The following is a 144179-nucleotide window of genomic DNA, read 5'->3' as shown; positions in this document are numbered from 1 at the left end:
TCTTCTGCCTACCTTGGTTGTAACGGGTGCCACTGTTGAGTCACTGTTGCCTTTCTATCAGCTAAAATCAGTCTGCCCATTCTCCTCTAACCTCTGGCATCAACAATGCATTTCCGCCCACAGAACTGCCGCTCACTGGATGGTTGTGCATTAAAATCCCAGTAGATCAGCAGTTTCTGAAATACTCAGACCAGCCCTTCTGGCACCAACAACCATGCCACGTTCAAAGACCACAAATCACCTTTCTTCCCCATAATGATGCTCGGTTAGAACTGCAGGAGATTGTCTTGACCATGTCTACATGCCTAAATGCACTGAGATGCCGCCATGTGATTGGCTGATTAGAAATTAAGTGTTAGCGAGCAGTTGGACAGGTGTACCTAATAAAGTGGCCGGTGAGTCCACATGTATAATTTTATTAATTTTTTTAAAAATATTGATTACCGTATTTTTCGGACTATAAGGCGCACCATCAATAAATACCTGCTAAAACATCTAGGTTCATATATAAGGCACACCGGTTTATAAGGCGCACCTGATTATAAGGGTGAATGACCAGCAGGTGGCAGACCTGTGCACAGTTCAAGGCAGCTGTTGTCTGTAAGTACGGTTCATATATAAGGCGCACCGGATAATAAGGCGCACCTGATTATAATGAATGAATGACTAGCAGGTGGCAGACCTGTGCACAGTTCAAGGCAGCTGTTATCTGTAAGTACTATTCATATATAAGGCGCACCGGATTATAAGGCGCACCTGATTATAAGGATGAATGACCAGCAGGTGGCAGACCTGTGCACAGTTCAAGGCAGCTGTTATCTGCAAGTACGGTTCATATGTACGGCGCACCGGATTATAAGGCGCACCATCAATAAATGCCTGCTTAAATGTCTAAGTTAATATATAAGGCGCACCAGATAATAAGGCGCACCTGATTATAACGAATGAATGACTAGCAGTTGGCAGACCTGTGCACAGTACAAGGCAGCTGTTATTTGTAAGTACTATTTATATATAAGGTGCACCGGATTATAAGGCGCACCTGATTATATGGATGAATGACCAGAAGGTGGCAGACCTGTGCACAGTTCAAGGCAGCTGTTGTCTTTAAGTACAGTTCATATACAGGCGGTCCCCTACTTAAGAACACTCGACTTACATATGACCTCTAGTTACAAATGGAGCCCTGGATATTGGTAAGTTACTGTACTTTAGTCCTAGGCTACAATAATCAGCTGTAACAGTTATCACAGGTGTCTGTAATGAGGCTTTAGTGTTACTCCTGATTCTTATGACAACCCAACATTTTTAAAATCCAATTGTCACAGAGACCAAAAAAGTTCTGGCTGGGATTACAATGATAAAATATACAGTTCTGACTTACATACAAACTCAACTTAAGAACAAACCTACAGACCCTATCTTGTATGTAACCCGGGGACTGCCTGGACTATAAAGTGCACCTTTGATATCTGAGAAAATCTAAGGATTTTTTGTGCGCCTTATAGTTTGAAAAATACGGAAAGAAAATAGATAAAAGAGCTTAGCTGCTCATACAAAATTCTAAAGTGACACATTCTTACAATGCACTGAAAACCCCTTTAAAATAAAATAGCTTAAACTTGGAGTAGCTGAATCTCACTTGTCGGTGAAGGCGATTCCATATTGAGCCTGGATGTGGCTCTGATGGACCCTCCTAACAGAGTTTTTCCTCTGTAACACTCATGTAAAACCTCGAACAGAGACTCAGTCCCAGCACTCAGGGACCTATCCTGGTGGTGCAGTGTTTTATCCTCTGATGCCCTTATGGCACTTACCACTGGCGGGGGCAATTACCTCTGCATCTAGGTTGAGTTACAATGTCCTTTGCAGAAGATAAAAATCCTTACCTCCCCAGTATAATAGAGGACCTGCCGTCATCTTCTGCTTCATATATTTCCTACAAAGTGTAACCTTTGACAGAACTGTTGAGGAGTCTCACGACCTTGGAGTAACCTTCATGGCTTCAAATTTACTTTCCATTTTAAGACTTGGTGTCAGGACAAAGTTGAGAATATTTAGAGAATTCTCTGAAAGGGTTTGTCCATTTTTCCAATACACTTTCTGTATCAATTCCACACGATTTGCTATATCTCTGCTTGTCAACCCCATATCTACTCCACCGTTTTCCACATAAGTCCAGGCTATTTTTCAGTGTTTTCTGTCAATGCCTTCTACAAGCTATAATTTTTTGTTTTCCAGATTTCATAGCTGTATGGGGTGTTGTATGTCTGTTTTGTTACGTGTTCACACTTTACCCAGGGAGGGAACATCAACCAGTTTTTGACCTCTGTTTTGGAGGGACCCAATAGGCTGGATGGGACAGATTTTGCCAGGGCTCGCTGTCCTTGTTTGTGTCCTGCCGTAACACATTCATCCTGGTCGTAGACATCCTTTAATGACTCTGTAATATACAGGCAGTCCCCTACTTAAGAACACTCGACTTACATACGACCCCTAGTTACAAACGTTCCACTGGATATTAGTAATTTATTGTACTTTAGTCCTAGGCTACAATAATCAGCTGTAACAGTTATCACTGGTGTCTGTAATGAAGCTTTAGGCTACATTCACACGAACGTATGGAGGACGTATATACGGCCGACGTATATACGGCCAATATACGTCCCCCATACACTCCTATGGGCGCACGGCACCCTACGGGAGCGGTACGGTGCAGCACACGTGCGGCACCATACCGTTCCGTACCCGGGAAAAAGATAGGACATGTCCTATCTTTTCCCGTAATACGGCGCCGTGCGCCATAGGTTGCTATGGAGAAGGGCGGGGGTGAGCTGCACTCACCTCCTCCTCCTCTCCCCGTACACTGCCGTTGCCCGCTACGGTACGGTACGGGCGGGCAACGGCAGTGTGAATGTAGCCTGTTATTCCTGGTTCTTATGACAACCCAACATTTTTAAAATCCAATTGTCACAGAGACTAAAAAAGTTCTGGCTGGGATCATAATGATAAAATATACCGTTCCGACTTACATACAAATGCAACTTAAGAACAAACCTACAGACCCTATCTTGTATGTAACCCGGGGACTGCCTCTTATAATAAACCTAAATAATTACGGTCTCCATGCTTGGAATACAATCTGCTGGGGGGATTCCTGCCTTACAGGGGATGTACCAAGGGCAATTCCTATCCCCTGTCCACAGGATATAAGACAACAATCTGATCGGGATTTGTTTTTCCGTGGATCGTGATGCTGGTAAAAAAAGAAATCACAACTTCATCCACTTTCATTCCATAAAACATAAAAAAAACCCACAAAATAATTTATTTTTAGGGAGCCAATTATTATATTCTATTTAATTTAAATGCAAAAATTAAGCTATGGTGAATTTTTGGTATTGATTCTCTCTTTAAAACATAATATTGATAACAATAACAACATATATAATATTGGGGTTATTTATTATTATTATTATTATTAGTAACATTGATGGTTATGTAATATAGAATAGTTTCCCCTAAATCCCTTCCTCATCCAATCCCTTCCCTTCCTTGGTTGAACTTGATGGACAAGTGTCTTTTTTCAACCATATAAACTATAATACTAAACCATGATTATTATTATTATTATTATTATTATTATTATTATTATTATTAAAAACATATCACACATTTTTGAACAATCTCAGTGATAATCATGTATTTGGTATAAGATCTACTGATATTATAATCAGATTTTTTCTCTGTAGTTGGTAACAAAATATACAAATGTTTCCTCCAGTGTCTTCCCTGTGTCTTACCTGTCCAGGTGTCCGGCTCTTGTCTTCTCTCCGTCTCTTCGGCTGATAATAACAATATGTATCAGTCCGGAATAATATACTGGAGAATTCCGATTTCTATTATTCATGATATGAAGATGTTTCCTGGTAAATAAATTATTTGACAAAAACAATAATGTTCCTATATTTTCCTATTATCTCACATCTATCTCATTATAACATGTAGATCAAAATTGTAGAACTTGATTTTTTTTAATAACTTTATTAGATTGATATCACGGTGCAGAATCAGATTCAGGTTAAAATGATCCGGTTTGCCAAATATTACAAAAAATATCTATATGGCCAGGGGTTTCGTAAAAAAAACTATAAACTGCTGACACTCACATCCTCAAATGTTCTGGTTTGGCCGCGGTGCCGCCCATCACTGGCGTCCGTTACATCAGGAGCTTTAGATCGTAGCTTTGCCGAAGGCGTTGAAATGGCACCAATAACAGGTGTTAGCAGTGGGTGTTTGCTGCAATATGCAGTATCCAACCTTGTATAGAGAAAGGAGGTTGTATTTTTGATTGTGTAAATATTTGGGACCTTTTGAAACTTTTGCACAAAAATTATGATTTTTATAAACATCAGCATCTGTATTCCTGAGACGTATGGGGCGCAGCATAGGAAAACTTGCAGCGAATTTTGAAGGCAGGCGTCTTAATTGCAAAAAGAGGTGCAAATCCACCAATGTGCCCCAAAAAAATTGTAAATTTTATTGCAAAAATAACAAAATAAAATGTATTATATCCCCCTCCCCATTGACTAATTTGTATGATACACATCCACATATTGGCTTACAGTGGCAGACTATGTAAGGCTCGTGTGCTCTTTATACATATATCTGAGGTAATGTGTATAATTAATATCATTGATGTAGATATTTTGTCTGTAGTTCTATATTTTACTCTATAGACCAGTGATGGCAAACCTTTTAGACACCGAGTGTCCAAACTACAACCAAAACCCATGTATTTTTCTCAACGTGCCAATGCGACAATTTAAGCAGTAACTTATTACTACCTACTCTGTCACATGTTTAAAGGGGTTGTCCGAGTTTTGAAAAAAAACTATATGTGGCCTGGAGTGGGCTGCTTAAAACAATAAAGATGTACTTACCTTCCGGTGCCCTCCGGTATCCAGCGCTGCATTGAGCTTCCGGCCGGCCGTGGCCAGGTACGCCTATCCGTCCCTATACACAGCATTGTGTATGGGGGCCGGAAGGTTGTCGGGTCCGGCCGGAAGCTGAATGCAGCGCTGCTCCGGCGGACATGTTTGTTTACCTGGCGCCCGGACCAGAGCGACAGCAGCGCTGGATACCAGAGGGCACCGGAAGGTAAGTACATCTTTATTGTTTTAGGCAGCCTGCTCCTGGCCACATATAGTTTTTTTTTCAAAACTCGGACAACCCCTTTAAATTGAATAGGCACCTGAGGACACCAATACAGTAGAAAGAAGGAGAAAAAGTTTGGATTATCATTGTAGCTTCCTTCTAGGGTTCTTGGCTGCAAGAGGCCTTAAGTCCTGTCTGACGAACACTGCCCTTGGATGATGGCAAGGGTGCCCATAGAGATGGCTCTGAGTGCCACCTCTGGCACCCGTGCCATAGGTTCGCCACCACTGCTATAGATGGTGGGGATGAGATAGAAAAGTTCTTTAGTGATAAGTGATAGTATTAGTAGGGAAAGGTAAATGTATGTTAGGGTATAAGTATATATAACATAAATATATAATATAGGGTAACCCCTTGACCCTGTTATTAAAGAACCCTGTTATAAAGGGAGTCTGGAAAGCCCTGTCCATGCACAGTGGGTGTCAGCTTTATTATACAGCTGACACCTTGTGGTAACTGCCAAGGTCAGTGCTGGCACCGATCACTGGAGTTAACCTGCCATCTGTAAATGCCAATCAGCACCTGTCATGACATCATCAGAGGGCAGCGATCAGTTGCTGTGACTTCCAGGAGCCTGATAAAGGCACAAATAACTGTCATTCAGCAATCTGTATTACAGTCTGCTAAAGGCACACTGTAATATAGAAGAAGTATATGGACAATATACTACATTGCTGTAAATTGCATAAGTGATCAGAAACAATATTATTCAATATTATTCTTTTAAAGAGATGGTGAGTGCCAACTTTTCTTTCCTCATTTCTGAAGACTCCTAAGACACTTTGCACTGACTATTTATACCGGTTTGAGCACCACCATACAAGCAATGTCACTTCTCCTGTGAAAAAGGCTGTGGACTAGAGATGAGCGAACACTAAAATGCTCGGGTACTCGTTATTCGAGACGAACTTTTCCCGATGCTCGAGTGCTCGTCTCGAATAACGAACCCCATTGAAGTCAATGGGAGACTCGAGCATTTTTCAAGGGGACCAAGGCTCTGCACAGGGAAGCTTGGCCAAACACCTGGGAACCTCAGAAAAGGATGGAAACACCACGGAAATGGACAGGAAACAGCAGGGGCAGCATGCATGGATGCCTCTGAGGCTGCTTAATCGCACCATTATGCCAAAATTATGGGCAACAGCATGGCCATGACAGAGTGACAGAATGAGGCTAGATAGCATCTAAAACATCCAATAATTGACCCTGACACTATAGGGGACGGCATGCAGAGGCAGCGGCAGCAGGCTAGAGAGTGTCATGGCGACATACCCTAAATGGACTCAGGCTTCAAACCAATGGGTGGCAGAGAGGAACCAAAGGAGGTGAGCAAGAAGCGCTCAAATAATATCGGTACATGATAAAAGTTTGCCAGTATATTTTGTGGATTACACAGCAGGGTGGCGACAAAGTTAACAAGTTTGATGTGGAAGCCATGAAAACAACCCAAAATTCTGCCTGACACAGCTCGTTTGATAAGGGGACCATGTATGGAGGCAGTGAACTAGTAGTAGATTAAAGGTGCTGCAGTTAAAACTATGTTAGTTGGATCTTGGCATGGAGCTGGCGCTCCGCTGCCAGGCGAGCTTTCGCCAATCCAAGCCCCTGTCTCTAGGCTACTCCCCAAACAGCACTTCTAAGAACCTTTTGTATAAGATCAAGTGTAGTAGCGTTCTTATAAGTTTAGGATATGCCGGGTGAGGGGAATGTAAACAGATGCGCAAGAAGCGCTGAAATAATATCCCTAAATGGTAAAAGTTTGCAAGTATATTTTGGGGATTACACAGCAGGGTGGCGACAAAGTTAACAACTTTGATGTGGAATGCCCTGTAATAGCTCTTGGGCGGTGTGCCTTTTATCGCCTAGGCTCAGCAGTTTCAGCACCGCCTGCTGTCGCTTAGCGACGGCACTGCTGCTGTGCCTAGAGCTACCGACTGATGGCGCCATGCCCACGGATGGTAATTCGGAGGAGGAGGAGGTGGAGTAGGGGTGGGAGGAGGTATAGTAGGCCTTTGAGACCTGGACCGAGGTAGGCCCCGCAATTCTCTGCGTCGGCAGTATATGACCAGCCCCAGGGTCAGACTCGGTCCCAGCCTGCACCAAGTTAAGTGTAGTAGCGTTCTCATAAGTTTGGGATATGGCGGGTGAGGGGAATGTAAACAGATGCGCAAGAAGCGCATGATGCGCATGGAGCTGGCGTTCCGCTGCCAGGCGAGCTTTCGCCAATCCAAGCCCCTGTCTCTAGGCTACTCCCCAAACAGCACTTCTAAGAACCTTTTGTATAAGATCAAGTGTAGTAGCGTTCTTATAAGTTTAGGATATGCCGGGTGAGGGGAATGTAAACAGATGCGCAAGAAGCGCTGAAATAATATCCCTAAATGGTAAAAGTTTGCCAGTATATTTTGTGGATAACACAGCAGGGTGGCGACAAAGTTAACAACTTTGATGTGGAATCCATGAAAACAACCCAAATTTCTGCCTGACACACCTCGTTTGATAAAGGGACGATGTATGGAGGCAGCTATATGGACGACTTTTGGAGGTAGCAATGGAGACAACGTGTGGAGGCTGCTATGGAGACAATTTAATTTGGATAGTGCCTGTATGTGGCAGTCCCAAACATTTTTCAAACCAGAGGAGCAGGTAGGTGGCCCTCCAGTAAAATGGGATAGATTGAGTGCCTGTATGTGGCAGTCCCAAAAATGTTTCAAACCAGAGGAGCAGGTAGGTGGCCCTCCAGTAAAATGGAATAGATTGAGTGCCTGTATGTGGCAGTCCCAAAAATTGTTCAAACCAGAGGAGCAGGTAGGTGGCCCTGCAGTAAAATGGAATAGATTGAGTGCCTGTATGTGGCAGTCCCAAAAATTGTTCAAACCAGAGGTGCAGGTAGGTGGCCCTGCAGTAAAATGGAATAGATTGAGTGCCTGTATGTGGCAGTCCCAAAAATGTTTCAAACCAGAGGAGCAGGTAGGTGGCCCTCCAGTAAAATGGGATAGATTGAGTGCCTGTATGTGGCAGTCCCAAAAATGTTTCAAACCAGAGGAGCAGGTAGGTGGCCCTCCAGTAAAATGGAATAGATTGAGTGCCTGTATGTGGCAGTCCCAAAAATTGTTCAAACCAGAGGAGCAGGTAGGTGGCCCTGCAGTAAAATGGAATAGATTGAGTGCCTGTATGTGGCAGTCCCAAAAATTGTTCAAACCAGAGGAGCAGGTAGGTGGCCCTGCAGTAAAATGGAATAGATTGAGTGCCTGTATGTGGCAGTCCCAAAAATGTTTCAAACCAGAGGAGCAGGTAGGTGGCCCTCCAGTAAAATGGAATAGATTGAGTGCCTGTATGTGGCAGTCCCAAAAATTGTTCAAACCAGAGGAGCAGGTAGGTGGCCCTCCAGTAAAATGGAATAGATTGAGTGCCTGTATGTGGCAGTCCCAAAAATTGTTCAAACCAGAGGAGCAGGTAGGTGGCCCTGCAGTAAAATGGAATAGATTGAGTGCCTGTATGTGGCAGTCCCAAAAATTGTTCAAACCAGAGGAGCAGGTAGGTGGCCCTGCAGTAAAATGGAATAGATTGAGTGCCTGTATGTGGCAGTCCCAAAAATGTTTCAAACCAGAGGAGCAGGTAGGTGGCCCTGCAGTAAAATGGAATAGATTGAGTGCCTGTATGTGGCAGTCCCAAAAATTGTTCAAACCAGAGGGGCAGGTAGGTGGCCCTGCAGTAAAATGGAATAGATTGAGTGCCTGTATGTGGCAGTCCCAAAAATGTTTCAAACCAGAGGAGCAGGTAGGTGGCCCTCCAGTAAAATGGAATAGATTGAGTGCCTGTATGTGGCAGTCCCAAAAATTGTTCAAACCAGAGGAGCAGGTAGGTGGCCCTGCAGTAAAATGGAATAGATTGAGTGCCTGTATGTGGCACTCACAAAAATTGTTTCAAACAGAGGACCGGGTAGGTGGCCCTCCAGAAAAATTAAATGCATGAAGTACTATAGCAAGAGCCAGTGGGCCCTGTCAAAAAATAGCCAGTTTCCTCTGCTTTACTGTACAAAGAGGAGGAGAAGGAGGAAAATGAGGAGGAGGAGGAGGAGTGGATCAATTATTCAGGTTGAGCTTCCTTCACCTGGTGGAGATTGGAAATTCTGAGAAATCCAGCCTTTATTCATTTTAATAAGCGTCAGCCTGTCAGCGCTGTCAGTCGACAGGCGTGTACGCTTATCGGTGATGATGCCACCAGCTGCACTGAAAACCCGCTCGGACAAGACGCTAGCGGCAGGGCAGGCAAGAACCTCCAAGGCGTACAGCGCCAGTTCGTGCCACATGTCCAGCTTTGAAACCCAGTAGTTGTAGGGAGCTGTGTGATCATTTAGGACGATGGTATGGTCAGCTACGTACTCCCTCACCATCTTTCTGTAAAGATCAGCCCTACTCTGCCGAGACTGGGGACAGGTGACAGTGTCTTGCTGGGGTGACATAAAGCTGGCAAAAGCCTTGTAAAGCGTACCCTTGCCAGTGCTGGACAAGCTGCCTGCTCGCCTACTCTCCCTCGCTACTTGTCCCGCAGAACTACGCACTCTGCCGCTAGCGCTGTCAGAAGGGAAATACTGTTTCAGCTTGTGCACCAGGGCCTGCTGGTATTCATGCATTCTCACACTCCTTTCCTCTCCAGGGATGAGAGTGGGAAGATTTTGCTTGTACCGTGGGTCCAGGAGAGTGAACACCCAGTAATCGGTGCTGGAATAAATTCTTTGAACGCGAGGGTCACGGGATAGGCAGCCTAGCATGAAATCTGCCATATGCGCCAGAGTACCAACGCGTAAGAATTCACTCCCCTCACTGGCCTGACTGTCCATTTCCTCCTCCTCCAACTCCTCCAACTCCTCTTCTTCTGCCCATACACGCTGAACAGTGAAGGACTCAACAATGGTCCCCTCTTGTGTCTCGCCAACATTCTCCTCCTCTTCCTCCTCATCCTCCTCCACCTCCACCTCCTCCGATATGCGCTGAGAAACAGACCTCAGGGTGCTTTGGCTATCAACAAGGGAATATTCTTCCCCCGTCTCTTGTGACGAGCGCAAAGCTTCCGACTTCATGCTGACCAGAGAGTTTTTCAACAGGCCAAGCAGCGGGATGGTGAGGCTGATGATGGCGGCATCGCCACTGACCATCTGTGTTGACTCCTCAAAGTTACTCAGCACCTGACAGATATCAGACATCCACGTCCACTCCTCATTGTAGACTTGAGGAAGCTGACTGACCTGACTACCAGTTCTGGTGGAAGTTGACATCTGGCAGTCTACAATCGCTCTGCGCTGCTGGTAAACTCTGGATAACATGGTCAGTGTTGAATTCCACCTCGTGGGCACGTCGCACAACAGTCGGTGAGCGGGCAGTTGGAGGCGGCGCTGCGCTGCCCTGAGAGTGGCAGCATCTGGGCTGGACTTCCTGAAATGCGCACAGATGCGGCGCACCTTCGTGAGCAAATCAGACAGATTGGGGTATGTCTTGAGGAAACGCTGCACTATCAGATTTAACACATGGGCCAGGCATGGCACATGTGTCAGTCTGCCGAGTTGCAGAGCCGCCACCAGGTTACGGCCGTTGTCACACACAACCATTCCCGGCTTGAGGTTCAGCGGTGCCAGCCACAGATCAGTCTGCGCCGTGATGCCCTGTAATAGCTCTTGGGCGGTGTGCCTTTTGTCGCCTAGGCTCAGCAGTTTGAGCACCGCCTGCTGTCGCTTAGCGACGGCACTGCTGCTGTGCCTAGAGCTACCGACTGATGGCGCCGTGCCCACGGATGGTAGTTCGGAGGAGGAGGTGGAGGAGGGGTGGGAGGAGGAGGAGGCATAGTAGGCCTGAAACACCTGGACCGAGGTAGGCCCCGCAATCCTCGGCGTCGGCAGTATATGAGCAGCCCCAGGGTCAGACTCGGTCCCAGCCTCCACCAAGTTAACCCAATGTGCCGTCAGCGATATATAGTGGCCCTGCCCGGCAGCACTCGTCCACGTGTCCGTGGTCAGGTGGACCTTGTCAGAAACGGCGTTGGTCAGGGCACGGATGATGTTGTCTGACACGTGCTGGTGCAGGGCTGGGACGGCACATCGGGAAAAGTAGTGGCGGCTGGGGACCGAATACCGAGGGGCGGCCGCCGCCATGAGGTTGCGAAAGGCCTCGGTCTCTACTAGCCTATAGGGCAGCATCTCCAGGCTAAGCAATCTGGAGATGTGCACATTAAGGGCTTGGGCGTGCGGGTGGGTTGCACTATATTTGCGTTTCCGCTCCAGCGTCTGGGGTATGGAGAGCTGAACGCTGGTGGATGCTGTGGAGGATCGTGGAGGCGACGATGGGGTTTTTGTGGCAGGGTCCTGGGCAGGGGGCTGACTAGCAGCTGACACAGGGGAAGGAGCAGTGGTGTGCACGGCCGGAGGTGAACGGGCTTGTTGCCACTGAGTGGGGTGCTTAGCATTCATATGCCTGCGCATACTGGTGGTAGTTAAGCTAGTAGTGGTGGAACCCCTGCTGAGCCTGGTTTGGCAAATGTTGCACACCACAGTCCGTCGGTCATCCGGTGTTTCCTTAAAGAACCTCCACACTTCTGAAGATCTAGCCCTCGCCGCAAGAGCCCTCACCACGGGAGCTTCACTAGTTGACAGTGGCGCTGATGCACCAGCTCTGGCCCTGCCTCTCCGTCTGGCCCCACCACTGCCTCTTCCAACCTGTTCAGGTCGAGGACTCTCCTCCGTCTCAGAAGCACTGTGTTCACCCGGCCTCTCAACCCAGCTTGGGTCTGTCACCTCATCATCCTCCGATCCCTCAGTCTGCTCCCCCCTCGGACTTCCTGCCCTGACAACAACTTCCCCACTGTCTGACAACCGTGTCTCCTCATCGTCGGACACCTCTTTACACACTTCCACTACGTCAAGAAGGTCATCATCACCCACAGACTGTGACTGGTGGAAAACCTGGGCATCGGAAAATTGCTCAGCAGCAACCGGACAAGTGGTTTGTGACTGTGGGAAGGGTCCAGAAAACAGTTCCTCAGAGTATGCCGGTTCAAATGCCAAATTTTCCTGGGAGGGGGCAGACTGGGGGGGAGGAGGCTGAGGTGCAGGAGCTGGAGGAGTGGCGATTTCGGTGACATGGGTGGACTGCGTGGAAGACTGACTGGTGGTGGACAAATTGCTCGAAGCATTGTCAGCAATCCACGACATCACCTGTTCGCACTGTTCTGGCCTCAACAGTGCTCTACCACGAGTCCCAGTAACTTCAGACATGAACCTAGGGAGTGTAGCTCTGCGGCGTTCCCCTGCTCCCTCATCAGCAGGTGGTGTCTCACCCCGCCCAGGACCACGGCCTCTGACCCCTGCAGTAGTTGGACGCCCACGTCCCCGCCCTCGTCCTCTACCCCTAGCCCTCGGGTTAAACATTTTTAAAATGAGAGTTATAACTTTATTTTTTTTTTATACTTTTTTTTGTTTTTTTTTGTGTTTTTTTTTTTTTTGTGTTTTTTGTTTTTTTTTGAGTTTTTAAAACCAAACAATGCTATCCTATTGCTATGGCTATTTTCTAGCCAAGTATCAAAGGAAGCACAGTACTATGCCAGATGAGATGACACTGAGTTATTGCCTAATAGAAATCCAACCCCTACTTAATTTTGCCACTTCAGCCTTTGCTATGGATATGTGCGCCACTAAGCGCAGAACACAGCGGTCGCAAGTCTCACTACAAATTGCTCAGAATTGGCAAGTACATGCACTGCAGAAACTACAGCCACCAGCAGATCAACCAGAAATCAAATATATAGAACGCTACTGTAGGCTTCAAGAAGCTGTTTGTATTCTCCTATGGCTATTTTCTAGCCAAGTATCAAAGGAAGCACAGTACTATGCCAGATGAGATGACACTGAGTTATTGCCTAATAGAAATCCAACCCCTACTGAATTTTGCCACTTCAGCCTTTGCTATGGATATGTGCGCCACTAAGCGCAGAACACAGCGGTCGCAAGTCTCACTACAAATTGCTCAGAATTGGCAAGTACATGCACTGCAGAAACTACAGCCACCAGCAGATCAACCAGAAATCAAATATATAGAACGCTACTGTAGGCTTCAAGAAGCTGTTTGTATTCTGCTATGGCTATTTTCTAGCCAAGTATCAAAGGAAGCACACTACTATGCCAGATGAGATGACACTGATTTATTGCCTAATAGAAATCCAACCCCTACTGAATTTTGCCACTTCGGTCTTTGCTATGGATATGTGTGCCACTAAGAGCTAAACACAACGGTAGCAAGTCCCCCTGCTAATTCCTCACAAAATGGTAAAAGATGCAAATTAAAATAAAAAAAGTAGAACGTTATTGTAGCCCTAAGAAGGGCTGTTGGGTTCTTTGAGAATCACTCCTGCCTAACAGTAAGCTAATAGAACACCCTAACGCTTTCCCTGAGCAGCAGCAGCTCTCTCCCTAGCGGCATCCAGAGACAGAATGATCCGAGCAGCGCGGCCAGCGGCTAGTCTATCCCAGGGTCACCTGATCTGGCCAGCCAACCACTGCTATCGACGTGTAAGGGTACCACGTCATGCTGGGTGGAGTGCAGAGTCTCCTGGCTTGTGATTGGCTCTGTTTCTGGCCGCCAAAAAGCAAAACGGCGGGAGCTGCCATTTTCTCGAGCGGGCGAAGTATTCGTCCGAGTAACGAGCAGTTTCGAGTACCCTAATGCTCGACCGAGCATCAAGCTCGGACGAGCATGTTCGCTCATCTCTACTGTGGACATTTGGACCGGTTGTAATCCATAGAGAGTATTTACAGTCCTTTCACACATTCTTCCTTCCCTATAATATTTTTTTTTAATTTTCACTACTTTATAGTCGTCCTCGGTTATGTGTGATCACACTATCTGACAAGGAGCATCACATTAGACGTAATGATACACAGGATCTTCTTACTGATACCAATCATTTATGTATCAGGATAATAATGAGAGGAGATTTGCAGTAACATTAAATATTTCTCTTATCATTACGGCAAATGGAGAAGGTTTTCTACTTCTCATATGTAATTATTGATTTTATTATAGATGGACACAGAAAGAACTTCATATAGCATAACCGCTGTAAAGGTGACTGTAGACATCCTGTGAATCCTGAGAAACATTGATCAGTTCTTAAAGTGCATCTCTGGAAATTTTTCATGAATAATGAATAGATCTTGTCATGTAGAACAGCTCAACCTGTTATCTTGATTACCTGTGTCCAGAAGTGTCTTTGCTATCCTCCTCAGTTTAGTCTATTCCTTTAGCAGCTGCCTCACCTGGCTTTGCTAAATATCTCTGAAAGGCTACATTCACACAAACGTATGGGGGATGTATATACGTATGACTTATATATACAGAGTATATACTTCCCCCATACATTGCAATGGGCTCACGGCTCTGTATGGGATTGGTACTGTAGCCTGTAGAAATATAAGACGTGTCCTATCTTTCAACGCAATACGGCGCCGGGCTCTGTATTAAGCTATGGAGAGGGGCGGGGGTGAGCGGCTCTCCCACCCTCTTCTTCTCCCCTGCGCCAATGTATGCCTACCGCACTAGGGTACGGCTGGCAAACATTGTGAGAATGCAGCCTATGATGGTATATTTTGTTTACACAAATGATACACACATGTGGTTTCACAGAGGGGAAGTGCTGCTGCCCCCTGCTCACTCTGGAGGGAGGAGGGTGAGATCATAGGAGGTGATTCACATAGGAGGTTATTCCATTTCTTAAAAACAGTGAAGTTTATTCCATCAAGTTAAAAAGGTAGACAAACATCTTGCATTATTCCCCAAAAAGTAGATCTACGCGTTTCAGACTTTTTCATATTCATGAGTAAGGACTAAATAGAAAAAGTCTGAAAAGCATAAATCTATTTTTTGATCTATGATCATGAGTAAGGGCTAAATAGAAAATGCCCAAAACTCGCAGATCTATTTTTTAGGGATCATGCAAGACATTTGTCTACCATTTAAGTTGCTGGAATAAACTTGTTTTTAAGAAATGGAATAATGAATGTTGGGATCCAAGTTTCTATTACTCTGTGAATTACATGGTCGGCCGACCAGATTCTCTAATTCCGTGCACCGGGGGCTGTACAGAGAACACATTGACCAATGTTGTGGACAAATCGTGTGTGAGCGGTAGCTCTGTTGTGTTTTTCTTTTTTACATAGGAGGTGATCTCAGTGTGTAGCTAGCAGACAATCTGTGTCTGTGCAGATCAGTGGATTCAGGAGTCTCCTACACAGAATAGTGAGCTAGAAAATATTCCTTGTTCCCTATACCGCAGACTTTCACTTTCTCTCTTTGCACTTCTCTGTGGCACCTCCCTCCCCCTTATCCAGCCTCTGCTCTCCAGACATTTTCTGCACAGCAGGAAAGCTTTAAATGGCATTTGGAGAGAGAAGGATCTGTGCCGAACATCCACACATTATACAACCACTTCAGGTCGCCATGTTTTAGTGGGTGACTAAACTATTGGGTGCGGCAGGGATGAGGTCACCGTGATGGGGTTAGTGGCTTATGCAATTTGATCTAAATTTAACTAATAAGTTCATTTTGTTAGTGTTACCTAGTGGCAATAGATCAACAGTGTGTGGATGTACAGTCTAGATCCTTCACTCTCCAACTTATGGTAAGGAAGCTTTAACCCCTTAATGTTCACATAGCAGATAATATACTCTTCATGATTTCCAGCCGTCCCATAATCCATGCTCCTCCATAAGATAAAAGCTACTATGCTAGTCACTATGCTAGTCACCAGGGATAATAGTACTGGCTACAATGCATTACATATGGAACACATACAAATACCAATATAAAGCCACAAAAACATAGTAATGTGTACCAACACTAATGAAACATAGAAACTGTAGATACAGCATTAAACTTTATTAAATAAGAAATATTGTTCCTCACAAACCAACCTCATTACAGGTAAGAATGACAGGGAGTACAAAGAATTGATCTGAGAATTTGTGGACTGGTGCCAACAAAACCACCTTAATATTAATGCTGGACAGGCCAAGGTGTTGGGAAGACCAAATGGTGGTGGACTTCCGTAGGCAACCAGTGGTCATCTAGTGGATGGACATTGAAGTCCTATAAGTACTTGGATGTCCTCCTCAACAATAAACTGGAATGGGCAGAGAACATAAACGCACTTCACAGAAGAGGTCAGAGCAGACTATACCTGCTGAGGAGGCTGAGGGCATTCGGAGTGCGGGGGGCTCTTCTTAAGACCTTCTTCAACTCTGTAGTGGCATCCAGTCATCTTCTTTGGTGCTTTTTTGGAAGCAGCATCTAAGCGAGGGAGAGGAGATAACTGGACAAACGAATCAGGAAAGCCCAGTCTGTTCTGGGGGTCTTATTGACACAGTGCAGGTGGTAGCTGAGAGGAGGACACTGTGTAAGTTGAAGTCTATTCTGGAAAATAGCTTGCATGAGACTGTGGTGGCATTGGGGAGCACCTTCACTGACCGACTGCTTCACCCCAAGTGTGAAGGAGCGTTATCTGAAGTTCCCGCTGCGATCAGGCTGTTCAACAAACATGGCCCAAACAGAAGTAACCTGCAACCCCACCCCCGCCACCTAACCAGTCCCAGCAGGTCTGAATTCCAAAAACTGTTGATCATTACTTATCTTTTTTTGATTCTTTTTTTCTTTTGTTCATTTATCCCTAATATTATTTTTCTGTCATTGTTCCACACTCTCTGTCCTCTCTCTGCTGCTGTAACACGGAGAATTTCCCCACTGTGGGACTAATAAAGGATTCTCTTTTCTTATAAACAATTAAAACACATATAGTAGGTGACTAAGCTGCCAGGTCAGTGTGTGAATAAGCACTGATCCTGATCCTTTCACTCCCTACTTCCAGTGCGACTCCAGACTGGCCAAGGTACAAAACATGCAGTATCTGTATGCAGTGTCCCTGCCTGGACAGAATATATGTTTCTGCATTTACTGCTAAATTACTTGATAAGAGAGCACACAGAATCATGGGAACTATTGGTCGTCCTAATTTGACTCAGTTTCAGGTAAAAAAACAGTGAGAGGGATAGTCTCCACCCATTTTACTGCTGCTGAGGAGGATTTCAGACAAGTAGCTTTGGAACAGAAAATGTGACAACTCTGGAAGGAAAAAGGTCGAGCAACACAACATGGGCCTCATTCTGATTTGTTTGTTTTTTATTTATTTATTTTTTTTTAAAGGGATCCGCATATGAAAATTTGGTAGTTATCATAATGAAATCGGAATTATACATTAAACAAGAAAGACAACAGCAAAACCACAAAAAAAAAAATTAAATCCTTTTCAGGGGACGTCTTTTAATAGTCCAGACATAACAGAACAGATTAAACATTTGTATTGTTCCCTTTGCAATCTACACTCACCGGCCACTTTATTAGGTACACCATGCTAGTAACGGGTTGGACCCCCTTTTGCCTTCAGAACTGCCTCAATTCTTCGTGGCATAGATTCAACAAGGTGCTGGAAGCTCCTCAGAGATTTTGGTCCATATTGACTTGATGGCATCACACAGTTGCCGCAGATTTGTCGGCTGCACATCCATGATGCGAATCTCCCGTTCCACCACATCCCAAAGATGCTCTATTGGATTGAGATCTGGTGACTGTGGAGGCCATTTGAGTCCAGTGAACTCATTGTCATGTTCAAGAAACCAGTCTGAGATGATTCCAGCTTTATGACATGGCGCATTATCCTGCTGAAAGTAGCCATCAGATGTTACAGGGTACATTGTGGTCATAAAGGGATGGACATGGTCAGCAACAATACTCAGGTAGGCTGTGGCATTGCATCGATGCTCAATTGGTACCAAGGGGCCCAAAGAGTGCCAAGAAAATATTCCCCACACCATGACACCACCACCACCAGCCTGAACCGTTGATACAAGGCAGGATGGATCCATGCTTTCATGTTGTTGACGCCAAATTCTGACCCTACCATCCGAATGTCGCAGCAGAAATCGAGACTCATCAGACCAGGCAACGTTTTTCCAATCTTCTACTGTCCAATTTGGATGAGCTTGTGCAAATTGTAGCCTCAGTTTCCTGTTCTTAGCTGAAAGGAGTGGCACCCGGTGTGGTCTTCTGCTGCTGTAGCCCATCTGCCTCAAAGTTCGACGTATTGTGCATTCAGAGATGCTCTTCTGCCTACCTTGGTTGTAACGGGTGGTGATTTGAGTCACTGTTGCCTTTCTCAGCTTGAACCAGTCTGCCCATTCTCCTCTGACCTCTGGCATCAACAAGGCATTTCCGCCCACAGAACTGCCGCTCACTGGATGTTTTTTCTATTTCGGACCATTCTCTGTAAACCCTAGAGATGGTTGTGCGTGAAAATCCCAGTAGATCAGCAGTTTCTGAAATATTCAGACCAGCCCTTCTGTCACCAACAACCATGCCACGTTCAAAGGCCACACATCACCTTTCTTCCCCATACCGATGCTCGGTTTGAACTGCAGGAGATTGTCTTGACCATGTCTACATGCCTAAATGCACTGAGTTGCCGCCATGTGATTGGCTGATTAGAAATTTAGTGTTAACGAGCAGTTGGACAGGTGTACCTAATAAAGTGGCTGGTGAGTGTACATAGTCAGGAGACTGTAGAGGACATAATCCTAAATAGATAGAACCTGTAAAGGACTTTCCTAAAGACATAAATCTCCCAGAATTCCCTTCCTTCATCCTAATAAAAATGCACGGAAGTCAGAATGTCTATTACATACAGAAGGTATACAATGTATATAAGAACTACAGTGACCTTGATAGGGCACAGGCGATAGTGAGACGACTCTGCTGGCTGTAACCAAGTCTACAAAACAAAGCTGTAGAGTGATATCAATGGGTTAAACTCCTGTAACTGTGACTATTCAGGTGAAAAAGAAAACCTGGAGTTACCAAGATGCCACATGGTGCCTTGGTAAACCCGTTCAAGGTGAAGGTACCTCTTTTTTTTTGGCTTTACATTTTGTACTCCCCACCTACCACAAGCCGTATACAGTATATATAAGGGCTTGTTATATGCAAGACATTTTTTTTTCAAGTGCCATCCTTTAACCCTTTGACGACCTGGCCCTTTTTTGTTTTTTCTTTTCCATTTTTCACTTCCCACCTTCAAAAATCTATAACTTTTTTATTTTTCCATGTACAGAGCTGTGCAAGGGCCTGTTTTCTGCGTGACCAATTGCACTTCATACTGACGGTATAAGCATGAGGGTTTTCTTGTGGGCTTGAAATTTTGGCTTTCACTGTGCGCGCTAAATGACATGTCTACTTAATTATTTGGGTCAGTGTGATCACGGGGATACAAAATTTGTATAGGTTTTATAATGTTTTCATACATTCACAAAAATTAAAACCTTCTGTACAAAAACTTTCTGGCGCTAATAACTTTTTCATACTTCGGTGTACGGAGCTGCAGTTTGGGTTAGGTTTTTTTAATTTTTTTTTTAACTTTTTTACTTTTACTATTTTTCAGACCCCCTATTAACCCTGGGTTGTCGGATTGATCCTACCATAAACTGCCATACTACAGTATGGCATTATATAAGAATTTTCCTCCTCTTTCAGAAGACCGAGGCTGTCATGGCGCCCAATCGCCATTCCCCGAGATCACAGCGAACACCAAATTTTTATAGTTTGTTTTTGGATTAATAACATTGATACCATTTTGGAAACTATACAACCTTTTGATCATTTTTTATTTGAATTTTATTGGAGGCGAAAGGGTAAAAAAGTGGCAATTCGGACATTAATGCACTTTTTTTTCCTTTTAGTTGGTCACCACCAGGAATAATGGCAACGTGGTAATAGCTAATCTCTTTATGATTGTACTTTTTTTAATTTATTATTATAATTTTACCTTAATTTAATTAAAAAATATTTTTCATATTTTTTTAACAACATTTAATTTTTTTTTAAATGGTTTCCGCCCCCCCCCCCAAAGGTGCTTGAACTGTAGGGGGTCTGATCTCTTAAACGATATACTGTAATAGGACTATATTACCGTATATTGTAGATATTACTGTCTATGTTATTATTATATATATATATATATACGTATATATATATATATATATATATATATATATATATATATATATATATATATAGACACCATCATATTCTACTTTTTATTGTAATTTTATTTAATTAAAAAATATTTAAAATATTTTTTAAAACATCTAACATTTTTTTAAATTATTTCAGCCCCCCCCCCCCAAAGCTGCTTGAACTGTAGGGGGTCTAATCTCTTAAACCACTGATTTTCAACCAGTGTCGGGTGTGCCACGGGGAAAGTTTCCCAAACTATGGTGCCCCCTGTGTTTTGTTTCCCGGCAGTGCGCAGCGATGCGCAGTCACGGCTTCTTACAATGTAGGAGACGTGTACAATAACACATGCGCAAGCTTTGAACCTCGGGCGACAAAATTACATCACCGAGGCCGGCGCATCATCCGGAGAGCGGAGAGACTCTCGCATTTGCCCACCGCCAAGGTAATGCCCACCAATAATGCTGACTATATGAGCTTTTGCCTGAGTATATGAACTGTTGGCAGAATACTCAGCATATGAGCTGGTACTTGTAGTACTCCGGCAGTATACTGTGTTACAGTTTGTCTCAGAATGACTGTATTATAGAAATACAAATTACAGCTGTGGGTTCTTTTAATCGACTCCCAGCTGTCGTTCTGCCCACCAATTATGTCACCAAGAGCAATGTCTATCATTTAAAGATGGCGGCCTCAAACATTTGACTGTGGCACCAAACAGGTCTACCAAACAGGCCTGGTCCTTGATTCCTCTCCATACTCTCCTTTACCGACTGACTTAAATTTACTTTGGGTTAAGGACTTTGTGAAGGAGTTAAACATGAGTAGTGGGGCTTAATTCATGATCTTCTTCTTCATAAGGCTCATTAGGAGGTTCACTTAAGGCTTTTTCAAGTCTGAAGGGAATGGATCTCAGGAAGCCATGTCTAAAATCGTTAGCCATGAAAACATAAATGATTGGATTGATACAACTGTTAAGACAAGCCAGGATGAGAAAGACAGAACTGAATGCAAGGTATCGTAACATACCATCAGAAGATATAAAACACCTGGCTATTAGTGGACGGAGGAGGTAAGGAAACCAGCAGATGAAGAAACACAATATAACAGCGGTGATGATCCTGTAGGGTCTCTGAGATCTCTGGGGTCTTTTACTTTTCTTAAGTTTGAAGGCAATGGTGACATAACTGGTGAAGATAATGATAAAAGGGATCACGAAGAGAACAACCAACCTGGTCAGGTCAATGATCAGCTCTATATCATAGCTATCATCATGAACACAAAATACTGAAAAGTAAAAAATTAATCCAATCCAAATAAAACTCATCGCCCAGATAATTCCTGCAGTGATTCTCACTAGTTTCTGTGTCCTATGGATTTTAGCCCAAAATGGCCACATGACCGATACCCAGCGATCAATACTCATGGCCGTCAGAAAAAAAACACTGGCGCTCATGTTTATATTTAACAGAAGTCTGTACAATGTGCAGAAAATTTCTGATGATGGTGACGAGGAACACAATGTACCAGAAGCCCAATGTACAATTAGCAGAGGAAGAGACAAACAGCACAGGAGGTCAGTGATGGCCAAGTGCAGGAACCACACGGCACTGATTGTCTTCTTCATCCTGAATCCGGCAATCCAGATGACCAATCCATTCCCGATAATCCCAAGGATGAGAATGATGCTGTATAATGTGATAGATGCCTTTGCCAAAATCACCATTTCAACTGTATTCCTGTCAAGAATGTGAATCGTCTCGTGGTCTTCGTAAAATGACCTTAAAAGATTAGAAGACGTGATAAGAAAGATGTTCGTGAAAATTGAACACAACTTTTTGCGTGTTATGTTTATCCTTTTATAAATAACAGTTTAATTGTCTTTGCCAGAAAACATTGGCAAAGAAGTTGATCCCTGTCTTGACATTAACAGCTTAAAGGTGGGGACCAGTATAGAAGCAGTGAGGGTGTATGGGTGCTAGAACATACATATACATACATATCAGAACAGTACAGTCTAGATTCTAGAACATACATATACATACATATTGGAACAGTACAGTCTAGATTCTAGAACATATATATACATACATATCTGAACAGTACAGTGTAGATTCTAGAACATACATATACATACATATCAGAACAGTACAGTCTTGATTCTAGAACATACATATACATACATATATGAACAGTACAGTCTAGATTCTAGAACATACATATAAATACATATCAGAACAGTACAGTCTAGATTCTAGAACATACATATACATACATATATGAACAGTACAGTCTAGATTCTAGAACATACATATACATACATATCAGAACAGTACAGTCTAGATTCTAGAACATACATATACATACATATATGAACAGTACAGTCTAGATTCTAGAACATACATATATATACATATCAGAACAGTACAGTCTAGATTCTAGAACATACATATACATACATATATGAACAGTACAGTCTAGATTCTAGAACATACATATACATACATATCAGAACAGTACAGTCTAGATTCTAGAACATACATATACATACATATATGAACAGTACAGTCTAGATTCTAGAACATACATATACATACATATCAGAACAGTACAGTCTAGATTCTAGAACATACATATACATACATATATGAACAGTACAGTCTAGATTCTAGAACATACATATACATACATATTGGAACAGTACAGTCTAGATTCTAGAACATATATATACATACATATATGAACAGTACAGTCTAGATTCTAGAACATACATATACATACATATAAGAACAGTACAGTCTAGATTCTAGAACATACATATACATACATATCAGAACAGTACAGTCTAGATTCTAGAACATACATATACATACATATATGAACAGTACAGTCTAGATTCTAGAACATACATATACATACATATATGAACAGTACAGTCTAGATTCTAGAACATACATATACATACATATATGAACAGTACAGTCTAGATTCTAGAACATATATATATACATTGATATCTGAACAGTACAGTCTAGATTCTAGAACATTCATATACATGTCTGAACAGTACAGTCTAGATTCTAGAACATACATATACATACATATCAGAACAGTACAGTCTAGATTCTAGAACATACATATACATACATATCAGAACAGTACAGTCTAGATTCTAGAACATACATATACATACATATATGAACAGTACAGTCTAGATTCTAGAACATACATATACATACATATCAGAACAGTACAGTCTAGATTCTAGAACATACATATACATACATATATGAACAGTACAGTCTAGATTCTAGAACATATATATATATATATATATATATATATATATATATATATATATATATATACATTGATATCTGAACAGTACAGTCTAGATTCTAGAACATGCATATACATACATATATAAACAGTACAGTCTAGATTCTAGAACATACATACATACATATCTGAGCCGTACTGTCTAGATTCTAGAACATGCATATACATGAATAGTTTAAATGATAAATATGTTAGGTATTACCCCATTCAAAAATCCAACCAAATGAAAAAAATTACTATCCCATGCGGTCAATTCTTTAAAAGAAAAAAGTACAAATTTGACCAACCAGTATCAATAAAATGTCACAACACAACGATTTACAATATTGGGAATTAGATGGAAATTTAGTTTAGAAATATAACATTTTTCAAAGGTATTAAAACATAACAAAACCTAAATTAATTTTATATCTTTGTGATTGTTCTGACCACAAAAATAAAGGCAACTTGTCATGTGGACAACAAATGGAAAGCCTTAAAAACTAAGCCGGTAAAAAAACCACGCATCAGCATTTTATGACTATTTTTCCACCTTCACCTTACATTACACGGGATGATAAATAGAGCCACTAGGAAGTACAATATGTACCACAGATAACAAGCCTCATACAAGCTCTAAAAGAAAGAATATAAATGCTATGGGTTTCATATATTAGTATTTCTATGATTGATTGGAAGAAGACTATGTAACTATGTGGGTAGTCAATGCAAAGTGACTGCACCTACCTACAACTTACTCATAGACTTAGGACCACAGTTCTGTGCCATCAATATAGATTAAGAGACAGAGATCACCCTGACTACACCCACTAACAAGATATCTGACATTAACATTGTAGCGGAGACTAAGAACTTGGAAAGGACAGAAAGGAGAGTGAGCCCTAAACTGAGCTCCCCAAACTGCCATCTGCCTACTTGCCTCAGCATATCCCAGGTATCCCAGGCAAAGTGGGATAGATGTGCTGCGGCAGGGTACCGCCCGGTCATTTCACAGGTGCGACTAGCCTATGGTGGCAGCCAAGTTCAGGGTACAGAATCGGAAACAGGTTCGAGGTCAGGAATAGGCACAAAGTCAGGGCAGGCGTCAGAGATGCAGAGGTCAGAGTTTAGGGTCAAGGTCACAACAGGAGGTCAACGCAGAGGCAGGGAACAAGGAACGACACAGAAACTCACTGGGAAGCTTTCTTCAGGGCTAATGAGTGCAAAGATCCGGCGGGGCGAGCAGGGAGCTGCCGGACCTTTTGGGAAAGCCAGAAGTGCCAGCACCAGAAATGCACCCTAGGGAGCGGGGACCCACGCAATGCCGGGGCTGGATGGGAGCAGGCACATAGGAAGGTAAGTGAGGGCCGGGGGGCGCTGCCATGGAGAGGGACATGGGTGTGCCTGCGATCCAAGGCATGGATCGCAGGGACACCCGTGAAAGGCCACATATATTTTATTAGGCAACAATATTTATACCATATAAAATAGAATTGATAAAATGGAAGCAATAAAATAGAGCACCTTGGTTAGACAATGGTTTCATTAATATATTCAGGTCACATCCACTTTACACAGAATTGTCCTCCATTCAAGTTTTCTCACTGGATTTCAGATCACTCCAGAAGTACTGAGCAAATCCATTTGGGGTGTTACGTCGGACCAACATAATGGTTAAATAGCATCGGGCAAAGGGGGAAGTACAGTATAGCCATTGAGAAAGGGGTTAGACACCCCGAAACACAAAATACCAGCAGCTCCGCTGAAATAGAAGTCTTTTTCCACTAACAGCAAGTATTGGGATCCACAACAAACGTACATGACAGACCCTGGCATATCCGCCACGGCAGCAATTCAAACAGCGCTACAGTATATAATTATATAAGGAATATGGAATATAAACCTACCGATTGACGTTATCCAGATATTCAGTTGTATACAGCGACGTCAGATTGTAATCAGCAGGATCCATTCTGACTTTATTCCTGAAAATTGGAAAGTCTTAAAATTAATAATATTTTCCAATTTCCTAATAATACTTTTATCACTGGTTCCTGCTTTATATTTATGGTGGGTGTTTCCTAAAGCCTGCGCCATTGTATATTTATGGATTGGGCTTCAGGCGGCTGCAAGTTGATTGGGTCTCCCTCTGCAGACATCTGTGGGGAGAAGACAGAAGCCGAACTTACCACTGCTGTCATCTCCTTCTCTTGAAATCAGAGGTAAAACAAAGAAAAGTGGGAGTGACCAATCCTCTGCCTCTCTGCAGCTCCCCCGTGGTCATCTGATAAACCATGTGACTGTAAGGATCCTGGTGATGAACATCTATTACTGGGTCCATTTAGATCCAGCACAGCCCTAACAGTGACAATTGTAACTCTGCCCCTTTGCCCCGTTAATGAGGCTTTACATTGGCACACCCCGGTTACAATGAAAAAAATGAAATATAAACAGAAAAAGCAAAATATTTTGACCTTTATGGGACATAAAGCAAAATAAAGAATATTGAAAAAAGTGGGGGAAAAAACATAAAAATATACACCAAAAATGAATGAAATGCAAAAAAATTCCAAACAATTTTAGTTTAGGTTAGTTTAGTAAAAAAAAATTTGCTACCACAATATTATAAAATAAAAATCCCTTAATTTTTTGAAAAGAAAAAAAAAAATCACTTCCAAAATCATGTCCCTTGCCCAAAAAATGGCCATTAAATGAACTTCGACACAAAGTGAGAAATTGTTTCTGGGCCTGAAGCTACTTATAACTTATTTTGAAAAATATGTTAAAGATTGCAAAATGTAAAATTACATTGTATCCATCTGTAGCCAAATGTGAAGAAGCATTGTGGGAAAATTTAGGTTCCCTGAAGTGGTTATGTAGTACTCAACTGCTGCTCAACAAATATTCCTCATTAATTGATCATCAGCAGGATTGACCACCTCTATAGAAGCAGCAGGAAGGACAATGTGCTGTACTTATGCATTCAGATATGTTTTAAGATAATGCCAAGGAGTAACACGTTAACAATGTTCTTAGAAAAGCCGCTCATCGATAGGGCCAAAATTCTGAAGGCCATTTAAAGTGTAAATAATTATTTATTACATTTGAACCTATGAAAAATGTTACAGGTAATTATTATCCAGGACATAAACTGACAATAAAAGAGAGCTAGGGGAATCAGCTAGTATTTAAAATACTTAAAGGGAACCTGTCATCAGCTAGCCCATTTTTACATGATGGCAGTTCTGATAGATTATGTAATGTTGATTATAAAAACACCTTTGTCGTGCATAGGAATAATTCCACTAATTGTAATGGTTTCTTTAACATTACCTGGCTCCATGATCTTCCTGATGACAGGTTCCCTTTAAGTGTTTAGTAGTGCAATTGCCTGATCTGCAAGAGTGCAGTGCATTTTCTGCTTCAAATACACAGAGAACAGAGATGGACATAACAACATAATCTGTATCTGCTGGATACAGTGCGAGGGTTTAGGTTATTTTTTGCATTAATGTAGGATATGTTCATCCATTAGTTACTAAGTTTGTGTGATCTGGGACTTGGATAAATAGATCTCTACTCACTCCTCACAGGTTTTAAGTCTCTTTATACCATTCTGTTACAAATAAGATGTCTGTGTATATATCATTATGTTGTTTTAAAGTTTTTCTTTTATGTCCCTTGATGATCACTGCCGGTTGTGTATAAAATGCTGTGAATTTTCTGTTTCATGCATAACATCATGTCCAACGTAGAGAACTCGTATTCTCCAAAGCTCCACCATCAATTATGCTCAGTTATCCCCAAAAGGGGATCGCTTGATCCCTCCACTTTTCTTAAAATCCCTTCCTGTACTGAAGATTGGTGTTTCTTCAGAATATACAATTTACCAAAAATTCCAACGAGTTTCACTCACCTGAATCCAGAGGAAATGCTCACATGGGCGGAAGTAGAGGACAGGACAAAAAGTGTAGGACTTCACTGTACTGTAGGAGGTCCTGACTCTCTCTGTGCATTTGCTTCAGTAATACTGGAGAATATTTGACTTGGTACCTGCGCTGACAGAATAGTGTGTAATATGTGATAGTCGGATTTTGAATGAGGGAGTCTAATATATCGTAATACAGGTGTTTGGTTCATGCGGTGTACTAACCTCAATTCGGCGGTGTTTTCCAATTGTTGGAATCTTTGTTCGAAGTTTGCTTCTTGTTGTATTCCTATTGTGGCCACCTTCTATGCATGGACCGATGACATTAACGCTGTGGGTGCTGGTTTTTCACTGTTGCATGCTCTTACTCCTCTAAAAATCCACGAAATGACAGATCAGTATGCAGAGCCCCGGCCGGCGGCTCCACTGAATCTGTTTGAACGGAGGTACTGGTGACGTCACCTTCAGTACGGATAGTCGAGTTGGACAAACTTGAAAATCCACCGACGCGTTGTCGAGAGCTGCGGCTCTCTTCCTCAGGGCTGGATTCCTGGTTGCGTTCACTGAAGATATATATAGACTCCGTACGTATAGTATAATTCCGTTACTTTTGAAGCCAATATTGCTTCCATATTTGTGGTTGCTTGGAGTATTTCTATTTTGTTCAAAATTGAGCGTAATATTGCTTGTCCATTGATAGATACATGACTGAATATTGTTGAAAAGTTTTTTTATTATATAAAAGTATATTCTTTATTTCATATATATAAATGATAAAAAATGTTAAATATATATATAAGTATATAAATCTGTAGATGTTCTTTTTGTTATTATGACGATATATGTGTAGTGCATGAATTTTGCTCCATCAGTATATTGCTTCTTTATTAAGTAGATCCTGTGTTAATATAAAAATTAGTAGTGTAATCTACTGAGTTGATAAAAAATAAATAGATAAAAAATCTTTTTTTGTGTTAAAAAGCAAATAGTTCAATTTCACTATTCAATCCCTTGGGAATTAGAGTATCCAGCTCAAAAATCCATCGGCTTTCGGCTCTTGACATATATTTTATATAGTTTCCCCTTCTCCAATTGGGCTTCACCTGTTCTATTCCAAATATGCTAGTTCCTTTTACTTGTCCACCATGTTTTTCTTTATAGTGTCTAAATAGAGGGTGACCCTCATAACCCTTTTCTATATTCATATTTGGAATAGAACAGGTGAAGCCCAATTGGAGAAGGGGAAACTATATAAAATATATGTCAAGAGCCGAAAGCCGATGGATTTTTGAGCTGGATACTCTAATTCCCAAGGGATTGAATAGTGAAATTGAACTATTTGCTTTTTAACACAAAAAAAGATTTTTTATCTATTTATTTTTTATCAACTCAGTAGATTACACTACTAATTTTTATATTAACACAGGATCTACTTAATAAAGAAGCAATATACTGATGGAGCAAAATTCATGCACTACACATATATCGTCATAATAACAAAAAGAACATCTACAGATTTATATACTTATATATATTTTTAACATTTTTTATCATTTATATATATGAAATAAAGAATATACTTTTATATAATAAAAAAACTTTTCAACAATATTCAGTCATGTATCTATCAATGGACAAGCAATATTACGCTCAATTTTGAACAAAATAGAAATACTCCAAGCAACCACAAATATGGAAGCAATATTGGCTTCAAAAGTAACGGAATTATACTATACGTACGGAGTCTATATATATCTTCAGTGAACGCAACTAGGAATCCAGCCCTGAGGAAGAGAGCCGCAGCTCTCGACAACGCGTCGGTGGATTTTCAAGTTTGTCCAACTCGACTATCCGTACTGAAGGTGACGTCACCAGTACCTCCGTTCAAACAGATTCAGTGGAGCCGCCGGCCGGGGCTCTGCATACTGATCTGTCATTTCGTGGATTTTTAGAGGAGTAAGAGCGTGCAACAGTGAAAAACCAGCACCCACATCGTTAATGTCATCGGTCCATGCATAGAAGGTGGCCACAATAGGAATACAACAAGAAGCAAACTTCGAACAAAGATTCCAACAATTGGAAAACACCGCCGAATTGAGGTTAGTACACCGCATGAACCAAACACCTGTATTACGATATATTAGACTCCCTCATTCAAAATCCGACTATCACATATTACACACTATTCTGTCAGCGCAGGTACCAAGTCAAAAAATTTTACAAAGTGTTTATTTTAGTAGTAGTGGAGAGGCACACTACTTGTACCAGCGAAGACCCAAAACAAACAAAAACTAGTAACCATTTAAAACTCACACGATACTACAGCAGCGCCAGTGTATTAATAGAATTCTGTTTTAAATACTGGAGATTACCATAGAAAAGTCCGATATGTCTGGTTCTTCTGCTTTTGGTTCCCCTCCTGCCGTCCTCTACAGGATTATAGAGAATAAATATCATATCATGAGGCTTCTATGCTCCATGAATCACTGTTTGATTAGATGTCAGATAGAGCAAAGGAAGTTGTTTAAAAAGTTTCCTCCTCGTTTAACTGACTCTCAATCTTGTGCAAACTGTAGACATCTACTAATAATATTGTTATATGGGTTTAGAATCTTATGTTAAAATTATTTACATTCTTATTCTAAGAGAACTGTCAATCTGTGGAATAGCCGAGCTCAGGCGCTGGTCACAGCAGGGACAGCAGAGAGCTCAGGTGCTGGTCACAGCGGGGACAGGAGAGAGCTCAGGCGCTGGTCACAGCGGGGACAGCAGAGAGCTCAGGCGCTGGTCACAGCAGGGACAGCAGAGAGCTCAGGCGCTGGTCACAGCAAGAACAGTAGAGAGCTCAGGCGCTGGTCACAGCATGCACAGCAGAGAGCTCAGGCACTGGTCACAGTAGGGACAGCAGAGAGCTCAGGCACTGGTCACAGCAGGGACAGGAGAGAGCTCAGGCGCTGGTCACAGCAGGGACAGCAGAGAGCTCAGGCGCTGGTCACAGCAGGGACAGCAGAGAGCTCAGGCGCTGGTCACAGCAGGGACAGCAGAGAGCTCAGGCGCTGGTCACAGCAGGGACAGCAGAGAGCTTCAAGAAGGGTCTAGATGCCTTTTTACACCTAAATAACATTGATGGTTATGTTATATAGAATTGTTTCCCATAAATCCCTTCCTCATCCAATCCCTTCCCTTCCTTGGTTGAACTTGATGGATTATTCACTGAGGGTATGTCGAGAGTAAGATTGGTAATAAAACCTAACTTTTATTAATACATACTGATAAAAGGATAGAGACAACTAAATTATATACGTGTTAAAAACATTAGAGATCAGATCCCGGCTTCAGATAATTGTATGTCAATGCCTATAGGGATCTGAGGGATGTAGATGGGAGGCTGAGGCAGCTATCTGATGAGACGGAGACACTAGCCTGTACCTGTGCTGTTTAGGCACTAAACTCGCTAGGCTAGTCTGATATATTCTCTACCTAAAGCTAGCACTCCTCATGATAGTGTTATGATCCGACGCGTTTCCTGATTACATTCATCAGGGATCCGATATTAGATATTATGATCAACGAATATGATTATGTGGTTGACCACATTTTGGATAAGACACATATAGATGGCGTGTCCCCGCATAGATATCAACGGCAACCGCCCGCGGGGAACGCCGGGTATATATTGTTTAAACCCCACCCCCTTCGTGACGTCACATCGCGGTCTCTGACCAATGCGGGGGCGCTTAGGAGACGGGCCTCCCTGCATCAGTGAAGACCCCTTGTGTCAGTGGACAGTGCAGCCAATGGGTATTGACCAGGGGCCCGCCCGCCCCCGATCATGTGACCGGAGGCAGGACAGAGCCCGGTCATGTGACCGCACGTCAGAGCTGATCCAGAGGGACCGCCCAGACCGCGCGGTGTAGATTCCCATTGGCTGCTTGGGGCTAAGATGTAAACAAAGGTATGAGGCCGCGTATGCCCTTAGATAGTTCGGGCAAAGGGGGTAAAGTGTATAATAACGAATAAGGGATAAAGAGTACACTCGTCTTAGGGTGTACCTGGCCGGTAAGTATGTCGTACACCTGTAAAAGCAGACGTTATATAACGATAAGATGAGATAGGACGATAGGATTTGGTGTGATGCTCAGATAATCGTAGGATGTAAGAATATTGATTAAGCACAGAGAGGTATTCACAAGTCAAAAAGGTAGCCATATTCGATGGGAAGATGATCCGGTAGATGTCCCAGTGGTCTAAAAGGAGAGAAAGGAGAAAAGGGTGTGGAGGCAGACGGCGACGTAGGGACATCACAGGGAGAAACACCGCATCCCCCAATACGTTGTGAATCCTGCTGCTAGGGGACACATTTGTCATAGAAAACTCACAAACGACAGGTTTTCATTGAGCCCCTTAGGGTCAACTGAGTCCAGGGTAAAGATCCATTTGGTCTCTTTTTGTTGAATTAGCCTGTCCCAGTTTCCCCCCCGTTTTGGTGGTCTCACTTTTTCTATGACTTGGAACCGTAGCAGTTTCGGATTGCTATTGTGACAAGTGGCAAAGTGTCTAGCCACTGTGGTGTTCCGTTGATTCCTGATGTCCCCGACGTGCTCTTGGATCCTAATTTTTATAGGGCGATGAGTTTTGCCCACATAGTTTAGGGGACATGGACAAGTGAGCATATATACAGCTCCCTCCGTCCTGCTGTTCGAATAGTCCCGTATAGAGAACCTTCTCCCATTGCTAACGCTTTGGAAGGTATTCCCTCCTTGGACCAAAGGGCACACGTTACAGTTGCCACATTTGAAAGTCCCGGTCCTCTCTGACAGCCACGTGCGGGGTGCCTTTGGTGGTTCCAGATGGCTATGTACGAGCCTGTCGCGCAAATTCTTTCCCCGACGGTAGGTGACTGACGGGAAAGGTGTAAGGACGTCTCTCAAATCAGGATCCTGTCTCAAAATTCGCCAGTATTTTTCGAGGATCTTTTTTACAGAGTTGGCCTGTACGTCATAAGTACCAATCACGCGTAGGGTGTTATCTTCTTCCCGAGTTTTCGGGACTAGGAGCTCCTCACGTCTCGAGGTCAGAGCATGTTGGAAGGCTTTTGTGACTGTCCTTCTAGGGAAGCCCCTCTGGATGAGCCTGTCACTCAGATCCCTTGCTTGTGACCGGAAATCCTCCACATGGCTACAGTTTCGCCGAAGTCTGAGAAACTGTCCCTTTGGTATCCCTCTTTTGAGGGGAACAGGGTGACAGCTTTCCCAGCGCAATAAACTGTTGGTCGCCGTGTCCTTTCTATGTACTTTCGTCTGTAGGCGACCGTCAGTGGTCTTGGAGATACGGATATCCAAAAACGCAATTGATTGTTCCTGGATTTCACTCGTAAATCTAAGGCCCAGGTCATTGACGTTGAGGGCCTGCACGAATTTTTCAAAGTTTGAGCGGGATGATGTCCATAAAATGAGCACGTCGTCGATATACCTCAGCCAGATGGAAATATATGATGTCCATCTGGCTAATTCCTCTGAGAATACTATGCGGTCCTCCCACCAGCCGAGGTAGAGATTAGCGTAACTGGGGGCCATTGGGCTCCCCATTGCTGTCCCCCTCAGCTGGTGGAAGAGTTTGCCCTCAAAGAGGAAAAAGTTCTTCTCCAAAATAAATTTTAGGAGAACCCCCACAAAATCATTGTGTCTGTTGAATTGGTTGCCTCTTGTACTCAGGAAGCCCTCCACTGCCTCACATCCCTTATCGTGAGGGATGGAGGAGTAGAGAGCCTCCACATCCAGACTGGCCAAATAGGTGTTCTCATCTACCGTAATCCCTTCAATTTGCTTGAGGACATCGGTAGTGTCACGGACGTAGGATGGAAGGCTCGTAACAAAGGGTCTCATGATTTGGTCCACATAGAGGCTGATGTTCTGCGTTAAGCTGTTGATCCCAGACACAATGGGTCGTCCCTTCAGGGGGGGAAAGCCTTTATGGACTTTGGGCAATCCATAAAAGGTTGCAGTGGTGGGAAATTTTGGGAGCAGGAACTCATATTCTTGTTGACTGATTAAATGACAATGTAGGGCCTCATCCAGGACCCCCTTGAGTCCCTTGAGGTATTTTGCTGTGGGGTTGGATGTTAGGATACGATATCCCTCATTGTCGTGGAGGATATTGACACACATGTTCACATCGTCCATCCTATCGAGGAGGACTATGTTACCCCCTTTATCCGAGGGTTTTATAATGACCTTGTCGTTCCTTTCGAGGTTCAGCAAGGCCATTTTTTCCTCGGAGCTCAAATTGTTAAAGGGGTCGTGTATCACTCCTTCGAGGTTTTTAAGTTCCTCAACGACAAGGTCCACAAACACATCCACATGCGTGGATTCCACAGCTGGGTTTTTTAGGCTTCTTTCTTTTAGGGACGTAAAAGGGCCGAAGCCTGGTTCTCTCCCGGACTCCACCAAAAGGTCCATCATAGTATCAAAATCCCCCAAATCAGATTCGTCCACCCCCAACTCAATGCATCGCTTACGGTCATTGCATTTGAAAAACTTTTTCCATTTTAGTTTTCTTGCAAATATGTGCACATCCTTGACCCATGAAAATGAGTCAAAGCGTACCGATGGTACAAACGACAATCCTTTTTTAAGGAGACACATCTCTGCTGAATCTAGAGAGTGTGAGGACAGGTTAATGATGCATTTATCACTATCCTTGTCGATATTCACTTTCTTGCTGCCGGTCCTTGATCCCCCCTCAGTAGGTATCCCGAGATCGGGGGGTTGTTGGCTAAAAAACCCCCCCGGTTACCCCTATTGGGCTCTCCACGTCCTCTTGGTCTACCCCTTCTACCACCACGCTGAGTCCTCCCGGGCCCCCTCGGTGATTGCGAACTACCTGGGAATTCTGAGTCAGTGGTGTCACTTTCTGAGGTTGATATCTCTGTCGCTTTCTTCTGTGCGATTGGGATTTGGGTTTGTGATAGGAAGTCATACGCTCTCTTGTCTTTGAACTCCTGCAAATCCCGTTGAAATTGAAAATGTTTGCGTTCTTTAATTTGGGATGTAAATCTTTCAATCGACTGCTGTAAGGCTTTATCTTTCCTATCAAAACCCGCAGAGTCCTTTAGTGTTCTAACGTTAGCTATTTCGCTCTGCAATAATTCGCTAGTTTTGTTGAAAGCCACTTTTTCCTCTTCGAGGAGAATGTTCATCAGGCGTAAGGAGGATGCAGTCACCTCCTCCTCCCACCTGCTCTTTATATTGGGGGTCTTTAGTCGTGGAGAAGGGGTAATTGGGATTCTTAGGCCCCTAGGCACAATTTTATGTTTCAGATAGTTCTCAAGGCTCTGTATTTCCCACCAGGATCTTATGTATTCCTTATAGGTCCTGGTGAGAGAATTGAAAGCACTTTTTATAGAGATAGAGTGTCCCGAGGGGGGTAATTCCCCTTCAGAGAACACATTCTGTGCATCACTCGTCCAATTGTCAGTACAGGGATCCGCAAATACAAAACCGGCCATCCCCCCTGTGGGGATATGGAGACGATTTTGAAAATAAATTCACTGTGTAGAAATAAAGATTGTTCACCTCTCTTATGTTAAGCTTATTCACTGAGGGTATGTCGAGAGTAAGATTGGTAATAAAACCTAACTTTTATTAATACATACTGATAAAAGGATAGAGACAACTAAATTATATACGTGTTAAAAACATTAGAGATCAGATCCCGGCTTCAGATAATTGTATGTCAATGCCTATAGGGATCTGAGGGATGTAGATGGGAGGCTGAGGCAGCTATCTGATGAGACGGAGACACTAGCCTGTACCTGTGCTGTTTAGGCACTAAACTCGCTAGGCTAGTCTGATATATTCTCTACCTAAAGCTAGCACTCCTCATGATAGTGTTATGATCCGACGCGTTTCCTGATTACATTCATCAGGGATCCGATATTAGATATTATGATCAACGAATATGATTATGTGGTTGACCACATTTTGGATAAGACACATATAGATGGCGTGTCCCCGCATAGATATCAACGGCACCGCCCGCGGGGAACGCCGGGTATATATTGTTTAAACCCCACCCCCTTCGTGACGTCACATCGCGGTCTCTGACCAATGCGGGGGCGCTTAGGAGACGGGCCTCCCTGCATCAGTGAAGACCCCTTGTGTCAGTGGACAGTGCAGCCAATGGGTATTGACCAGGGGCCCGCCCGCCCCCGATCATGTGACCGGAGGCAGGACAGAGCCCGGTCATGTGACCGCACGTCAGAGCTGATCCAGAGGGACCGCCCAGACCGCGCGGTGTAGATTCCCATTGGCTGCTTGGGGCTAAGATGTAAACAAAGGTATGAGGCCGCGTATGCCCTTAGATAGTTCGGGCAAAGGGGGTAAAGTGTATAATAACGAATAAGGGATAAAGAGTACACTCGTCTTAGGGTGTACCTGGCCGGTAAGTATGTCGTACACCTGTAAAAGCAGACGTTATATAACGATAAGATGAGATAGGACGATAGGATTTGGTGTGATGCTCAGATAATCGTAGGATGTAAGAATATTGATTAAGCACAGAGAGGTATTCACAAGTCAAAAAGGTAGCCATATTCGATGGGAAGATGATCCGGTAGATGTCCCAGTGGTCTAAAAGGAGAGAAAGGAGAAAAGGGTGTGGAGGCAGACGGCGACGTAGGGACATCACAGGGAGAAACACCGCATCCCCCAATACGTTGTGAATCCTGCTGCTAGGGGACACATTTGTCATAGAAAACTCACAAACGACAGGTTTTCATTGAGCCCCTTAGGGTCAACTGAGTCCAGGGTAAAGATCCATTTGGTCTCTTTTTGTTGAATTAGCCTGTCCCAGTTTCCCCCCCGTTTTGGTGGTCTCACTTTTTCTATGACTTGGAACCGTAGCAGTTTCGGATTGCTATTGTGACAAGTGGCAAAGTGTCTAGCCACTGTGGTGTTCCGTTGATTCCTGATGTCCCCGACGTGCTCTTGGATCCTAATTTTTATAGGGCGATGAGTTTTGCCCACATAGTTTAGGGGACATGGACAAGTGAGCATATATACAGCTCCCTCCGTCCTGCAGTTCGAATAGTCCCGTATAGAGAACCTTCTCCCATTGCTAACGCTTTGGAAGGTATTCCCTCCTTGGACCAAAGGACAAGTGTCCTTGAACTTGATGGGCAAGTGTCTTTTTTCAATTGTATAAACTATGATACTATGATACAGGGTCTATAGAGGCCACGGCCCTACCACAGCCCCTACTCACTACTTAGTGCTCACTCAGTGCTATGTAGTAAAGAAGAGAAGGCAGTCCCGCAGGGACATATATCAGGGTTCACAAAAAAAATAGCTAAATGTGAGATATCAACATGACTTCAGTCTATAAGATATCAGCAGTGGGGCTCAGTTTGAAGAGTGAGTCTATGCAACATATAATGAGAAGGAAAAAGCAGCGGCGCTCACCGATCCGATAAAATGCCGGTACTTTATTAGGTTTGTGCGGTTCGTGTGGGGAGGACACCAGAACACGGCAGGCAACGGGCTGTTTAGCGCAAGAGTGCGCTTTCTCAAGCCTTCTCAAGCGCACTCTTGCATGAAACGGCCCGTTGCCTGTCGTGTTCTGGCGTCCTCCCTGCATGAACCACACAAACCTAATAAAGTACCGGCATTTTATCGGATCGGTGAGCGCCGCTGCTTTTTCCTTCTCATTATATGCTGCATTAATTTTGTACACACTCTTCAATGATTAAAAAAAGTTTTGTTGAATGTACAGAATAATTGAGCACAAATTTATTCTAAAATTTCACATAAATTGTGAAGTGTAAAATATTTTTTTTAATTTTATTTTTAGATTTACCTCAGAAATACAATAAATCAGTAAAGTACACATTATGGTGGCTATGGCGGCTCAGTGGTTAGCATTACAGCCTTCAGTGCTGGGGACCTGGGTTCAAGTCCAAGGCTCAACATCTGCAAAGAGTTTGTATGTTCTCCCTGTGTTTGCTTGGGTTTCCTCCAGGTTGTCCGGTTTCCTCCCACACTCCAAAACTTACTGGAAGGTGATTAGATTGTTAGTCCCATTGGGGACAGGGACCGATCTGGCAACCTCTGTGCAGCGTTGCGGAATCTGTGTGCACTATATAAATAAAGGATTTGTTATTATAGAGGAATCAGCACCACATTTCCATTTTTAACAGTTTTACTATGCTCTCATTTTCATTAAAACTGAATTTCTATTGTCAGGGCGTGAAATTCTTTTTTAACTTATCTGATATCTTATCAACCGATGAGTCATGCGCCACTTGATAGACCGTCCACAGAACACAGCCCCATGAGAGCACCAGATTATACGAGATTATAATCATTCTTCAGCATATTCTCAGAGAATAGGACACGTGAGCTCAATGTCTCCCCGGACATGTGTAGACGTCTCCCCTCTGTATCACCACGGTGTGGGCTATGACCGTTTATCCAGTAGCCTTTCTACAGTACAGTGGAATCTACAGGATATGTTCCAGATCGATCACTTTGTTCGGCCTTAGAGTGCAGGTAAGAGGAACTCAACGTCAATCTCTAAGTACATTGTGTCTTGCAAAGTCTTCTAAGAACGTTCATGTCATCACGAGAAAACCGAATTTCTACTTTCTAGATGTTATCGCTGACTTTCCTATTTACAGATTGTCTTGTCACGGTTTATTTTTGAATGCTGCAAATGTACAGTATAAGTCATCGTTTAAAGAGAACCCATCAGGCAAAATAACCCCCAGATACAACAGCTCCAGGCTGCAGCCATGTTATAGCAGAACATGTCAGGTACTTGTGTAGCTGGTGTCTGTGTCTCTGTGTATTTGGAGGATGCAGCATGTCAACAGATGCAGCACAGACACCAGCAATGCTTTACTAAACATTACACACAGACATGAGCAGGGGGAGGAGAGGGGAGGGGTAACAGGGGTGACATCACTGCCTCTGACCATGTGACCAGTCTCATTTACATAATAAAGAAAATATGATTTTGCAATGATTAAAGTATTAATTGACTCGATAAAGGCTGGGATGGGATCCCTGTGATCCCGCACGTTGTCCAAATTCGTCGGACAGCACGCCCCCGATTTGTGTTTTTCGTGAAATCCGGCGCCAATGCGCCAAAATGCAATCTCGTGGAACGCAATCCCTGGCGTGATCCTCAAAATTTTTGGAAAACCCAACGGAAATGCGGCCGCGGTCCCTTAGTAAATAAGCCCCAATTGGTGATAATTATTAAGCACTCGGCACCATAATTCTGCAAACGTGCAAATTGGTTATACATGTATTTATCAGGGGTGTAACTACACTGGTAATGGCTGTAGTAGCTGCTATGGGGCCCACAGTGTCAGTGGGCCCGGCAGCCCAACCTGCCATACTAAAGATTAGAACATGGACATGCTTACATACATATTATGCTGTACATTGTTCAGCATTGTGAATATAAAACAGTGTACATAACCACTGTACCAGCTGCTCAAATGTATGTATGTGTGTAAAATGTATGTGTGTATGTGTATGAACGTGTGTGATTATGTAAATGTGTGTGTAAAAATATATTTATTTTTAGTTAAGGGCAAAGGTGGGCCCCATGGAGAAACCTGCTTTGGCACCCAGCCTCTCCTAGTTATGACCCTGGTATTTGTGAAATGTTTGCACTTATGTATTATGTTAGGCTGAACTGTGCACTTGCAACACATTACTGTGCACCGAAAGGGGCGTTCCAGAGCACATTCCCACAGGCCACCATAAGAGTCCGACATAAATGTGTCACATGCCCCTTAAAAAACTTGTGCACTCAGTTAAAGCATTTTGGGTGCTCGCAGTTTGCCCAAGATTCATGAAGGCCATGCTCCTGCAGGTCCTCCCCCCTTATTGATAAATGTGGCCCATTGGATTCTAAATTAGGCACAGTTCACACCTGTGTGTTTTGGAAGTGTCATGGAATTGTAATGGGAGACAATCTTCCAAACAATGAAGACAATGGGGGATGGAATTTCTCATGACATTGAGAGTATAACAGAAACCCCGGACGCAGGTGTGAACTGAGGCTTAAAATTTTAATTCCAATACTTTTTCTTCAGATGTAAATCCTATAAAAAGTCATAACTGAAAAAAAACGGTTTCAATTTATTTTAGAAAAACATTGAAGTAGTAAATGATTTTTATACAGAGAAGAATATTTTTAGTTTTCATTTCAAATGGAACATGGCAGATATTTGGAATGAAGAATAATAAATCCTGGGATGCATAGTATTATATATATATATACAGGCGGTTCCCTACTTAAGGACACCCGACTTACAGACAACCCATAGTTACAGACGGACCCCCCTGCCCACTGTTACCTCTGGTGAAGCTCTCTGGATGCTTTACTATAGTCCCAGACTGCAATTATCAGCTGTAAGGTGTCTGTAATGAAGCTTTATTGATAATTCTTGGTCCTATTACACCAAAAATTTTGAAACTCCAATTGTCACTGGGACAAAAGAAAAAAAATTGTCTAGAACTTCCATTATAAAATATACAGTTTCGACTTACATACAAATTCAACTTAAGAACAAACCTCCAGACCCTATCTTGTATGTAACCCGGGGACTGCCTGTATATATATACTTGCCCTATTTATGAAGCTCTGTGGTCCATGGGTTTATTCAAACTTCATTCATTTTTTGAGCCGGAGTCATCGATAGAAATGAACAAAAGTCCTGATCTTCATTTATGGACAGTTTTGGGAGACTTTGGTATTTTAAGTAAATCTCAATAACCTCTACCCAAATTGTAAGACCCCAATTGCTTTGAAAAGTACTGAATGACAACGGAAGATTTATAACACTATCAATGTTTACATTTTGTAATTAGTTTCAACTGTCTTCACATATTTTCATAAGTTCTCCTTCGAAATAATAAAAAAATTATAATTAACAAGAGTTGTGGCCGGGGTTGCATCCAGTCATTATTGCTTTTGTTTCAATATATGCAAAAACAATTATCACAAAGGGTCTATGTGACCCCCCCCCAACCTCCAAAATAAGCAATTGTACAAAAATGAAAATAAGGATGTGTATAAGAAATAAGTATTCTGTATTAAATCATATGCTATTAAAAAAAAAAAACTTAAAAACCCCAAATCTTGGGTACAATACATCAATACATGACCATCCTCAGCTTAGATAGAGATAATAATACAGAGACAAGTAAGGAGCTCACTAATATTCCAGGGTGGGAGGCCCCCGGGCTCCCTGGACATCAAGCATGGGAGCCGCCTTACAAGCTAGCTAAAAGAGGGGTGGTTTTCCTTATCCCACCCTGGAGAACTTTGCATATTTTCCCAGAATCCCCCTAGTGGAGCATGCATGGCTATAAAACTCCAAACACCTACACGGTGGACTTATTTGGCAATCTCCATAAGGAGAACTCTTACTTCCTGACCCAGCCCCGACAAGCCCCTCACCCAGCCAAACCAGTTTCCTATGCCCTACGCTGTATTGAGGAGACCCAATCAAGAAACAGCGCTGTCTACAGTTGGGAGTCTGTTCCTTCTAGAATAGATATACTGGTTTGGTATAATGCAGCATCATATGATAAGGCTTCTTGTAGGTCATGCTTGATGTTAAGGATCCCGCATCATGTCATAAGGCCTCCTGTAGGTCATGCTTGATGTCAAGGATCCTGCATCATGTCATAAGGCCTCTTGTAGGTCATGCTTGATGTTAAGGATCCCTCATCATGTCATAAGGCCTCTTGTAGGTCATGCTTAATGTTAAGGATCCCGCATCATGTCATAAGGCCTCTTGTAGGTCATGCTTGATGTCAAGCATCCCGCATCATGTCATAAGGCCTCTTGTAGGTCATGCTTAATGTTAAGGATCCCGCATCATGTCATAAGGCCTCTTGTAGGTCATGCTTGATGTCAAAGAAGCTGCCGTACAAGGAGCTAAAAGAGGCGTGGTTTTCCTTAAACCGTCCTGGAAAACTTAGTAACAGAAGCATGATAGAAGGGAACCTTCTGTGTCTGCAGGTCTATAATATGTGGAGGAGCTCCCATTCACTACTGGTCTCCGTTATTCTTCTCCATTGGCCAAAAAGTTAAGTGACCACAACCAAGGTAACTACATACTGTAACTACATTGATGCAGCACTGGAAGTGAAAAGGAATTAGACAGCCTTATACAGAACCATTTATCACAGTATCTGATGCAATAGGATAAATCTGGTGCTTTATAAGACTGTGTCCATGTAGGTCGCCCTCATTGGAGAAGAGTCATAGCACCGAGGAGATGCCAGGTGAGCTCATGGGTAATACCAGCACTTACTGTGAATCTAGTGAATGACAGATGTATCCATTGACCAGAGGAATCTCTTTAAGTTTCTTATTCTGTCTGGTCACCATGTCAACTTCTCTCTGCCACAGCTTGTCGAAAAAAAATTAAGGTTCCCGACTTTATCATCATCTCCACCACCTACTACAACCATATTGCTTATTGTTTGCTTCCTAGAGATAACCATTATGTCCCCACAGTAGCCACTATAGTCACGGTGCCCCTACAGCAGCCAATATATTAACATCACCCCGACAATAACCTGTATGGCAACATCTCACTGACAGGTAACTCTAACATCCTTAAACTGCGTCACTGGTTGACTGGACAGTGGCGTAACTCGGAGAGACAGGGCCCCCTGGCAGTCTACTGGGTGGGGACCCTCTTCCCACTTAAAAAATATACATATTAGTATACTCACACATGTGAGTTGCAATCACATATAAATGCACTCATGTGCACACACAGCATATACACACACATACAGTGCCATATGCAACACATACAGTGAATACAGACACCATATACACATCACAGATCGTGCATGTTTACATCACAGTATATGTTATGTACATATCATGCTGGACATGTGCAGTACAATATAGATATAATGGTGCACATCCTCCATTCTTTATTAAATTAAGTCGGATGACGGGGCCCCCTGACACTGCAGGCCCCATAGCGTCTGCTATGGCTGCTACCGCTATAGTTACGCCCTTGCCACTGGAACACTGTGACTGAAGCTATAAACGCTGATGCTGTCTCAGAAACTAGTAGGTCAATTAGTGACACAGGTAGAAGTGACATCTATTGCCTTACAGGAGAGTAAGGCCATGACTTATCACTGCTGAATTGTTTGCCAGATTCTTCAGCTGCAATCAGCACAACCTTACTCTGTACCTGGAAGAACCTGGATAACAATGCCCCACACTGTGCTCCTAAATAATTTATATCCGTCACAAAGAAAACAAAACAAAAATAACTGATGATGGCACAACAACCTGTGTCATACAGAATGGAGCAGATAGACACATTGCCCCCCCCCACTGTGCCCAATAGTCACATGGCCTTTCTGTAGGCCCAACTCCCTTGCCCCCCCCCCCACAGACCCACACTTTTGATGCTGTTTTGATACAGTTACATTATGATGCTGTGCACTTCATTCTTGGGTTAGAGGGTATCTACCAGGAAGTATTTGGGCTTTAAGACACAGATGCTATTGACTGTGTCTTCTTAGTAATATTACCACGGTTATAGAACCACATTGAATGACTGCAGTGAGTACTATTCTAATGCTATTACTGGTATGGGGCTCCATAGTGTCTGGTGTAGGAGCCCACAAGTGTTTTTTTTTATCTGTGGGTCCTGGTGCTATAATTCTACTTTGTTCTCTTCCTGTCTTTTCCCTGCCCCGATATTTAGTGTCTTCTTATGTTTTTCCTCCTTTCCTTGCCTTTTCCCTGTTATTTCCTCCTTATTTTGACTCATCTGTCAATTTCCCACTCACATTCCTCCTCCTCCCTTTCCAAATTCCTCATGTGTGCCAAATTACATTTTCTTTTTCCCAAATCTCTTCTTTATTTATGACCTAATATTCTATAAATGTCTTTATGATTCTTTCCCACAGTTGATGTTTTACATTCAGATGTAACTGCGGCGGCTGTAAGTACTTTCTTCTTACATCTAATATATAAATCAGTTTACATGTATAATGGACTATGAAATAACATGATGATACATTCATTAATTTTTTTGTCTTTGTGTTGTTATTTTATTCTCTTTGGGTAATAATATAGTTCCTGAAACGATATACTGTTACCCTGAATATCCCTTTATTGCCTCCTGGTAGAACCTATAAGTATTTTATGTATATTTTGTAGTGTGTTATCTGTACATTAGGTTTTCTTAGGGCTAAACCGGATGAAGGGATCATGGTTTCACAAAATGCATCTTATTTTTTTATATCTATTTCTAAATCTAAATTGAAATCAGTCAAGATCACATTGACTCTTGGTAGTGAAGAATATTCTGCACATCCCTACACATTCTGTAGGGAGGACACAGTTTTATATATATATATATCCTTGTATACTGTACTGCGCAGTAATTTTGTAAATCGCATATTGGATACTTTGGTGGCCAATGGGCAGGACATGGAGACTCTAAGCCTGGGGTGAGTAATTAATTTTCCAATTGGGTCACATGAGAAATCAGAATGGTTTTAGAGAGCCAGAGTAATATACTTAGCTCTACCCAATACCTAATACCCCTTTCATTACGTCCCCCTACATTATGCCCCCATTCCTAATGCCCCCACGCATAATGCCCCCTCTCCTTATACCCCTTTCACAATGTCTTCTCTTATGCCCCCATTCGTAATGCTCCCTCTCATTATGCCCCATTCACAATGTCCTCTCTTATGCCCCCATTCGTAATGCTCCCTCTCATTATGCCCCATTCACAATGTCCTCTCTTATGCCCCCATTCGTAATGATCCCTTCCATTATGCCCCATTCACAATGCCCTCTCTTATGCCCCCATTCGCAACGCTCCCTCTCATTATGCCCCATTCACAATGCCCTCTCTTATGCCCCCATTCGCAACGCTCCCTCTCATTATGCCCCATTCACAATGCCCTCTCTTATACCCCCGTTCGTAATGCTCCCTCTCATTATGCCCCATTCACAATGCCCTCTCTTATACCCCCATTCGTAATGCTCCCTCTAATTATGCCCCATTCACAATGTCCTCTCTTATGCCCCCATTCGTAATGATCCCTCTCATTATGTCCCCTCTCATTATGCCCCATTCACAATGCCCTCTCTTACGCCCCGATTCGCAACGCTCCCTCTCATTATGCCCCATTCACAATGTCCTCTCTTATACTCCCATTCGTAATGCTCCCTCTAATTATGCCCCATTCACAATGCCCTCTCTTACGCCCCCATTCGCAACGCTCCCTCTCATTATGTCCACGTTCATAATGTCCCCTTGTCAGGATGCAACGTAAGTTATAACACACAATTATATTATAATGTAAATGCTTACAGAAGGCAGAAAGGCAGATGTGCACTGCAGGTGTGATGGGCTTCTGTTTTATTTGCCTTGGTAGCAGCTGCCTGGAACTGGTGTTAAATATTAAAGGAAAACTAGAAGTATGTGTAACAAAAACTACAGATACTCAGATGTCCTCCTCTACATCCTGTTCCGACGCTGGTCTTCTTTAATCTTGACAAGACGGGATCTCCTGGAAAAAAGACTTATAAATAACATGCCGAACTGCGGGTAGAAGAAGTTTGGCCGCTCTGGGCCCATGTTGGAGAGGGAGGTGACATCACCTGGGAGACATGAATAAATTAGCAGTCCAGAGTGCCGGACATCTTGTCCCCGCACTTAGGCCTGTTTAGAAGTTTTTCCAGGCGAACCCGGTGTGCCAAGAATAAAGAATAACTCCACAGCTATCATGTTTTTGTGTTTTATGTTTTCATACATAACAAAACTATATAAATCTCCATGCTCAGGCCCTAATAATAAAGCTATAAAACCAAAGATAATTGCAGAAGGCCTGAATCTGAAGGGGTTCAAACATTCTCCTCCGTAGTAACACATTATCAATGTCTGTGGCATTACACAATCCTAGTCTCACGTTAAAAACCAACAAGGATCCAGGAAGTGACCTGTGTGTTGATTATAAAACGTAGCAAAGTTAACTGTATCATGTTATTACACTTTATTGATAAAAGCTAAGTGTTTCAGCTTGGGACTCAAGCCTTCATTAGGCAGGCCTGATGTTGACTTGAGGCCCAATGTTGACTTGAGACCCGACGTTGACTTGAGGCCCGACGTTGAGTTGAGGCCCGATGTTGACTTGAGACCTGAGGTTGACTTGAGACCTGATGTTGACTTGAGGCCCGTCATTGACTTGAGGCCCGACGTTGACTTGAGACCTGACGTTGACTTGAGGCCACACGTTGACTTGAGACCTGACGTTGATTTGAGTCCTGATGAAGGCTTGATTTCCAAGCCGAAATGCAGGTTTACTTTTTGGGCGTAATGGTTGCAGAACATATAGTTATCAAAATGTATGTGGCTAAAAAGAGAAGTCAGAGTTTAGGGACATATAAACAGGTGACCACGCACCTATATCAGTATCTGTCACTGATGTGCCAGGAGAGTTTAACTTAATCCCCGTGTATAACAATTATAAATCAGAAGGAGAAAAGGGGGAAGTAGATGAAGACTCAAAAACAATTAAATATAAGATGTACAAAAAGTTTATTGGTTACAATGTTATTAGATTAAAAACATGTGTGAGACAATAAAAGGAACACTGGTTACAGGAGACAGAAGATCATATAGACCAGGTATCATGGAATACAGAAAATACATACTGCAGAGTAAAGGATATATAGGAAAACGTAGTCAATACAAAGCATTATAGCAATAAATGTACCTGAACAACTAGCAGTGGTAAGATGGAATCAACATATGCATCATCAGATGACTGAACTAGTCATTAGTTCTTAGCAATTAGCATAGCTGAAAGATACCAGAGCTGTATCCATAATTACCTGGTCACTGACTTTACCCCAACGCGCGTTTCAACCCGCCGGTCTTCCACCCCTTGAGAAAGACCGGCGGGTTGAAACGCGCGTTGGGGTAAAGTCAGTGACCAGGTAATTATGGATACAGCTCTGGTATCTTTCAGCTATGCTAATTGCTAAGAACTAATGACTAGTTCAGTCATCTGATGATGCATATGTTGATTCCATCTTACCACTGCTAGTTGTTCAGGTACATTTATTGCTATAATGCTTTGTATTGACTACGTTTTCCTATATATCCTTTACTCTGCAGTATGTATTTTCTGTATTCCATGATACCTGGTCTATATGATCTTCTGTCTCCTGTAACCAGTGTTCCTTTTATTGTCTCACACATGTTTTTAATCTAATAACATTGTAACCAATAAACTTTTTGTACATCTTATATTTAATTGTTTTTGAGTCTTCATCTACTTCCCCCTTTTCTCCTTCTGATTTATAATTGCAGAACATATAACTGACAAGAGTTTTGAATATTATTTGGCAAAATTAGATTAGTGTAAAGGGTTTAGAGAAGGGTTTTGCTATCTCATATCCATCTTGATAAGCATCTTTCTTACTAAATAAAATGCTTTTAGCATCAAACAGTTAAAAAGACAACAGGAAAATCTTCGGAAATGTATTTTGAATAATTAATTCAGCAGGAAACATCTTCATATTACTAATGATGAAATCTGAATTTTCTGGGATATAAAGTCCGAACTGCTACAAATCATTTTCACAGGCTGAAGAGATCGAGAGCCATATAACTGCACATACTAAAAAGGGAACACACAGGTAAGCAATACTCCATACAATGTCCCTCCTTTATATTACCTGTACAGATGTGCGGCACTAGTGTTCTCTTAGTCACCTCTCCTTAGTGGCAGGATATATACAGGGGGCAAGTTGGATGGCTATATACTGGGGGTATGGCCTGGTCAGCTATATACTGGGGGCAGCATGTTGGCTAGCTATATACTGGGGGCAGGGGACTGGCTACATATTGGGGGGTAGTGTCCTGGCTGGCTATATACTGGAAGGCATGTGCTGGCTGGATATACTGGGGCAGGCAGGCCATATACTGGGGTCTGGCTGACTATATGCTAAGGCCTGGCTGGCCATATACTGGGGCCTAGCCAGATTAATACAGGGGGCTGATAGGCTATATACAAGAGCTGGCAGGTGAATAATGGGGGCTGTATAGCTATATACTGGGGGGTTGGATATATACTGGGGGCTGGCTGGCAATATGCTACATGCTGGCAGACTATATATTGGAGGCTGGAATGCTATTTATTGGGGACAGGGGCTGGAAGACTATATACTGGTGGTAGGGGCTGGTAGGCTATATGCTGGGGGCAGGGGACTGGCTAGCTATATACTCGGGGTACAGGACTGGCTAGCTGTATACTGGGGCAAAGGCTGGCTATATACTGGGGACAGGAATCTGGATGGCTATATACTGGGGGGCAGGGGGCTGTATAGCTATATACTGGGGGGAAACGGCTGGCTAGCTATATACTGGTGGGAAGGGGTCTGGCTAGATATAAATTTGGGGGCATGGGGCTGGCTATATATGCGGGGGCAGGCTGCAGGCTGGCTATATACTCGGGGGCAGGCTGCAGGCTGGCTTTGTACTGGGGGCAGGAGGCTGGAAGACTATATACGAGGGGCAACCAATTGTGTGTGAATCTTTTCAGTGTTTGGGGCATATATAGTGCAAGGAGGATATTTATCAGGTCTTCTTTGCCACGTTAGTGGTGTAGAAGCCCTGAAATAATGGGTGGTGTAGGATAATTAGTAAACAGCTGGTGTATGATATATAGCCCCCCTGTGTTCCTAACTCTTGTTCTTCCTCTTTCTAAATAAATTTAATTCAGACTTGATTGTACTGCTAAATAACACAAGAAATATTATTATTATTATTATTACTTTTATTATTATTATTGTCTCTCTGTTAGGTACAAAGTCAGAATGGATCCTACTGATGGTTACCCGGCCTCATTTAACACAACTCTGGATTACCCTAATTGGTATATTTATACTTATTACTCATCATTTTTTCTGCATAACAAATTGTACTTCCTAGTATCAGTATTTTATATTTTATAACCCTAGGGAGTTCAATCGCACCTTCCATATATATGTTTTGAATATTCAATATATTTTTGCAATTTTGAATAAAAGTGACAACAATATGTCAATATTCAACTCTTAAATATCGTTAGCTGTGCTGAGTGTCACGGGTGCTCACTGCTGCCCCTCTGTGCCCGCTGGTGTGTTCCGGCACTCCTTACCTATCCCCACTTCGGATTCCTATGCTTGGCCTGTGCGCACGCGTCCCTGTCTCCTAGGGGATGCGTGCTGACTTCAGGAAATGTAAAGGCCCTGCACGCTGCTAATTGGTGCTGGCCATTTCCCAGAAGGCTATTTAAAGCTGCCTCTCCCAACACTCCCTGCCATATCTTTGTGCCTTAGAGAAAGCTTTGTCTGATGCCCTGTGATATAATTGTGATTTCCTGTTGTGACCTCAGTTCCATTCCTGACTACCCTCCTATGCTACCTGCCTTGACCTATTGCTACGTCCCCAACTCTGATACCGTGCTACCCGTCCTGACCTCCAGCCTATCCCCGACTGCATGTTTGCCTGCCGTTCCTGTACCTCGACCTTGGCTGCCACCGCGGACAAGTCATGCCTATGGATTGACCAGGCAGTATCACGCCGCTGCAAGACCATCCTGCTTTACGGTGGGCTCTGGTGAAGACCGGGTGCCACTTAGATACCAGTCCCAGGTGTTGACTTGTGTCATCTTCTGCGGTGGTTCAGAGGATCCACTACCTCTGATCCTGACAATGAGTACATCAGTATTTAGGTCTAGTGGGTTTGGACGGAATCCGAACACCACAGTCAGTCTTTGCACTGATTGCAGTTGATAACACTTTCCATAGGTCTGCTCACCCATCGTTGAAACTCGCAATTGGTGCAGGCTTCTTTGGTGCAGTCGATCGGTGCGGGTAGGTGACTTTGGCCGTGGCGTATAAATAGTAACATCTGCAATCGGTGCCACCACCAATTGCGTGTAATTATCGTTGTGGGGTGAACAAAACCCTGACTTGTGACTGAAGTCCAGGTTCATGTTTTGCAGAGCCCAACCCAAACATTGCGGTTCTTGTCCGCTCATCACTTGTATTTAGTCTTCTGTGATAAGAATCATGTTAAACTTTACTACATCCATAAATCCTTGTGTACAAAAGTAATATTTCCAAACTTTACATTTATAATTATCCTAACACCAGCCCTCTCATGTCTTCTCAGGTCCACTAATGGAGACTGCTACACAATCACAACTATTCATGAGATGAACATTTTCCAGAGGGTATCGATTACTGTATACAGCATCACCTTCATCCTTGGGATTATTGGGAATGGATTAGTCATCTGGATTGCCGGATTCAGGATGAAGAAGACAATCAGTTCCGTGTGGTTCCTCAACCTGGCCATCGCCGACTTCCTGTGCTGTCTGTCTCTTCCTGTGACAATAGCGGACCAGATAATGAGTTATGTGTGCTCATCATTGTCCATAATTTTCTTCTTTTTGAACAATTTTATGTTTCACCTAAACATGAGCTCCAGTGTCCTCCTCCTGACGGCCATGAGTATTGATCGCTGGGTATCGGTCATGTGGCCATTTTGGGCTAAAGTCCATAGGACACAGAAACGAGTGAGAATCACTGCAGGGATAATCTGGGTGATGAGTTTTATTTGGATTGGAATAGTGTTTACATTTTCTTTTTACCCTATTTGTATAGATTGTAACTTAGAACTGATCCTTGTGCTGATCAGGTTATTTATAATGTTTGTGATCCCTTTTCTCATCATCGTCACCAGTTATGTCACCATTTTCTTCAAAATAAGTAATAGACCCCATAGATCTCAGAGACCCTACAGGATCGTCACCGCTGTTATATTGTGTTTCTTTCTCTGCTGGGCTCCGTATTACATCCTTATAGTAGCATTCTTTTATCAAGTGAGTGAAGTCCAGCATAAGATATTGTTTACGATCTCTTCCTGCTTTCCTTACTTCAACAGTTGTATCAACCCAATCATTTATGTTATTATGGGCCAAGATTTTAGAAACAGTTTCCTGCGATCCATCCCCTTCAGGGTTGAGAAAGCCTTAAGTGAACATCCTGATGAACCGTGTGAAGAACCTGAGGCTCAGGAACCTCCCCCCAGTACAGATATTTAACTTTTTAATTTCCATACAATGCTGTGACTAGTCCTTGTCTCTGCCGTCTAGAAGTTTATATCCCAGGATTATGACGTCATTGAGCCCGGACTAGATTGTTTTGTTTATACTAAGGTCTTTTAATGTTTGTGCACCAATACTGTCCTCCTTGTATTAATCTGTAGTAGTTAGCCTTCTATTTTCCATAGTCAAGGAATTAGATAGCTACCTCTCTATCAGGGACAGTCAGAGAATCAATAAGGTAGAGGAAGTTAGAAAATTGGTCTCACTTACGGGTCTTCTGTCAAAATGCAATTCGACCAGAATCAAATCATGATGAATCAAGTTAAAAAAAACAGGCAATTCCTGGCTGCAGAGAGCCTGTAGGGTGTTGTAGAATGTGGTGCCATGCTTAAATATGCATAGGGAGCGTGATTTGGTCTTCAAACAATTCTGTGTTTTAGTATGACACGCACATGACAGCCGCGGCTCTTAGAATCGCTTCACTCTTCAATACCATGAGCACTTACATAGGCCAACTTCCCCAAATAAGCGAAGCGGGAACGCAGCCTGACAAGGTAACATCTGTGCCAGCTCATGTGCCCCCCTTCATCCCCATGGACTATAAGTTCTTGTGTCCTCCCTCATCCTCATAGACTGTAAGCTCTTGTGTGACCCTCTCATCCTTATAGACTGTAAGTTCTTGTGTCAACTCCTCATCCTCATAGACTGTAAGCTCTTGTGTCAACTCCTCATCCTCATAGACTGTAAGCTCTTGTGTCACCCCCTCATCCTCATAGACTATAAGCTTTTGTGTCCCCCCTCATCCTCATAGTCTGTAAGCTCTTGTGTCAACCTCATCCTCATGGACAGTACGCCCTTGTGTCCTCCCTCATAGACTGTAAGCTCTTCTGTACTCCCCTCATCCTCATAGACTGTAAGCTCTTGTGTCACCTCCTCATCCTCATAGACTGTAAGCTCTTGTGTCCCCCTCATCCTCATAGACTGTAAGCTCTTGTTTCACCCCCTCATTGTCATAGACTGTAAGCTCTTGTGTCACCCGTGATCCTCATAGACTGTTAGCTCTTGTGGCACCCTCTCATCCTCATAGACTGTAATCTCTTGAGTCACCCCTTCATCCTCATAGACTGTAAGCTCCTGTGTGTCCCTCATCCTTATAGACTGTAAGCTTTTGTGTCCCGCCCATTCTCATGGACTGTAAGCTCTTGTGTCCTCCCTTATCCTCATAGACTGTAAGCTCTTGTGCCCCCCTCATCCTCATAGACTGTAAGCTCTTGTGTGACCCTCTCATCCTCATAGACTGTAAGTTCTTGTGTCACCCCCTCATCCTCATAGTCTGTAAGCTCTTGTGTCACCCCCTCATCCTCATAGACTTTAAGCTCTTGTGTCCTCCCTCATCCTCATAGACTGTAAGCTCTTGTGCCCCCCTCATAGACCGTAAGCTCTTGTGTGACCCTCTCATCCTTATAGACTGTCAGTTCTTGTGTCACCACCTCATCCTCATAGACTGTAAGCTCTTGTGTCACCCCCTCATCCTCATAGACTGTAAGCTCTTGTGTCACCCCCTCATCCTCATAGTCTGTAAGCTCTTGTGTCAACCCCTCATCCTCATGGACTGTACGCCCTTGTGTCCTCCCTCATAGACTGTAAGCTCTTGTGTCACCCCCTCATCCTCATAGACTCTAAGCTCTTGTGTCCCCCTCATCCTCATAGTCTGTAAGCTCTTGTGTCAACCCCTCAACCTCATAGTCTGTAAGCTCTTCTGTCCTCCCCCGTCCTCATAGACTGTAAGCTCTTGAGCCCCCCTCATCCTCATAGACTGCAAGCTCTTGTGCCCCCCTCATCCTCATAGACTGTAAGCTCTTGTGTCATCCCCTCATCCTCATAGACTGTAAGCTCTTGTGTCACCCCCTCATCCACATAGACTGTAAGCTCTTGTGCCCCCCTCATCCTCATAGACTGTAAGCTCTTGTGCCCCCCTTATCCTCATAGACTGTAAGCTCTTGTGTCATCCCCTTATCCTCATAAATTATAAACTCTTGTGTCACCCCCTCATCCTCATTGACTGTACGCCCTTGTGTCCTCCCTCATAGACTGTAAGCTCTTGTGTCACCCCCTCATCCTCATAGACTCTAAGCTCTTCTGTCCTCCCCCATCCTCATAGACTGTAAGCTCTTGTGCCACCCTCATACTCATAGACTGTAAGCTCTTGTGCCCCCCTCATCCTCATAGACTGTAGGCTCTTGTGTCATCCCCTTATCCTCATAAACTATAAAATCTTGTGTCACCCCCTCATCCTCATGGACTGTACGCCCTTGTGTCCTCCCTCATAGACTGTAAGCTCTTGTGTCACCCCCTCATCCTCATAGACTCTAAGCTCTTCTGTCCTCCCCCATCCTCATAGACTGTAAGCTCTTGTGCCCCCTCATCCTCATAGACTGTAAGCTCTTGTGCCCCCCTCATCCTCATAGACTGTAAGCTCTTGTGTCATCCCCTCATCCTCATAGACTCTGAGCTCTTGTGTCCCTCCTCATCCTCATAGACTGTAAGCTCTTGTGTCTTCCCCTCATCCTCATAGACTGTAAGCTCTTGTGTCACCCCTCATCCTCATAGACTGTAAGCTCTTGTGTCCCTCCTCATCCTCATAGTCTGTAAGCTCTTGTGTCTTCTCCTCATCCTCATAGACTGTAAGCTCTTGTGTCACTTCCTCATCCTCATAGACTGTAAGCTCTTGTGTCACCCCCTCATCCTCATAGACTGTAAGCTCTTGTGTCACCCCCTCATCCTCATAGACTGTAAGCTCTTGTGTCCTCCCTCATCCTCATAGACTGTAAGCTCTTGTGTCACCCCCTCATCCTCATAGACTGTAAGCTCTTGTGTCACCCCCTCATCCTCATAGACTGTAAGCTCTTGTCTCACCCCCTCATCCTCATAGACTGTAAGCCCTTGTGTCACCCTCTCATCCTCATAGTCTGTAAGCTCTTGTGTCTTCCCCTCATCCTCATAGACTGTAAGCTCTTGTGTCACCCCCTCATCCTCATAGACTGTAAGCTCTTGTGTCACATCCTCATCCTCATAGACTGTAAGCTCTTGTGTCACCCCCTCATCCTCATAGTCTGTAAGATCTTGTGTCACCCCCTCATCCTCATAGACTGTAAGCTCTTGTCTCACCCCCTCATCCTCATAGACTGTAAGCCCTTGTGTCACCCTCTCATCCTCATATTCTGTAAGCTCTTGTGTCTTCCCCTCATCCTCAAAGACTGTAAGCTCTTGTGTCACTCCCTCATCCTCATAGACTGTAAGCTCTTGTGTCTTCCCCTCATCCTCATAGACTGTAAGCTCTTGTGTCACCCCCTCATCCTCATAGACTGTAAGCTCTTGTGTCACCCCCTCATCCTCATAGACTGTAAGCTCTTGTGTCACCCCTCATCCTCGTAGACTGTAAGCTCTTGTATCACCCACTCATCCTCATAGACTGTAAGCTCTTGTGTCACATCCTCATCCTCATAGACTGTAAGATCTTGTATCACCCCCTCATCCTTATAGACTGTAAGCTCTTGTGTCACCCCCTCATCCTCATAGACTGTAAGCTCATGTGTCACCCCCTCATCCTCATAGACTGTAAGCTCTTGTGTCCTCCCCCCTTATCCTCATAGACTGTAAGCTCTTGTGTCACCCCTCATCCTCGTAGACTGTAAGCTCTTGCCCCCCCCCTCATCCTCATAGACTGTAAGCTCTTGTGTCACCCTCTCATCCTCATAGACTGTAAGCTCTTGTATCACCCCCTCATCCTCATAGACTGTAAGCTCTTGTGTGCCCCTCATCCTCATAGACTGTAAGCTCTTGTGTCCTCCCCCCCTCATCCTCATAGACTGTAAGCTCTTGTGTCACCCTCTCATCCTCATAGACTGTAAGCTCTTGTGTTCAGGGACCTCCCTCCTATTGTTCCATATGACTGTTTGTTCTCTGTAATATTATATTTGTATATGTTCCCTATGATTTGTAAAGCTACGGAATTTTTGGCGCAATATGAAGATTATTACTATTACGATATACTTGGTGTCTGGGCCGGGCATGTGCACATAGGATGTACATAGCCGTATGGCAGTCATGAAGGGATTCAGAACATTTTTAATATTTGAAACCCTATTATTAAAAAATATAAAAAATAAAGGGTCCCAACACTGATTATTGCTGCAACTTTTCACTACTCGTGACACAAGTCGTGGCTTCTGCTTTCTATCGCCATCCAGATGTGGACCCAATCATCGTATTTCCCTCCAGTCGCTGCTCTTATGGAAGTGAACGGTTTCCCCCGTATTTTATTTTTATGTGATTTCTTAAATACTTCCTTCGTCATCTCACTGTTTGTTTATGTAAAATAGAATAACCACATGGAGATAATATCATAAATCTTCTTTATTTCTAAGTCACAATACAAAACATTGAATGAAAATCTTCTTCATCGTTATTGAAATGATTTTTTAGTATAAGAAGTAACGAGACAATTCCCGATGGGGATTCCTGACTCACGGCACTGGAGACTGTTCACAAGGTGGAAGTAACACAGGTAACGGCATCGCGAGGTGCTGCGTGATCAATTGCCATGGAAAGTTTTCACACCTTCTGCACATAAAGGGGCTCATTTACTTACCCGGTCCAGTAGTGATCCCGCGGCTCGTTGTCCAATGAGGATTCGGATTGGCCGGGATTCACTAAGGCCCGTGCCCGTGTCGCTTCTGTGCCAAGGTCCGCCGGAGTTCACCTTCTTCTTCCCGGTGCATGTGAGTTCTGACTTTGCGACACAAATAATTTTTAAAATTCCGTGGTTTTTCTGCATCTGTCGGGTTCTCCGGTGGCCATGTCCCCCGATTTCTCAGATCAGATTAGTCTGACAGAACCATGTTCTCAATGCCCCTTGCTGAACTCGGCCAATGCCGAACCTTAATGGGTCCGCTCCTCATCATTTATGACCCTTTTGTTAATATTGGTAGCACATTTTTGGCCAAAGGTCCTGCAGAGCAGACATGGGGCATTGCATAAGTTTTGCTGAAAATATAGGGGCTAATTTAAGGGTCCGTGACGCAATTTTCGGCGGACTTCCCAACGTTTTCGGGTTTTGCGTGGGTGTGGCTGGTGCAGCTGCGCTGCTTCCATGCGACAGAAATTGGGGGGCCATTGGACGATCCGACAGATTTGGACTGAGGGCTCGATTTAACTTGTGTTGTGTTGCGGGGAAGCGACACATGCAGGATATTGGGCACACAATCTTAGTGGCTCCCCGCACAACACATTATACACGGACAATGCACTTACATGCACCAGGAAGAAGAAGGTGAACTCCGGGGACCTGAGCAGGGAAGCGACACATGCAGGATATCGGGTGCAGGATCTTAGTGACTCCCCGCACAACACATTATACACGGACAATGCACTTACATGCACCAGGAAGAAGAAGGTGAACTCCGCGGATCTGAGCGGGAAGCGACACATGCAGGATATCGGGCGCACGATCTTAGTGACTCCCGACACAGCACATTATACACGGACAATGCACTTACATGCACCAGGAATAAGAAGGTGAACTCCGGGGACCTGAGCGGGGAAGTGACACATGCAGGATATCGGGTGCAGGATCTTAGTGACTCTCCGCACAGCGCATTATACATGGACAATGCACTTACATGCACCAGGAAGAAGTCGGTGAACTCCAGGGACCTGAGTGGGGAAGCGACACATGCAGGATATCGGGCGCACGATCTTAGTGACTCCCGACACAGCACATTATACACGGACAATGCACTTACATGCACCAGGAAGAAGAAGGTGAACTCCGGGGACCTGAGCGGGGAAGTGACACATGCAGGATATCGGGTGCAGGATCTTAGTGACTCCCCGCACAGCGCATTATACACTGACAATGCACTTACATGCACCAAGAATAAGAAGGTGAACTCCGGGGACCTGAGCGGGGAAGCGACACATGCAGGATATCGGGCGCAGGATCTTAGTGACTCCCCGCACAGCGCATTATACATGGACAATGCACTTACATGCACCAGGAAGAAGAAGGTGAACTCCGGGGACCTGAGCGGGGAAGCGACACATGCAGGATATCGGGCGCAGGATCTTAGTGACTCCCAGCACAGTGCATTATACACGGACAATGCACTTTCTGTGAACTCCTCCAGATTCTCAAAACAGATGCCAGCTCACCTCCCCATAAATGCCTCTTGTGTCAAATTCTGGCACGGGCCACCCTTCTGCTCGGGCATGTAGCAATCCAAAATATATTCACGGTCCAGCCGGACTCTTGACATCAAATGATTTTTATTTGGTTACATCATAACCTCTCCATGAAACATACTTAGTCGTCAACGCGTTTCAAGCGGTGCAACTGCCCTTACTCATGACAAAAAAGTAAATGTGCCACACAGTTGACAGGAAATGAACATTTTATGCTTTGCTCGGTGATTTTATACAATGGATTATTGCCCTCACATCCATCTTTCTTGTTAAATAAATCACTTTCAGCATCAAAGAGTTGAAAGATGACGAGAGAATTCTGGGAAATTTTATTGTATCTTAAATAATTAATTCATCAGAAAACATCTTATTATGAATAATAGAAATCTGAAATTTCGTGGATATAAATGCTGAACCTCTACAAATAATTATTGGAAGCTGAAGAGACTGAGAGGACACAATCGCTGCACAGGTAACATAGGGGTGGGGGGGGGGGAAATATTTTTATTAGTTATTTTACTAACTACAGAAGTAAAAATCAGATAATATAAGTTTTGTTGATGCCTGAAGACACATTTCTTCCTAATATTTGTCCTAAAATTATGATAACAAAAATAATAATAATAATAATAATAATAATACAAATTGTTACAGGAAGTGTGTACCCAGAATCTTGAAACCCCCTATAATGTATACATAAAAATCTTATCAGGAATTATAATTTTTTTTTTAGATTTTTTACTTCAATTCCAGACTGCAATGATCAGCTGTAAGGTGTCTGTAATGAAGCTTTATTGATAATCCTTGGTCCCATTACAGCAAAAAATTTTGTAAATCCATCTGTCACTGGGACAAAATTTTTTTTCGTCTGGAGCTACAATTCTAAAATATACAGTTCCGACTTACATACAAATTCAACTTAAGAACGAGTAGTGTTCTAAGTGCCGGTACTGTCCTACGGTTGGACTCTGTACGATCTGCAGCTCTTGGGCATTGTGATAGCCTGGAAGCACTGAAAGATTTTTTAACCCTTTTTTCTGATATTGATGGTCCAAGTCCATCTCTTGTTCTCTATATTCCGCTCACTTATCATAATATCTTCTTGAGATCGAGGTATTAGATTAGTTTCTCTTCTTCCATCGGGATGAGGTTTTGGTCGTCTAGAACTTTTTCGATAAATCAAAGAACATTTTTTACTGTTATTTTCTCAAATCCATAAGAACTTCCACTTTGACAATTAACAATGTGAAAAACAAATATGTCATTTTTTAAAATAGAATTTTTTAATTCCATTTTCTCGTAGCCGTCACTTTTCTCTCTGTTTATGTAACAAGCCTGATGTTGTTTCTTTAATTTTTTTTTACAATAAATGTTCTAATGTTTTAATAGATTTGTAGTTTGGGTCTTTATACGTGACATCTGTGTTTACTTGATTTTTAGCATTTTTAAATTTTTTATTATATTAAAGTAGTTAAACCTTAAAATATGAGTAAAAACATGAATTGATCATTTTTCTTTTACACTTTTCATTTGTTTGTTTGCAATAAGAAATGTAAATATTGACATTTTGTTATTGTTCTTTTGATTTTTTTCTAAAAAATCAATAGCAACAATGTATCCCTAAAGAACAATGGTTTATATTGTACTTTCTAGGGTGAAACTACTGCAGTAACAGCCAAGGCAGCTATTACAGACCTTTAGCTTCAGGGGTACACAGTATCTAGGTGGCGCTGTGCAGAGGTGCAGATTAAAGAACAGCTAAAAGTGCTGCCACCATAAGCTGCAGTATAACATTACAAGAAGAAAATTCCCCCTGGTCATCATAGTATCATAGTTTATACGGTTGAAAAAAGACACATGTCCATCAACTTCAACCAAGGACGGGAAGGGATGAGGAAGGGATTTAGGGGAAACAATTCTATATAACAGAACAATCAATGTTATTTAGGCGCAAAAAGGCATCTAGACCCTTCTTGAAGCTCTCTGCTGTCCCTGCTGTGACCAGCGCCTGAGCTCTCTGCTATCCCTGCTGTGACCAGCGCCTAAGCTCTCTGCTGTCCCTGCTGTGATCAGCGCCTGAGCTCTCTGCTGTCCCTGCTGTGACCAGCGCCTGAGCTCTCTGCTGTCCCTGCTGTGACCTGCGCCTGAGCTCTCTGCTGTCCCTGCTGTGACCAGCGCCTGAGCTCTCTGCTGTCCCTGCTGTGACCAGCGCCTGAGCTCTCTGCTGTCCCTGCTGTGACCAGCCCCTGAGTCCACTGCTGTCCCTGCTGTGACCAGCGCCTGAGCTCTCTGCTGTCCCTGCTGTGACCAGCGCCTGAGCTCTCTGCTGTCCCTGCTGTGACCAGCGCCTGAGCTCTCTGCTGTCCCTGCTGTGACCTGCGCCTGAGCTCTCTGCTGTCCCTGCTGTGACCAGCGCCTGAGCTCTCTGCTGTCCCTGCTGTGACCAGCGCCTGAGCTCTCTGCTGTCCCTGCTGTGACCAGCCCCTGAGTCCTCTGCTGTCCCTGCTGTGACCAGTGCCTGAGCTCTCTGCTGTCCCTGCTGTGACCAGCGTCTGAGCTCTCTGCTGTCCCTGCTGTGACCAGCCCCTGAGTCCTCTGCTGTCCCTGCTATGACCAGCGCCTGAGCTCTCTGCTGTCCCTGCTGTGACCAGCGCCTGAGCTCTCTGCTGCCCCTGCTGTGACCAGCGCCTGAGCTCTCTGCTGTCCCTGCTGTGCCCAGCACCTGAGCGCGGCTATTCTACCGATTGACAGTTCTCATAGTAAAAAAGCCCTGTAGCCTCTGATGATTAAACCTTGTTTTCTTTAGATGGAGACAGTGCCCCCCTCGTCTTATGATTTGATTTGGTCTGGAACAACTTTCTACCATACTTTTTGCTTGGAGCATTCATATGTTTATGGTCAATATGAATCATTGCTGTAGTCTGCAACAGTTTTCTGTTCGTTTTAATCAGGTTTAGAAAAGTAGAAGGGAGGTCTTCCAGCACAGGATAGTCCACTAGCCGGCAGTGTGTACTGTACTTATCTCCTCCTTATCAGCCTCTCTACCACATTCCAGACCCCTGTATTGTCTTAGCTTGTCAGTAGTCACCTAGAAGTTCTGGCTACTACCCCAATCATTCAATCTTTACCTTCCAGCGCTTTGTTCTGTAGTTTTAGTATATTCTCCCAGCATTTTAAGGGTTTGTCTTGAATATGTCTTTGATGAGCAACGGAGCCTTTCTTGTTGATCGTTTGTACAGACCTAATAAAGGGAGTGCATCCACGTCTCTTTTATTATTTGGGTCGGTACGAACATGGGGATCCGAAATTAATATAGGTTTTATACAGTTTTCACACATTTACAAAAATGAAACCTGTTCAAAAAAAATTCTTTACTTTGCAATGTTCTGGCGCTGATAACTTTTTCGTACTTCAGTGTCCGTCGCTGTGAGTGGTGTCATTTTTTGTGACTTTTGATGATGTTTTCAATGCTATCATTTTGAGGACTCTATGGCCTTTTGATAAAGTTTTATTGACTGTTTTTTATTTAGCAAAATGGCAAAAAAAAGTGTCATTTTCGACTTTGAGCGCTATTTTCCGTTATTACACTTTGATAGATCGGACATTTTGGGATGAAATGATTCCTAACATGTTTATGATTTTTACTGTTTATTTATATTTATATCAGTTCTAGGGAAAGAAAGGTGATTAGAATTTATGTTTTATTTATTTATTTATTTTTTTTAACTATTTTTCAGACCCTTTAGGGGTCTTTAACCCTAAGTGGTCTGATTGATCCAACCATATACAGCCATTTTAGAGTATGGCTGTATATGGGGATTTTACACATTGGGGCACATTTACTTACTCCCTCTCTGCACAATCCCCGATCCGGAATGTCCGCCGGATTGCCCATCTGCTGTGACTCATGAAGATCGTGTGCCCGATTTCCTGCATGTGTCGCTTTCTCGTTCAGGTCCACCGGAGTTCACCATCTTCCTCCCGCTGTATGTAAGTGCTTGGATTGTGACACAAATTGAATTGTTAAATCCTGCACTCAGTCCGAATCAGTTGGATTGTCCGATGGGCCGCCCCTGATTTGCACCGCATGAAAGAAGCGCAGCTGCACCAAAAGACCAAAAGACCTGCGACACAATCCCCTGCTTAATACCTGTCACAGCCGTGCAATCCTTGAAATGTCGGAAAATCCGAAGAAAGTGCGCCTGCCCCAATACCTGTTGGGCTCTTCCACCTTCACGTCCAATGTATTACCAGGCTCTACTGTGTATAACTTATCATCTCTACTGACAACCATATGAATTAAATATTACTTTCCCTAAACCTCTTGCATCATTTCCTAGATTCTGCTGACGGAACACATTGCAATGTTGCGGATCTTTTCAAGCTTTATAAGAAAACTCCACTGATTCCAATTGTCGAAGAGATGGATGAAAAAATTATTTGGCTACAATTCTTTATTTAGAAAACAGAAATCAGAAAAGGGGAAGTTGTGAGAATAATAAAGGGTGAGGGCTCCCTGGGTAAAGATCAGACGGAGAAGTGAAGGCAGAGGGTGAGTATCAGACTGGATGATGGTGTGTAGAATATAGTATCAAAATATTTAGTCTCACTTCATTTAGTCTCAAAAAAGGCATGTAGACCCTTCCTGAAGCTCTCTGCTGTCCCAGGTGGGACCAGCGCCTGAGCTCGGCTATTCCGCAGGCTTAGAGTTCTCACAGGGAAATAGCCCTGACGCATCTGATGATTATACCTTGTTTTCTCAAGACGGAGACAGTGTCCCCCTCATCTTTTGATTTGATTTAATCTGGAATAACTTTCCACCATACTTTTTTAAAAGACCATTCATATATTTATGGCAAATATGAATCATTCCTATAGTCTCTAACAGCTTTCTGTTCATTTTAATCAGGTTTAGAAAAGGAGAAGGGAAATCTTTTAGTGCAGCAATCTGAATGGCACACGAGCATGCAGTGTGTACTGTACTTATCTCCTCCTTATCAGCTCGACATCATTTCTACCCAGTGTCGGACTGGGTTCCCTTAGGCCCACCAGAGAAAATAAATTTGGGTTTTTTTTGTTGTGTTTTCTTCTGGGTTGAGTTAGGGACCAACGGAGGATCCTCTGGTACTCTGGTGGGCCAGTCCGACACTGTCTCTACCACAGTACAGACCCCTGCCTTGTTAGTAGTAGCCACCTAGAAGTTCTGACTGCTACAGAGCTAATAAAGGGAGTGCATTATTATTGTTGTACCAGCAGATTCCAGCTCTTTTTGTAACTCTCAGCAGTTGGTCCTCGGCTCTTAGACAACTTCTCTGACATTGCTTTCACTTCTCTGTCTGAAAGCTTGCATGGAGCATGTGGTTGTGGCTGGTTTATAGGGAAATGATGTTGTTTGAATCTTTCCACTTAAAAAGTTAAAGTGTTAAAAAGTTTTCATGCTTTATTGTTCTAAAAAATTAACCATAGAATGTAAGAATAATGCGTTTTGAGCCCTTGAGCAGCCCTTAGTCATAGTCAGGCTACAACTAAGGGCCGTTTAAGGGCTCAAAACAACAGAAATTGTACTGTTGTAAAGTATAAGATTCCCGCAAAAAACAAGCTCTCAACCAGCTATATAGAGTATATTTAATATTAATTCAAAGAGTTTGGACACTTGGAAAAGGGTGACGCAAACATTATAGGTTTTATTCTACAAATTTAGTAAAACGTAAGTAAAAGCATAGAAATTTGGTATCACTGTGATTGTACTGACCAATAGAATAAATCTCACATGTTACTTAGGGTAAAGGTGAACACCCCAAAAAAAAAAATTAAATCAATGAGAGAATTGATGTTTTTTTTTTTTTACAACCCCCACTAAATAGTTATTATTTGACATATTGAAAAATAAGGTTCAATGTAGATAAACGTAAGGCTAATAATCCCCATGTAACATATATCCTTAGGGAGTAAATCTGGGAGAGTCTCTTGTTGAGAAGGACCTGGGTGACTACTAGATAACAGATTAAATAACAGCTCAATGTCAATCAGCTGCCTCTAAAGCCAGTAAGATCTTGTCATGTATGAGAGGTCTGGACTCTCGGGATAGGGATGTAATATTACCACTGTACAAGGCATTGTTTCGGCCTCACCTGGAATATGCCGTCCAGTTCTGGGCACCGGTCCATAAAAAGGAGACCCTGGAGCTGGAGAGAGTTCAACGTAGAGCCACAAAAATGATAAGGGATATGGAGGGGGGGGGGGGGAATTAACCTCTTAATGAACAGGCCCTTTTATGTTTTAGAGTTTTAATTTTTAACTCCCCACCTTAAAAATCCATAACATTTTTTTTTCCTTGTACAGAGGTATGTGAGGGCTTGTTTTCTCCATAACAAATTGTTCTTCATAGTGATGGTATTTAATATTCCATGCCATGTACTGAGAAGCGGGAAAAAAATTCCAAATACAGTGAAATTGGTGAAAAAAATCCAAAAAGGAGGGGAGGGTGGAGTAGACCCCCAGCCCCATCAGCAACTCCTAGATGCAAGAGCGAAATGCAAATGGTGCTTCAAAATTAATAAAACATAACTTTTAATAATGATTTAGGAACTCATTATTAAAAGATATGTTTTATGAATTTTGAAACACCATTAAGATTTTGGAAATTGCCGAAAAAAATGCATTTACACCACTTTTTTGTTAGCTTGGATTTTACGGCTTTCACTGTGCACCCCAAATTACACGTCTATTTTATTATTTGGGTCGGTACGATCATGGGGATAAGAAATAAATACCAGTTTTATAATGTTTTCACACATTTACAAAAATGAAACCTGTACAAAAAAAATTCTTTTTTTTGCCATGTTCTGGCACTAATAACATTTTCGTACTTCAGTGTCCGGCGCTGTGGGTGAGGTCATTTTTTATGACTTTTGATTACGTTTTCAATTATATCATTTTGAGCACTGTACTGCCTTTTGATCACATTTTATAGATTTTTTTTATATTTTGCAAAATAGCAAAAAAGTGGCATTTTCGACTTTGAGTGCTATTTTCCGTTATTACACTTTGATAGATTGGTAATTTTGGGACCGGCCATACCTAACATGTTTATGATTTTCAATGTTTATTTATATCAGTTCTAGGGAAAGGAGGGTGATTAGAATTTATGTTTTTTTAAAGGGAACCCGTCACCACTATTTTCACAAATACAGGTAGTGGCAGGTTCCTATAGAGCTCTAATAACTATCTGACACCCTGCTTTTAGCTAAAAATGGTTCCCCTCAGATCCCCATAAAATCAGAGTTATAATCTTGCCTGGTATCTATGCAGCTTTGGAGCTAGTCCACGGGGGCGTGGCCTAATGTCATGTGACCAGGGTGACATCATCAAAGGTCCTTGAGCTACTTAATATGAAAACTATACCCCATGTACATATCTGACCACATAAAACCATCACAGCAGCCTCCATGGACTTCTACTCCTCTCCATGCAGGCTGCTGTGATTTCATGTGATAAAATATGCTGTGATTTCATGACATATATGCTTAGTGTACAGCTCCTAATGCTACAAAAGCTATAGGACCTGCGATGATGTCACCCTGGTCACATGACATTATAGCAGCATACAGAGATAGGGATGGGGAGGAGCTGCTGGATTCAGCCCGAGGAGGCCACGCCCACCTGGACTACATGTAGCCATGCTTAGTTACCAGATAAAACTATAAAGTTGAATATATGGGAATCTCAGGGGCATAATTTTTAGCTACAAGCAGGGTGTCAAATAGTTATTAGAGCTCTATAGGAACCTGTCACTAGCTGTATTTGTGAAAATAGTGGTGACGGGTTCCCTTTAATTTATTTATTTTTTTTAAACTATTTTTCAGTCGCCCTAGGGTACATTGACCCTAAATTGTCTGATTGAGCCAACCATATATTGCCATTTCAAAGTATGGCTGTATGTGGATTTTACACATCATCTATTACAATGTGCAAATCACATATGGTAACAAATGAGTTAATTAGAGACAGCCTTGGGTCTTTGTATGACCCGAAGCTGTTATAGTAACAGATCCCTGCTCCCCGATGTTGTCACAGGGAGCTACGATCCAAGCCAACATGGTGATGCCCACATGTTGCCAGCCTTTTAATCGGAGCTAGCACCATTTGCGCGGGTTACCGCAATATGCAGCAAACGCTCACCAGCTATGGAGAGGTCTCAGTCCGTGAGCCTTCCCCAAACAGTCTTGAAAAGAGACCACTAAGGTGGGGACATGATTAATTTTTACAAATATTTGAATGGTCCATAAAAAAATTATGATGGAAAGAGTTTCAAAAAGGATCTGGACGTCTTTTTAACACTAAAATAACATTGACATACACACAAATACACAGGCACACAGTAATGCGGCACACGTACACACATATGCGCACATTAATACACAATACACACATATACACAGGCACACAGTAATGCGGTACACATACACACATATGCGCACATTAATACACAATACACACATATACACAGGCACACAGCAATGCGGCACACATACACACATATGCGCACATTAATACACAATACACACATATACACAGGCACACAGTAATGCGGCACACATACACACATATGCGCACATTAATACACAATACACACATATACACAGGCACACAGTAATGCGGTACACATACACACATATGCGCACATTAATACACAATACACACATATACACAGGCACACAGCAATGCGGCACACATACACACATATGCGCACATTAATACACAATACACACATATACACAGGCACACAGTAATGTGGTACACGTACACACATATGTGCACATTAATACACAATACACACATATACACAGGCACACAGTAATGCGGCACACATACACACATATATGCGCACATTAATGCACAATACACACATATACACAGGCACACAGCAATGCGGTACACATACACACATATGCGCACATTAATACAGAATACACACATACAAATAAACATACACTAATATTGCAGACACAAACAATACATATATAAACACTAATACTTATCATACACACCCTATCCCTAACATACACTTACATGCACTTACCCCTATTGCTAGATGTACTATAGAGGTATTTCCAGCAAATTCAAACTCCATCATGGCTGATGACCTGGAGGCTAAAAACCTGCTGCACCCGTGGAGGAGGAGCTATGTGCAGCTAAGACATTTTCTGTATCCTGTACTGTGATCCCCACAGACCCGACTATGGCAAGAGAGACCGAGAGCCGTTTCTTCCGCAGTGATGGTGCATCTCCTCGCTGTGTCCTGCACCTTCCTATTGTTCTGTCTGAGGTGAATAATCAGTGAAGTTCTTTATTATTGTTATTTCTACCGGCAGTTTCTAAAGATCTTCACTCATTGTTCACCTTAATGTTACAGTGTCCATCTATAAATGTCAGTGACCGTAAATCACACAATGGGGCACATTTACTAAGGATTTCCATTTTGCCCTGAATTGTCACAGCTCTTTGGCGCACGCGATCAGATTGTGTCACATCGGCGCCGGCTTGCATGCGTCAGAAATTTGGGGGGCCTGGCTGTCGGGAAACCCAACGGATTCGGACAAACCGCAGAATTTAAAAACAGAATTGTGTCGCAAGATCAAGCACTTACATGCACCGGGAAGAAGAAGGTGAACTACGGCGGATCTCAGCGCAGAAGCGACACATGCAGGAAATTGGACGCACGGACTTAGTGAATCGAGGAATCTCCGAATCCTTGTCGGACACTCCAGATCTGCTGCGTCAACGGGACGGGTAAGTAAATGTGCCCCAATATCAGCAATTCATTATTACTATTATTTCAATTTGTTACTATTATTATTATTATTATTATTATTATTATTATTATTATTATTTATTTTATTATTTCTCTTATAGGTAATAAGCCAGAATGGATCCTGCTGATCATCACTCGATCTTACCTTATACAACTAGTTATGGAGATGAGTACACCACGTATGTGTCTGTTCTTTATTACTTTCCATATAAATGACATGTCCCTTTTAATTTTTTTTAATTTTTAGGTGTCATGGAGATCATTGATTTATATCTGAGCAACTTAGATCTTAATAGATCAGGTATTTTTGGGATGTGGAGTGTAATGTGTGTCTGATTTTATTGGATTTTTTACAAGCAAAGCCAGTGGTTTATTATGACCCTTTGCTTAACCTCGGAAAAAAGCAGGATGTCCACCAATGTCTAGTGTCCTTTCACTGTATAATAGTAGCAGTGAAGCAGAACTCCATTGAAATAATCATTTCTTTTATTCCACCATATAGTAAACAGCCCTGTTTTCTTCAATGCTGCTATATGAAGATTTTCCCTGGACATTACAATACCTCCACCCAGTGTTTGTTGGTTACAAGTGCTCTAGGTGCTCTACGTTCTAGGTTCTAACTCCTTCAACTTGTACTTGTGGATAGTTCTAGAATATACAAGATATTTATAGAAAGAGATTGCGCTAGAGCAGTGACTGACTATATCACCCATAGATTTCTGGTTTGGGTACCTGTTGTTAACAATTTAAATCCAACCATCCCCCGGCTACATGTGTATAATTCAGTGTAAAAAAAAGGGACTACCCATGTAATGCCTACTCTATGATGTCTTCCAAGGTCATCTCATGAAAACCACAGCGAAGACACAACTATTCAAGAGAAGGACGTTTTACAGATGGTGACAGCTACAATATTCAGCATCATATTTGCTCTTGGGATTATCGGGAATGGATTAGTCATCTGGATTGCTGGATTCAGGATGAAGAAGACAATCAGTGCCATGTGGTTCCTGCACTTGGCCATCGCGGACTTCCTGTGCTGCGCTTCTCTCCCTCTACGTATTGTACAGCAGGTTGTCAGTTATTCATGTTTACCCTCATCATTTGTTTCCTGTTTATTGAACAACCTTCTCTTCTATCTAAACCAGTGCACCAGTGTCCTCCTCCTGACGGCCATGAGTATTGATCGCTGGGTATCGGTCATGTGGCCGTTTTGGGCTAAAGTCCATAGGACACAGAAACGAGTGAGAATCACTGCAGGAATTATCTGGGGGTTAAGTCTGATATGCACCGGAATAATGTTTTCCTTAACATTCCTTTTTTATTCAAGATATAACATAGAATTCATCCTTCACCTGATCAGGTTAGTTTTTCTGTTTGTGATCCCTTTCCTCATCATCGTCACCAGTTATGTCACCATTTTCCTCCAACTTAGAAATAGTAAGAGACCCCAGAGATCTCAGAGACCCTACAGGATCATCACCGCTGTTATATTGTGTTTCTTCATCTGTTGGGCTCCGTATTACTGCCTACTAGTATTCATGTATAAAGTAAGTAAAGGCAGCTTTTATATATTGGATACGGTTTCCTCCAGCCTGGCTTATCTTAACAGTTGTATCAACCCAATCATTTATGTTTTCATGGCTCAAGATTTTAGACATAATTTCCTGAGATCCATCCCCTTCAGGGTTGAAAAAGCTCTAAGTGAACCTCCTGATGGCCCCTGTGGAGAAGGAGATGATTCTGGACCGACCCCCACTACAGAGGTTTAACCCTTCCATTATCGTACCATCTCCATACAGGTGAATGGAGAAGAACGGTCATGGACGGCCGTCTGCTCCTTTAATCTCCGGGAGCGACGTGGGGTCGGACTGAGGCACCTGGGACCCTATAGGACCACTCGTTCTTGTGATCTGTGGAGATTTCATCACTGAGACCCTTCATCACCTCAGTATGTTAGGCCGAACCCCATTGTATAGCCAATATTTGTAAATATAAAGTAATATTACATTGTAACCTTCGGCCTGTTAGGAGCCTCAGTAGCTGATTTTACCAAAAGACGGAAGTCAAATTAACATGCAATGAAGTTGTTGACACTTGGAGAGGATTTTTTAGTTCCTCTTTCAGCTTTGTAAAAAGCCGTTCTCCTGTTATGCTTCTGAAACTGATTAAAGAGGAAAAAAAAGATTTTTTCTTTTCCTTCTCAGTAAATCTGTTCACATTTGCCCACATTTATTAAAGTTTTCTGTCTGACTTTGCAATTGGGACTTGTACAGGTATTATAAAGCTTCTGCACCAGTTGTGTGTCGCGGCTGCTCTGTGTCCGACAAGACAAAAAAGTGTGCACCTAAAGCGGTTGTTATTGGGTTTTTTTTAGTTTTTTTTTTTTGTCAGCGGGAATTAGTGGTCGGTGGGGATTGGTATATTCTCAACTCATTAAAAAATTTATGCTCATGATGGTTTTTGTAAAATTATTCTGCTGATCTGATTTGTGTCAATACTTTTTTGAATTGTATGAATTTAATAAAGGCTTTAAAATTCAAAAAAAAAGAGAAGAAAGAAAAGGATGAAAAAAGGGGCTGTTACTGCTTAGTCAGACCCTACGTCACAAGCCTTGACAGATGTCCCCCACATCGATCAAAAGGGCACATCAGAAGACTGTCCAGTCTAACTCTGTGCTGCTCTATTGCGCAACATTCTTGATACCCCCCCCCCCAATGTGTTATCAAGGTATATTAATAAAAAATAAATACAATCACTTTCAATTGAGAAATTTTATCTACATAATATATGAGTTATGATACCATTTATACATTGCTGCTCCTCCTTTACCGCCATAATTATCATTATCTATATATTTCATACTCAAATCTATAAATTAAAAAATAAGCATCTCAGCATTGCTGATGATCTTGGCCTGTGGTTACCTCAAAAGTAAAAAAAAAATCACTTTTGCAATGTACGGTGTTTAATTGTGAAGTCAAAAGAAACAAATTTTGAAGCTAAAACCTCCCCAAAACTACCTTCGTTGACCCATTTATAAAAATATAAAATTCTGAAGAATGGGACCAGCACAGCCTAAGGTGAGTAGCCTCTAAGTCATTGCATGTATAAACTACTCAGCAAAGAAAACACAAAAGATACATGCCATATGAAAAAAACCACAACAATTGCCAAAAAATAAAAACAATTAAAAAATTTTAACATTTTTTAATTGTTTTTATTTTTTGGCAATTGTTTTTTTTTTCATATTAATAAAGAATTTATTGTCTCAGTCAAATAGCAACATCTATAAAAATATGTCTACCGAATTTTTTGCATCTTTTATGTTGATTGTATAAGAAACCGGGCAATGTTGTATCTAAACCTGTTCATTACTGACTCCTGTGTGTTGTGCTGTACTTCCTTATAAATACATTCAGCAGGCACCCTCTCAAGACCATGTAGCAGTGGCCTATGGGTGTTACACAGTTCTACATAGAGAACATTTATATGTTAAAGTAGACAGCACCGGCCAAAAGTGTTTCCCTCAAGAGGAAAAAAGACATTGGTTAAAAAACGCTTAAAAATAAATGAAGGTGAGCTATAAGGACAATCCTATAGGCTACGACCAGACCGCTTAACAATGAGGGTTTCACACGGAAGACATAAACACACAAAAGAAGGACATGTCAGAGACTTCCTGTGCTGCACCTCCATCACTATCAGGTACATTCTGTTCTACACTTCCATTACTAATAGAGACTTTCTGTACTGCACTTCCATCACTATCAGGTTCTTCCTGTACTGCACTTTCATCACTATCAGAGACTTCCTGTACTGCACTTCCATCACTATCAGGTACTTTCTGTACTGCACTTCCATCACTATCAGAGACTTCCTGTGCTGCACCTCCATCACTATCAGGTACATTCTGTTCTACACTTCCATTACTAATAGAGACTTCCTGTACTGCACTTCCATCACTATCAGGTTCTTCCTGTACTGCACTTCCATCACTATCAGAGACTTCCTGTGCTGCACTTCCATTACTATCAGGTACTTCCTGTACTGCACTTCCATTACTATCAGAGACTTCCTGTACTGCACTTTCATCACTATCAGGTACTTCCTGTGCTGCACTTCCATCACTATCAGAGACTTCCTGTGCTGCACTTCCATCACTATCAGAGACTTCCTGTGCTGCACCTCCATCACTATCAGGTACATTCTGTTCTACACTTCCATTAGTAATAGAGACTTCCTGTACTGCACTTCCATCACTATCAGGTTCTTCCTGTACTGCACTTTCATCACTATCAGAGACTTCCTGTACTGCACTTCCATCACTATCAGGTTCTTCCTGTACTGCACTTTCATCACTATCAGAGACTTCTTGTACTGCACTTTCATGTAAGCTGATGATTCATGTCATGTTCTGTGGATTATGTGTTCTGTGGATTATGTGTCCTGTCCTGTTATATACAGATTTTAAAGCACTGTAAATAATACGTTCTTATTTATTATTCTCCGGAATCGGCATTTGATTCACTGCAAATAGCAGACAGACTTAAAGGGAACCTGTCACCAGGAGACCCATTTTTAGCACTCCCCCAGTCCCCACAGAGCATAGTACATACACTGCCAAAGTGTTTTTTGTAATAAAAATAGGTTTTACATAAAAAAAGATATGTTATATTGTACCTTAGCATCTGCCGTGTGACAAGGCACTCGTCCACTGGAAGGGGCTGGAAAAGATCAGTTCCCCCCCACCCTTGGGAAACCGCTCCTCCATGTGACCTTTTCAAATATATGAATAACAGCCATCACTCGGAATTGGCTGTAGAGGAGCAGGGGGCGTCGCGAAGCCAAGTGATGGGCATTTTCATATATTTGAAAAGGACACATGGAGGAGCAGTTTCCCAAGGGTGGGGGGAAACTGCTCCTTTCCAGCCACTCCCAGGGGACGAGTGTCTAGTCACACAGCAGATACTAATGAAAGGTACAATATAACATATCTTTTTTTCTGTAAAACCTATTTTTTATACAAAAACATTTTGGTAGTGTATGTACTATGCTCTGTGGGGACTGAGGGAGTGCTAAAAATGGGTCCCCTGGTGACAGGTTCCCTTTAACTTACAGGCATCCAATGGAGGTAATGCATACACCCATCACTAGGGAAATAGTGACACTTCCGCCACCCTTAATACAGATATTGACATACATAACAACTGTAGGTAAACAACTAATATGATTCACAAACAAGGTTCACTCATATCCAAGCAAGGTCTCAGTATACTCCAAAAACCACATGACTCCAAACAGATATCTTCCTCAAAAGATAAAAGCCATGGAGCATCACTCTGGTAAGCATTCCTATTAACAACCAGCACTTAAAAAAATGCAGGAGATGTACATTATTCCATATTATTAACTAAAGCAAAGTGTCACATAAACAGAGTTGACACTTCTATAGGGCGGCACGGTGGCGGAGTGAGTATCACTTCTGCCTTGCAGTTTGAATACCACCCAGGTCAACATCTGCAAAGAGTTTGTATGTTCTCTCCGTGTTTCCTCCGGTTTCCTCCCACACTCCAAAACATACTGTTAGGTTGTTTAGATTGTGAGCCCCATTGAGGACGGGGACTGATTTGGTAAGCTTTGTGCAGCGCTGCGTAATCTGTGTGCGCTGTATAAATAAAGAATTGTTGTTGTATCAGTTCCCCTGATAATTCTGCAGTATATGTTTGGCGAGGGGGGTATCATTCTCATCTTTACTATCGTTCATATGCTCATTAATACGTGTCATAAAATTTCTGAAGGTTTTCCCTAAATAACACATAGGACATATACATGAACCACCCCAATCGAGGAGCAGTTGATGAAATCTCGGATTGCATATTCTTCTTTCCAGTTTGGGCGCTTCCAATAACTTTAGATGGTCTCATGGGTCTACACACTGAACAAGGACCACAATATTAAAGAGCCATTTGGTTTCCAATCCAACCATGTTCCACCTGATATCATTGGTGCCAAGAAACTATGGACCAGTAAATCCCTCAAATTCCTACCCCTCTTATAAGTGATTGCCGCTCTTGTAGATACAAACTTTGCTACCTCTTTATCAGTTCAAATTATGTCCCAATAATTTTAAAATAAATATTTACATATTTTGCACATAATGGTGCACATCCTCCATCCTTAAGAGTGTCAGGCCAGATGCCAGGGCCCCCTGACACTGTGGGTCCCATAGCAGCTGCTATAACTGCTTATTGCTAGCCCTCGTGATTATTGCCCCGTTTTTTGCCTCTGCCGCACCAGTGGGTCATGGAGTGGTATGGAGAGGGGGCATGGCATAGATAAACACTGTGCAGCAACCCACTGGATATTTCAAGAGGCCAGAGCACACAAGCATGTGAAAAACGACCCCCAAATAGTATATATGCATCATGTACTTAGGCATACAGAATATACACATCCAATGTACACATACATAAAGTATAAACACAGTATATAGACATCGCACATACAGTATAAACATACCATACATCATATACAGGCCATATACACACATACAGCATATGCACACACAGATACAGCCAATACACACCATAAAACACAAGCATATATACTGTATATACTTACCAAAAGATGTAGGCCGTGGGTCCTGGTTGTGCCCATTAACATTGCGGGCCCCATTGCAGCTGCTTTGGCTGCTACAGTGATAGTTAAGCCACTGGTTTGGACCGATTACAATTTGGGTGAGTTCAGCTAAAGCCAAATTTTAAAAGTCTGTAACGTGAACATAAACCTCCACCATTAACAGCCCCAATTGGTGCTAGTCAACTGTTTAAAAGCTGCTGGAAAAGTTGCATGCTGCCATTTTGGGGAGGGTCGTTGCTGCTGATGACGTTATTAGAGAGCAACCAAAAGGAGAGCGACCTGCGCCTCTAGCATGCTAGCACCAGTGAGCGCGGTCGCAGTAAGTTAAATGCCACTGAGGTCTTGCTGAATGCTGTGAAAATTTCAGTGCGATGTTTGAGATAGTTTTTTACCACTTTTTTCTGTGTGTTCCAAATGAATCATGTCTTAGTCTTTGGACTAGTACAATCGTGGATGACGGACAATGCACCCTGGTGCCTGATTCTATCATGTGGGAGTTTGTTGGGTGACCAAGCACCACAATGGGACCCCAAATAATACAAACAATATAGTTTAGAAAGTGCAAATTTTCCATGGATCTACCTTCCCTATCATTTCTTCTAAGGTTATATTACGAAGACTACAAGACAAGATTGGACAGAAGTTTTAAGATTTTACAGAAATTGTCAATACCATTAGAAAGCATCATTTTCATTCTTGGGATTATCGGGAATGGATTAGTCATCTGGATTGCCGGATTCAGGATGAAGAAGACCATCAGTGCCGTGTGGTTCCTCAACCTGGCCATGGCCGACTTCCTGTGCTGCGCTACAACTCTCCTAAACATCGCATTGTGGACTTCAAATGCCGTGTTCTCATCATCATTAAGGATTATTTTAAAACTGAACACATTCTGTTCTGCCTAAACATGAGCGCCAGTGTTCTCCTCCTGACGGCCATGAGTGTTGATCGCTGGGTATCGGTCATGTGGCCATTTTGGGCTAAAGTTCACAAAACATGTAAATGAGTGAAAATCACTGCAGGAATTATCTGGGTTTTGAGTCTTTTGTTTTGCACTGTAAAGTTTTTGCTTTTAGACATTCTCTTTGTGCATTTAGGAGTTGGTTCTTATCCGGGAAAGCTTATCAGGTTAGTTGTGATGTTTGTGATTCCTTTCCTCATCATCTTCACCAGTTATGTCACCATTTTCTTCAAACTTAGAAATAGTAGTAGACAACAGAGATCTCAGAGACCCTACAGGATCATCACCGCTGTTATATTGGGGGTCATTTACTAAGGGCCCGATTCGTGTTTTCCCGGCGTGTTACCCGAATATTTCCGGTTTGCGCTGATTTTCCCTTAATTTGCCCCGGGATTTTGGCGCACGCGATCGGATTGTGGCGCATCGGCGCTGGCATGCACGCGACTGAAATCGGGGGGCGTGGCCGAACGAAAACCCGACGGATTCGGAAAAAACGCCGCATTAAAAAAAAAAAAATGTGTCGCGAAAATTGCTCTTACCTTCACTCAGCCCGGCTCGGTGTATTCCAGTGCATTCCGATGCTCTTCAGCGCAGCGCCACCTGGTGGACGTCTGAGGAACTACCTTAATAAATCCCGGCCGGACCCGAATCCACCGCAGAGAACGCGCCGCTGGATCGCGAATGGACCGGGTAAGTAAATCTGCCCCCAAAAAAAAAATATGATTAAGTGCACAAGGGTTGAATGACCTTCTACAATGGATGTGACTTCATTTATCTGAGGCTGAACCAGGCACCCCAAGATTAGGGAGCTTTGTTTTTGGTGGGCTCCTCGGACTCCTTGGTCAAAGTATGTATTTCCGGAGAGCGGGGAAGTGGTAAAACCCCAAATAGAGGATAACTCCCCAAATCTCAGTGTAATCTTTCTTTAAAAATAAAGACATATGAGAAAATATTGTGAACTAAACATCGGATGGTAGAAATATGGACCACAATCTGGGGAGAATGGATTAGGATTATTAATTTTAGTTTATTACCCCTTTTTTAACTTCTTCCTAGAAAGGTTGGGCCGGATGTAGGGAAGGGGATTGCTACAGTAATAACAAGTGAATAAATAAAAGAAACGTGTTTGTAGGACAGATGCAACTAGTAAAATGTTTATTATGATAATAAAAATTTCTGTTTGACAAATGAAAATAAAGATGACCTAAAAACCGGAAAAAAAAATCTGTGGTCACATGGTCTGATATAATCTTCCTGGCACCAGGTATCTAGTGAGGTCCAAGATGAGATGACGATCCATCATGGACTCAGGATTATTGCTCATCATTATGTCTTATATATGCAAATTACTATAATTAGTTAAAAATGAGCCTTCCCGATGGCTGGTGGCCAGAAATGTGACTTAATCCCAAATATTTTTAATGTAATTTTTATATGTCAGATTTCTTCTTTCTTCTTCTTTTTAATACTTACCTCTGTATTGTAATCTGTAACTCTCATCTATCTTTAAACTACGGTGGAGATCAAAATAAAATCACTTGATTTCTTTATCCATTGTTGAGAATTTGATGGACTTTTACCACTTGAACAATGGGGGTCATTTACTGAGGGCTCGAATCGCTATTTTTCGTCAAGTTTCCTGAATATTACCGATTTGTGCCGTCTTTCCCTGAATTGCCCCGGGTTTTTGGCGCACGCGATCTGATTGTGGCGCATCAGCGCCGGCATGGACGCGATGGAAAACCTGACGGATTCAGAAAAATCACGGTATTTTTTAAAAAAAAGTGTTGCTTGACACACGCTTACCTGCACCCAGGATAGGATGATGAACTCCGGCGAACTCCAGCGGACTTCAGTGCAGCAGCGACACCTGGTGGATATCGGGCGCACTACCTTAGTAAATCGCCGGAAGATCCGAATCCTCGACGGAGAACCCGCCGCTGGATCACGACAGGACCGGGTAAGTAAATGTGCCCCAATGTCCCACAAATTAGTATCAACGTAAAAACTTTATTATACATAACATGCGATGATGATAGAGAACAGAAATGACTGTAGCACAGAGAAAGATTTTTCTGCAGGTCCCAGCAGCCACCAATCAGTAGTGAGAGCACAGGACCTCAGCACCGGCCACAGGACATCACTGGTCTCTCACACGGCTCTGCTGGGATTCTGCTCCCCTCTTCTTCCAGTCTCTTCCACAGTTCTGTGACTGTTGTAGGTTTCTTGCCAATAACTTTTACACCAAGGATTTTCTAGAAGTTTTCTATTGGGTTTAGATCAAGACTCTGGGCTGTGGTTATTTCATTGTTTCACTGTTTCATTGTTTCACTGTCTGATTGAGTATTGAACACAAGGATAGAGCCATGTGTTGAAGAAGGTTCTGATGCACACTTGCATTTTTCTGCCATGGAGTAGTATTAGAGGTTCTATTCCTGCTGAAGAAAACATTACCCAAGCCATGACACTTCCTCCACCACCTTTCACTGACTTCTTTACACACGTTTGGTTCGGTCTTTCCCGATTCTGTCAAACAAACATAATGGGGCACATTTACTAAGGGTCCGCAGCCGCGAATCCGTCGGGTTTTTCCCGAATATTTCCGCTTTGCGCTGTATTACCCGGGATTGTGGCGCAATCGCGCCGACTTTCACGCGACAGAAATCGGGGGGGCGTGGCCACCGGACAACCCGAAGGATTCGGAAAAAACGCAGAATTTAAAAAGCCATTTGTGTCGCAAGATCAAGCACTCACATACACCAGAAAAAAGCAGGTGAACTTCGGCGGACCTCGTCGCAGCAGCGACACCTGGTGAATATCGGCGCACAGACCTTAGTGAATCCCGGCAGAACCCGAATCAGCGTCGGAGAACCCGCCGCTGGATCGCAACTGGACCGGGTAAGTAAATGTGCCCCAATGTTTCCAATACTGCCCAAATAATGCCATAGCTTTGCCACCACTGCCCTTGGAAAAATAGTAAAATTGAAAAATAAAAAAGAGTAAAAAAAACCCTTAGATTCAAAAAAACCTAAAAAATTGTAGTCTCCCCCCTTTCCCTAGAACTGATATAAATGTAAATAAAAAGTAAAAATCCTAAACATGTTATGGTATTGCTGCGTCCTAAAATGTCCAACCTTTAAAAATATAATAAAGTTTTTTCCCGGTGTGTAACCCTGTTTTGGAAAATGGCGCCCAAAGTCGAAAAATGCCACTTTTTGCCACTTTGAAAAATATAAAAAATTCTATAAAAAGTCATCAAAAGGCCATACAGTCCATAAAATGTTAGCATTGAAAACGTCATAAAACCACACAAAGCCCCATACACCAAATCATGAAAAAGTTAGCGCCAGAAGACGGCAAAATTAAGAATTTTTCTTTTTGTACAGGAAGTTTCAATTTTTGTAAATGTTTGAAAACATTACAAAACCTGTATAAATGTTGTTATCCCCGTGATTGTATCAACCCAATAATAAAGTAGACATGTCACCTGGGGTGCAATGTGAAAGCCGTAAAATCCAAGCCCACAAGAAAAAGGCGCAAATTAGTTTTTTCATCCATTTCGACTGCATTTGGAATTGTTTTCCTTCTCCCCAGTACATGGTATGGAATATTAAATAGTGCAATTTATTATATGAAGTGCAATTTATTATACAATAAACAAGCCCCAACACAGATCTTTCATAAAAAATTTAAAAGTTTAATATTTTTGAGAAAAACAAAAAAGGGCCTGGTCATTAACAAAGAGCGTACAAAGAGCGTGCACATAGAGAGCTCTGTGAGGGCTTGTAATACATCTATATGTGGCATCAATATACAGCCACTTTGCTTTGAGTAAGACATCTATATACAGTCTCCTCCCAAGTAATACACCTCCTTTGCCAGTAATGCATATAAATAATGCCTCCCTTAATAATACAGACTCTATACAGACTCACCCCCCCAGTAATACATCTATAACAAGCTTCCTTCCCCTAGCAATACATCTATACACAGCCTCCTTCCCCTAGTAATACATCTATAGACAAACTCCTCCCCAGCAATACATCTATATACAACCTCCTCCCCAGCAATACATCTATATACAGTCTCCTCCCCTAGCATTATATCAATTTATACAGCTTCCTTCCCCCAGTTATCCATCCATATACAGCCTGCTCCACCCCAGTAATACATCTCTATACAGCCTCCTCCCCCAGTAATACATATCTACATAGCCTTCTCCCCCAGTAATATATTTATATACACCCACCTCCCACAGTAATACATATATAAACAGCCCTTCTCTTCCTCATTAATACACCTATATATAGCCTCCTCCCCAGTAATATATCTGTAAACAGCCTCCTCCCCCAGTAATACATCTATATACACAGCCTCCTCCCTCGGTAATATATATATATATATATATATATATATATATATATATATATATATATATATGTATATATATATAAATATATATAGCCTCTTCCACCCAGTAATACATCTATATATACATACTACTCCCCCATTAATACATCTCTATACAGCCTCCTCCCCCAGTAATACATCTATGTAAAGCCTTCTCCCCCAGTAATACATCTGTATGTGGCATTCTCCCCCCAGTAATATATCTATAAACAGCCTCCTCCCCCCAGTGATACATCTATATACAGCCTCATCCCACAGTGTTTTACATCAATATACAGCCTCTTTGTTTAGAGTAATACATCTGTATACACTCTCCTCCCCAGTAATACATCTATATACAGCCTCCTTTCCCAGTAATACATATATATATATATCTCTCCAAGTAATACATCTAAATATAGCCTTCTCCCATAATAATACATCTATATACAGCCTCCTCCACCAAGTAATACATCCATATATAGCCTCCTCCCCCCAATAATACATCTATGTACAGCCTTCTCCCCCTAGTAATAGATCTATATACAACCTTCTTCTCATAATACATCTATATACAGACTCCTGCCCTAGAGTTATACATTTGTATACAGTCTCCTCCCTGAGTAATAGATCTATATTCAGCCTTCCCCCCTCCAATTAATACATCTATAATCAGCCTCCCCCACCTCTAATTAATACATCTATATGCAGCCTCCTACGCCCTGTAATACATCTACATTGCCCTGCGAAAGTATTCGGCCACCTTGAATTTTTCTACCACATTTCAGGCTTCAAACATAAAGATATAACATTGCAATTTTTTGGTGAAGAAATAACAACAAGTGGAACACAATTTATTGGATATTTTAAACCTTTGTAAATAATAATAAGCTGAAAAGTGGGGCGTACACTATTATTCTGCCCCTTAATTTAATACTTTGTAGCGCCCCCTTTTGCTCCGATTACAGCTGCCAGTCGCTTGGGGTATCGCGCCAGACATTCTGTGAGACAAATAACACAAGATAATTATGATTACTCCAGATCAGGCCGGCGCTGCCAATGACATAGAGGCGCTTAGAAGAGAGACACATAGAAGAGGAGTGTTCTGTCTCCCAGCACAAACCCAAGAAGACGTCGGCACAGATGTAACATCTCTTCTTCATAATCTTCCAGATTCTTATGACTAAATATTGCAACATTCTCGATCATTAAAGGCTTCCTCAGTAAATTACATTAATATTGGTCGCGGATGTTTGGACTAAAATTTGTTTTTAAATTAATCTACGAGGAAAAGCAATCGCAGAAAGAAGGAGCTCAGGAGAAAGGGTTTGTGTTACTGGAGGAAGAGCAGACAGAGAAGTGAAGGCATCAGTGAGTATCAGACCGGGTGATGGGGGGTGTAGAGTTGTGTGGGTTGTGCAAAGTAAAATAATAATAATCTTTATTTATATAGCATTGTCATATTTCATACATGTCATAGGGGGCAAATATAGAGATGAGCGAGCACTAAAATGCTCCAGTGCTTGTTATTCAAGACAAACTTTTCCCGATGCTCGAGTGCTCATCTCGGATAACGAACCCCATTGACTCGAGCATTTTTCACTGACAGAACATATTGAAAGAAGAACACCGAAAAACACATTGCAGATGTTTTCACTGAAAGAACACATTGAAAGAACACTGAAGAACACATTGCAGATGTTTCCACACATCTGCAATGTGTTCTTCACACATATTGTTCTTCATATACAATTGTGAAGAACGCCGTTCGGCACACGTGTCTTCTGATAAGTTAGCAGATGTACTGAAACATCTGCAATGTGTTCTTCATTGTGTTCTTCACTGTGTTCTTCACTTAAATGATCCTGTGTTCAGTGTTTTCATTGTATTCTTCACTGTTCTTCACTGTGTTTTCTTAAGTAAATGCTCGATGTTGAGCAGGGGAAATGCTTGTCCGTGCAACAAGCCGTTTCGAGTACGCTAATACTTGAACGAGCATAAAGCTCGGACACGTATACTCGCTCATCTCTAGACAAATACAAACAAAATAAGATATTACAGAGTACAAGCAGTCATATGGAGTAATAGGAGCCGGAGAGTAACTAGAGTGGTAGCAACTGCTATTCTGTTGGAAACAGAATCCCAGGACAAATTTTCTCTATTTTCGGAATCCTCGGAATCCAAGGTTCTACTATACATCTAGAAACATTTTAGCCCCACAGATTCTGAATGGTTGAAGGGATTGTAATAATGTTCATTGTTAAACCCTATCCGTAGAATAAGGCCTCATGACTGTGTGCAATTTTTGGCCTGCAGGCAGCAGGGAGTGTCCGAAGGCCGAACCCAAATTTTAAAACCCTGTTTGGTTTTGGGTTCAGGTACCAGTAACCGATTGAGGGTCTTAACCTTTTAAACGCTGCATTTAGGTAAACAGTGGCATTTACATTACTACCTTGCGTGTGTTAGTGCTGCACAGCCCCATTTTGGGGAGGGTCATGACATCATTGGGGAGTGAGGATCAAAAATAACACTATACAGTGCCGCTGGCATGATAGTGCCACCACCAATCACTGTGTTAACGGCAGGTGGTTGAGCTGAACTCAGACGTAAACTTCTAAGGAAGTTTGGTATTGGGTCCAGGGGAGCTCTGTTCTGATCTGAATTTTGCAGTTTGGGTCTGCTGAACACTACTAGAGAGCTTTAATATAAAGAGTTGAAAGGTTTAGAAAGTGAGATCATATTTCCAAGGTTCCATAATTACATAAGAATCTGTTACTTTGGTCCATATGTTTTTTTTATTTTTTTAGGTAAATTGTCAGAATGGATCCTGAAAATTATAACCTGAACACACCTGAAACAGAAGGGGATCTGGATGATGACAAAGGGTAGATGACTATTATTTATTATTTAAGAGAATATCAGATAAGTCTCCACTCACATCTGAGTCAGTTTCTTCATCCCAGATTATGTCCCATGTGATGGGAAACCTTGCGCAGCGGGCACGCACCATCATTCATCACTCATCCAAGGGTGACGTGCTGTGTGATGGATTACAAGCTGCATGTTGGGTCCTTTGTGTAATAAAAAGACAGATGTGACCAGAACCTTAAAGAGATTGTCAGCTTCGGGGTCACATATTATCTTAACTTTCTTAAAGGAAATATACCACACGGATGCAATGCTCCTAAACCAAGCCCATGTACAGCCGGTGTGTGTCTCCAGAAACAGGATCTGTTCTTCGTTTTTTGCCACTTATAGCTTCAAACATCTTTTAAAATGTTGCATATGAGCCTCAGGGGCTCCTGGCTAGGTCACAAAAGCCCCTCCTGGCTCCATAATCTAATAATTATTCATGCTTCAATCAAGGAGGGAGGAGACCGGATAAAATCCGAATGGAGAACGGCATAATTACATAACATAACAATGAATGGAAGGGGCTCCTGGCTAGGTCATTAAAAGCCCCTCCTGGCTCCATAATCTGATAATTATTCATGCTTCATTCGGTGATGGAGGAGACTGGATAAAATCCGAATGGAGGAGGGCATAATTACATAATATAAAGATGAGTGGAAGAGGCTTCTGGCTCGGTCACAAAAGCCCCTCCGGGCTCTGTAATCTGATTATTATTCATGCATCATTCAGGGAGGGAGGAGACTGGATAAAATCCGAATGGAGGCGGGTATAATAACATTCTGTGACCTGCCTGGGAGCTCCCGAGGTTGATTTGCATAATGAGCTTTGGGAATGGAAAATGGATTATGTTTCAGGAGACACACGCCAGCATGTACATGTGCTTGGTTAGAAGCACTGCACCCATGTGCTAGATTTCCTTAAAGAAAATCTGTTACATTTGTTTCAACTCCTCAGCACCCACTCCAAACCCACCGTGTGGGTGGAGTAGTCTTGATAATACTGGCGTAGGAGCACTTATGGCCGCCGGTTTTTATGAAAAACTATGCCAGATTTGTCCTGGCATAGTTTTGCCCGGCGACCGAGTTCCCAATGGATACATCAAGACATTGGGAGCAATGAGGAGCTTGTGTGCCAAGAGGCTTACTTGGCACAAAGGCACCTCGTATAATGAATTGCCCCCAATGTGTCTGAGAAACTCACTGCTGACATATGTTCTTGTAGATTATATGACAAATAAACTCTCAATAGAATATAGAGACTGACTTGTTTTTGTTTTAATCGCTTAGCTTTTCAGTCATAAGAAATCACGCAGACATGATTAATAAGATGAAAAAATGAAACATGCAATAAAAATATTTGTAAAAAGAATTGCAAACATTTTTAAAACTGGAATTTATAGATTTATTTAACGGGCTGCAGATAACATAGACACATAATGGGGGGAGAGTTTAAAAAGTTGGTCACCTGGTGGTGGCATCTTATTTAATTTATGTGACGTTAATGTATGAGAGGAACCAGATACTGCACTTACTCATGGATTAGATGGGACTTTGTGCAGGAGGAACGGCATCTAGTGATGTAACACCTTAATGTGACCTCAAGTTTTTTTCCCATTCTCCAGGTTTTCCGTACTGCATCCCATAATTATTATACAGATAGTGACAATCACATTATTCAGCATCATTTTCATCCTTGGGATTATCGGGAATGGATTGGTCATCTGGATTGCCGGATTCAGGATGAAGAAGACAATCAGTGCCGTGTGGTTCCTCAACCTGGCCATCGCTGACCTCCTGTCCTGCGCTTCTCTCCCCCTGCATATTGCTGAGTGGACTGACATTAATCCCTTTGTTATCCGTGTATTGTTGTACATTATGTTCTATGTGACTGTGAGCGCCAGTGTTCTCCTCCTGACGGCCATGAGTGTTGATCACTGGGTATCGGTCATGTGGCCATTTTGGGCTCAAGTCCATAGGACACAGAAACTAGTGAGAATCACTGCAGGAATTATCTGGGGGCTGAGTCTGGTGTGGACTGGATTATTGTTTTATTTATTTTATGTTTATTCAACATATAACGTTCAGCTGCTCAGGTTGGTTATGATGTTTGTGATCCCTTTCCTCATCATCGTCACCAGTTATGTCACCATTTTCCTCAAGCTTAGAAAAAGTAATAGACCCCAGAGATCTCAGAGACCCTACAGGATCATCACTGCTGTTATATTGGGTTTCTTCATCTGCTTGGCTCCATATTACATTGTGCCGCTAACTCCCTTCTCTGATGGAGGGATCATTCAATTAGAAATAGGATATGCGATTGTAAGCATCCTGGCTCACTTCCAAAGTTGCATCAACCCTATCATTTATATCATCATGGGACAAGGTGTTGGACACGGTTTCCTGAGGTCTATCCCCTTCAGACTTCAAAGTGCCCTAAGTGAAGCAGCTAATGACCTGGGCCAAGAACAAGGAGATCATGGAGAAGCCCATATTACAGGGGTTTAACCCCTTTAATATGGTGATCCAAGTCAGTGGCCTACATTTAGAGTGTGCAAAGTGCGACAGATTCATGAATTTTGGTGCACAGTCTTCATGAAACTGGCGCCCCCTGCAGTGCTCATGAAGTGGGCACCATTTATTTTTCATACTTTTTTCATGGCGCAGATTTGTGGCGCACAACGGGCAGAATTGTGGCGCACGATCTGACTAAGCAGTAACAGCCCCTTTAGCTGCACAATTTTCTGTCTTGTCGGACACAGAGCAACCGCGACACAAAACTGGTGCAGACACTTTATAAATACATGTACAAGCAGTGTCCACGTTCTTTTTAGTGTAAAGTCAGACAGAAAACTGGCGCAAACACTTTAATAAATGTGGTCCATTGTGTCTGAAGCACATTAATTAACATGGTGATGTAACCTCTAGATGCAGAACATGGTACAATGACGGCGGGAGATGTGTTTGATAAACAGATACAACCTACATCGTTTATAGTGGGTTATAAATAGTGAGGAGTGGACCCATTGAGGTTCAAATTCAGCTGATCCCCAACCTCAGAATCATCTTTAGTTTCGGATCCAGGTACCAAACATCTTCCATTTACTACCCATGCTGACACTGATCTCAAGTGTTAACTTCTCAAATGGGGCAAACAGCATTTAAATAGCCTGTGACACATTCCCACCACCAATTTCCATTGCTATATGAGCTTTGGGAAATGATGACACACGCGACATTGGCATTTAAGCGGAGCACATACTTCTGCATTTAAATGACCCCAGTGGCTTTGTTGGGAGCATTTAAAGAGTTAAGCACGAGTAGCCTTCGCAGATGGCCCCTCCCCTGCGCATACATGCTATGACAGGGGCCATGTAGACAAAGTGGCTCCTGGATAGTGATGGGTCGTTCGCAAAGGAGCCGGCACAAAGAGCCAGCTCATTCGCGTCAGCGACGTAAGCCAGCTCACCTAAGTGAGCCGATGGATCACTAAACCCACCCTAAACGGCTCACGTGGGGTGACTGACTAGCCCTCTAAATATATAATAAGAAACCGTTCAGGAGTCAAATGAGTTGGCTCTTCTTAGTGAGCAGAGCCTTATGAGCCAGCTCACTAAGAAGAGCCATAACTCCCATCACTACTCATGGAGTGTCACGGCTCAGTGAAAGTGGCAGCCCGTCCCTGACTGGCAAAGCACCGGAAGGATGCACAGGCGGCATTGACATGCACCGGAGACAGCTCTGTAGAGGCTGCTTGGAACGCGAAAAAAGCCTTAGCGCAAAAGTTAACAGAGGCTACACCATGTCCCAGTAGCCTCTGCAGGTAATTAGCATACAAAATATAATAAGGTATTAAAACTCAGGGGTTAAGTGTTAAAAAATTAGGGATTACTGTAGTTACATTTAAGGAATCTACTGTCAGGATCTACTAAATAAGGAGATTCCTGAGAGTAGATTTTCTTTAAAGTTTAGGGTCACATAATTTGTTTGTAAATAAACTGTAATAATCCACCTAAAAACTTTCTTTCTGGGTTGTGGCACTTGTGAAGATTTGGGGTCATATCACCCTTAAGTTGATTGCAAAAAAACAATAAAAAATAAAGAGGATGTCTTGGAGGCAGTTTTCTTGGTTCCTTAGAAGAACCGGCTGTGGAAGCAAGATGGGGGGGGGGTCTATTGAAGTGTTTTAATATAGAGAAGTGATGGGGAACCTTTTAGAGACCAAGGGGCATATTTATCAGGACCTCTGCGCACCGCCAGTGGCACAGAGGCCCTGAAATAATCGCAAATGCTAGCTTATTGCTAGCTTTTGCGATTATTTTCCCCAATCCGCCACCTTCACGCCAGTGGGGCGCGGCCGGCCGGCCGGGAGTGGGCCGGCGCGGGGCGTTACTGTCCCCGCGCCTGCGCACTCGCTGCTGCCGGCGACTTTTCATACGTGAAAAGTTGCCGGCTGCGGTTTTTTGTACGCCAGGCCCTGCCTGGCGTAGGATAAACGCTGCGCTGCTGGCAGCCGGATACATCAAGAGGCAGATGCCTCTTGATGTATCGGGTTGCGAATTTGCAGCGGCGGGGCGATCATACGCTGGCGCCCAAACTACAACCCAAACCCACTAATTTTTGACATAGTGCCAACACGCCAATTTAGTCACTAACTTATCGCTCCCTGCCCTGTTGTTGTAACTTCTAATCGTATCAGTGTCCTGAGAACCCAATTCAGTAGATAGGAGGAGGACAAATTCAAGGTCGGCTGAACAGGAAGAATTTTTGTGCCTGGAGAAGGAGCTACAATGATAATTCAGATCTAAAAGCTTTAGATCAAATCTTTAAAATATCATTGAGCATGACAGGTCCTTGGCTGCCTAGGAGTGCAAGTAGATACATTGAGTTCTCTTTGGTGATGGCCTCTTTTTGTGGCCCCTCTAATCTCCCACCTCTAATTGTGGCCCCTCTAATCTCCCATCACTTATTGTGCCCCTCTACTCTCCCATCTCGTATTGTGTCCCCTCTAATCTCCCATCTCATATTGTGTCCCCTCTAATCTCCCATTTTATATTGTGTCCCCTCTAATCTCCCATCTCCCATTGTGTCCCCTATAATCTCCCATTTTATATTGTGTCCCCTCTAATCTCCCATCTCCCATTGTGCCCCCTCTAATCTCCCACCTATTATTGTGGCCCCTCTAATCTCCCACCTCTAATTGTGTCCCCTCTACTCTCCCATCTCGTATTGTGGCCCTTCTAATCTACCATCTCCCATTGTGGCCCCTCTAATCTCCCACCTCTAATTGTGGCCCCTCTAATCTCCCATCACTTATTGTGTCCCCTCTACTCTCCCATATTGTATTGTGTCCCCTCTAATCTCCCATCTCATATTGTGCCCCCTCTAATCTCCCACCTATTGTTGTGTCCCCTGTAATCACCCACCTCTTATTGTGTCCCCTCTAATCTCCCATCTCTCCTTGTGTCCCCTCTAATCTCCCATCTCTTATTGTGTCACCTCTAATCTCCCATCTCTCATTGTGTCCCCTATAATCTCCTGCTCTTATTGTGACCCGATCTCAACCCCATTTGTGTGGCCCCCTGTTATTATGGCTCCTCATATCTTTCTGTCATCTTGGGCCCCCTTTTTCTCTGACCCTCATTTGTGTTCCATCTCATCTCCCTCTCAACTACCCCCTCTTATTGTGGCCCCTTTTCCTCTCCACAGTGTAATTATCTATAATCGTTAATTATAATCTATAACTATTTTATTTTTCCATGTAAGGAGCTGTGTGAGGGCTTGTTTTATGTGTAACAAATTGCACTTCATAGTAAAGGTATTTATAATTTTAAACCATGTACTGTAATCTTTTGATCATTACAGGGATCAACGCCGGGAATAACTGGTTTTATTGTTATTATTTTGATAGCTATGACTCTCTGAATTGGATGTGCTGCACCTGTGCCCCACCTGGATGTGGTAGAAGTCGAGCTTTTGATTACATACTTTGTGAGGAGTTGAGCAGCTCAAATTTCAGGATTTTGACTTTCAAGTATTTCTATTTTGTTTCACATCATGAAATCATCATATATAATAGTCAGCTCACCATATCCATATGTGGTCTTGGGCTCCATTAAGGATTCATGGAGAGGAGGAAATAGAACCCACATCGACAGGCAGGAGGTCGATACAGGCAGCACAGGATCGGAGTCGGGGACGTAGCAGAAGGTCAGGACAGGCAGCATGGGATCGGAGTCAGAATTGAGGTCACAACGGGAAATCAGGATAATCACAAAGGGCATGGAACAAAGCTTTCCCTACAGCATGGAAGCACAAAGATCCTGCAGGGGACACAGGAAGGGGCTGGCTATTTAACAGAATTGGCAGCCGGCCAGCACAAATTACAGGCGCACTGGCCCTTTAAATTTTACAGAGCCGGCGCGTGCGTGCCCTAGGAGGTGGGGACATGCATGCCAGGCCGCGGAAGACACCGCAGGAACAGGGAAAGGTAAGTGAGACTGCCAGTAGCCCTGGAGAGCACATCCCGGCACACGGGTGCGCCTGCAACCCTAGACATGTGTCGCAGGGGCACCCATGACAATCGTAAATAGCTCCCCTTCCATAAAACTGATATAAAAATAAACAAATAAATCATAAACATTTTAGATATGGCCACATCCCAAAAGTCCCGATCTATGGAAATATACAAACGGTTATTCCTGGTGGTGAACACTTTGTAAACACATAAAATTTTTTATTAAACGTGATCAAAAGGTTTTACATTCCACAAAATGGGGGGAATGAAAACATGATCTTGTCTGAACACTAATGTATGAAAAAATTAGTAATAAAGATTTTTTTTTTTTGGACCGAATGTTTTCATTTTTTAAAAATCTATTAAAACCTTTACACATTTTGGGGCAGATTTACTTACCTTGTCCATTTGCCATCCCGCGGCGCGTTCTCCGACGCTGATTCGGGTTCTTCCGGGATTCACCAAGGTCGTGCTGCTGCGCTGAAGTCCACTGGAGTTCACGTCCTCCGTGTTGGTGTATGTGAGTGCTATTTTTGCGACCCAAATTTTTTTAAAATTCCGTGGTTTTTCCGAATCTGTTGGGTTTTCTGATGGCCACGCCCCCCAATTTCTGTCGCGTGAAACCCAGTGCCGATGTGCCACAATCCGATAGTGTGCCATAATCCTGGGGCAATTCGGCGCAAATTGGAAAAATTCGGGAAACCCGGCGGAAAAACACGATTCGGACCCTTAGTAAATGTGCCCCATTGTGTCCCTATAATTGTAACAATCCAATAAATAAAAGGAAAGATTGATTTGGAACCCACAAGTAAAAGGTGCAAATGCATTTTAACAATAATTTCACTGCATTTGGATTTTTTTTCAGCTTCTCGTAGAATATTAAATACAGTCACTAGGAAATAGAATTTCTTCCACAGGAAACAAGCCCTTAAATCGCTCTGTACATGGAAAAATAAAATATTATGGGTTTCTGCAGGTGGAAAGCGAGAAATGGAAACTCAAAAACGATAAAAAGGCTGCGCCCTTAAGGGGTTAATAACCTCTTCCCAAAAGAGTAACATAAATTTTGTGATTGTTTGAAGTTAATTGCAGATGTAGCCATCGATAAATTTGGTAATATGCTGCACGTCACACAGCAAAAGATTCTGATGTCAATGAACAAAGTTAAAGGGGTTTTCCCATCAGGGCATTTACATTTCATTTAATTCATTTTCCATATGTAAACATTTCTTCAATTGATGTTATTAAAAAAAAATGTTCCTGTGTGAAGATAATTTCTCATAAATGTAGCCATGTTGTCCCTTAGAAACGAGATAGCTTCCTTGGATACGACCACCTCACATTTTGGCAGTGGTGGCCAGACATGCGGTATTGAGTCCTGCCTGACCCCCAGGATTCAGCGATCATTACCACAGGACGGCTGTAGGACCGGGAGTAACTCCTAGACATTTCATATACAGAAACCTTTTGTTTCTTTGTGCAATCCCTCCAGCAGAGGTGGTCATATCCAAGGACACGGTCTTATTTCTAAGGGACCATGTTACTACATTTATAAGAAATTATCTTCACACAGGAATGTTTTTTTTAATGACAACTAATTGAAGAAATGTTTATATATGGCAGAAAATAATGAAACTGAATGTGAATGCCCAGACGAGAATATCCCTTCAAGGATCCAGCGACTGTTTATGTAATGGATTAATGTCAAGTAAAACTTGGCTTCATCTGTACATGAGACACAAACCAAAGCTACTAGAACAGCGTCATCCCGCTCTTTTCCTAACAATGGAATGTTCTGGAAGTGCTATAAATATGTTTGGGTTAAGGACAGGGCCGGCTCCAGGCTTTAGTGGGCCCCTGGGCGACAGAGCTCTAGTGGGCCCCTTTATGGGCTGCCCTCCAGTAGTCACACTGGCCCCCCTCCCCCTGTATACACACTGCCCCCCTCCTCCTCCTGTATACACACTGCCCCCCCTCCTCCTCCTGTATACACACTGCCCCCCCTCCTCCTCCTGTATACACACTGCCCCCCCTCCTCCTCCTGTATACACACTGCCCCCCCTCCTCCTCCTGTATACACACTGCCCCCCCTCCTCCTCCTGTATACACACTGCCCCCCCTCCTCCTCCTGTATACACACTGCCCCCCCCTCCTCCTGTATACACACTGCCCCCCCTCCTCCTCCTGTATACACAGTGCCCCCTCCTCCTCCTGTATACACAGTGCCCCCCCTCCTCCTGTATACACACTGCCCCCCCTCCTCCTGTATACACACTGCCCCCCCTCCTCCTCCTGTATACACAGTGCCCCCCTCCTCCTCCTGTATACACAGTGCCCCCCCACCTCCTGTATACACAGTGCCCCCCCCTCCTCCTGTATACACACTGCCCCCCCTCCTCCTCCTGTATACACACTGCCCCCCCTCCTCCTGTATACACACTGCCCCCCCTCCTCCTGTATACACACTGCCCCCCCTCCTCCTCCTGTATACACACTGCCCCCCTCCTCCTCCTGTATACACAGTGCCCCCCTCCTCCTCCTGTATACACAGTGCCCCCCCTCCTCCTGTATACACACTGCCCCCCTCCTCCTCCTGTATACACAGTGCCCCCCCCTCCTCCTGTATACACTCTGCCCCCCCTCTTCCTGTATATTCCCTGGCCCCTGTAAGTCTCCCCCTCACCTCACTGATGCAGGTCTCTCTGTGTGGTCACTGCTTTCCCCGGCAGGTCATGTGACCATGACATCATCACAGGTCCTTCAACCTCTCATGCTGCAGCTCCTGCCGGGGAAAGCAGTGAGTGACTGCACATGTTCTCATCGCGATCTGTGTCCAGAGGACACAGATCGCGATGAGAGAGGGAAGGAACCTCCCGGGCAGCAGGGCAGAGGTCCTGCTGACCCGGGGACCCGAGTGGGCCCCTCCAGTACCCCGGGGCCCCGGCACTTGCCCGGGTTAGCCGGGTGCTGGCGCTGGGCCTGGTTAAGGACACGCTCCTTCCCCACCCAATGGCTGTAAACTGGATTTGGAAACGCCCACATCCTGTTCCCTCCCCTCCCCCAGTGTCTGGAAATCACAGGGAAAAGCTAAGGAGAAGGAGCCAACACTGATTGAGCTCCAAACCCCCTTTACCTCTATTATCCTTCCTCCACCGTCATCTGATTGGTTCTTTCCTGAGTCTATCTGTATTTCTAAACTGATAAAAGAACCAATCACAGTAATCCCGGGCGGAGGTTGTCACAGTAACAGTTTCAATATATATATATATTCTGTATACTGCCCTCTCAGAGATTAGAAATATATATCGCAGCTGTTACATTGTATATTATAGATGATATTGTATTGGCACCGCCTTAGTCTTATACTCCTACATAAATATGTAAATCTTGTTAATTATACTACAAATATTACAATTGATATGCAGAGAAATCTTACATCACTATGCAATAACCGGTAATCAAAAGCTTAATCCCCTGGTGATGTTTACACAATAAAAATCATTTTACCCTCTACTCGTGGCCGAACGAAAACCCGACGAATTCGGAAAAACCGCCGCATTTTTAAAAAAAAATCTGTCGCAAGACTTGCACTTACCTTCACTCAGCCCAGCTCGGTGTATTGTAGCGCGTTCAGATGCTTTTCGGCGCAGCAGCGCCACCTGGTGGACGGTGAAGGAACTACCTTAATAAATCCCGGCCGGACCCGAATCCAGCGCAGAGAACGCGCCGCCGGATCGTGGATGGACCGGGTAAGTAAATCTGCCCCATTATAGTCCATCTAGTTCTGTGGGGTGACAATGTGGTTACATTATTAGGGTATTATGAGGTGTTTATACACTTTCATCTGGCTTCTGACATTGTACTAACATACTGACACTTAGAAGGAGAGATGAGACAGATGAGAGATGCATGAGATGCCTATTACACAGAGACTGACAGACTTAGGCTTTGCTACAACTCTATCCTCACAGATATGTGTCTACCTCCCCCTTCCCCCTTCCTCTGGATCTCTTATCTCCTTGTAGTTTGCAGCCTCTCTCTCTCTCTCTGCTGACCATGTGCTGACAGAAAGTAATCAGTGAGTGTCTCTGAGCTCCGTGCAGGGGGCGGGGCTACAGGCTCAGAGCAGAAAGACACAAAAACTCAGCTGCACGGCCCCACACAGAACTCCAACATAGCAGCCACCAGACCCTAAAGTCAGAAGTTACAGGGTCGGGTCCAGGGGCAACTAAAATTGTGTACACCAGGACTGATAGAGACAAGTTGGACTTATAACTGTGAGATGCTGCATTTTTGTTAATAACAGTGAATTAGGGAATGTATTATTTTGTTATCCTGAGAACATATAAGAAACTTGTCTTCATGGGAATACCCCTTTAAAATACATAAAATCCAAACACCAAAACTCCTTAAATGAGGCAAAAAATAAAAGCAGAAAAAATAAAAAATAAAGAGGCAGCCAGCAAGTAAATCAAGCAAAATATAGTTTTATATGTTTATTTTTTTCTGATGAATCTATTGCGGAATGCCAGATTTGTGCTTCGCGACATTCCTATTAGGAGCAACATGGGGCACATATATACCATAAGTCTGGCTGGGTCCGTCTTTTTTTTTTTTTTTTGCCTTTTCTGCTGGTCAGTTGTATCTCAGCAGTTTTTCCGTATTGATACACGGAACATCTGGTCTTTAGTGAATTTGCAACTTTTTAAACCAAAAGTTGCAAAATGTCTCCAAAAGTCAGAATCAGCTCAAAGCTAATTTCTATCTCTGGTCAGGGGAAGCCTTAGATTTGCACCACAATTTGCAACTTTTTAAAAAGGTTGCAACTTTGACAGGTGACAGCTCAGGGATCGGCACTAAGGCATCACCCACGCATAACGGGAGAACTGCGCTGGTAACCAGAGTGACAATCCAAAAGAATTCAAACTATGACTATTCATAACAGAAGCTTAAAAAGATGATAAAATCCCCCACAGAATTTAGGTATCCACCACACTGCAGCCCCCACAGCATATAGGAAGCCAGAACACTGCCCACCTCAGTGTATAGGAAGACAGCACACTAAAACCCCCACTATATAGGTATCCAGCATACAACAACCCCCAGTATATAGGTATATATCCCACTGCCCCCAGGAAATTCCACAGCAGCACAATGTCCAAAGTACCCCTACAAGGGGGAGTGCAGAGGCCTAAGTGTTCGGGGTGGGAACCCATGTATGCATAAAACCCCAAGATTAAGCAGCACTGCAGATCCAAGCAGGTAAAGGTGAAGAAGAGTTTATTCCAAAACTGGCGACGTTTTGTTGTGTTACCACCTTTCTCAAGGTATATATATATATATATATATATATATATATATATATATATATATATATACACTCACCGGCCACTTTATTAGGTACATCATGCTAGTAACGGGTTGGACCCCCTTTTGCCTTCAGAACTGCCTCAATTCTTCGTGGCATAGATACAACAAGGTGCTGGAAGCTCCTCAGAGATTTTGCTCCATAGTGACATGATGGCATCACACAGTTGCCGCAGATTTGTCGGCTGCACATCCATGATGCGAATCTCCCGTTCCACCACATCCCAAAGATGCTCTATTGGATTGAGATCTGGTGACTGTGGAGGCCATTTGTGTCCAGTGACCTCATTGTCATGTTCAAGAAACCAGTCTGAGATGATTCCAGCTTTATGACATGGCGCATTATCCTGCTGAAAGTAGCCATCAGATGTTACAGGGTACATTGTGCTCATAAAGGGATGGACATGGGCAGCAACAATACTCAGGTAGGCTGTGGCGTTGTACCAAGGGGCCCAAAGACACCATGACACCACCACCACCAGCCTGAGCCGCTGATACAAGGCAGGATGGATCCATGCTTTCATGTTGTACCAAATTCTGACCCTACCATCCGAATGTCGCAGCAGAAATCGAGACTCATCAGACCAGGCAACGTTTTTCCAATCTTCTACTGTCCAATTTCGATGAGCTTGTGCAAATTGTAGCCTCAGTTTCCTGTTCTTAGCTGAAAGGAGTGGCACCCGGTGTGGTCTTCTGCTGCTGTAGCCCATCTGCCTCAAAGTTGGACGTACTGTGCGTTCAGAGATGCTCTTCTGCCTACCTTGGTTGTAACGGGTGGCGATTTGAGTCATTGTTGCCTTCTATCAGCTCGAACCAGTCTGCCCATTGTAAAAAGGTAGCAATCACACGGCAGCACCCCCAGTATAGAGGTATCCAGTGCACTGCGCCCCCCGCCTACCCAGTATATAGGTATCCAGGTATTATTGTGGCTCAAGTCTGTTCACCCTCCGGTATAAAAGGAACGAACTACATTATTATACGCCTCCTGGACAACTTATCTCCTCTACTGGTAAAATAAATGAAGTCTCTTTCATATACCGGTAATTTGCCAGATTCTTATGAGTCACACACATTGCAACATTGTAGATCATCACAAGCTTCCTAAGTAAATATATTACTGCTGCTCTGGGATGTTTAGAGATATGGACTAAAAATATCCCAGGAAATCACAGAACGAAGGAACCGGGGAGAGTGCGAGGGATTTGTGTTACTGGAGAAGAGACCAGACAGAGAAGTGCAGGCAGCGAGTGAGTATCAGGCTGGATGATGGGGGGTGTAGTGTTTATGTGTCTTATGGTTATTATTTAAGGTGATCAGTAAGAATCCTGGATCCCGATGTAAACTCTGCACCGGGTCTCCCCCCCCCCCCCATTACTATGTGTCATCTACGACACTGGAAAAGAGACCAAGACCAGTGAGGATCCCACTAGACTATGTATAACACGGGTTTTATGGGGTCATACATGGCTTTTATGGATGTGGCCACATATAGAGGAGCCAAGTTTATCCTCAGAGCTCACAAGTAAACTACAAGTACGAGGAAGTACAGTGGCAGCCATTTTTTTCCATTGATATAGTTGAGTGCAGCTCATTATCATCTATATCAGAAGGACGTATAATATGTAATGTGATGGCGTTATATAAATGTATAGATTTATTGTTATTATAATAAGGTCGTCTGTATCTGTAGCTCCTCCCCGATGCAGCTTCTCATGAAGGTAACTTAACCCTTTATCACAAAATGTTACCAAACCCCGGACAGGTTGCGATTCACACTTATTGAGAATGGGTAAGGAATAACACATCTACATATTCTCATCATCAATATAAATTAATAACATCTGTAATCTGACTAATGTGAAGCCTAAAACTCACTGATCAGATATAATAACATTTTCATAGAGAATATTTCCAGTTTTAGCTGAGGATCAGGCTATTGATGCCGGGAGGGATCCCTACACCCCAATAGCTATGACCGCACCCCGGTGAGGGGGTTCAGTGTCTATGGACAATTTATTTCTGTTATTATTATTGCTCTGGCTTCCTGGCGGATTGTTGGACTTATTGGGGCTTATTAGGGCAAGTAATTGCCAACCTCAATCCATATCCCCCTCCAATAGGGAGTTAGGGCTGGAAGGTTCCCTGAAGTGTTGTTAGTTTTTTATTTTGGTGAGAAAGGGTAAAAGTTAAGATGCATCTACTCCTTAAAGGCGTTGGTCACTTTACCTCATGTTTTTGTAATGTGTGTGTGTAAATGTGTGGAGCAGGATATCATGTAATAGTTTTGCTCCACTTTGTTGATATATAAAGTGAACCCCCCCTGCCTGTCTTTTACCTCATTATAAAATGGCCACAGATGGAGGGTTATGTGATCTCTATCTGACCATAAACAACCACCCTGCCAGGACCTTCTGATTGTAGAATACTATACTAAGGTCCTGGCAGGGTGATTGTTCATTGACAGATACAGATCACATAACCATCCATCTGTAGCCATGGAGGAGGTAAAAGACAGGAGGCGTCACTTTATACAGGTTTTAGTAGTGCAATTTTGGTTTTCATATATCCTACTGGTGTACCTTTATTAACCCTTTCTTTGAAGCATATTTAATAAAGAACATAAATCTTTTTTTCTAATAAAAATTTTCTGCCTTTATTATTGAACCTAAATAACAAAAATATATTCTCTGGGTCTGTCCTAATACATAGCTATCCCAGGCTGCCTTGGGGTCCTTCGGTGGACCCCAAGTTGCAGTGGGACACTATCGTCGACCCACAATCATTACTGAGGGGTGCCGATGAGTGACACCCATTTAGACACTGCAGTCCATGTTCAACCTTAGTGTCTAAGGGGTTAAACAGCAGGGAACTGAGATTTTCTAATCCTGGGTGTTAGTGCCGATGCTGGGTAACACAAAAAGTCCATTTGGCAGTTATTAAGGAGTTAATCACTTCAAGCCACTTGGGGAACATTAATCATAATACGCATTTCTTTTTATATTTTCTGTTGTTGAGATGCCACTAATTCCTGCCACCAGCACAATACCGGCATCTACGGTAGATCTCTACCGGAACCATAATGCACCATAACTCTACCGGAACCACAATGCACCATAACTCTACCGGAACCACAATGCACCATAACTCTACCGGAACCATAATGCACCATAACTCTACCGGAACCACAATGCACCATAACTCTACCGGAACCATAATGCACCATAACTCTACCGGAACCATAATGCACCATAACTCTACCGGAACCACAATGCACCATAACTCTACCGGAACCACAATGCACCATAACTCTACCAGAACCATAATGCACCATAACACTACCGGAACCACAATGCACCATAACTCTACCGGAACCATAATGCACCATAACTCTACCGGAACCATAATGCACCATAACACTACCGGAACCACAATGCATCATAACTCTACCGGAACCATAATGCACCATAACTCTACCGGAACCACAATGCACCATAACTCTACCGGAACCACAATGCACCATAACTCTACCAGAACCATAATGCACCATAACTCTACCGGAACCATAATGCACCATAACACTACTGGAACCACAATGCATCATAACTCTACCGGAACCATAATGCACCATAACTCTACCGGAACCACAATGCACCATAACTCTACCGGAACCATAATGCACCATAACACTACCGGAACCACAATGCACCATAACTCTACCGGAACCATAATGCACCATAACACTACCGGAACCACAATGCACCATAACTCTACCGGAACCATAATGCACCATAACTCTACCGGAACCATAATGCACCATAACTCTACCGGAACCATAATGCACATATTATCTACCATTACAGATATCAAACACCTACAATAGACTTTCCCAAATCCATGTTTATTTTTTACTTTCTCCTTGTTTACTTGCTTTTTATTTCCACAGTTAGAAATATATTTTCCAGGGCTTAATTTTTAGGGTAGAATTTACATAATTGTTAAAATAAATTAAATATTTGTGGGGAAGGGACTAAAAGAGCAATTGATCCAATTGTATTCTGAAGAAAAAAATGAACAGTCCTTTAAGTAGTCTAAAATGATTGTAGATTAGTGCGAGGAAGGAGACACAAAAAAATAATTAATAATTATTTAATTAAATTAATTCATGTTTCTTAATTAATTGTTTTTATTTAAAATAAACAAATAAAAAATGATTCAAATTAATATTTTAATAATAACACATCACTCATTGCAGGGTGCTGTGGCACTTTTTTAGCAAATCTACGACCACAATGAAGGATTGTAAACCCAGCACAATGACATAGTGGTGTGTGCCCCCTCTAGCAGGATCCGCTCTTCTTTTACCTTCTTATGGCCTTATTTTTACAAAAAAACTTTAAAAATGTTGCAATTGAGCCTAAGGGTCTCCGGGCTCCATAGATTTTAATTGCATCATTTTTAAGTCCTTTATTCGAAATAACAAGAAGCTGAAAGCAGAGCAGATCCTTGATCCATGATCAATTTTGGTAGATTTCCTTTAACAAAAAGAGAAGCTTTTTAAGAAAAACCTATTTGTTTAGACATCACTGTATTCTGAGAGTTATGACTTTTTATTTCTAAATTTATAAAGCATTATTAGAGCTTTTTTGTGTGGGATAAGATAACATTCTGTCATTCTGACATTATTTTAGGGCACATCTGACTTCCTGATCACTTTTCACTGACACGAGTGTCCCTGCGATCCACGTCTTGGTCACAGGCACCCGTGCCCCTCTCCGTTGCGTAGTAAATATATGGCAATTTTCCAGGCTATCAGCGGCGCCAATTACTCAGAATACAGGCAGTCCCCGGGTTACGTACAAGATAGGGTCCGGAGGTTTGTTCTTAAGTTGAATTTGTATGTAAGTCGAAACTGTATATTTTATAATTGTAGATCCAGACAAAAAAAAATTTGGGCCCCGGTGACAATTGGAGTTTAAACATTTTTTGCTGTAATGGGACCGAGGATTATCAATAAAGCTTCATTACAGACGCCTTACAGCTGATTATTGCAGTCTGGGACTATAATAAAGCATTCAGAGATCTTCACCAGAGGTCAGAGGGGTCTGTCTGTAACTATGGGTTGTCTGTGTCCTTACGTAGGGGACCGCCTGTAGTTCCTTTTCATAAATGAATATCTTTATTCATAGGCTGAATAATACGCGTTTCGAGCCTGGACCGGGCTCTTCCTCAGTTATATACAGCATAAAATTACATTAAAAGATGTATGACTTATATAATGACCCTGGTTAAAAAAAAAAAAAAAAAACTTTGCGTGCTAGTGACGCTGGAATAAAGAGAGGGAAAGGAGAGAAAAAAAAAAAAAAAAGAGAAAAAAAAGAGAAAAAAAGGAGGAAAAAAAAAAAACTTTATGTGCTAGTGACACTGGAATAATAAAGAGAGGGAAAAAAAACAAAAAAAAAAACTTTGCGTGCTAGTGACGCTGGAATAAAGAGAGGGAAAGGAGAGAAAAAAAAAAAAAAAGAGAAAAAAAGGAGGAAAAAAAAAAAACTTTATGTGCTAGTGACACTGGAATAATAAAGAGAGGGAAAAAAAACAAAAAAAAAAACTTTGCGTGCTAGTGACGCTGGAATAAAGAGAGGGAAAGGAGAGAAAAAAAAAAAAAAAGAGAAAAAAAGGAGGAAAAAAAAAAAACTTTATGTGCTAGTGACACTGGAATAATAAAGAGAGAGAAGAAAAAAAAAACTTTGCGTGCTAAATACGCTGGAATAATAAAGAGAGGGAAAGAAGAGAAAAAAAAAAAAAAGAGAAAAAAAAGAGAAAGCACTCCTTGGTCCTCTCTTACATCTCCACGCTTCTGCTTCCTTCCCGGCTGATCAGTCCGCACATCGCCGCTCCCTAGGGCGTGCTCACCGTCTCTCGAAGATTTAAAGGGCCAGCGCACCGCTGATTGGCGCTGGCCACTTCCGGGTTTTCTATTTAAGCACTGCGTGCCAAGTGTTCCTGCTCTGACCTCCCGTTGTGACCCCGGACCTGCCCCTGACTCTGCTTTGAACATCTGCCTGCTTCTGTCCCCAAGATTGCCTAATGTTCCTGTACCTCGACCTTGGCTGTCACTGCGAGCTAGTCACATCTGTGGAACAACCTGGTGGTACCATCCTGCAGCAAGACCATCCTGCTTTGCGGCGGACTCTTGTGAAGACCGGGTGCCACTTAGACTCTGGTCCCAGGTGTTGGCTAGTGTCATGGCTCGCTGTGGTCCAGGGGGTTCACTGACCCTGAGCCTTGACAATCACTTTTTATTACATTTATTGAAGAAGGAGAAAGCCCAAAACTTGTACTTTTGGCAAAGATTTTTTTTACCTTTAATTTTATAATATCGACTTTGTAAATGTTTCTGTATTAGGTTTTCTTACACAGTAATTAATTATGTGGAAAAGAACAAGGTTTTAATTTTGATATCTTTTACTATTTTATAAAACATATTTTTTTTTAAATGCCCCAATAGGGGATCGGCACATGGAATCACTTCATTGCTGTTATAGTCAGTTCTGGACTGATAACCCAGTCTCTAACTCCCATAGCCACCCCATGGTACGCCCACAGAACAAGGGACTTTTCAGAATCTTCATATGAAAAAAGCCCCTTAAACTACCGAGGTCAAAACAGCAATTACCCCAAATACAATTCAAAACAGTCTTAAAGAAGTTTGTTAAAACTTTAACTGTTGGGAAGGATCCATTTTTTTAAATTAATTTGAATGAATTTAGCATTAAAATGTATAGATTTGTAAGGGGCTCAATGCACAGGGTGTAGTTTCCAAAATGGGGCTCCAGTTTCCAAGATTTCATAATGACATAAGAATCTGTTATTTTGTTACGTTTATATTTATGTTTCTTTTAGACAAAAAGACAGAATGGATCTGGAGGATTATTTCCTGGACTCACCTGATAAACCTGGGTACCGGGAGTATGACCGGAGGTTTGTGAATATGTATTCTTTATTATGTCAAGGAAATATTCTTGTATCTGATATCCATGGTTTCTTTCCATTTAAAATCAACTTTTACAATTATGTCAATGAGCAGGAAGGATTTTGGGGGTCAGTCCCAGAGTTCCCCAATTGCTTCCCCCTGCCTCTGAGATGTTATCTCACACAGTGGGTGGAGGTAAGTGCTCCTGTACAGTGTAAGAACCTGTGAAGCTACAGCTAAGAGGTGCCAAGAATTAAGATGAAAAGAAATGCAGAGTAGCCTGTGCATTGGTATCTAGGACTTGCAGAATAACACATGGGAGGAGGACACAGAATGGGTAAGGGAATATGGATTAGAACTTTCATGCATGTAGGGAATGTGGCAGGCCTGTCGGAAGAGTTGGGTTTTAAGAGAAAGGTGAGGTTGGGTATTAATCAGACGGAGCATTCTAGAGAATTGGTGCAGCTCAGGAGAAGTCCTGGAGATGTGTATGTGACGGCGGGATATTCTTGCCGATGGATGAGTGTGGGTTGAGTAATAGAATGAGATGAGGGAGGAGAGGTTGTGCCACTATAGAAAGTCATCCCTCTACTTATAATGCTGCTTCCTAATTTTATGAAAACCTTATACATTGCCCTACTTAGTTCTGGAAGTACAATAGGGCTCTGGAGTGAACGACCTCTATGTACATTTGAGGCCTATTTCGGAATCGGCTCGGAATTAAAGTGAAATAACACAACATCTCAGTATAAATACTTAAAGTTACTGTACAAGAAGCTAAAGATACTGAATAAGTAAAGGACAATGTGCTGGAAGAAGTCAAGTTCTGGATAAGGGAAGGTGCTCTATGCCACAAAGTCACCTCACAGTGTACAAAATAGATATTTCTAAAACTTTCTAAAATCTTAAAGAGCCTAACATCTCCTCCTTCATGTCTTCATAGGTCATTCAACGAAGACTTTAGGACCAGTCTCACAGATTTTCAAAGGATGGCCTACATAATAACCATTATCAATAGAGTGTCAATTACATTATACAGCATAATTTTCCTTCTTGGGATTATCGGGAATGGATTAGTCATCTGGATTGCCGGATTCAGGATGAAGAAGACAATCAGTGCCGTGTGGTTCCTCCACTTGGCCATCGCCAACTTCCTGTGCTGTATTTCTATTCCTCTCCACATTGCACGATGGAATTACAATGTATTACTTGCTATTGTCATACTGTTCTATTTAAACATGACCACTAGTTCCTTTCTCCTGACGGCCATGATGGTTGATCGCTGGGTATCGGTCATGTGGCCAGTTTGGGCTAAAGTTCACAGAACACAGAAACTAGTGAGAATCACTGCAGGAGTCATTTGGTTGATGAGTCTTGCATGGATTGGGTTCATGTATTTCTTACCATTATCTGTTCATTCAACCTATAAGCTAAAACTGATCATTGAGCTTATTAGGTTCATTATTTTCTTTGTGATCCCTTTTCCCATCATCGTCACCAGTTATGTCATCATTTTTCTCAAACGTAGACAAATTAAGAGACCCCAGAGATCTCAGAGACCCTACAGGATCATCACCGCTGTTATATTGAGTTTCTTCCTCTGTTGGGCTCCATATTACATCTGGCCACTAATACCCTTGAATCATGGGGGGATCCTTCAATTCCAAATAGTAGACACCATTATTTACACCCTGGCTTTCTTCAACAGTTGTATCTATCCAATCATTTACGTTAGTATGGGACAAGATAGTGGTCAAAGCTTCCTACGATCTATCCCTTTAAGGATTGAAAGTGCCCTAAGTGAGGCCACAGATGACCTGTGCCAAGAACAAGAGGATTGTGGGGAAGCCCATGCAGATGTTTAACCCTTTCAATATGGAACCACGTAAAATGAGGAACAGGTGAGGAAAGTCCTTATTTACTTGGTGAAGGCTATACAAGGATAACAGATAGACATATTCCCACCGCAATGTTTGCTGTAGGTTAGGTCATAGTCCAATATTTCCCCTTACAAATAGGGAGCAAGCAGAACTTTGACCGGAGATAGAAGCGCTGCTACAGTTTTCGGTTGAATATTTTTAATTGCACATTTGATTTGCCATTTACACAATACAATATTTCAGACTACGGCATCCCGTCTATCTCTGGGAAAAGTTCTCCTTGCTCTCTACACTGCATGGAGGCTCATCTCGTTACCTGTAGTACAAGCCCAAATTGTGTCTGCTAATAGTTGAGCACCTTCACGGCACTGGTCACACTACCAAAGCATTTCTTGACTTCTCACTTGCCGATTGGGATCATTGCAACGCAATCTCGGAGCTAACCCCCCCCCCTCACACACCACCACCAGAAGCTCCAATAAAAATAGGGAGACACATATTTTCTACATTGCATCATCTATAAATCAAAATTTACTGAACTGGCCCAATACGCAAGTGGTCGAATGCATTTGGTCAAATATTGCGGTTTGGCTCCGCTCATCACTAGATGTATTTTATCACTTTTTAACACTTCTCTACTAACACTTGGTTACCATCTTAAAAATCTAAAAACAACAAAAAAACTTGACAGGGAACAATTTTCCCATTACCACACAGATGGGTTACAGACACATAGGGGGTCATAAGAACCTGAATCGCGTTTTTCTGTCGGGTTACCCGAATATTACCGTTTTGCGCCAATTTTCCCTGAATTGCCCTGGGTTTTTGGCGCACGCGATCGGATTGTGGCGCATCGGCGCTGGCACGCACGTAACGAAAATCAGGGGGCATGGCCGTCGGAAAACCCGACAGATTCGGAAAAACCACCGTTTTTTTAAAAAAAATGTGTCGCTTGACACGCGCTTACCTGCACTCAGCCTAGCTAGGTGAACTCCAGTGAACTCCGACGGACTTCAGCGCAGCAGCGACACCTGGTGGACATTGGGCGCACTACCTTAGTGAATCGCTGGAAGACACGAATCAGTGTCGGAGAACCCGCTGCTGGATCGCGAATGGACCAGGTAAGTAAATCTGCCCCATACAGGATATTTATCACATCCCATTGTGGTAACTTATCACAGGATAATATTATAGTGTGAGAAGCTTCTTACATTGTAATACACATATCTGGCCATGTCAAGAACATGGGTAAGGAAGGAGACATCCTGGCCTGATCCTAGAGCAAGTTCTCTCTCTGTCTCTCTCTGTCTCTCTCTATATACTGTATATATTTATACAAAAAATATAAAGAATTCAGCTGCACCAGTCTAAGAAGGGAGGGGGGGGTACTCAACCTTCAATTTTTTTTTTTTACGTCTGGCAATTATATCAAAAAACGATAGCACACCAAAAATAGTGAAGAAAGGCTCCTGATTCAGGGGCTGAAATGTAGCACTTTTGGAATAAAGTAATTAATTTTTTTCGCTATTTTTGGTGTGCCACCGTTTTTTTGTTTAGTATATGTGTGTATATATATACAGATATATTTAAATAAATATGGATTTACAGTCTATAACTGAATTTTAAATAAGTTAAACACATCAGTATTTATCCATCCGTTGTGTGAGTCTTATGTGTTCTTATAGAGAAAATTCCAGAAAACAGAAATACAGAACAGTTAATTCTGTTTAGTTTAGGAATAGTTTGTATTTTTTCTGAACATTCAAATAAAAATAAAAAAATTCCTTGTTCCTGATTTATAGTTAATAATAAATAAAATAAATCAGATATAACAAATGTTGAATTGTAATATTTGTGTAGCGAGAGGTTTCTCTGGATCTGGGGCCATTGTTCAGCTATAAGGTCTCAGGATTCCCTACAGATTATCATGTGCAGGACATGAATTATTTCCTTGGTAAGTTTTTCTTATAATATGTAACACAAAGGGGCAGATTTACTTACCCGGTCCATTTGCGATCCAGCGGCGCGATCTCTGTGGTGGATTCGGGTCTTCCGGCGATTCACTAAGGCAGTTCCTCTGAGTCGCTGCTGCGCTGAAGTCCGCCAAGGTCCGCCGGAGTTCACGATCCATTGCCGGGTGAAGGTAAGTGCGTGTTCAGTGACACTTTTTTTTTTTTTTAAATGCGTCGGTTTTTCCGACTCCGTCTGGTTACCGTTCGGCCACGCTCCCAATTTCCGTTGCGTACATGCCGGCGCCAATGCGCCACACTCCGATCGCGTGCGCCAAAAACCCGGGGCAATACAGGGAAAATCGGCGCAAATCAGAAATATTCGGGTAACACGTCGGGAAAACGCGAATCGGGCCCTTAGTAAATGACCCCTAAAAAGTCTTATAAAGTCCTGGGTGCAACGTGAAGTCTGTGATGATATGGATGTATCCGCACTCTACATATTATTGTTACTGAAACAGAATTTGCTAAAAGCATCGGCTGTAACATCGCACCTTCACATCGATTACAGGAACATCTGCACATTGGGGCTGATGGAGAATTATTTGTGTGACAGTTTTTCGGCGTACAAGGTCCTTGGTCAAGTGTGTTGATGTTGGAAAATCTGAAAATGTTGGAAAATCCGATAAAAGTGCAGCTGTGGACCCTTAGTAAATAAGCCCCAATGTATTTACCAATGCGACAACATTTCGGCTGTTCCAAGGATTTTGTTGGGGAACACGATGGCGTCTCTCGTCAGAATTGTCTTATGTATTAAGCGTAGAGGCTACACCACATGCACTTACTACATATTTACTAACATTTATTAACCATAATCCACCCCCATTTCTAGAGATGAGAGTAGGGATGTGATGAGTCAATGATTAGAAATAAATCTGCAGATTTTCTGTTACTGAATTCAATCTAAAATTGCTCTAATTATTTTCGGAGCCACCAGTGTTACTCCCATTGCCTGGGATATTGGTAAATAATCCCCTGTCATTAGAGATGAGCGAGCACTAAAATGCTCGGGTGCTCGTTATTCGAGACAAACTTTTCCCGATGCTTGAGTGCTCGTCTCGAATAACGAGCCCCATTGAAGTCAATGGGAGACTCGAGCATTTTTCAAGGGGACCAAGGCTCTGCACAGGGAAGCTTGGCCAAGCACCTGGGAACCTCAGAAAAGGATGGAAACACCACGGAAATGGACAGGAAACAGCAGGGGCAGCATGCATGGATGCCTCTGAGGCTGCTTAATCGCACCATTATGCCAAAAGTATGGGCAACAGCATGGCAATGACAGAGTGACCGAATGAGGCTAGATAGCATCTAAAACATCCAATAATTGACCCTGACACTATAGGGGACTATGCAGAGGCAGCGGCAGCAGCGGCAGGCTAGAGAGTGTCTTGGCAACATACCCCAAATGGACTCAGGCTTAAAACCAATGGGTGGCAGAGAGGAACCAAAGGAGGTGAGCAAGAAGCGCTCAAATAATATCGGTAAATGATAAAAGTTTGCCAGTATATTTTGTGGATTACACAGCAGGGTGGCGACAAAGTTAACAAGTTTGATGAGGAAGCCATGAAAACAACCCAAAATTCTGCCTGACACAGCTCGTTTGATAAGGGGACCATGTATGGAGGCAGTGAACTAGTAGTAGATTAAAGGTGCTGCAGTTAAAACTATGTTAGTTGGATCTTGGGATGGAGCTGGCGCTCCGCCGCCAGGCGAGCTTTCGCCAATCCAAGCCCCTGTCTCTAGGCTACTCCCCAAACAGCACTTCTAAGAACCTTTTGTATAAGATCAAGTGTAGTAGCATTCTTATAAGTTTGGGTTCTGGCGGGTGAGGGGAATGTAAACAGATGCGCAAGAAGCGCTGAAATAATATTGGTAAATGATAAAAGTTTGCCAGTATATTTTGTGGATTACACAGCAGGGTGGCGACAAAGTTAACATGGAAGCCATGAAAACAATCCAAAATTCTGCCTGACACAGCTCGTTTGATAAGGGGACCATGTATGGAGGCAGCTATATGGACTACTTTTGGAGGCAGCTATGGCGATGACGTGTAGAGGTAGCAATGGAGACAACGTGTGAAGGCAGCTAAAAAGACGACGTGTGGAGGCTGCTATGGAGACAATTTAATTTGGATAGTGCCTGTATGTGGCAGTCCAAAAAAGTTTTCAAACCAGAGGAGCAGGTAGCTGGTCCTCCAGAAAAATTACATAGATTGAGTGCCTGTATGTGGCAGTCCAAAAAAGTTTTCAAACCAGAGGAGCAGGTAGCTGGTCCTCCAGAAAAATTACATAGATTGAGTGCCAGTATGTGGCAGTCCAAAAAAGTTTTCAAAGCAGAGGAGCAGGTAGTTGGTCCTCCAAAAAGATTAAATAAATTGAGTGCCTGTATGTGGCAGTCCAAAAAAGTTTTCAAACCAGAGGAGCAGGTAGCTGGTCCTCCAGAAAAATTACATAGATTGAGTGCCTGTATGTGGCACTCCCAAAAATTATTTAAAACAGAGGACAGGGTAGTTGGCCTTCCAGAAAAATTAAATACATAGAGTACTATAGTCAGAGCCAGTTGGCCCTGGCAAAAAAATAGCCAGTTTCCTCTGCTTTAGTGTACAAAGAGGAGGAGAAGGAGGACAATGAGGAGGAGGAGTGCATACATTATTCAGGTTCAGCTTCTTTCACCTGCTGGAGATTGGAAATTAGGAGAAATCCAGGCTTTATTCATCTTGATAAGCGTCAGCCTGTCAGCGCTGTCAGCGCTGTCAGTCGACAGGCGTGTACGCTTATCGGTGATGATGCCACCAGATGCACTGAAAACCCGCTCGGACAACACGCTAGCGGCAGGGCAGGCAAGAACCTCCAAGGCGTACAGCGCCAGTTCGTGCCACATGTCCAGCTTTGAAACCCAGTAGTTGTAGGGAGCTGTGTGATCATTTAGGACGATGGTATGGTCAGCTACATACTCCCTCACCATCTTTCTGTAAAGATCAGCCCTACTCTGCCGAGACTGGGGACAGGTGACAGTGTCTTGCTGGGGTGACATAAAACTGGCAAAGGCCTTGTAAAGCGTAGCCCTGCCAGTGCTGGACAAGCTGCCTGGTCGCCTACTCTCCCTCGCTACTTGTCCCGCAGAAGTACGCCCTCTGCCGCTAGCGCTGTCAGAAGGGAAATACTGTTTCAGCTTGTGCACCAGGGCCTGCTGGTATTCATGCATTCTCACACTCCTTTCCTCTCCAGGGATGAGAGTGGAAATATTTTGCTTGTACCGTGGGTCCAGGAGAGTGAATACCCAGTAATCGGTGCTGGAATAAATTCTTTGAACGCGAGGGTCACGGGATAGGCAGCTTAGCATGAAATCTGCCATATGCGCCAGAGTCCCAATTCGCAAGAATTCACTCCCCTCACTGGCCTGACTGCCCATTTCCTCCTCCTCCAACTCCTCCAACTCCTCTTCTTCTGCCCATACACGCTGAACAGTGAAGGACTGAACAATGGTTCCCTCTTCTGTCTCGCCAACATTCTCTTCCTCTTCCTCCTCATCCTCCTCCACCTCCTCCGATATGCGCTGAGAAACAGACCTAAGGGTGCTTTGGCTATCAACAAGGGAATCTTCTTCCCCCGTCTCTTGTGACGAGCGCAAAGCTTCCGACTTCATGCTGACCAGAGAGTTTTTCAACAGGCCAAGCAGCGGGATGGTGAGGCTGATGATGTCGGCATCACCACTGACCATCTGTGTTGACTCCTCAAAGTTACTCAGCACCTGACAGATATCAGACATCCACGTCCACTCCTCATTGTAGACTTGAGGAAGCTGACTGACCTGACTACCAGTTCTGGTGGAAGTTGACATCTGGCAGTCTACAATCGCTCTGGTAAACTCTGGATAACATGGTTAGTGTTGAATTCCACCTCGTGGGCACGTCGCACAACAGTCGGTGAGTGGGCAGTTGGAGGCGGCGCTGCACTGCCCTGAGAGTGGCAGCATCTGTGCTGGACTTCCTGAAATGCGCACAGATGTGGCGCACCTTCGTGAGCAAATCAGACAGATTGGGGTATGTCTTGAGGAAACGCTGAACTATGAGATTTAACACATGGGCCAGGCATGGCACATGTGTCAGTCTGCCGAGTTGCAGAGCTGCCACCAGGTTACGGATGTTGTCACACACAACCATGCCTGGCTTCAAGTTCAGCGGTGCCAGCCACAGAACAGTCTGCGCCGTGATGCCCTGTAATAACTCTTGGGGGGTGTGCCTTTTATCGCCTAGGCTCAGCATCGCTTAGCGATGGCACTGCTGCTGTGCCTAGAGCTACCGACTGATGGCGCCATGCCCACAGATGGTAATTCAGAGGAGGAGGTGGAGGAGGGGTGGGAGGAGGAGGAGGCATAGTAGGCCTTTGAGACCTGGACCGAGTTAGGCCCCGCAATCCTCGGCGTCGGCAGTATATGACCAGCCCCAGGGTCAGACTCGGTCCCAGCCTCCACCAAGTTAACCCAATGTGCCGTCAGCGATATATAGTGGCCCTGCCCGGCAGCACTCATCCACGTGTCTGTGGTCAGGTGGACCTTGTTAGAAACGGCGTTGGTCAGGGCAGGGAGGATGTTCTCTGACACGTGCTTGTGCAGGGCTGGGACGGCACATCAGGAAAAGTAGTGGCGGCTGGGGACCGAATACCGAGGGGCGGCCGCCGCCATGAGGTTTCAAAAGGCCTCGGTCTCTACCAGCCTATAGGGCAGCATCTCCAGGCTAAGCAACTTGGAGATGTGGACGTTGAGGGCTTGGGCATGTGGGTGGGTTGCGCTATACCTCCTTTTGCGCTCCAGCGTCTGGGGTATGGAGAGCTGAACGCTGGTGGATGCTGTGGAGGATCATGGAGGCGAAGATGGGGTTTTCGCACGGGAGGTGATGGGGCCGGGGTCCTGGGCAGGGGGCTGACTAGCAGATGACACAGGGGAAGGAGCAGTGGTGTGCCCGGCCAGAGGTGAACGGGCTTGGTGCCATTGAGTGGGGTGTTTAGCATTCAGATGCCTGCGCATACTGGTGGTAGTTAAGCTAGTAGTGGTGGAACCCCTGCTGATCCTGGTTTGGCACAGGTTGCACACCACAGTCCGTCGGTCATCCGGTGTTTCTTTAAAGAACCTCCAGACTTCTGAAAATCTAGCCCTCGCCACGGGAGCTTGACTACGGGCAACATTTGGCGCTGATGCACCAGCTCTGGCCCTGCCTCTCCGTCTGGCCCCACCACTGCCTCTTCCAACCTGTTCTGCTATAGGACTCGCCTCCGTCTCAGAAGCACTGTGTTCACCCGGCCTATCAACCCAGCTTGGGTCTGTCACCTCATCATCCTCCGATCCCTCAGTCTGCTCCCCCCTCAGACTTCCTGCCCTGACAACAACTTCACCACTGTCTGACAACCGTGTCTCCTCATCGTCCGACACCTCTTTACACACTTCTTCCACTACGTGAATAATGTCATCATCACCCACAGACTGCGACTGGTGGAAAACCTGGGCATCGGAAAATAGCTCAGCAGCAGCAGGACAAGTGGTTTGTGACTGTGGGAAGGGTCCAGAAAACAGTTCCTCAGAGTATGCCGGTTCAAATGCCAAATTTTGGTGGGAGGGGGCAGACTGGGGGGGAGGAGGCTGAGGTGCAGGAGCTGGAGGAGTGCCGATTTCGGTGACATGGGTGGACTGCGTGGAAGACTGACTGGTGGACAAATGGCTAGAAGCATTGTCCGCAATCCACGACATCACCTCTTCGCACTATTCTGGCCTCAACAGTGCTCTACCACGAGTCCCAGTAACTTCAGACATGAACCTAGGGAGTGTAGCTCTGCGGCGTTCCCCTGCTCCCTCATAAGCAGGTGGTGTCTCACCCCGCCCAGGACCACGGCCTCTGACCCCTGCAGTAGTTGGACGCCCACGTCCATGCCCTCGTCCTCTACCCCTAGCCCTCGGGTTCAACATTTTCCAAATTAAAGTGTAAACTTGGAAAAAAAAAAATTTGTGTTTATTTTTTTTAATTTTTTTATTTTTTTTAACAAAACGATGCTATCCTATTGCTATGGCTAGTTTCTAACCTACACTGACAGCACACAACTGGATTTTGTGCTTTGCAAGATGAGTTTGAGCTATAAAATGAAATAAAGGTAAAAAAAAAAAAAAATCAGCAGACTCTGCCTAATTCTAATCAAACCCCTAATAAATTGTCCCACTTTGGTGTTTGAGGTGGATATGTGTGTCACTAAGAGCTAAACACAACGGTAGCAAGTCCCCCTGCTAATTCCTCACAATATGGTACTAGCTGCACTACTAGTGCCAGCAAGCCCAGCCACAAGCAAATAAAAAAAAAAAAAATTATAACGTTATTGTAGCCCTAAGAAGGGCTGTTGGGTTGTTGTAGAATCACTCCTGCCTAACAGTAAGCTAATAGAACAGCCTAACGCTTTCCCTGACCAGCAGCAGCTCTCTCCCTAGCGGCATCCAGACAGAGAATGATCCGAGCAGCGCAGGCAGGGGCTAGTCTATCCCAGGGTCACCTGATCTGGCCAGCCAACCACTGCTATCCACGTGTAAGGGTACCACGTCATGCTGGGTGGAGTGCAGAGTCTCCTGGCTTGTGATTGGCTCTGTTTCTGGCCGCCAAAAAGCAAAACGGCGGGAGCTGCCATTTTCTCGAGCGGGCGAAGTATTCGCCCGAGCAACGAGCAGTTTCGAATACGCTAATGCTCCAACCAGCATCAAGCTCGGACGAGTATGTTCGCTCATCTCTACCTGTCATCCATAAAATTTTTAATTTTTTTTTTTCATTTTCTAACCTTTTATTTATTAGGGTTATAGTTATACGGTTATTGTAGAACAATTTATAAAAATTCTGGGGGAGATTTATTTTTGTTTCTCTTCTTTTTCAAGGTACAAAAAAGTTTCAGATTACTAAAAAAGTTGTGAATTTGCTAATTTTTTGGTGACTTTTGTGCATCCCATCCAAACTCTCTGTGCACCGCGCTGAGCAGAACGCGACTTACCTACTGTACTTATCCAGATCCAGACACAGGTTACACTGAGGTCATCTGAGACTTTTTAAAAAGTCCCAAAACTATGAAAAAATTAGCCACCAGTCATCTGGACAACTTAGGAACTTTTTTACAAAAATAAAAAAATATATATTTTAATATACACGTGAAGAGGAAGTAGCTTATATAGTAATAAAATCAAACACTTGGGTAGGAATTTTTTTAATGCTTTATTTTTACATTGTACAACATTTATAAGACAATAACTTGTGATAACTTATAAATTATCAGTGTATCATTCAGGAATGGCCAAATGCGGTAAAGGGTTAAAGATACAAATTCAAAACATTGATATCTACCGAAAAAAAGAGCACTACTAATCCAAAATGGTGGTAAAAAATTAGGTCAATTCCTTAAGGTGACACATCCGGCCCAATATTTTTTGGCCAAATTCTAATTGTCACATGATATTGTTATAAGTTGCCACCTATGATGTGATAACTCTCCTGTATGTGTCTATGTGCGGCCGTCTCTTACAGCTTACATTGTGCAGAAATAATCCTGTCTCCATCATGGATCTCCTGACCAGACGCCTGGTTCATCCTTAGATACAATAAATCCTGTCCATTCTGGAAGATTGGATCAGATCATGTGACCAAAGCTCCTAATATTACAGAGAGTTTAGAGAAGGATACAGATAGACGAGAATAATAGGATATTTTTCTAACAGATTTAAAGGAGATCTACCACCAGGATGAAGGATCATAAACCAAGCACACTTACCTGCAGTCCTGTGCCCCCTCTATGAGGATCTGCTCTTCTTTAGGCTTCCTATGCCCTAGTTTTTAATGGAAAAAAGTATTACAAGTTATGAAAATGAGCCTGAGGGGCTCCAGACTTCATTGATACCTATGGAGCTTGGAACCCCTCCTCATTTCCCTAATTTTAAAAGCATTTTTTTGTAAAAACCAGAAGCTCAAAGAAGAGCAGATCCTTCCAGAGATTGTGCTTGGTTTACAATTCTTTATCCTGGTGGTAGAAGACCTTAAATTCTTATCCTTCATCACTAAGTAAATAACACATGGATTATAGATACAACATGTTACACAGATATATTAGTTATTAATGGTAATTATCATGAGAAGTAGATGTGATGGTAGATTCCTCCTCCAGCCTCTGCCCTAATATGTAATATAATAATCCTAGAATCTAAATATTAAAAACTTTATTTTGGTAATATGTAAATTACCTGCAGAGGCTTCTGGGGCGTGGAGTAGCCTGGGCGGGCACCGGGAGATATGGCTGTGTCACACCCCAGTAGCCTTAGCAGAGCCACCTCCATGCACGTCCTTGGTGCGCTCCTCTTCATCCTCACGTCTGCTCCCAAGTGTCAGATGTACCGTCAGCTTCCACTGCGCATGAGCTCCGGCTCTGGTGTTGGGATGCACAGAAGTCCCATAGAAGTCAGCAGCGCAGGCGTGAGTATGAAGAGGAGCGTGCAGAGGATGTGCAAGGAGGCGGCTCTGCTAAGGCTACAGGGCGTGGAGTTGTGTCATCTCCCGGTGCCGGCCAGGATACTCTACTCCCCAGTAGCCTCTGCAGGTAATTTACATTTTACTAAAATAAAGTTTTTAACAATTTAGGTTCCAGGATTATTAAATTACAGATTAGGGCAGAGACAGGAAGCAGGAATCTACCATCACATCTGCTTCTCATGGTACATTCCTCATGGGAGGTTTCCCTAATGTCCATGCACTGTGTATAGTGTAGTAATGGAAACACTCCTCTTCTATTATCAGTGATCTTCACATCATATTTATATATATAGTTGCATAATTGATTGATTATACGTCTTAAATTGTACACATTATTCACTTACACAACCAGAAAAGCGTCAATTGAGAGAACAAAACATCATACAAATGTCTACATGTTCCTGTTTTGTCCAGTGTTATAACCTGACTGTACCCAAAATAAATTCTTGGGATGGCGTCTCCTATCATGTCGTATCTGTCTGCGGATTGCAAAAACTAAAAACAATAAAAAATCCTCAATTAAAGAGTCTCTAGGGATCTGTAGAGCCGAGATACTCAGAGATACTATCTGACTCTGTATCCCCATCACCGAATCTTCCTGCATTATGGTCATTACACAGAGAGCTATAATAGCTGTCAGCGATATGTGAATTGGTTGTATAATGTCAGGGAGGCGGAGACACTAAAACGCTAAAGTCAAGCTCTCTCTGCCTCTAAACACATCTTCCCTTTGAATTGACACCATGCGCCAGACTTTAGGAGATCTGGTTAATGATGTCCCTTGAGGCAGGACCATAATTACAGTCCAGGGGGATTTCTAGGGCAAGGAAAGCTTGACTTCGGGGTGAAACTCTCCTCCTTCTTGACTTTATATAACCAACCTACATCTCTCTAGAAAGTTGATTTTCTGGTTGATGCCACCACACTGGACCATGAAAGAAACATCTAGAAGCTGTTCAGCTGCTTGACAACATGTCCTGGTTTATTAGGCCAATTTCTGATGAGAGGTTTCCTTTAAAGGGGTTTTCCCACGAAAGAAAATTCTCACATCTCAATCCCCTAGTGATGATAACACAATAAAGATCATTGTTACCCCTTACTTTCTCTCTAAGCAGACAAAGTATTATCCATCTAGTTCTGTGGGGTGACAATGTGGTTATGTTATCAGGGTACAGGTGTGTATAAACTTCATCTGGCTTCTGACATTGTACTAACACACTGACACGTGGAGAGATGAGACAGAAAAGAGATGCATGAGATTACACAGAGGCTAATAGACCATTAAATTGTTATACTGTGCGCTCTGCTACATCTCACAGATATGTGCCTGCCTCCCTCTCCCCCCGGGTCAATTATTTCCATGGAGTTTGTAGTCTGCTGCTTCTCTCTCTGCTCACGATGTGCTGGCAGGAAGTGATCAGTGAGTGTCTCTGGGCTCGGTGCAGGGGGCGTGGCTATAAGCACACAGCAAAGTGAGACAAACTCTGCTCTATGCTGTCACATACAAATCCAAGATGGTTGCCACCCGACCCTCAGTCAGAAGTTACAGGGACATTTCTAGGGGTAAGTGAAATAACAGTGAATTTGAGAATGTGTTATGTTGTTATCCTGAGCACATATAAGAAACTTGTCTTCGTGGGAGGAATACCCCTTTAGGGTCTTAAATAGATTTGCCAGTTTATTTTAATGGACAAGATATTGATGGAGGCCTAAAGACAGGATGGACCCAGGGTGATCTTTTATACCAGAGCCCATGAGTTTTTAGATGTTGCCCCATCCAATGCCTCTTAATTTACATGGGGTCATCATGAACAGGTTAAATATCTGCACGAGGGGCAGGATCTCCGTCCTCTCCTTCTCTGCAGGGGGCATCAGGATGTTCACTTATGGCTCTTTCTACCCTGAAGGGGATGGATCTCAGGAAGTTATGTCTAAAATCTTGGCCAATAAAAACATAAATTATTGGATTGATACAACTGTTAAGATAAGCAAATAATGAGTTTATGGCCTCTACTTCATAAACTCTATGTTCTAGAAGAAAAACAATTAAAGGCCAGATGTAATACGGAGCCCAACAGATAAAGAAACCCAATATAACAGCGGTGATCATCCTGTAGGGTCTCTGAGATCTCTGGGGTCTCTTACTTTTTCTAAGTTTGAGGAAAATGGAGACATAACTGGTGACGATGATGAGGAAAGGGATCACAAACATTATAACTAAACTGATGAGAAAAAAGACAAGTTCTGCTTTGTTGTAATCTAAAAACTGAAAAAAAAGAAACATTAAGAAAAACATTAAAACGTTCCACAGAAGACTCATCACCCAGATAATTCCTGCAGTGATTCTCACTCGTTTCTGTGTCCTATGAATTTTAGCCCAAAATGGCCACATGACCGATACCCAGCGATCAACACTCATGGCCGTCAGTAGGAGGACACTGGTGATCTTGTTTAATTGGAACAAAATAGTCCCCAACATACAGAAAATTCCTGATAATACTGATTTACACATATCATCATCAGCCCATTGTGCAAAATGCATCGGAATAGAAGCGCAACACAGGAAGTCGGCGATGGCCAAGTTGAGGAACCACACGGAGCTGATTGTCTTCTTCATCCTGAATCCGGCAATCCAGATGACTAATCCATTCCCGATAATCCCAAGAATGAAAATGATGCTGTATAATGGAATTACCAAATTCTGAAGATAATGTTCAAAACTTGTCTCGTTGCCTCCATTAGATGACCTTTGTGGACAATATAAGGGAGAGGTCGGTGTCATGAAAAAGTATGACATAATAAACCCCATTGCACACTGGTCCTGTGGAGTTAGACACTGTCCCTTATTTCAAAATATTTGTCTATCTATGGGGATGAATTGCTGTATTAAAGGGGTGTCTGGAAAGCATAAGCTATGTACTGTATGTGGGGATCAATAGGATTTACTATTCATGGGGGTGTCTGGCTGTATACTATCTATGGGGGTGTCTGACTGTATACTATCTATGGGGGTGCCTGGCTGTATACTTTCTATGGGGGTGTCTGGCTGTATACTATCTTTGGGGGTGTGTGGCTGTGTATTATCTATGGAGGTGTCTGGCTGTATACTATCTATGGGGATGACTGGCTCTATACTGTCTATGGGGATGTCTGGCTCTATACTATCTACTGGAGGTGTCTGACTGTATACTATCTATGGGGGTGTCTGGCTGTATATTATCTACTGGTGGTGTCTGGCTGTATACTATCTATGGGGGTGTCTGGCTGTATACTATCTACTGGAGGTGTCTGACTGTATACTTTCTATGGGGGTTTCTGGCTGTATACTATCTATGGGGGTGTCTGGCTGTATACTATTCATGGGGGTGTCTGGCTGTATATTATCTACTGGTGGTGTCTGGCTGTATACTATCTATGGGGGTGTCTGGCTGTATACTATCTACTGGAGGTGTCTGACTGTATACTGTCTATGGGGGTTTCTGGCTGTATACTATCTATGGGGGTGTCTGGCTGTATACTATTCATGGGGGTGTCTGGCTGTATATTATCTACTGGTGGTGTCTGGCTGTATACTATCTATGGGGGTGTCTGGCTTTATACTATCTATGGGGGTATCTTGCTATATACTATCTACTAGTGGTGTCTGACTGTATACTATCTATGGGGGTGTCTGGCTTTATACTATCTATGGGTGTGTCTTGCTATATACTATCTACTGGTGGTGTCTGACTGTATACTATCTATGGGAAGGTTCTGGCTGTATACTATCTATGGGAGAGTTCTGGCTGTATAGTATCTATGGGAGAGTTCTGGCTGTATACTATCTATGGGAGAGTTCTGGCTGTATAGTATCTATGGGGGTGTTTGGCTGTATACTATCTATGGGAGGGTTCTGGCTGTATACTATCTATATGGGTTACTAACAGGGTTGTTGAAACACATTGCACAACACAGAAGTAGCGATATGTAATATATTATGTAAGCAGTAATAGAAGCAAAGCTCTTGTAGTTATATAATAACTTATACACAGACATTCGATCAGTTTTTCCTGATGCATTTGCACGCGGTTTCAAAATACAGCGCATTGCGTGCCCCCATAATTCTGGGGTTCTGTATATATAATAAATTCTGGGTTCTGTATAATTTGTTCTTGGGACTACAGTTAAAACTAAGAACTTGTAAATTGAGGAGAATATCACCAATCCACATAATTGTACATAGAAAGTTAAAGGGCACCTACCACCCCGATTCTACCTATAAAGGTAGAAGGGGTGGTAGGTGGATGGATGGGACGTGAGGATAGCCCTTTTTAGGGCTAATCCTCACGTCCCGCGCGTCTTTTACAAAACTTTATTAGATCTATATGCAAATGTTTTTATGCGGCTACTGGGGCGTGGAGTAGCCGGACATGAGGCTACTAGTCGCGGCTACTCCACGCCCCAGTAGCCGCGTTACTCCACCTACCAGAAAATCTTCGGCGCGCAGCTCCTGGTAGCTGCGCGCCCTCGTCCGAGTTCCCCGGCTACTGCGCATGCGCAGTAGTTCTGGCCCCGGAGCCGCGGCCGCGCAGCCGAAGGCCTGCGTTCTGCGCATGCGCAGAACGCAGGGGACCAGGACGAGGGCGCGCAGCTACCAGGAGCTGCGCGCCGAAGATTTTCTGGTAGGCGGAGTAACGCGGCTACTGGGGCGTGGAGTAGCCGCGACTAGTAGCCTCATGTCCGGCTACTCCACGCCCCAGTAGCCGCATAAAAAAATTTGCATATAGATCTAATAAAGTTTTGTAAAAGACACCCGGGACGTGAGGATTAGCCCAAAAAAGGGCTATCCTCACGTCCCATCCATCCACCTACCGCCCCTTCTACCTTTATAGGTAGAATCGGGGTGGTAGGTTCCCTTTAATGTCAGACTATGGGGTTAGACCGAGGGAAGTTCATTTTATGATAAACTTTATCAAAATGCAGTTATTCACATGAAAAGAAACTGACACCACACTCACCCTACCCCCCCCCCCCCCCCCCAAGTCCACTGAAAGCACCTTCTTCTGTAATATGTACGCCCCCTGGAGGTCTTTTAGCATATTTTTTGGTTGCAGTCAGGTAACTCCGCCTTCTGAGCGCTGTTTGCGCTGCCCACTCCATGCATCTGGCATCTGCCTCCTAATTGCGAGGTCATTCTCTGGCTATCATAGAGTCCTGCGCAGGCACCGCTATATATAACGGGGCTCATTTACTAAGGGCTTTGCGCCGCACTTTAGTCGGACTGTTCACGTTTTTCTAGGCTAAAACAGCTGCACAGGTATTTAAGAAGTGTCTGCACACGGTATCCCTTTATGGCACAGCTGCACAGGTCTTCATGCGACACATATTAGGGGGTGTACCGGCAGACGGTCAGACTGTTTCGGACCGAAACAAATTTTGTTGCACTCCCCATGTTAAAGGTGCACCACAAAAAAGATGGTGAACTCTGTCGGGCCAGTGCGGGGAAGCGACAGATTTATTATTTCTAGCGCACGGTCTCAGTGAATCGCCGCTCGCAGTGTTATACACGGACAATGCACTTTTAGTTAACTGACCGACTTTCTGAGTAAATGTGCCCCGATGTGGCCAGGACAGGTTTCCGTAAACCACTTATCTAAAACCAAGTGTGATTATGGCTGCCACTAAGGAGAGTGTTGGGAATACGAGCCACTGGATCTCGGTGCCCGGATTCATTAGAAATTGTGTAATAATGTAATAGATTTCAGGTTTTGGCAAATGTCTTCTAATAATCACATTTTTAAGCCCCATAACGGGGAAGGGAGGGGCTTTAATTATAAAAGTTGGAAATTTCTGCTAAAATAAAAAGAAAACTGAAAAATTCTGTCTCCTTATGTGCCATATGGAATTTAAAAAAAATCGGCTATTTTGATAGATCAGACATTTTGGAAAGTGGAAATACCCAACATATTTACGATTTTTACTGCTTATTTATTTTTATATCAATTATAGGGAAAGGGGGGTGATTTGAATTTTTAGGTTTACTTATTTATCTGTTTATTTATTTTTATATTTTTTTTGCAGAACCCCTAAGGTACTTTAACCCTAGGTTGTCTGATCCTACCCGATACTGCTATACTACAGTATGGCAGTATATGGCGACTTTGCACATCATCTTTTACAATGTGCCACTGGCAAATCGTAACAAATCCTGAGAAACTATGGGGGACATTAATCATAGTCTGTTAGACTGTTTTCAGCATCTTTTAGCGCAAAAATCTGGCGCATCTCATTAATTTGGCAAACGGCAAAGTTCGGCACTTAGTGGTTCTGAGTCCCTGCGCCTTATCTGACATAGTGGGGCAGATTTATCAAGTGTCTGAAAGTCAGAATATTTCCAGTTGCCCATGGCAACCAATCACAGCTCCCCTTTAAAATATTCATGAGCACTGGTCAAATGAAAGCTGAGCTGTGATTGGTTGCCATGGGCAACTGGAAATATTCTGACATTCAGACTGCTTGATAAATCTGCCCCAGTGAGTGGCTGCTATACAGATGTTTGCACCGGATCTATCACAAAGGTGCGCCTAAAAATAGGCGCAGAAATGCACCTCCTCTGAGCAGCTTCACTTCCAAAAAAAATCACTTTACATTACTAAAAACATAATTTTTAGGTTCCAAAATGAAAAATTCCCTCTATGCAACATGGAAAATACTTTGGAGCAGTTTTGAAATGTAAAATTTCTCCAGTAAGGACTTCATCATTGTCTATGGGATCATCTCTGGGAGTGATTATTGTCTATGGGATCATCTCTGGGAGTGATTATTGTCTATGGGATCATCTCTGGGAGTGATTATTGTCTATGGGATCATCTCTGGGAGTGATTATTGTCTATGGGATCATCTCTGGGAGTGATTATTGTCTATGGGATCATCTCTGGGAGTGATCATTGTCTATGGGATCATCTCTGGGAGGGATCATTGTCTATGGGATCATCTCTGGGAGTGATTATTGTCTATGGGATCATCTCTGTGAGTGATTATTGTCTATGGGATCATCTCTGGGAGTGATTATTGTCTATGGCAGAGGTCCCCAACCACCGGTCCGCGGACCAGGACCGGGCCGTTGCAGCTTATCAGCCGGTCCGCGCAGGGGGCCGCGGCTCCGCTCCCCCCGTTGAGTTGTCGGCTCAGGCTCCAGGCCGAGGCCTCGTCCACAGAGAGCAGCCGCCTCTGAAGGCCCAGGTCCTGCGGTTCATCTCCGCACCTCACACAACACACGGGGCCCCGGGAGCGCCCGCGGGGGAACTTCTGCCTCCCCCCGGTACAAGAGGTGATGTGCCCGCTGTGCGGGGCCGCTACTGCCGCAAGCTCTCCGCTCCCTCCGCCCCCCGCTCTCGGCTCCCTGCTGAAGCTCCACGCTCCCCTACCGCTCCCTCCGCCCCCCGCTCCAGGCTCTCGGCTCCCTGCTGAAGCTCCACGCTCCCCTACCGCTCCCTCCGCTCTCCGCTCCCTCTGCCCCCCGCTCCCGGCTCTCAGCTCCCTGCTGAAGCTCCACGCTCCCCTACCGCTCCCTCCGCTCTCCGCTCCCTCTGCCCCCCGCTCCCGGCTCTCAGCTCCCTGCTGAAGCTCCACGCTCCCCTACCGCTCCCTCCGCTCTCCGCTCCCTCTGCCCCCCGCTCCCGGCTCTCAGCTCCCTGCCCCTGCTGAAGTTCCACGCTCCCCTACCGCTCCCTCCGCTCTCCGCTCCCTCTGCCCCCCGCTCCCGGCTCTCGGCTCCCTGCCCCTGCTGAAGCTCCACGCTCCCCTACCGCTCCCTCCGCTCTCCGCTCCCTCTGCCCCCCGCTCCCGGCTCCCTGCTGAAGCTCCACGCTCCCCTACCGCTCCCTCTGCCCCCCCGTTCTCGGTTCTTCACCTACCCGCTTCCTGCTCTCGGCTCCCGGCTCCCCTTTGAATCCCGTCTTAACCCGGCTCCGCTAACGCCCCCCCCCCTCCAGGCTCTCGGCTCCCGGCTCCCTGCTCCCCCTGCCCCCGCTTAAGCTCCAGGCTCCCTAGCCTCGCCACCACCGCTGCAGGACAAGGCACCGAAATTTCCAGGAACACAATAGAGAGGTAAGGTTACTTTATCTTTGCATATATATGTGTAATATGTGTATATATGTGTAAATATATGTAATGTGTGTGTATATATATGTGTTTGTATATATGTGTATGTGTGTGTATATATGTATGTGTGTGTGTGTGTGTATATGCTGTATCTACTGTTTGTTTATGTGTATATATGCTGTATGTATATGCAGCATTTGTGATATTTATCAGGGCTTCTATTTTGTACTACATGGCAGTACTCGGTATGCATTTTATACTACTTGGCGGTACGTTATATCTATTTTATAATACTTGGTGGCACGCTGGATGCATTTTATACTACATGGCGGTATTCTGTATGCATTTTATACTACATGGCGATACACTGTATGCATTTTATACTACTTGGCGGTACGTTGTATCTATTTTATACTACTTGGTGGCACGCTGGATGCATTTTATACTACTTGGTGGCACGCTGGATGCATTTTATACTACATGGCGGTATTCTGTATGCATTTTATACTACATGGCGGTATTCTGTATGCATTTTATACTACATGGCGATACGCTGTATGCATTTTATACTACATGGCGATACGCTGTATGCATATTATACCACATGGCGATAAGCTGTATGCATTTTATACTACATGGCGATACGCTGTATGCATTTTATACTACATGGCGATACGCTGTATGCATTTTATACTACATGGCGATACGCTGTATGCATTTTATACTACATGGCGATACGCTGTATGCATTTTATACTACATGGCGATACGCTGTATGCATTTTATACTACATGGCGATACGCTGTATGCATTTTATACTACATGGCGGTATTCTGCATGCATTTTATACAACATGGTGATACGCTGCATGCATTTTATACTACATGGCGGTACGCTGTATGCATTTTATACTACATGGCGGTATTCTGCATGCATTTTATACTACATGGCGATACGCTGTATGCATTTTATACTACATGGCGATACGCTGTATGCATTTTATACTACATGGCGATACGCAGTATGCATTTTATACTACATGGCGGTACGCAGTATGCATTTTATACTACATGGCGATATGCTGTATGCATTTTGTATTGCTTTATTTTTACACCAAACCGATATGATGGATCTGGTCCGGACACTCCCTGATATCTGATATTATAAGCTCCACCCCTCCATAACCCCACCCCATATGACCAAAGCCCCGCCCCCACCGGGCCATGGAAAACTGGTCTAGCTTAAAGCCGGTCCCTGGTGCAAAAAAGGTTGGGGACCTCTGGTCTATGGGATCATCTCTGGGAGTGATTATTGTCTATGGGATCATCTCTGGGAGTGATTATTGTCTATGGGATCATCTCTGGGAGTGATTATTGTCTATGGGATCATCTCTGGGAGTGATTATTGTCTATGGGATCATCTCTGGGAGTGATTATTGTCTATGGGATCATCTCTGGGAGTGATTATTGTCTATGGGATCATCTCTGGGAGTGATCATTGTCTATGGGATCATCTCTGGGAGTGATCATTGTCTATGGGGTCATCTCTGGGAGTGATTATTGTCTATGGGATCATCTCTGGGAGTGATTATTGTCTATGGGATCATCTCTGGGAGTGATTATTGTCTATGGGATCATCTCTGGGAGTGATTATTGTCTATGGGATCATCTCTGGGAGTGATTATTGTCTATGGGATCATCTCTGGGAGTGATTATTGTCTATGGGATCATCTCTGGGAGTGATCATTGTCTATGGGATCATCTCTGGGAGTGATCATTGTCTATGGGATCATCTCTGGGAGTGATTATTGTCTATGGGATCATCTCTGGGAGTGATTATTGTCTATGGGACCATCTCTGGGAGTGATTATTGTCTATGGGACCATCTCTGGGAGTGATTATTGTCTATGGGACCATCTCTGGGAGTGATTATTGTCTATGGGACCATCTCTGGGAGTGATTATTGTCTATGGGACCATCTCTGGGAGTGATTATTGTCTATGGGACCATCTCTGGGAGTGATTATTGTCTATGGGATCATCTCTGGGAGTGATTATTGTCTATGGGATCATCTCTGGGAGTGATTATTGTCTATGGGATCATCTCTGGGAGTGATTATTGTCTATGGGACCATCTCTGGGAGTGATTATTGTCTATGGGATCATCTCTGGGAGTGATTATTGTCTATGGGACCATCTCTGGGAGTGATTATTGTCTATGGGACCATCTCTGGGAGTGATTATTGTCTATGGGATCATCTCTGGGAGTGATTATTGTCTATGGGATCATCTCTGGGAGTGATTATTGTCTATGGGATCATCTCTGGGAGTGATTAGTGTCTATGGGATCATCTCTGGGAGTGATTATTGTCTATGGGATCATCTCTGGGAGTGATTATTGTCTATGGGACCATCTCTGGGAGTGATTATTGTCTATGGGATCATCTCTGGGAGTGATTATTGTCTATGGGATCATCTCTGGAAGTGATTATAGTCTATGGGATCATCTCTGGGAGTGATTATTGTCTATGGGATCATCTCTGGGAGTGATTATTGTCTATGGGATCATCTCTGGGAGTGATTATTGTCTATGGGATCATCTCTGGGAGTGATTATTGTCTATGGGATCATCTCTGGGAGTGATTATTGTCTATGGGATCATCTCTGTGAGTGATTATTGTCTATGGGATCATCTCTGGGAGTGATTATTGTCTATGGGATCATCTCTGGGAGTGATTATTGTCTATGGGACCATCTCTGGGAGTGATTATTGTCTATGGGACCATCTCTGGGAGTGATTATTGTCTATGGGATCATCTCTGGGAGTGATTATTGTCTATGGGATCATCTCTGGGAGTGATTATTGTCTATGGGATCATCTCTGGGAGTGATCATTGTCTATGGGATCATCTCTGGGAGTGATTATTGTCTATGGGATCATCTCTGGGAGTGATTATTGTCTATGGGATCATCTCTGGGAGTGATTATTGTCTATGGGATCATCTCTGGGAGTGATTATTGTCTATGGGACCATCTCTGGGAGTGATTATTGTCTATGGGACCATCTCTGGGAGTGATTATTGTCTATGGGATCATCTCTGGGAGTGATTATTGTCTATGGGATCATCTCTGGGAGTGATTATTGTCTATGGGATCATCTCTGGGAGTGATTATTGTCTATGGGATCATCTCTGGGAGTGATTATTGTCTATGGGATCATCTCTGGGAGTGATTATTGTCTATGGGATCATCTCTGGGAGTGATTATTGTCTATGGGATCATCTCTGGGAGTGATTATTGTCTATGGGATCATCTCTGGGAGTGATTATTGTCTATGGGACCATCTCTGGGAGTGATTATTGTCTATGGGACCATCTCTGGGAGTGATTATTGTCTATGGGATCATCTCTGGGAGTGATTATTGTCTATGGGATCATCTCTGGGAGTGATTATTGTCTATGGGATCATCTCTGGGAGTGATTATTGTCTATGGGATCATCTCTGGGAGTGATTATTGTCTATGGGATCATCTCTGGGAGTGATTATTGTCTATGGGATCATCTCTGGGAGTGATTATTGTCTATGGGATCATCTCTGTGAGTGATTATTGTCTATGGGATCATCTCTGGGAGTGATTATTGTCTATGGGATCATCTCTGGGAGTGATTATTGTCTATGGTATCATCTCTGTGAGTGATTATTGTCTATGGGATCATCTCTGGGAGTGATTATTGTCTATGGGATCATCTCTGGGAGTGATTATTGTCTATGGGACCATCTCTGGGAGTGATTATTGTCTATGGGACCATCTCTGGGAGTGATTATTGTCTATGGGATCATCTCTGGGAGTGATTATTGTCTATGGGATCATCTCTGGGAGTGATTATTGTCTATGGGATCATCTCTGGGAGTGATTATTGTCTATGGGATCATCTCTGGGAGTGATTATTGTCTATGGGACCATCTCTGGGAGTGATTATTGTCTATGGGATCATCTCTGGGAGTGATTATTGTCTATGGGATCATCTCTGGGAGTGATTATTGTCTATGGGATCATCTCTGGGAGTGATTATTGTCTATGGGATCATCTCTGGGAGTGATTATTGTCTATGGGATCATCTCTGGGAGTGATTATTGTCTATGGGATCATCTCTGGGAGTGATTATTGTCTATGGGATCATCTCTGGGAGTGATTATTGTCTATGGGATCATCTCTGGGAGTGATTATTGTCTATGGGATCATCTCTGGGAGTGATTATTGTCTATGGGATCATCTCTGGGAGTGATTATTGTCTATGGGATCATCTCTGGGAGTGATTATTGTCTATGGGATCATCTCTGGGAGTGATTATTGTCTATGGGATCATCTCTGGGAGTGATTATTGTCTATGGGATCATCTCTGGGAGTGATCATTGTCTATGGGACCATCTCTGGGAGTGATTATTGTCTATGGGATCATCTCTGGGAGTGATTATTGTCTATGGGATCATCTCTGGGAGTGATTACTGTCTATGGGATCATCTCTGGGAGTGATTATTGTCTATGGGATCATCTCTGGGAGTGATTATTGTCTATGGGATCATCTCTGGGAGTGATTATTGTCTATGGGATCATCTCTGGGAGTGATTATTGTCTTATTGTACAGATCTGAGAATATTATCAGTCTCCATTTCCTGGACATTATAATAAAAAAGGAAAAGACTCATTTCAGCAAGAATTATTATTATTATTTTTTTTTCCATCTCTGTAACTTTTAGTCCCTGCAGTTACATCACAATGATAGGTTTTGGGCAGAGATGACGCCCTGAACGTTCTGTCACCTTCTCTCAGTCTCCTTTCATTATTGCTCACAAATGAGATCTAACAATTTGAGACAAATTTAGGTGCAAATGAATCGGACATGCGACAAATCCAAAGTGCATTTACTAAGGCAGAACTAGATCCATCATAGATCAGGAGCCAAAAAGAAGATCAAACCAGGCGCAAAAATAGGCGAACCTGAGACCCCCTATGAGTAATGTCCCCCCTTAAATCCTTACCAATGTGTGATGTAACTTTATGTCACACGCCGGCAAGGGGTTAAAAATGTTTAGTCATGGAACAAGTCATCCCACAGATATCCTCACAGAAAATTAACAAAAATTGTTTGGCCATTTATATTCAGTAGCTTAGATATATTGAATCACCTGCACTGTAAATTAGTTTTTTTGCTTTGTGCCAGTTGTGACACATTGGGACTTATTTACTAAGGGTCCCGCAGCCGCATTTTCGTAGTTTTTCAGACTTTTTGGGGATCGCGCCAGGGATTTGTCGCACATGATAGGATTTTGGCGCATTGGCGCCGGCTTTCATGCGACAGAAATTGGGGGGCGTGCCATCGGACGATCCGACTGATTCGGACAAACCGCTGGATTTAACTTTGAATTTGTGTCGCAATATCAAGCACTTAAATGTACCGGGAAGAAGAAGGTGAACTCCAGGGACCTGAGCGGGGAAGTGACAGATGCAGGATATTGGGCGCACAAACTTAGTGAATCGCGGCAGATGTGCTTTGGAGTCGGGGGAAACGCACCTCATGGATCGTGTAGGGATAGGTAAGTAAATCTGCCCTATTACGTCACGTGATCTCAACTAGTCCCGTCAGTTTTCAGCATGTGACACAGAAGTGTCCAGAAGTGATCACAGGAGAAAGCTACATGACTGCAAGAGAAGAGATTCGACCCGTCACTGCACAGACAAGAATGGTCTTACAGGAAGCAATGGGTGGGCCGGTCTACCTGCTGCCGGCTAAGCCAACCATTTTCCTAGGGTAAACACCTACTGAGGGCCCTCCCCATATATCGTTACCGTAAAGTGAGGATCTGATTGATGGATGAATGTTTCTGGGGGAACCCAAACACCAAACTTGTGACTGAAGTTTGGGTTTCGATTGAGCAAACCTGAACCTGTAATGGTCGGCACAGTCCTAAACATTGTGGCTCAGAACAACTTAACCCAAATCCTAACTCTGCATTCATTATAAAAGAATATTGAATATCTACATACATGTTAGGATAATCCAGATCTTCACTTATGTTAAGTGCCGTCCAGTTATAATCCGCAGCATCCATTTTGATTTTGTACCTAAAAGGAAAAAATTTTAATGATAATAATAATAATGATATAGGAATAACAGCAGATTGTTATGTAGTTTACCCAACATGATTTGGATCCAATGTACATTTAAATGCTGTGCGCCCCCTATTTATCCGCCATCGGGGAAATAGACAGCGCTGGAGCCCAAGAGGTTGACCAGTCACTAAACTATGTCTTCCCGGCCAAAAAATGGCTATAAACTAGTAATGAGCGCCTGTGCGAAACATTGCTACGGTCCCGATGATGTCACAGGGAGCAGAGTCTAAGGACCACCAACATTTGATTGCCACTGGTGCCATGTTAAAAGTAACATCAATGGGGGTGCGCATTCAGGTTCGATTGCAAGTAGTGTTCTATCAGTCTCCTCATACACTAAGTTACCTGTATATTACCTGTACAGATGTGCAGCACTTGTGTTCTCTCAGTCTCCTCATACACTAAGTTACCTGTATATTACCTGTACAGATGTGCAGCACCTGTGTCCTCTCAGTCTCCTCATACACTGTCTTACCTGTATATTACCTGTACAGATGTGCAGCACTTGTGTTCTCTCAGTCTCCTCATACACTGTCTTACCTGTATATTACCTGTACAGATGTGCAGAACTTCTGTCCTCTCCGTCTCCTCATACACTAAGTTACCTGTATATTACCTGTACAGATGTGCAGCATTTGTGTCCTCTCAGTCTCCTCATACACTGTCTTACCTGTATATTACCTGTACAGATGTGCAGAACTTCTGTCCTCTCCGTCTCCTCATACACTAAGTTACCTGTATATTACCTGTACAGATGTGCAGCACCTGTGTCCTCTCAGTCTCCTCATACACTAAGTTACCTGTATATTACCTGTACAGATGTGCAGCACTTGTGTCCTCTCAGTCTCCTCATACACTGTCTTACCTGTATATTACCTGTACAGATGTGCAGCACTTGTGTCCTCTCATTCTCCTCATACACTGTCTTACCTGTATATTACCTGTACAGATGTGCAGCACTTGTGTCCTCTCAGTCTCCTCATACACTGTCTTACCTGTATATTACCTGTACAGGTGTGCAGCACTTGTGTTCTCTCAGTTTCCTTATACACTGTCTTACCTGTATATTACCTGTACAGATGTGCAGCACTTGTGTCCTCTCGGTCTCCTCATACACTGTCTTACCTGTATATTACCTGTACAGATGTGCAGCACCTGTGTCCTCTCAGTCTCCTCATACACTGTCTTACCTGTATATTACCTGTACAGATATGCAGCACTTGTGTTCTCTCAGTCTCCTCATACACTGTCTTACCTGTGTATTACCTGTACAGATGTGCAGCACTTGTGTCCTCTCAGTCTCCTCATACACTGTCTTACCTGTATATTACCTGTACAGATGTGCAGCACTTGTGTTCTCTCAGTCTCCTTATACACTGTCTTACCTGTATATTACCTGTACAGATATGCAGCACTTGTGTTCTCTCAGTCTCCTCATACACTGTCTTACCTGTGTATTACCTGTACAGATGTGCAGCACTTGTGTCCTCTCAGTCTCCTCATACACTGTCTTACCTGTATATTACCTGTACAGATGTGCAGCACTTGTGTTCTCTCAGTCTCCTCATACACTGTCTTACCTGTATATTACATGTACAGATGAGCAGCACTTGTGTTCTCTCAGTCTCCTCATACACTGTCTTACCTGTATATTACCTGTACAGATGTGCAGCACTTGTGTTATATCAGTCTCCTCATACACTGTCTTACCTGTATATTACCTGTACAGATGTGCAGCACTTGTGTCCTTTCAGTCTCCTCATACACTGTCTTACCTGTATATTACCTGTACAGATGTGCAGCACTTGTGTTATATCAGTCTCCTCATACACTGTCTTACCTGTATATTACCTGTACAGATGTGCAGCACTTGTGATCTCTCAGTCTCCTCATACACTGTTTTACCTGTATATTACCTGTACAGATGTGCAGCACTTGTGATCTCTCAGTCTCCTCATACACTGTCTTACCTCTATATTACCTGTACAGATGTGCAGCACTTGTGTCCTCTCAGTCTCCTCATACACTGTCTTACCTGTATATTACCTGTACAGATGTGCAGCACTTGTGTTCTCTCAGTCTCCTCATACACTGTCTTACCTGTATATTACCTGTACAGATGTGCAGCACTTGTGTCCTCTCAGTCTCCTCATACACTGTCTTACCTGTATATTACCTGTACAGATGTGCAGCACCTGTGTCCTCTCAGTCTCCTCATACACTGTCTTACCTGTATATTACCTGTACAGATGTGCAGCACTTGTGTTCTCTCAGTCTCCTCATACACTGTCTTACCTGTATATTACCTGTACAGATGTGCAGCACTTGTGTTCTCTCAGTCTCCTCATACACTGTTTTACCTGTATATTACCTGTACAGATGTGCAGCACTTGTGTCCTCTCAGTCTCCTCATACACTGTCTTACCTGTATATTACCTGTACAGATGTGCAGCGCTTTTGATCTCTCAGTCTCCTCATACACTGTCTTACTTTACATTACCTGTACAGATGTGCAGCACTTGTGTTCTCTCAGTCTCCTCATACACTCTCTTACCTGTATATTACCTGTACAGATGTGCAGCACTTGTATTCTCTCAGTCTCCTCATACACTGTCTTACCTGTATATTACCTGTACAGAGGTGCAGCACTTGTGTTCTCTCAGTCTCCTCATACACTGTCTTACCTGTATATTACCTTTACAGATGTGCAGCACTTGTGTTCTCTCAGTCTCCTCTTACACTGTCTTACCTGTATATTACCTGTACAGATGTGCAGCACTTGTGTCCTCTCATTCTCCTCATACACTATCTTACCTGTATATTACCTGTACAGATGTGCAGCACTTGTGTCCTCTCAGTCTCCTCATACACTGTCTTACCTGTATATAACCTGTACAGATGTGCAGCACTTGTGTCCTCTCATTCTCCTCATACACTATCTTACCTGTATATTACCTGTACAGATGTGCAGCACTTGTGTCCTCTCAGTCTCCTCATACACTGTCTTACCTGTATATTACCTGTACAGATGGGCAGCACTTGTGTCCTCTCAGTCTCCTCATACACTGTCTTACCTGTATATTACCTGTACAGATGTGTAGCACTTGTGTCCTCTCAGTCTCCTCATACACTGTCTTACCTGTATATTACCTGTACAGATGTGCAGCACTTGTGTTCTCTCAGTCTCCTCATACACTGTCTTACCTGTATATTACCTGTACAGATGTGCAGCACTTGTGTCATCTTATTCTCCTCATACACTGTCTTACCTGTATATTACCTGTACAGATGGGCAGCACTTGTGTCCTCTCAGTCTCCTCATACACCTCATACACTGTCTTACCTGTATATTACCTGTACAGATGTGCAGCACTTGTGTCCTCTCAGGCTCCTTATACACTGTCTTACCTGTATATTACCTGTACAGATGTGCAGCACTTGTGTTCTCTCAGTCTCCTCATACACTATCTTACCTTTATATTACCTGTACAGATGTGCAGCACTTGTGTTCTCTCTGTCTCCTCATACACTGTCTTACCTGTATATTACCTGTACAGATGTGCAGCACTTGTGTTCTTTCAGTCTCCAGATACCCGGTCCATTCGCGATCCAGCGGCGGCTTCTCCGACGCTGATTCGTGTCTTCCAGCGATTCACTAAGGTAGTGCACCCAATGTCCACCAGGTGTCACTGCTGCACTGAAGTCCGCCGAGGTCCGCCGGAGTTCACCACGCTAGGCTGGGTGCAGGTAAGTGTGTGTCAATGACACATTTTTTATTTAAATACAGCGTTTTTTCCGTATCCATCGGGTTTTCCGACAGCCACGCCCCCCGATTTCCATCGCATGCATGCCGGCGCGGATGTGACACAATCCAATCGTGTTCTCCAAAAACCTGGGGCAATTCAGGGAAAAACGGTAATATTCGGGAAACACGTCAGAAAAACGTGATTCGGGTCCTTAGTAAATTGACCCCCACTGTCTTACCTGTATATTACCTGTACAGATGTGCAGCACTTGTGCCACATCTGAAAACAGGTATATATAATGTTTTTCTTAAAGTTCCAATGTTATCAAATTCAAATAAATAATGTAAAGTATTTGAAAACTTTGTAGACAACAAAGAAAAGACCCATCTTCAGAAGGCAGTAGACTTAAAGGGAACCAGATTGCTCTATTTATGAGGGTACAGGTCACTATAGATAAAGTAATGTATATGCCAAATAAGTTTTAAAAAATGTCTTTGTTACATGGTGGTTGAAATAAAGTATGTGAAACTTTTCCTGGCTCCCTGCCAGATACCTCAGCCCGAGTCCCTGAGAGGAAAAATTCAAATTACTACTTACTACTGTGTAATATATGCGCAGCTCTGCTCCTGCCCCTCTTTCCCAACATAGTTGAAACTTTGGAATCTCTCTGCAAGAAGAGGATTTGGACGAGAGGCAGGAGCTAGGACTGATGAGAAGAGCAGTGAATATATTATAGAGCAGGCAGAAGTTATTGTGTGAAATTTTCCTGTCTGGGACATAGGCTGAAGCATTCGGTGGGGACTCAGGTAAAGTTTAACATACTAAACACCATATTACACAGACATTTGATAAAAAACATTCTTGGAATATACACAGTCTAAAGCAGTGGTGGCGAACCTATGGCACGGGTGCCAGAGGTGGCACTCAGAGCCATTTCTGTGGACACCCGGGCCAGCTCACCAGTCAGGACTTAAAGAATCTTCCTGCAGTTCCAAGCAACTTAAAAGATGCTGCTTTCAGTTATATTTTAATACTTACTTCGCAACTTGGGACTGTTGGAAGAGGGAGAATGAGTAGACAGGGCCGAATTATCTTTGGTGGACCTCCTGCTGGCCCCACGATTCTCTGTGTACAGAGGGACACTGGAAAGAAGATAACATTTTCTATCTTTCTACTGTGTTGCTGTCCTCAAGAGGCCAATATGATTGAAAGTTGTTGAACATTGAGCAATAAGTTACTAATTTAATTTTTGGTTGGCACCTCGCTATAAATAAGAGGGATGTTCGGTTGCAGTTTGGGCACTCGGCCGCTAAAAGGTCCGCCATCACTGGTCTAAAGCAACATGCCCCCTGATAAACATAGCATTCTGGTAACAAGTTCCCTTCAGATTAATTAACCTCTACGATGGCTCACATCTCTCCTGATTTGTGAGAGGTGGGGACTCACCTTACACCAACCCATAATATGTGAGAGGTGGGGACTCACCTTACACCAGCACATAATATGTGAGAGGATGAGGACTCACCTTACACCAACCCATAATATGTGAGAGGTGGGGACTCACCTTACACCAGCCCATAATATGTGAGAGGATGAGGACTCACCTTACACCAGCCCATAATATGTGAGAGGATGAGGACTCACCTTATGCCATTCCCCGATGTATGAGAGATGAGGACTCACATTACACCAGCCCCTGATGTGTGAGAGATGAGGACTCACCTTATGCCATCCACCGATGGGTGAGAGGTAGGGACTCACATTACACCAGACCCTGATATGTGAGAGGTGGGGACTCACACTACACCAGCCCCCAATGAGCGAGAGATTTGACTCACATTACACCAGCCCCCGATGTGTGAGAGGCGGGGACTCACATTACACCAGTCCCCGATGTGTGAGAGATGGGACTAACATTACACCAGCCCCCGGTGTGTGAGAGGCAGAGACTCACATTACACCAGCCCCCAATGTGTGAGAGGTGGAGACTCACATTACACCAGCCCCCGATGTGTGAGAGGTGGGGACTCACATTACATCAGCCTCCAATGTGTGAGAGGCGGGGACTCACATTATACCAACCCCCGATGTGTGAGAGGCTGGGGCTCACATTACACCTGCCCCTGATGTGTGAGAGATGGGACTCACATTACACCAGCCCCCGATGTGTGAGAGGTGGGACTCACATTACACCAGCCCCCGATGTGTGAGAGGCGGAGACTCACATTACACCAGCCCCTGAGGTGTGCGAGGCGGGGACTCACATTACACCAGGCCCCGATGTGTGAGAGGCGGAGACTCACATTACACCAGCCCCTGATATGTGAAAGGTGTGGACTCACATTACACCAGCCCCTGATGTGTGAGAGGTGGGGACTCACATTACATCAGCCTCCAATGTGTGAGAAGCGGGGACTCACATTATACCAACCCCCGATGTGTGAGAGGCTGGGACTCACATTACACCAGCCCCCGATATGTGAGAGGTGGGACTCACATTACACCAGGCCCCGATGTGTGAGAGGCAGGGACTCACATTACACCAGCCCCCGATGTGTGAGAGGCGGGGACTCACATTACACCAGCCCCTGATGTGTGAGAGGTGGGACTCACATTACACCAACCCCCGATATGTGAGAGGTGGGACTCACATTACACCAGGCCCCGATGTGTGCGAGGCAGGGACTCACATTACACCAGCCCCTGATGTGTGAGATGCAGGGACTGACATTACACCAGCCCCTGATGTTTGAGACGCAGGGACTCACATTACACCAGGCCCCGATGTGTGAGAGGCGGAGACTCACATTACACCAGACCCTGATATGTGAGAGGTGGGGACTCACATTACACCAGCCCAGATGTGTGAGAGGTGGGACTCACATTACACCAGCCCCCGATGTGTGAGAGGTGGGACTCACATTACACCAGCCCCCGATGTGTGAGAGGCAGGGACTCACATTACACCAGCCCCCGATGTGTGAGAGGCGGGGACTCACATTACACCAGCCCCCGATGTGTGAGAGGCGGAGACTCACATTACACCAGCCTCCGATGTGTGAGAGGTGGGGACTCACATTACATCAGCCTCCAATGTGTGAGAGGCAGGGACTCACATTAAACCAACCCCCGATGTGTGAGAGGCTGGGACTCACATTACACCTGCCCCTGATATGTGAGAGGTGGGGACTCACATTTCACCAGCCCCAGATGTGTGAGAGATGGGGACTCACACTACACCAGCCCCCAATGAGCGAAAGATGGGACTCACATTACACCAGCCCCCGATGTGTGAGAGATGGGACTAACATTACACCAGCCCCCGATGTGTGAGAGGCGGAGACTCACATTACACCAGCCCCCAATGTGTGAGAGGTGAAGACTCACATTACACCAGCCCCCAATGTGTGAGAGGTGAAGACTCACATTACACCAGCCCCCGATGTGTGAGAGGCGGGGACTCACATTACATCAGCCCGAAAAAAACTGCCATTGTTTTGGGGTTATGCTAAAAACTACTGGGTCAATTTTAGTACTATTGGATCGAATTTTAAGAAATCTTTGTAACTTAATGTAATTTTTTTCCTATCTTACGTATATTTCTCAGGGTATATCCATTGGCATATTGCAGTAAACAAGGCTCCTATTCTACCTGCCAGACAAGAACGTAACCAGAAAACAACATTTTTATCATTTATTTTTGATGGAATCTGCTATGGAGGTTTAAAGGACCTTGACCATCAAAATAGCTGAAGGTAGATGCTTATACTCACCTCCCAGTACCGTGCCGAGGTGCAGTAATCTTGTTTTAGTATGTCTAAGCAGGTCACCATTTCAGAGAAATAAGCTTTTTTAAAAATATGTAAATGAGCCAGAGGAGCTCTGCCGAGCGCCTTTTGGCTCCTTCGACTAGTTATTATGCATGTCCCTCGGACCAACTGGCTCTGTCTCCACTGTGGTCAGAGAACTGGTGTCACCGACTCTCCCTCTATAGTTCTCTGCAGTGTGACGTCACACAAATTCTTGGACAATTGTGTGGGCGGAGCAAGCCAAGCTCATTTACATATTTTTAAAAAGCTTATTTTTCTGAAACAATGACCTGCTTAGACGTACTAAAAGTGGATTACTCCACCTCTGCACGAGATTGGGAGGTGAGTACAAGCATCTTCTATCAAGTTATCTGATGGTACATGTCCTTTAAAATAAAGCTTTATAGAAAGAAGAGACGTTAGTCTTCTAGTTATCTACTTACTGTGCTCCGCATGTATCATACTCACTACATACACACTATAGTTGGGATTTCCTTACCAATGCTCCGATACTGGGGAATATTACTAAGGGTAAAGCTAAGCTCAGGTTTATAGGCTTAGACTGGGATATTAAGATTTTTTAAATTGCTAAGAGAAATTTAGATATTACGGCTACTTCAGTTTTTAGTAAGTGAATGTTACTGTTAATTGTTTTATGATTTATTAATAGATAAAAAGAAAGGGATAGAACAGAACATCACTTTTCTTTAAAGGAAACCTACCATTACAGATCTACCTATTAAGGTTTATCCAGTGGTGGGAGCATCTAATTTATGTAGGGATAGCCCTTTTTATTATTATATCTTTTATTATCTTTAATCTGGGTAATATGCAAATTTTCTAACAAGGTTTCAGGGGCCTGGAGTAGGCGGAGCTGAGGCTACACGGTGTGGCTACTCCTCGCCCCAGTAGCCTATTTGATCCTCCTACCAGATATCTTCAGCTACGAGGAACTGCACGGACTGGTCCGCGAAACCGAAGTTTTGCAGAGTGGCTCCGGCTTCAGAGCAGTGACCGCGCAGCCACCAGCCTGCGTTCTGCGTATGTGCAGAATTTCGGTTTCGCAGACGAGTGCGCGCATCTCCTCGTAGCTGCTCACTTAATCTATCTGGTAGGAGGATCAAAGAGGCTACTGGGGCGTGAAGTAGCAGCGCCGCGCAGCCTCAGCTCTGGCTACTCCACGCCCCAGTAGCCTCTTTAGAAAATTTGCATATTCCCCAATTAAAGATAAAAGACATAACGGAGTAAAGGATTATCCCTAAAAAGGACTATCCTTACATACAGTAAATGCACCTACCACCAGATCTACCTTAATAGGAACATCCGTGGTGGTAGGTTTCCTTTAATAATAAATTTTATGTTAGGTATTAATGTCAATGACTTCACTTAAGATTTAAGATTTATTTTTTAAACAATTTGTATTATTTTATATTACTGTATTTTTATGACACATTAATAGAGATGAGCGAACACTAAAATGCTCGGGTACTCGTTATTCGAGACGAACTTTTCCCGATGCTCGAGTGCTCGTCTCGAATAACGAACCCCATTGAAGTCAATGGGAGACTCGAGCATTTTTCAAGGGGACCAAGGCTCTGCACAGGGAAGCTTGGCCAAACACCTGGGAACCTCAGAAAAGGATGGAAACACCACGGAAATGGACAGGAAACAGCAGGGGCAGCATGCATGGATGCCTCTGAGGCTGCCTAATCGCACCATTATGCCAAAATTATGGGCAACAGCATGGCCATGACAGAGTGACAGAATGAAGCTAGATAGCATCTAAAACATCCAATAATTGACCCTGACACTATAGGGGACGGCATGCAGAGGCAGCGGCAGCAGGCTAGAGAGTGGCATGGCGACATACCCTAATTGGACTCAGGCTTCAAACCAATGGGTGTCAGAGAGGAACCAAAGGAGGTGAGCAAGAAGCGCTCAAATAATATCGGTACATGATAAAAGTTTGCCAGTATATTTTGTGGATTACACAGCAGGGTGGCGACAAAGTTAACATGGAAGCCATGAAAACAACCCAAAATTCTGCCTGACACAGCTCGTTTGATAAGGGGACCATGTATGCTTACAGTTCATGCCAGTCGCTGCACTGGCTGCCAGTCTCCTTTCGAATACAGTTTAAAATAATAATAACCCTCATCCATAAAGCTCTGTATAATGCTGCACCCCCCTACCTCTCCTCTCTTATCTCAGTCTATCGCCCAACCCGTGCTCTTAGATCCGCCAGTGATCTTAGATTAACCTCTACCCTAGTGCGGACCTCCCACTCGCGTCTCCAAGACTTCTCTAGAGCTGCACCAATTCTATGGAATGCTCTGCCCCGGACTATCAGACTAATACCTAACCTCCAAAGTTTCAAACGTGCTCTTAAAACCCATTTCTTTAGGCAAGCCTATAACACTCATTAACTGCATGAAGTTTTAACTCTTCTACTAACCCGTCCTGTGTCGTCCTCCCATCTGTTATCCAGCAACCAACAGGCACCAGACTTCTCTGCAGTCCCATTCACCCTGGACCTGGTATATAAGATGACGGCTGAGTGGTTCAAGCGACAGCAATTCCATTTATTATATTTTTTTCTATTCCCTAAGAAGAATGGCTTGACCATTAAATATTCTTTTACCTCGTGTTACCCCATCATCTTCATAAACCGTAAGCTCTGGCGAGCAGGGACCTCACTCCTGTTGTTCCATACAAATGTTGTGCTCTGTTACATTACATTTGTATTTGTTTCCTATGATTTGTAAAGCGCTACAGAATATGATGACGCTATATAAATAAAGATTATTATTATTATTATTATGGAGGCAGTGAACTAGTAGTAGATTAAAGGTGCTGCAACTATGTTAGTTGGATCTTGGGATGGAGCTGGCGCTCTGCAGCCAGGCGAGCTTTCGCCAATCCAAGCCCCTGTCTCTAGGCTACTCCCCAAACAGCACTTCTAAGAACCTTTTGTATAAGATCAAGTGTAGTAGCGTTCTTATAAGTTTAGGATATGGCGGGTGAGGGGAATGTAAACAGATGCGCAAGAAGCGCTGAAATAATATCCCTAAATGGTAAAAGTTTGCAAGTATATTTTGTGGATTACACAGCAGGGTGGCGACAAAGTTAACAACTTTGATGTGGAATGCCCTGTAATAGCTCTTGGGCGGTGTGCCTTTTATCGCCTAGGCTCAGCAGTTTCAGCACCGCCTGCTGTCGCTTAGCGACGGCACTGCTGCTGTGCCTAGAGCTACCGACTGATGGCGCCATGCCCACGGATGGTAATTCGGAGGAGGAGGAGGTGGAGGAGGGGTGGGAGGAGGTATAGTAGGCCTTTGAGACCTGGACCGAGGTAGGCCCCGCAATTCTCTGCGTCGTGTTTCAAACCAGAGGAGCAGGTAGGTTTCAAACCAGAGGAGCAGGTAGGTGGCCCTGCAGTAAAATGGAATAGATTGAGTGCCTGTATGTGGCAGTCCCAAACATTTTTCAAACCAGAGGAGCAGGTAGGTGGCCCTCCAGTAAAATGGAATAGATTGAGTGCCTGTATGTGGCAGTCCCAAACATTTTTCAAACCAGAGGAGCAGGTAGGTGGCCCTCCAGTAAAATGGAATAGATTGAGTGCCTGTATGTGGCAGTCCCAAAAATTTTTTAAAACAGAGGACCGGGTAGGTGGCCCTCCAGAAAAATGGAATAGATTGAGTGCCTGTATGTGGCACTCACAAAAATTGTTTCAAACAGAGGACCGGGTAGGTGGCCCTCCAGAAAAATTAAATGCATGAAGTACTATAGCAAGAGCCAGTGGGCCCTGTCAAAAAATAGCCATTTTCCTCTGCTTTACTGTACAAAGAGGAGGAGAAGGAGGAAAATGAGGAGGAGGAGGAGTGGATCAATTATTCAGGTTGAGCTTCCTTCACCTGGTGGAGATTGGAAATTCTGAGAAATCCAGCCTTTATTCATTTTAATAAGCGTCAGCCTGTCAGCGCTTTCAGTCGACAGGCGTGTACGCTTATCGGTGATGATGCCACCAGCTGCACTGAAAACCCGCTCGGACAAGACGCTAGCGGCAGGGCAGGCAAGAACCTCCAAGGCTTACAGCGCCAGTTCGTGCCACATGTCCAGCTTTGAAACCCAGTAGTTGTAGGGAGCTGTGTGATCATTTAGGACGATGGTATGGTCAGCTACGTACTCCCTCACCATCTTTCTGTAAAGATCAGCCCTACTCTGCCGAGACTGGGGACAGGTGACAGTGTCTTGCTGGGGTGACATAAAGCTGGCAAAAGCCTTGTAAAGCGTACCCTTGCCAGTGCTGGACAAGCTGCCTGCTCGCCTACTCTCCCTCGCTACTTGTCCCGCAGAACTACGCACTCTGCCGCTAGCGCTGTCAGAAGGGAAATACTGTTTCAGCTTGTGCACCAGGGCCTGCTGGTATTCATGCATTCTCACACTCCTTTCCTCTGCAGGGATGAGAGTGGGAAGATTTTGCTTGTACCGTGGGTCCAGGAGAGTGAACACCCAGTAATCGGTGCTGGAATAAATTCTTTGAACGCGAGGGTCACGGGATAGGCAGCCTAGCATGAAATCTGCCATATGCGCCAGAGTACCAACGCGTAAGAATTCACTCCCCTCACTGGCCTGACTGTCCATTTCCTCCTCCTCCAACTCCTCCAACTCCTCTTCTTCTGCCCATACACGCTGAACAGTGAAGGACTCAACAATGGTCCCCTCTTGTGTCTCGCCAACATTCTCCTCCTCTTCCTCCTCATCCTCCTCCACCTCCACCTCCTCCGATATGCGCTGAGAAACAGACCTGAGGGTGCTTTGGCTATCAACAAGGGAATATTCTTCCCCTGTCTCTTGTGACGAGCGCAAAGCTTCCGACTTCATGCTGACCAGAGAGTTTTTCAACAGGCCAAGCAGCGGGATGGTGAGGCTGATGATGGCGGCATCGCCACTGACCATCTGTGTTGACTCCTCAAAGTTACTCAGCACCTGACAGATATCAGACATCCACGTCCACTCCTCATTGTAGACTTGAGGAAGCTGACTGACCTGACTACCAGTTCTGGTGGAAGTTGACATCTGGCAGTCTACAATCGCTCTGCGCTGCTGGTAAACTCTGGATAACATGGTCAGTGTTGAATTCCACCTCGTGGGCACGTCGCACAACAGTCGGTGAGCGGGCAGTTGGAGGCGGCGCTGCGCTGCCCTGAGAGTGGCAGCATCTGGGCTGGACTTCCTGAAATGCGCACAGATGCGGCGCACCTTCGTGAGCAAATCAGACAGATTGGGGTATGTCTTGAGGAAACGCTGAACTATCAGATTTAACACATGGGCCAGGCATGGCGCATGTGTCAGTCTGCCGAGTTGCAGAGCCGCCACCAGGTTACGGCCGTTGTCACACACAACCATGCCTGGCTTCAGGTTCAGCGGTGCCAGCCACAGATCAGTCTGCGCCGTGATGCCCTGTAATAGCTCTTGGGCGGTGTGCCTTTTATCGCCTAGGCTCAGCAGTTTGAGCACCGCCTGCTGTCGCTTAGCGACGGCACTGCTGCTGTGCCTAGAGCTACCGACTGATGGCGCCGTGCCCACGGATGGTAGTTCGGAGGAGGAGGTGGAGGAGGGGTGGGAGGAGGAGGAGGCATAGTAGGCCTGAAACACCTGGACCGAGGTAGGCCCCGCAATCCTCGGCGTCGGCAGTATATGACCAGCCGCAGGGTCAGACTCGCTCCCAGCCTCCACCAAGTTAACCCAATGTGCCGTCAGCGATATATAGTGGCCCTGCCCGGCAGCACTCGTCCACGTGTCCGTGGTCAGGTGGACCTTGTCAGAAACGGCGTTGGTCAGGGCACGGATGATGTTGTCTGACACGTGCTGGTGCAGGGCTGGGACGGCACATCGGGAAAAGTAGTGGCGGCTGGGGACCGAATACCGAGGGGCGGCCGCCGCCATGAGGTTGCGAAAGGCCTCGGTCTCTACTAGCCTATAGGGCAGCATCTCCAGGCTAAGCAATCTGGAGATGTGCACATTAAGGGCTTGGGCGTGCGGGTGGGTTGCACTATATTTGCGTTTCCGCTCCAGCGTCTGGGGTATGGAGAGCTGAACGCTGGTGGATGCTGTGGAGGATCGTGGAGGCGACTATGGGGTATTTGTGGCAGGGTCCTGGGCAGGGGGCTGACTATCAGCTGACACAGGGGAAGGAGCAGTGGTGTGCACGGCCGGAGGTGAACGGGCTTGTTGCCACTGAGTGGGGTGTTTAGCATTCATATGCCTGCGCATACTGGTGGTAGTTAAGCTAGTAGTGGTGGAACCCCTGCTGAGCCTGGTTTGGCAAATGTTGCACACCACAGTCCGTCGGTCATCCGGTGTTTCCTTAAAGAACCTCCAGACTTCTGAAGATCTAGCCCTCGCCGCAAGAGCCCTCGCCACGGGAGCTTCACTAGTTGACACATTTGGCGCTGATGCACCAGCTCTGGCCCTGCCTCTCCGTCTGGCCCCACCACTGCCTCTTCCAACCTGTTCTGGTCGAGGACTCTCCTCCGTCTCAGAAGCACTGTGTTCACCCGGCCTCTCAACCCAGCTTGGGTCTGTCACCTCATCATCCTCCGATCCCTCAGTCTGCTCCCCCCTCGGACTTCCTGCCCTGACAACAACTTCCCCACTGTCTGACAACCGTGTCTCCTCATCGTCGGACACCTCTTTACACACTTCCACTACGTCAAGAAGGTCATCATCACCCAGAGACTGTGACTGGTGGAAAACCTGGGCATCGGAAAATTGCTCAGCAGCAACCGGACAAGTGGTTTGTGACTGTGGGAAGGGTCCAGAAAACAGTTCCTCAGAGTATGCCGGTTCAAATGCCAAATTTTCCTGGGAGGGGGCAGACTGGGGGGGAGGAGGCTGAGGTGCAGGAGCTGGAGGAGTGGCGATTTCGGTGACATGGGTGGACTGCGTGGAAGACTGACTGGTGGACAAATTGCTCGAAGCATTGTCAGCAATCCACGACATCACCTGTTCGCACTGTTCTGGCCTCAACAGTGCTCTACCACGAGTCCCAGTAACTTCAGACATGAACCTAGGGAGTGTAGCTCTGCGGCGTTCCCCTGCTCCCTCATAAGCAGGTGGTGTCTCACCCCGCCCAGGACCACGGCCTCTGACCCCTGCAGTAGTTGGACGCCCACGTCCCCGCCCTCGTCCTCTACCCCTAGCCCTCGGGTTAAACATTTTTAAAATGAGAGTTATAACTTTAATTTTTTTTTAACTTTTTTTTGTGTTTTTTGTTTTTTTTTGTGTTTTTGAGTTTTTAAAAACAAACAATGCTATCCTATTGCTATGGCTATTTTCTAGCCAAGTATGAAAGCACACTACTATGCCAGATGAGATGACACTGAGTTATTAAACAAAATAAACGTAAAATAAAAAAGGAAAAATGGCAGACTGTGCCGAATTGAAATCCAACCCCTACAAAATTTTCCCACTTTGGTCTTTGCAATGGATATGTGCGTCACTAAGCGCAAAACACAGCGGTCGCAAGTCTCACTACAAATTGCTCACAATTGGCTAGTAGATGCACTGCAGCAAGTACAGCCACCAGCAGATCAACCAGAAATCAAATATATAACGCTACTGTAGGCGCAAGTAAGCCGTTTGGATTCTCCTATGGCTATTTTCTAGCCAAGTATGAAAGCACACTACTATGCCAGATGAGATGACGCTGAGTTATTAAACAAAATAAACGTAAAATAAAAAAGGACAAATGGCAGACTGTGCCTAATTGAAATCCAACCCCTACTAAATTTTCCCACTTCGGTCTTTGCAATGGATATGTGCGTCACTAAGCGCAAAACACAGCGGTCGCAAGTCTCACTACAAATTGCTCACAATTGGCTAGTACATGCACTGCAGCAAGTACAGCCACCAGCAGATCAACCAGAAATCAAATATATAACGCTACTGTAGGCGTAAGCCGTTTGGATTCTCCTATGGCTATTTTCTAGCCAAGTATGAAAGCACACTACTATGCCAGATGAGATGACACTGAGTTATTAAACAAAATAAACGTAAAATAAAAAAGGACAAATGGCAGACTGTGCCTAATTGAAATCCAACCCCTACAAAATTTTCCCACTTCGGTCTTTGCAATGGATATGTGCGTCACTAAGCGCAAAACACAGCGGTCGCAAGTCTCACTACAAATTGCTCACAATTGGCTAGTAGATGCACTGCAGCAAGTACAGCCACCAGCAGATCAACCAGAAATCAAATATATAACGCTACTGTAGGCGCAAGTAAGCTGTTTGGATTCTCCTATGGCTATTTTCTAGCCAAGTATGAAAGCACACTACTATGCCAGATGAGATGACGTTGAGTTAGTGCCTAATTGAAATCCAACCCCTACTAAATTTTCCCACTTCGGTCTTTGAGGTGGATATGTGTGCCACTAAGAGCTAAACACAACGGTAGCAAGTCCCCCTGCTAATTCCTCACAAAATGGTACTAGATGCAAATAAAAAAAAAAAAAAGTAGAACGTTATTGTAGCCCTAAGAAGGGCTGTTGGGTTCTTGGAGAATCACTCCTGCCTAACAGTAAGCTAATAGAACACCCTAACGCTTTCCCTGACCAGCAGCAGCTCTCTCCCTAGCGGCATCCAGACACAGAATGATCCGAGCAGCGCGGGCAGCGGCTAGTCTATCCCAGGGTCACCTGATCTGGCCAGCCAACCACTGCTATCGACGTGTAAGGGTACCACGTCATGCTGGGTGGAGTGCAGAGTCTCCTGGCTTGTGATTGGCTCTGTTTCTGGCCGCCAAAAAGCAAAACGGCGGGAGCTGCCATTTTCTCGAGCGGGCGAAGTATTCGTCCGAGCAACGAGCAGTTTCGAGTACGCTAATGCTCGATCGAGCATCAAGCTCGGACGAGCATGTTCGCTCATCTCTAATGGCCAATCTTCATATAGGCGTTACAGGCTCTATATGAAGATCTCCTATCATTCTTAAAAAAAAAAAATTATACTCACCTTTGGATTTTTCTCCCTGGCCCAGCGGCTCCATCTTCTCCTATTCCTGCACAGGCTCATACACTATGATGCAGCTGTGTCACGGGCCGCATGTCGTCATATTTTATGTGCTGCACAGACAGGAAGAGGAGAAGATGGAGCCGCAGGGAAAAGAAGTCATAGGTGAGTATAGAGGGTTATAGAGGGAATGCTGTACTTTTGTCAGGTTTCCCAAATTTTTCGGATTTGTGCCAAATTGCCCCGGGATTTTGGCGCATGCGATCGGATTGTGTTGCGATTGTGTTGCGGAAAAACCACTGAATTTAAAAAAGAATTTGTGTCGCAAGATCATCAGTTACATGCACCGGGACGAAGAAGGTAAACTCTGGCGGACCT

The 144179-nt window shown here is 43.7% G+C and overlaps 6 protein-coding genes across 6 annotated transcripts; 4 read left to right on the top strand and 2 right to left on the bottom strand.

The window, feature by feature from the left end:
* Window positions 1-21129: 21129 nt before the first annotated feature.
* Window positions 21130-22074, bottom strand: LOC140065829 (formyl peptide receptor 2-like). The gene has a single exon (XM_072113384.1). It carries the CDS (start codon window positions 22039-22041, stop codon window positions 21130-21132), a length of 912 nt encoding a protein of 303 aa, XP_071969485.1. The 5' UTR covers window positions 22042-22074.
* A 24306-nt stretch (window positions 22075-46380) lies between these two features.
* On the top strand, window positions 46381-51425 carry LOC140065828 (C3a anaphylatoxin chemotactic receptor-like). Its single transcript, XM_072113383.1, has 2 exons — window positions 46381-46408; window positions 49861-51425. Exons 1-2 carry the CDS (start codon window positions 46381-46383, stop codon window positions 50739-50741), a joined length of 909 nt encoding a protein of 302 aa, XP_071969484.1. The 3' UTR covers window positions 50742-51425.
* Window positions 51426-66901: 15476 nt separating this feature from the next.
* LOC140065351 (formyl peptide receptor 2-like) lies at window positions 66902-69191 on the top strand. Its single transcript, XM_072112942.1, has 2 exons — window positions 66902-66980; window positions 67640-69191. Exons 1-2 carry the CDS (start codon window positions 66916-66918, stop codon window positions 68571-68573), a joined length of 999 nt encoding a protein of 332 aa, XP_071969043.1. The 5' UTR covers window positions 66902-66915; the 3' UTR covers window positions 68574-69191.
* A 14254-nt stretch (window positions 69192-83445) lies between these two features.
* On the top strand, window positions 83446-84210 carry LOC140065827 (C3a anaphylatoxin chemotactic receptor-like). The gene has a single exon (XM_072113382.1). It carries the CDS (start codon window positions 83446-83448, stop codon window positions 84208-84210), a length of 765 nt encoding a protein of 254 aa, XP_071969483.1.
* Window positions 84211-94725: 10515 nt separating this feature from the next.
* On the top strand, window positions 94726-104136 carry LOC140065350 (C3a anaphylatoxin chemotactic receptor-like). The gene is made up of 3 exons (XM_072112941.1): window positions 94726-94833; window positions 100487-100564; window positions 101500-104136. Exons 2-3 carry the CDS (start codon window positions 100500-100502, stop codon window positions 102419-102421), a joined length of 987 nt encoding a protein of 328 aa, XP_071969042.1. The 5' UTR covers window positions 94726-94833; window positions 100487-100499; the 3' UTR covers window positions 102422-104136.
* Window positions 104137-114800: 10664 nt separating this feature from the next.
* Window positions 114801-143838, bottom strand: LOC140065280 (formyl peptide receptor 2-like). Its single transcript, XM_072112877.1, has 4 exons — window positions 143805-143838; window positions 135721-135898; window positions 126912-127187; window positions 114801-115731 (listed from the first exon to the last, which is right to left on the bottom strand). Exons 1-4 carry the CDS (start codon window positions 143836-143838, stop codon window positions 114801-114803), a joined length of 1419 nt encoding a protein of 472 aa, XP_071968978.1.
* Window positions 143839-144179: the final 341 nt, after the last annotated feature.

The sequence above is a fragment of the Engystomops pustulosus genome, chromosome 6, assembly GCF_040894005.1.
Source record: "Engystomops pustulosus chromosome 6, aEngPut4.maternal, whole genome shotgun sequence".
Taxonomy (NCBI): Eukaryota; Metazoa; Chordata; class Amphibia; order Anura; family Leptodactylidae; genus Engystomops; species Engystomops pustulosus.
Note: the sequence above shows the minus strand (reverse complement) of the source record. Positions and strands in the feature narration are given on the sequence as shown.

Excerpts from the sequence above, each read along its gene's own strand:
- LOC140065829 (XM_072113384.1), bottom strand. The coding sequence starts at position 22,041 with ATGGTGATTTTGGCAAAGGCATCTATCACATTATACAGCATCATTCTC.
- LOC140065827 (XM_072113382.1), top strand. The coding sequence starts at position 83,446 with ATGAAGAAGACAATCAGTGCCGTGTGGTTCCTCAACCTGGCCATCGCT.
- LOC140065351 (XM_072112942.1), top strand. The coding sequence starts at position 66,916 with ATGGATCCTGCTGATCATCACTCGATCTTACCTTATACAACTAGTTAT. Across the intron at positions 66,981-67,639 it reads TATGGAGATGAGTACACCAC|GTCATCTCATGAAAACCACA; the intron begins GTATGTGTCTGT and ends ATGTCTTCCAAG.
- LOC140065280 (XM_072112877.1), bottom strand. The coding sequence starts at position 143,838 with ATGGAGCCGCTGGGCCAGGGAGAAAAATCCAAAG. Across the intron at positions 127,188-135,720 it reads CTCGTAGCTGAAGATATCTG|GTACAAAATCAAAATGGATG; the intron begins GTAGGAGGATCA and ends TTTTCCTTTTAG. Across the intron at positions 115,732-126,911 it reads AATCAGATCCTCACTTTACG|GTCATCTAATGGAGGCAACG; the intron begins GTAACGATATAT and ends TTGTCCACAAAG.
- LOC140065828 (XM_072113383.1), top strand. The coding sequence starts at position 46,381 with ATGGAATCAACATATGCATCATCAGATG. Across the intron at positions 46,409-49,860 it reads AACATATGCATCATCAGATG|TCCAGAGGGTATCGATTACT; the intron begins ACTGAACTAGTC and ends AGATGAACATTT.
- LOC140065350 (XM_072112941.1), top strand. The coding sequence starts at position 100,500 with ATGGATCTGGAGGATTATTTCCTGGACTCACCTGATAAACCTGGGTAC. Across the intron at positions 100,565-101,499 it reads TACCGGGAGTATGACCGGAG|GTCATTCAACGAAGACTTTA; the intron begins GTTTGTGAATAT and ends ATGTCTTCATAG.